Source organism: Amia ocellicauda, chromosome 4 (assembly GCF_036373705.1).
Source record: "Amia ocellicauda isolate fAmiCal2 chromosome 4, fAmiCal2.hap1, whole genome shotgun sequence".
NCBI classification, from domain to species: Eukaryota; Metazoa; Chordata; class Actinopteri; order Amiiformes; family Amiidae; genus Amia; species Amia ocellicauda.
In genome coordinates, this window is record NC_089853.1 from 21721753 (window position 1) to 21846254 (window position 124502).

General features: G+C 38.8%; 4 protein-coding genes across 5 annotated transcripts; 3 read left to right on the forward strand and 1 right to left on the reverse strand.

Moving 5' to 3' along the window:
• Positions 1-1838: 1838 nt before the first annotated feature.
• myo5c (myosin VC) lies at positions 1839-32873 on the forward strand. The gene is made up of 41 exons (XM_066701371.1): positions 1839-2063; positions 4059-4169; positions 4461-4632; positions 4717-4861; positions 5198-5354; positions 6584-6727; positions 7124-7205; positions 7462-7569; positions 7670-7776; positions 8045-8310; positions 8687-8768; positions 8881-9021; positions 10953-11078; positions 11804-11887; positions 12202-12333; positions 12432-12529; positions 12853-12939; positions 13173-13284; positions 14706-14917; positions 15365-15530; positions 16014-16160; positions 16490-16654; positions 16755-16848; positions 16936-16999; positions 17122-17302; positions 17491-17584; positions 20467-20530; positions 20759-20839; positions 21137-21317; positions 21443-21536; positions 21796-21859; positions 22675-22843; positions 24528-24612; positions 25105-25203; positions 25486-25640; positions 28114-28203; positions 28655-28805; positions 29996-30281; positions 30639-30813; positions 31101-31181; positions 31504-32873. The coding sequence occupies exons 1-41, from the start codon at positions 2037-2039 to the stop codon at positions 31654-31656; spliced, it is 5232 nt and encodes a 1743-aa protein (XP_066557468.1). The 5' UTR covers positions 1839-2036; the 3' UTR covers positions 31657-32873.
• A 493-nt stretch (positions 32874-33366) lies between these two features.
• Positions 33367-50926, forward strand: gnb5b (guanine nucleotide binding protein (G protein), beta 5b). Its single transcript, XM_066701373.1, has 13 exons — positions 33367-33444; positions 34794-34946; positions 36304-36415; positions 37225-37361; positions 38855-38896; positions 40169-40245; positions 41311-41443; positions 44603-44746; positions 44970-45061; positions 45352-45400; positions 45953-46049; positions 48056-48222; positions 48551-50926. The coding sequence occupies exons 2-13, from the start codon at positions 34821-34823 to the stop codon at positions 48560-48562; spliced, it is 1188 nt and encodes a 395-aa protein (XP_066557470.1). The 5' UTR covers positions 33367-33444; positions 34794-34820; the 3' UTR covers positions 48563-50926.
• Positions 50927-54130: 3204 nt separating this feature from the next.
• On the forward strand, positions 54131-59044 carry bcl2l10 (BCL2 like 10). Its single transcript, XM_066701374.1, has 3 exons — positions 54131-54239; positions 54922-55332; positions 58287-59044. Exons 2-3 carry the CDS (start codon positions 54925-54927, stop codon positions 58407-58409), a joined length of 531 nt encoding a protein of 176 aa, XP_066557471.1. The 5' UTR covers positions 54131-54239; positions 54922-54924; the 3' UTR covers positions 58410-59044.
• A 27678-nt stretch (positions 59045-86722) lies between these two features.
• mapk6 (mitogen-activated protein kinase 6) lies at positions 86723-109603 on the reverse strand. Of its 2 annotated transcripts, none has more exons than XM_066701376.1 (6): positions 109338-109603; positions 96035-97321; positions 90421-90565; positions 89888-90052; positions 89493-89694; positions 86723-89292 (listed from the first exon to the last, which is right to left on the reverse strand). In XM_066701376.1, the coding sequence occupies exons 2-6, from the start codon at positions 96587-96589 to the stop codon at positions 88188-88190; spliced, it is 2172 nt and encodes a 723-aa protein (XP_066557473.1). In that variant the 5' UTR covers positions 96590-97321; positions 109338-109603; the 3' UTR covers positions 86723-88187. The 2 variants fall into 2 exon arrangements, with proteins under 2 accessions (XP_066557473.1, XP_066557472.1); XM_066701375.1 differs by lacking the exon at positions 109338-109603 and adding an exon at positions 100861-100985.
• Positions 109604-124502: the final 14899 nt, after the last annotated feature.

Below are 124502 nucleotides of genomic sequence, written 5' to 3' on the forward strand. Positions count from 1 at the left end.
TGTGTAAAAGTTGTCAATTAAAAACAACCTGTATGGTTTCTGATTCCTCAGTCAGGGTCTTTTTGGGCTCTGCAGTTACTGCTACACAGAGATTAGATGCACAAGAAATATCATACGTCATCGCCTGCATTGACAGTTATTTATTTTAGTGAGATCTACACATTTCAAAATTGTTTCACGCAGTGTTTAGGGATTTTTGTTTTGTTTTTTTTGTTATCAAAGTGAAAAGCAGTAGTTTTGGCTACAGTTTAACCTACTAAAACTTCACCTTTTTCCATTCGCTACAGCTCAGACAGCTATACTTTTCTGAACCAGTAAGGCACACCCTGTACTGGTGGATGCACCTGTAATTTTATAACAGACAATGTTATTCTTACACTTAAGGCCACAATTGTATGTAAGGCACTTAAAAAAAGAAATTGCTGAGCGGTACAGTGTCAATTTCCACTTGAAACCTCACCATTTTATTTTCTGGAGGATTCTGTCTCATTTAGAGGTTGAATATAAAATGTCACTCCTGTTGAGCTATTTTAAGATTAACAGTTAATTCTGGCCAAAATATATGATTTTAAGCTTTTAACTGGATTGAATTAATTTGAGCCAAATTAAACACATGAAAACAATCAACAAATGGAATGATTTCAGAGAATGGCCAGTTTAAATTTTAAGTTAGGTCAGCCTGCTGTGCAATCCATAGGAAAATCCTAAGATACCAGTAGTTTTGAGAAAGACTTTAGTTGTGATCTATTCCACTCTTTACCTATGCCAAGTTCTGTCCTGAAGTGCACAACTAATTGTACTGGAGCAGAATGGCTACTGTAGATCACTAAGTATTTTCATGTTTTTTTCCAAAATAATTTCTTGCCTACAACATTTGTGTAAAATATATTGTGAACTAGTCTAGTCTGAAAGAGTTTGACACTTGAAAATATTTGGGGTTGATTCTAGTGCCATTGGGTAAAACCTTTGATATGCTGTACATAAATCACATACAAGATCACAATAACAAGCTCTAGTGTTAACATGAACTGGCTGATTTTGGGGTCATTTCACACAACCTTACTGAATTTGATTAACTTTTACTAATCTGTTAATCTTAAAATGAGCCATCTGATCATGTTTATTAACCAAGTAATATCATCCACAGACGAGTGTTTCAATGTAAATACAAATGGTGCAAAAATGACTATTGGAAGCCAATATAAGAGATCCCATACATTTGCCACTGTCAAACTTGGTTTCGCCAGACAAGCTTTCACTTTGAGAAACTGTTCCATATCTAACAACTGGTGTGTAAAAGTCCAGATCTAAACAGTGGTAGTTCCTGGTAGCTGTAATTAGTAATTGTGTTCACCATGAAAAAAGTGTAATAAGGTACAAACAATGTCAAACTTGTATAAACAAATAAAGAAATTCAGCACTGTATATACATCATTGTGTTGCTTTTTCTTTATTTCAAACTGTAATGTTTGTTTTTTGCCCTTTGGTAATTGATGTGCCTGTTGTCATGTCTGGTTCTCATATTACACCTCGTATTCATGTGTGATGCTTAGAATAAATGTAAAGGATACATTACCCTAGAACTGTGTGTTAGGTAGCATGAGGTCTATGACTCAATTCAAAGTAAACGACTACTATCTAACCATTTTAAGACCCATTACAACACATTACACTCTTATGTTAAATCCGAGGGGGCTGCATACCTGTTGTCACTATAGGACTGACGGAGATATTTTGGGGGGGGGATGTGTATCCTGTTTGCCTTTGTGTTTCTCCAATCCCTGTGCAAATGAAACACACCCGATCATTTGTCACAAGACGGACACTGGGCGGGGAGGAGGAGGAGGAACAAAGTCCAGGATTTGCGTTAGGACAGAAACTCCGCCTGACGAGATTGTGCGTGTTATTAATGCATCATTGACCTGTCTTCAGATTAGGACAATCAAGTATGGGAACTGTCCATTCAACCTGAAGAGCAACTCCGATCTAATTTCCGCAGTTCGTGGTGCTACAGCGCTGTGCGGCTGCGCGTTGTCATGGCCCTGACGGAGCTGTACGCTAAGGTAGGACCGCGTCGTGTTCACACGGAAAGATCAAAAGAAACTTAAAACCTGTCTGGCGGAAGTTTGTAGATACATTTATCTTTCGCTTTTTAAAAGTGTTTCATTCTATTGATGTGCGTGTTGTTTTCTTGTGGTGGAGGAGTCGACACAAGTTGCCACGGGTGGCCAGGCTGTTGCACCTGCTTGTGTGGGAAAAGCATATGTTGCGGATATAATGAAGGGGAAACACCTGTGCGGTGCGGACACGGGCTGCTCTCTTATATAAGCTTCACAGATCCTCATCTTTCAAAAGTCAATATATCTATACCAGCCTCTTTGATTTTCCTATAGCGTCTTTAAACTTTTGTTCTGTAAGACACGGCTTATATATTGGTTATACGTCCCATATGTCACTGAAAGTCCACACATACATAAATACTCTTAATTAAATAGCATGCAGCTTTTTGTACGGGTCACACTGTGCGATAATGAGCACCAGTTCTCAATTAAGGGGTGTATGCATAGCAGAGGAATAACGCACAAATGATTTACTTATGCACTTCATCTGAGTTTGTGGTTAATCACATGTATGAGGTTTCAGGTTAGGACTTATACATGTGATAAATAGCAGAACTTGTTTCAGTCCTTGAGGTATTATTCATGTATTGGGATCTTAAGATGTGGATTACATGTATCAATTAAGGATTTGTGCCCAGTGTCGAAAAATGCTACACATCTAACCCTTTGCTTATTGTTTTAATAGCTCTCTGTGCAACTATAATGAATATTGGATATATTTAATTTCTTTCCAAGTCTTAAAAATGTACCTAAACAAATATATATATATATTACTATTTCAAAGACATACAAATCGGCATGTTCAGCAAGTTATCAGCTTGCATCTTGTCGTTTTAATGCATTAATGAACTGATAAGTCATACAATGTCAGACTAGCTTTATACTGATCCAAGTTAATCAGTTTTCCTAGGTATACCTTCCACAAGCTGACAGATTCATGATTTATTCCAGCTCCCATTGCATCCTTCTGTAACCCCCCAAAACCTTAAACACATGATATTACATTGACTGTCACTGTTTATTCTCTTCTTCTGGCCTGTGATTCATTTTATAACTATATAAATATACTGTGTGTGTGTTTGTATATATATATATATATATATATATATATATATATATATATATATATATATATATATATATATATCTACAATCTACTTGTATTCACCTAATGTTTCATATATTTCTCCATAGGTCATGTCAATTATTTTACAGCACTGGATATCTCCATTTATATAGTATGTCATGTAAATGTAAATCCAACCCTAAGTAATTGAAGAGCAAATGGTCCTTTTTAATAAAAATGAAACATAAATCAAGCCATAGTTTTGGAAGCTATATGAATCCAGGGCATAATCTTTACAGTACTGCAGAGCAACATTTCACCATGATTGTAAATCAGTCAAGTGTTTATTCAACAGGCTTATCTCACTGTGTTATGTCACAAAACCTTTACATTGTGTGATAGATCCCAGGATCCACTGGGATAGTAATTGAAAACTCAGATTGAAGGATGATTCTCACCTCTGATCTATACGTGCTTTAACTGCTATGGAAAAGAGTAATTTTTTTTTGCTTTCATCCTAATTGTACTAATACAGAACTACAGTAAGTCAGCTGGTTCCATAGCATCTGAACATAGTGATTGTTTTCCTTCTTCGGAGAGAAAAGTGTGAGATAATATGTGAGGCTTTATATTATCTTTGGACCACTTCTAGGTGGTTCCCTCCCCCTCTCTCTCTCTCTCTCTCTCTCTTTTCTTTGTTCAGTAGTGCAGTTATGAGTCCTTTTCCAAAGTTAAACCTCTTAATCAGGATTTGCATTTTGCACATTCTATATTCCTGTTGGTGAAATTCTGGTAGAACCAGTCATGCTTTTAAATGTTACTACGTTTCCCTTGCAAACCATAACAATATGAAATTGTCTGGTGTCACGCAGTACAACCGAGTGTGGATTCCAGACCCCGAGGATGTCTGGAAATCGGCAGAAATATTAAAAGATTACAAAGCTGGAGAAAATGTTCTAGAACTGCAGTTAGAGGATGGCACTGTAAGTATCCTACTTCCCAAACTAATATACTTTGTGTTTACTTCCTTGCATGCACCTTTCATTGAGCCTAATTCTGTATTATGATACAGAATGTGTTTGCTATTCTTCTTTATCTGACATCATCAGCCTTGTTCTGCTGAAGTTTAGACAGCTTACAGAGCTTACACATGCAGTGCCCATATTAATAGATACTGCTTTTTACCACGTCATTTATTTTCTTTGTTTCTTTTGCTTGCTTTCTTTCTCTCATTCTTTGTTTTCATTCATTTAATTATTTTTCTTTCTATTTAGGAATTAAAATATCCCCTTGATTCCGTGAAAAAAGAGTTGCCTCCTCTCAGAAACCCCGATATCCTGGTTGGTGAAAATGACCTCACAGCTCTGAGTTACCTCCACGAGCCCGCAGTGCTGCACAACCTGAAAGTGCGCTTTGTGGACTCCAAGATTATTTACACCTACTGTGGTGAGACTGGCATACAGTGATGACCTTTAATGATCTTCACTGTGCTAGATGGATACTCATTTACACTGTACTCTTCCTGTTCAGGTATTATACTTGTGGCCATTAACCCATACAAACAGTTGCCAATATATGGAGATGCCATTATCCATGCATACTCTGGGCAGAATATGGGGGATATGGACCCTCATATATTTGCTGTGGCAGAGGAGGCTTACAAACAGATGGCCAGGTGAGCTTTAAACATTATGTAAAGGTAAAATAGATGTTCGCTTTCCAGCATGGAATTGAACATTTAAAAAGATGCTTCTTGTTATTTAGAAATGGGGAATGCCACTTTCAACACACTCACATCTCGGTTTCATGGTTGTGTTGTGTCCTTGCTTCAGTGATTCAATCATGGCTTTGTTGGCACTCGGAGGAAATTTTTATTATAAAATGTTTATGCTATATGCAGAGGATTGTGCTTTAGTTTGACTAGAGGGATGTTGTGTAAAGAATGCCTTGTTACTCTGTATTTATGCTTGGTGGATTCGTTCATAAGTAAAAACCTTGTTTCTCATTTTAGGAACAATAAGAACCAGTCTATCATAGTGAGTGGAGAATCCGGAGCAGGGAAGACTGTGTCGGCCAGGTACGCCATGAGGTATTTTGCAACTGTCAGTAAATCCGGCAGCAAGAGCCATGTGGAAGATAAAGTCTTGGCATCAAACCCTATAACTGAGGTATGTTCATTTTTGTTTCAATTTTTAACTTTGCAAACTATGACGCCATGCAAGGGTACAGCACATCACATAGCAAGTGTTAATATTGTTGGCCTGTGATAGCAAACATGATGAGAGGCATCTTTACATTTCTGTCTTGTCATTTCTCTATGAACTGCTTTCTCCTAAAACTAGGACCACAAGGTATATACTCTTTCAGTTGATGCAAATGTGTATGACTGTACTTGTTTTCTTGCTCAAATTGTGTCATAGTCCCTTCATGCTTCAGACCACACCCAGTTCTGTATGTAGTGATTGCAAAGGCCTAACTTGGCAATCAGCTTTAGTTTTTTTACCTCTGGACAAGAACATCTGGAATACTGTAAGGTATAATATCATAATATCATACGATCGCCCAACACTCGAGACACATCTGTACCTACAATACAGCAGCCTAATCTCCTGGGCAAATCTCCACCTCACTCTTGCTCTTAGCCACTGTCTATCACTTTTTCTGTAACTTCTCCTATGCCTATTTGTTACGGTCCGTCTAGTGAAGACCGCAACATAATAAGAGACAATCTCCCTTCAATCCCTGTTTCCAGCCGAGCACAACACAATCACAGTTCTAACTAAATCTAAGTCGCTAAATCTAACTAAAGACCAGAGACTGCTAAATAAACTATCCAGAACATAAAGGGAAAAATAAATGCACACTTATACTCTCTAACTGTCTCTCTAACTAATACAAAAATACTGACAAAAGAGAAACAAAAAAATGCACTAGCAGCTTATAGAGTAATAATCAATTCACAATAATCACACTTTGGAACTATGTGGGATTTTGGAAACGGATCAGATTGGAGGAAAGGTATCTCGTCACCTACACAAAGCCCTTTAAATAGGCTGCTCTCCTTCCCGTCCTCCAATGGCAGTGTAAAACAAATCCTGCTGCGAAAATAGAAAGATAAATAGGAAGAAAGGGGGGGGGGGGGGAACACAGCATGGCAATAATATACAATAAACGGTCATAACGGAATATGACGTGGGTTGTAACACTATTATATGTCTAAAATTGTTAACTCACTTGTACTAGGATGTATGCTTATTGTATATTGTATTTTGCAATAATTGTATTTACTGTGCTTTGCTTGGAAAATGTTTCTTGTGAAAATTTTAAGTCTAAGGTGCGTCTGCTCAGAAATAGATAAAAATTAAATGTGTATGTGTCTTTGTGTTTTTGCTGTCAGGCGATAGGTAACGCAAAGACTACAAGGAACGACAACAGTAGCCGGTTTGGGAAATACACTGAAATCAGTTTTGATAGGAGATATCAGATCATTGGAGCGAATATGAGGACATATCTCCTGGAAAAATCCAGAGTTGTTTTTCAGGTACCATTTAATGCCAGTGTTTAATGTCTGCCAAAGTCCAGTTTATAGTTCATATTTAATTCAAAGTCATTTATATTTGACAAAAACATTACAGAACATTTCCACTACCTGAAAGAGAGAGTTCCAATGTTCCCCTTTGAGTTTTGAATGTATAAGAGGCATTACCTTTTAAACACCTGGTTGCATGATACATTGATTTTTAAATTATGCAAATGTTATCATTCCGGCAAACGGCAAACTGCATTAGTGTGATTTTGGTTGGCAGTGTTGGTATGGTATGGGATGCCTTCCTTGTGTCTTGATATATATTTGACATGCACCACTTGTTTCTGACCTATAAGAGTTGATCTCTGCTTGGGTTCATTTGTAGAATGAAATAATTAGTGTTTTCTTTAGTCAGAGAATGAAAGAAATTATCACATATTCTACCAACTGTGTGCATCTGCAGACCAGCCGGAATTCAAGAAATTAAAACTGTGTAAGTATGTGTGGAAGGAGGGGCTGCTCTGGGTCTTTAAAGAACAAATATGTGGGGTGCTGAGAAACAAAGTTTTAAATTGAAAATGAAATCCAATATATTCTACAGTTATAAATAATATGATCAAATAATTAGCCGTATGTTATTGTATGGATTTGTTATTGATGTATTAATTGGACATGTGCATGACAATAAGTGCGTTGCAGAACAGAAAGCTATCGCAGAGATTAAGCATTTGTTTTTCGCATTTCTTCAGTGAGTGCAGATGAGTTCAGGTACACCTGCATGGGAGGAAAAACATTTATAGATGGAGTGGACGATAAAGCAGACATGGTTGAAACTCGCAGAACCTTCTCTTTGCTTGGTAAGACAGAGCTCTGAAGTCATCGTGGTTTGTTTAGTAATCATTACAATAATTTGATGTACACAATCTGAAATGGTAAATTTGTCTTAATTCCTTCCAGGGCTGAAAGAGGATTTTCAGATGGATGTGTTCAAGGTGTTGGCAGGGATTCTGCATCTGGGCAACGTTGAAGTCAAAGCTGTTGGTGATGACAAATCTTCTGTCAGTGTAAGCACTGCTTGTTATTTAACTGACCATACCTTATGAGCAGATTCTTGTTTCAACTGAGATATTCTCTTAAAATGCATCTGTTTCCACCAGTATCAAAGCTTTATTTTAAAAAAATGTCAACAGCAGAAAGAACAAGGCTTTAAAGAGGAAGTCTGCCCAGCTTTTTTATTTATTTTTATTTTTGTCAATACTTAGGACAGGCTACCTTTAGGATGTTGTGATGATTGATGGTTGTTGTGCCTGTTGTCTTGTGTTGCCGACCCAGTCCAGCGACAAACATCTGGCCATGTTCTGCGAGCTGCTGGACGTCAGTGAGGAGAACGTGTCACGCTGGCTGTGCAGCAGGAAGATTGTGCTGGTCTCTGAGACGGTGGTCAAACCCATGCCAGTGCACCGTGCCATCAATGCCAGGGACGCTCTCGCCAAGCAGATTTACTCCCACCTGTTTGACTGCATCATCCTCAGAATCAACACGGCCCTGAAGTTTCCTGGGAAGCAGCACACCTTTATCGGAGTCTTGGACATTTATGGGTAAAGTTGAAACTAAATAAGACTAATAAAAATAATTGTGTTTTTAAGCAGGGTGTTGTTTTTTTTTCCCATCTTGACAGGTGTCTGGGAGTGTTGAAATGCATGTTGTGGCTCTGGAATGAGATCAGATATATTCTCTTTTTGAATGTGTTCAGCACTCTTGTTATTGATGAAAACGAGTACAAAGAATTAGAACTGTTTTTTTGTGATTTACTTCAGTCATTGTATCTTTTTTGTTTTTGTTTTGTAGTTTACCATATGTGCAAGAATAGCAGAGAATACCCTGAACCTTAATTTGATGAGAATCAACTGCCACTGTGTCATGGTAATGTGTCGATTATTGCGTTCAGCTGTATTCTTATTCTTTTCATTTCAGCTTTGAGACCTTTGAAATGAACAATTTTGAACAGTTTTGCATTAACTACGCGAATGAAAAGCTGCAGCAACAGTTTAACCTGGTATGTAACCCTTACTTCCCGACATTATGCATAATTCATAATAAATGACATGAATGAAAGTGTCGTCTTATGGGCACGTTAAGCTCAGATATGTATGATTGCTTCCCAATAGCACGTGTTTAAACTGGAGCAAGAAGAATACATGAAAGAGGACATTCCCTGGACATTAATAGATTTTTATGACAACCAGCCTGTGATTGACCTGATAGAGGCCAAGATGGGAATTTTAGATTTGCTGGACGAAGAATGCCTGGTAAGATTACCCCTGTTCTGGTTTTAATACTTCCGTTGAAACTAGAACCAGTAGAAGGCCATTTCATACATTGTTAAGGTGGTGTTAAAAAGGCCACCAAATTATTTGCCTTCACTTTGCCACTGTTTAGTTAAAAAAAAAAAAAAAGTTAGAATTAAATTAATTACAGTGAGGGACAAAAGTATTTGATCCCCTGCTGATTTTGTACGTTTGCCCACTGACAAAGAAATGATCAGTCTATAATTTTAATGGTAGGTGTATTTTAACAGTGAGAGACAGAATAACAACAACAAAATCCAGAAAAACACATTTCAAAAAAGTTATAAATTGATTTGCATGTTAATGAGGGAAATAAGTATTTGACCCCTTCGACTTAGTACTTGATGGCAAAACCCTTGTTGGCAATCACAGAGGTCAGACGTTTCTTGTAGTTGGCCACCAGGTTTGCACACATCTCAGGAGGGATTTTGTCCCACTCCTCTTTGCAGATCCTCTCCTAGTCATTAAGGTTTCGAGGCTGATGTTTCTCAACTCGAACCTTCAGCTCCCTCCACAGATTTTCTATGGGATTAAGGTCTGGAGACTGGCTATGCCACTCCAGGACCTTAATGTGCTTCTTCTTGAGCCACTCCTTTGTTGCCTTGGCTGTGTTTTGGGTCATTGTCATGCTGGAATACCCATCCACGACCCATTTTCAATGCCCTGGCTGAGGGAAGGAGGTTCTCACCCAAGATTTGACGGTACATGGCCCCGTCCATCGTCCCTTTGATGTGGTGCAGTTGTCCTGTCCCCTTAGCAGAAAAACACCCCCAAAGCATAATGTTTCCACCTCCATGTTTGACGGTGGGGATGGTGTTCTTGGGGTCATTCCTCCTCCTCCTCCAAACACGGCGAGTTGAGTTGATGCCAAAGAGCTCGATTTTGGTCTCATCTGACCACAACACTTTCACCCAGTTCTCCTCTGAATCATTCAGATGTTCATTGGCAAACTTCAGACGGGCCTGTACATGTGCTTTCTTGAGCAGGGGGACCTTGCGGGCGCTGCAGGATTTCAGTCCTTCACAGCGTAGTGTGTTACCAATTGTTTTCTTGGTGACTATGGTCCCAGCTGCCTTGAGATCATTAACAAGATCCTCCCGTGTAGTTCTGGGCTGATTCCTCACCGTTCTCATGATCATTGAAACTCCACGAGGTGAGATCTTGCATGGAGCCCCAGACCGAGGGAGACTGACAGTTATTTTGTGTTTCTTCCATTTGCAAATAATCGCACCAACTGTTGTCACCTTCTCACCAAGCTGCTTGGCGATGGTCTTGTAGCCCATTCCAGCCTTGTGTAGGTCTACAATCTTGTCCCTGACATCCTTGGACAGCTCTTTGGTCTTGGCCATGGTGGAGAGTTTGGAATCTGATTGATTGATTGTTCTGTGGACAGGTGTCTTTTATACAGGTAACGAGCTGAGATTAGGAGCGCTCCCTTTAAGAGAGTGCACCTAATCTCAGCTCGTTACCTGTATAAAAGACACCTGGGAGCCAGAAATCTTGCTGATTGATAGGGGATCAAATACTTATTTCCCTCATTAACATGCAAATCAATTTATAACTTTTTTGAAATGTGTTTTTCTTGATATGTTTGTTGTTATTCTGTCTCTCACTGTTAAAATACACCTACCATTAAAATTATAGATTGATCATTTCTTTGTCAGTGGGCAAACGTACAAAATCAACAGGGTGTCAAATACTTTTTTCCCTCACTGCACTCCCTTGTAATATTTTTTTGTGTTTGATCATTTGGTACAATGAACCATTGAGGTCTGATTGTGAATCCATAATGCACATGTGGTAGAAACAATTGTTATACACTTGGTTTTGCAATAAGGCATTAACAACAAAAGCAACATTATTTCACCGTCAGTCATTTCTTCTTTTCTCAGTTTCCGCAGGGCACCGACCAGAACTGGCTCCAGAAACTGTACAACAATTACCTGGACAAGAACCCTCTGTTTGAAAAGCCAAGAATGTCAAACGCATCTTTTGTCATTCAACACTTTGCTGATAAGGTAAAGCCACTATAAAATCTGAGAATTAAAATAACTCCAATGACCAGACTTAAATGTTCATTAGCATTTACAAAACCTGCTTTTTAACTCTATTTGGGGTATAAATAAATGAATGCTCACTGGGTTCTCTTTTAAGCTTTAAACCTAAAGAGTGGCACATTTCCATTATTTTGCTGATATATACTGATACATAATATTTGATAATTGCAATAAAAGGTTTCCAGTCACTCTGTTCCGTTATTAAAATGTGTTCGGATCATATGTGGTAAAGATTTGGAATATTAATCCTATATGTGTCTGTGTGTCTGGGCTTTAAACTGAAAGGCACTAGTGATAGACTAGGATGCCACCTTAAAGGACAGCAGGACAGAGTCTGGAAAAACAGATGTGCTGTGTTCATGTCAAAGAGCAGTTCTCAAATAATGTTCACCATCCGAGTCACAGGAATCGCATCCATGACCTTGAAGTGCTAATGAATGCTACTTATAACCTGTAGGTGGCGCCACATATACTAACTACAGCATAAGAATGCCTGGTTTCAACAGACAATCCTTGTTCAGATTTATTTCACACCTAACTGTTTTTTCAGCCTAGCCATGTTAAGTTTTAGTTTGATGATTCTGATTGATGAGTCTAAACACATTTAAACTTTAAATTATTTGTCTTTTTAATTAAGTGTGTATAAATGAGTTTCAAACTAAATTATGTAACATTCTTTTATACAGGTGGAGTACAATTGCAAAGGATTTCTGGAGAAGAACAGAGATACAATGTACGAAGAGCTAGTTGATGTCATGAGGAGCAGTAAGGTAAAGTAAGCTGAACTTTATTTAAACAGAAATGCCTTTCAAGTGCATGAGGTTATAAAGACTGGTTTTAAACTCATCATAAAAAATACATGTTGCGTTTATATAATATATATATATATATTGGTTGAACTTGTGTTTATATTGCCAGAATGATTGGAAGTGTTGCCTAGAGTCAGCGTTCAGGATATTCTGTGCGCTAACAGTCTAATAACCAGAACCCCAAATAGTTATGATTTAATCCATTGTAAGACGCACTATTTGGATTCAGAGGTTTATTGATGCCGAGTTGTAACTCTTGTGTCCTGTGTTATCAGTTCCATCTCCTGGCAAATTTCTTCCAAGAGGAGGAACCCACGTCTCCTTTCAGTAAAAGCATTAAGTTCAAACCTGCCAGGCCAGGGGTGAAGCCAGCAAACAAACAGCTTCGAACAACTGTGGGCAACAAGGTACAGAACATCTCTGTGTTCCTCTGACAGACATCACTCTGAAGTTTCATTGTCGCCCCTTGCAGATTACTTAAGTCTGTGTTTCTTTTTCTTTACAGTTTCGCAGCTCTCTGTACCTGTTGATGGAAACTCTCAATGCTACAACACCCCATTATGTCCGGTGCATAAAGCCCAATGAGGACAAGCTTCCCTTTGAGTGAGTGTACATTAGAAACTGTGCTGGAAAAATGCCTTCACTTCACACGATTGTCCTGTATAATGCTGCAACTTTGGCAATGATAATATTGAATATCATGATCGCCACTAGGTGGTGCTTTAGACAGACAACCAAAAAAGTGATGTGAATCTAATTACATTTATTAGAAACACAATCTATGAATATCTTGTTGCTTGGTGAATGTGCGCCAGTTAAATAATTCTACATCTCCAGTACAGAGAGGCCTACCTATGTGTTGGGGTTTATACATTGTTTTGCAGGTGCATTATCATTAGTACTTTTTTTCCTTCTTCTTCTTCAAGGTATGACTCAAAGAGAGTAGTCCAGCAGCTGAGAGCTTGTGGAGTTCTGGAGACTATTCATATCAGTGCTCAAAGCTACCCTTCCAGGTAATTCAAGTGACTTTTTAACCTGCATATTTTCGACAGCAGTGCAAAGAGAGAACTGACCCCTTTCCCCTTCCCTATCATTGGAGTGTTTGGCATTTGTTTTATTTTTTGGAGACTAATCCTCCTGCAACTGCACTGTACACTAGAACTTAGAAGCCTCATTAAACAGCCCACTGTAAGATCTCCACCCTTTTGATCTTCTGCTGCTCAAACATTTGCATTTTAATTTGCAGGTGGACTTACATTGAGTTCTATAGCCGCTACAGCATACTGATGACACAGCAAGAGCTGCTGCTCAATGATAAGAAACAGACCTGCAAGACCGTGCTACAGAGGCTAATTCACGTGAGTGCTGTGTCTTCTGAGCACTTTTATTTGGCTTCACTAGAATCTTCTTTGGGGGTTGCTGGTTTAAAATAGTTTTATTACATCATCGTTTTGTAATACTTGGTAAAGATGAATTTAATGTAGTACGGCAGTCTGATTAAGAATGACAATTTAAATTTACTCGGCTTTTTTTCTTCACATCTTCAGGGTTTTCTTCTGGTTTAAAATATATTTACCCTTATTCTTGAACACAACTGTCAACTGCTGGTGGTGAGAACTAGTGCTGGTCCTGTGAAATTATAGACAAAAAGTTATGAATTTGATGTTTTCAGACTGAAATAAGTAGTGGTAGGAAATGCACTGAAATGCTAATGGTAGGACTGTGTGCAAATAGTAGGACTGTGTCCAAGAACGTATATCAATGATTCAAAACTCTGTTTATTATTACATAAAATAGAATAAAAACACAGTTTTGTTCATCTGGAAATAATTGGTACAATTGGTTTGTGAACTCTTGGCCATTAATTCATTTTAGGTTGTTAGGTATTGCCATGCAGTACCCATTTTACACTTCTCTGAGATAACAAAACCCTTTTGTTTAATTCTTAGTTCTACTACATGCTTACCATTCAAATGTATCAGATTAGAATCTTTCACTTAATTTGCTTTAGATGTATCCTGTACTGTTTTGCATCACTGTATAATGTATTGCATTATGCTGTCCAGTGCGGTTACGATCAATCAAACTAATAGGGCGGTTGGGCCGGTCACAGTAATATGTACAGATGGTCTTAAAATACTTTTAAAATAGTACAGTAACCTCTAAATAACTAATGTAGCATACTACACAGTTAATATAAGCTATATTAATGAATTGGTAACCATCATATGAAATGAATAACCGTTGTAAATGTAGGAAACATAAGATTTACTGTGTACAGAACTTTATTCTTCGTGTTTTAGATTCAAAGTGGTGCGTCTACTTTGCCATAGTTATTATAGAAGGGATAAGCACTTTGAGGGGAATCAAATTCAGCATAATTATAAAAGATCTCATGGCAATCGAATGCAACACACTGTGAAGGTCTGTACAGAACTAAAATAGCTGGTCACACTGACGCGAAGTGCAAGTCATGCCATGTCAGGTTGTGTTTAATGTGATCCTACAGCCACAGGAGATTTGCCATTGATTTCTATGAGGCAGTTTGAATCGTCGAGATTTCAAAACGTTGTGTATTCAAAACTTCATGACTGCACTGTATTCAGTTTTTCATTTTTTCCGTTTCACAATGTTCAGTGTCCTGAAAGTTTGTGCACAGTTACACTGTTGATCATGAGTTGTCTCGACTAAGAAGAATGCCTAAACCAGAATTGGTCAGCTTTGAAAAAGTAAAATCCACTGGACTGCTTGACTCTCTTGAGTGTTTTGTTCCCCCTAGGACTCCAACCAGTACAAATTTGGACGCACAAAGATCTTTTTCAGAGCGGGCCAGGTGGCTTACCTGGAGAAGCTGCGTTCAGACAGATTGCGAGGGGCCTGCATTACTATCCAGAAAAACCTCCGTGGCTGGACACAGCGCAGGAAGTTCCTCCGAATGAGGGAGGCCGCCATCGTTCTCCAGCAGTATGTCCGTGGGCAAAGGAAAATACGGTGAGTTTCTCTGCATCATGAGTGTCTTTCTTGATCTATAAACATGGACACATTCAGCTGATATGGAGTCGCATCACCACGGTCATTTGCCAGACTTTCTCCAGCACCCTCTTGCCTAACAAGCGCTTAAATTTCCTGTTCGGCACACAGCTTTACATCCACAGTGGGACAAGTTTAGTTTATTAAGCACCCTGGTGTCAAGGTGAACCAGAGAACCCGGTTCCTAAAACCTTCCTACAATGAACTCTCTCTGTCTGTCTCTCTCTCGAGTCCTTTTACACAAAGTTACCTGCCAGTGCTGTGGGATATATGCGTGGCTAGAATATCGCAGTGGGAAGCTGTGTGCCACACTGTTGCTGTGGCAGTGTATAGATGTCGATCTTCAAACCAGCTGAGTTAACATATCTCCCTTTGAGGGACTCTCAATCTGTATCTGATTGTGTTCAGGCAAACAATTACTGCAGCCACCCTGAAGCGGGTCTGGGCCTCCATCGTTATCCAGAAGTACTGCCGGGGGTACCTGGTCCGCCGCATCTACCATCTCATCCAGGCCGCCACAATCACCATCCAGGCCTACGCCCGAGGATGGCTGGCAAGGACCCGATACAGAAAGGTAGGGTTGGGGCCTTGTCTGTTCAGTGCTGGTTCTGGGGAATAGTCTTCTAAACGATGTAGACATACAGACAGACAGATTAATAAATACAAAGCCTCTATAACAAGTCTAGGAATGTGTGTACCCTGTAATAGCTAAACGGATATAGTAAAATAACTAAATAAACGAGAGTCAGTTCAGCCCATATTGCTAACTTCATCCAGCCATCCATTAAGTTATCATTATCAAGTTCTTGGCTGACTAGTGAATTCCAGACCAAACTCTTTGTGTAAAAAAAGTGTCTTCCTATTATGATGCGTGAACCATGCTTTTATCCTTAATATGCACTTGTGACCTCTGATCCTTTTTGATGTTAAACTTAAAACACTAAATATAATCTCTCCTAATTCTTTAATTAATTAAATGCTTTAGTTTACCATCACCAATTTGCCAGCTAGTGTTCAAGGTAAGCTCTGTGTTGTAAGCAGTGCTGTGCTTCTTCAGATGGTGCAGGAGCAGAAGGCGGTGGTCCTGCAGAAGTACGCCCGAGCCTGGCTAGCCAGACGCCACTTCCAGAGCATCCGCAGAGTAGTGCTCAATGTGCAGCTGTCTTACAGGGTGCAGCAGCTGCGCAAGAAACTAGAGGAGCAGGTAGGTGCTGGAAACACAATGGAGGACAGAACTGGGAGACCTGCAATAAAGACCGTAGCCTTGTCCACAAAAATAAGTTTGCTCTCGGTTTGGCTTTGCTTTTGTGGTAGAATTCACCTGTTTTCATGCCGATTACTTTTTTTGGCTAAATCTGCCAAGTGATTAGTGTTACACATTGATTAAGAATATGTTAATGTATAAGTATGAATTCATGCAATGAAACGCGCCCAAACCACAATTAACACGTTTGTTGGAAATTCAAGTTATTGAAAGCTCTCGGACTAACTCCCAGCAAGAGTTCTCAATCCATTCGATCTCTAACCTAACAGAACAAAGAGAACCACGGATTACTGGAGAGACTCACTGGTCTGGCCAACGCACATGCACAAGATGTAGAAAAACTGCAGAAACTGGAATCTGATCTTAAGAAATCCGTGGCAGAGAAGAAAACCTTTGAGGAAGTAGCAAAGCAATCAAAAGAGGAAACAAATCAGGTGCTTAATGCGATTATTTACTTGATTATATATAATTTGAAGGACTTGGTGGCTTCACACCACAGAATAATAACACTTCTTTTGTCTTCACCTACAAAAGTTAATTGCTCAGCTTCAAGCCCAAAATGGCAGCCTTGTTCAAGAGAAACAGAATCTGGAGAAGCACCTTCAGGAGAGGACCCAGGAACTAAAAGGTGAGAGTCATGTGAAGAAGGCTCAGGTGTGTGGCTTCTCAAATTGGTGACCCCTCTTAACCCTGTTGTATTCCTATTCATTTTTAGACGGTGCTGATGAGCTTAGAAAAAAACTGTTAGAAGATCTGGAAACAGAGCAAAGGCATAGAAAGTAAGAATCCAGTATTTTACTAGACTTTGTTCTAGGATTGTATATATGTAGATACTTAACCCTGCCTATAAAATGCAATTAGTGTAGTGATATGGCAGATTTATGAATACTGTGCATTTCAGGATCCTGGAAAACAACTTTGAGATCCAGAAGGAAGAATATGACAAACAGATTGAAGCTCTGAAGGAGGAGATAAAGACCCTGCGAGAGGAGAATATTGTTCTACGTGAGCAGAACCAAGAGGAGCAGCAGTTCAAAGCTGACCTACAGAAACAGCTTGCACAGCTCTCTAAGGAAGTCAAGGTAGGAGGAAGCCAATTTAGTTATTTGTTAATGAGTGATTTTGATCTTAATAGACACTTCACTTAGAGGATTCAAAATTATTTTTGATAAGTATCTTTCTTTAACATGTTACACTTTCTTTGACTGTCTCATATTAATTAATTCACTTAAAAGTATGTATTGTTTTCATGCCATTTTCATTTTAATAGGTAATACCGGAGCTGCAAAAGGAGATTGAAGCCCTCGAAAATCAAAAATCTGTTCTGGACAGACGGATGAAGGAGCAAAAACATGAAACAAGAGGTAGAGATGCTGATGCACATTGTTTCATAAATGTAATTTCCATGCTTCTATTCTAGACCTAATAGTGTGTATGCAGCAATCCCATTGCAATGAAAACTACACAAACTCTATCTATATTTTTATATTTACATTTCCAGTTCTGAAAGCTTACAACAGCTTAATTTAAGAGTAGCTAATATATATATATATATATAATTAGCTACTATATATACTATATACTATATATATTAGCTAGGTGAGTGTGTGTGTGTGTGTATATATATATATATATATATACACTCACCTAAAGGATTATTAGGAACACCATACTAATACTGTGTTTGACCCCCTTTCGCCTTCAGAACTGCCTTAATTCTACGTGGCATTGATTCAACAAGGTGCTGAAAGCATTCTTTAGAAATGTTGGCCCATATTGATAGGATAGCATCTTGCAGTTGATGGAGATTTGTGGGATGCACATCCAGGGCACGAAGCTCCCGTTCCACCACATCCCAAAGATGCTCTATTGGGTTGAGATCTGGTGACTGTGGGGGCCAGTTTAGTACAGTGAACTCATTGTCATGTTCACGAAACCAATTTGAAATGATTCGACCTTTGTGACATGGTGCATTATCCTGCTGGAAGTAGCCATCAGAGGATGGGTACATGGTGGTCATAAAGGGATGGACATGGTCAGAAACAATGCTCAGGTAGGCCGTGGCATTTAAACGATGCCCAATTGGCACTAAGGGGCCTAAAGTGTGCCAAGAAAACATCCCCCACACCATTACACCACCACCACCAGCCTGCACAGTGGTAACAAGGCATGATGGATCCATGTTCTCATTCTGTTTACGCCAAATTCTGACTCTACCATCTGAATGTCTCAACAGAAATCGAGACTCATCAGACCAGGCAACATTTTTCCAGTCTTCAACTGTCCAATTTTGGTGAGCTTGTGCAAATTGTAGCCTCTTTTTCCTATTTGTAGTGGAGATGAGTGATACCTGGTGGGGTCTTCTGCTGTTGTAGCCCATCCGCCTCAAGGTTGTACATGTTGTGGCTTCACAAATGCTTTGCTGCATACCTCGGTTGTAACGAGTGGTTATTTCAGTCAAAGTTGCTCTTCTATCAGCTTGAATCAGTCGGCCCATTCTCCTCTGACCTCTAGCATCAACAAGGCGTTTTCGCCCACAGGACTGCCGCATACTGGATGATTTTCCCTTTTCACACCATTCTTTGTAAACCCTAGAAATGGTTGTGCGTGAAAATCCCAGTAACTGAGCAGATTGTGAAATACTCAGACCGGCCCGTCTGGCACCAACAACCATGCCACGCTCAAAATTGCTTAAATCACCTTTCTTTCCCATTCAGACATTCAGTTTGGAGTTCAGGAGATTGTCTTGACCAGGACCACACCCCTAAATGCATTGAAGCAACTGCCATGTGATTGGTTGGTTAGATAATTGCATTAATGAGAAATTGAACAGGTGTTCCTAATAATCCTTTAGGTGAGTGTATATATATACACACACTCACCTAAAGGATTATTAGGAACACCTGTTCAATTTCTCATTAATGAAATCTCCTGAACTCCAAACTGAATGTCTGAATGGGAAAGAAAGGTGATTTAAGCAATTTTGAGCGTGGCATGGTTGTTGGTGCCAGACGGGCCGGTCTGAGTATTTCACAATCTGCTCAGTTACTGGGATTTTCACGCACAACCATTTCTAGGGTTTACAAAGAATGGTGTGAAAAGGGAAAAACATCCAGTATGCGGCAGTCCTGTGGGCGAAAATGCCTTGTTGATGCTAGAGGTCAGAGGAGAATGGGCCGACTGATTCAAGCTGATAGAAGAGCAACTTTGACTGAAATAACCACTCGTTACAACCGAGGTATGCAGCAAAGCATTTGTGAAGCCACAACACGTACAACCTTGAGGCGGATGGGCTACAACAGCAGAAGACCCCACCGGGTACCACTCATCTCCACTACAAATAGGAAAAAGAGGCTACAATTTGCACAAGCTCACCAAAATTGGACAGTTGAAGACTGGAAAAATGTTGCCTGGTCTGATGAGTCTCGATTTCTGTTGAGACATTCAGATGGTAGAGTCAGAATTTGGCGTAAACAGAATGAGAACATGGATCCATCCTGCCTTGTTACCACTGTGCAGGCTGGTGGTGGTGGTGTAATGGTGTGGGGGATGTTTTCTTGGCACACTTTAGGCCCCTTAGTGCCAATTGGGCATCGTTTAAATGCCACGGCCTACCTGAGCATTGTTTCTGACCATGTCCATCCCTTTATGACCACCATGTACCCATCCTCTGATGGCTACTTCCAGCAGGATAATGCACCATGTCACAAAGGTCGAATCATTTCAAATTGGTTTCTTGAACATGACAATGAGTTCACTGTACTAAACTGGCCCCCACAGTCACCAGATCTCAACCCAATAGAGCATCTTTGGGATGTGGTGGAACGGGAGCTTCATGCCCTGGATGTGCATCCCACAAATCTCCATCAACTGCAAGATGCTATCCTATCAATATGGGCCAACATTTCTAAAGAATGCTTTCAGCACCTTGTTGAATCAATGCCACGTAGAATTAAGGCAGTTCAGAAGGCGAAAGGGGGTCAAACACAGTATTAGTATGGTGTTCCTAATAATCCTTTAGGTGAGTGTGTGTGTGTGTGTGTGTATGTATATGTATATGTATATGTATGTATATATATATATATATATATATATATATAATATAGTAGATACATTAATTCCAATACAACAGAAACGGTAATTCAGTTTTGCTTTGCTGCCATCTTGTGGTCAAAAGCAGTGACCTGTGTTACCTGGTACTTCACCAAAATCAAGTTGTGACCTTTGGCATCTTGAATCTTTTCAGTGAAGATGTCGGAGATCACAAGACAACTTCTGACAGGTATACAAGAAGAGGAGCTGCTATCCAGGTACAAATGAAAAAAATACAATTATGGAATTATTTGCCAAATTCCATTATATAACTGTAATTAAACACATATAAGTTGAATAATATAGTTTATAGTGAATGTATAAATCTGGTAAATATTCAAAACGTTTATTTATCTTCATGGTAATCTGCTGTGAGACTTTGTGTGAGCTATTTATAACTATCCAAGACAGTGCTGCTCTCTTTATACTCTTTCTTCAATTATAAGGATGTCTACGGAGGATCTTGAGCAGATAAATGAAGATGGAGAGATATTATTTGCATATGAGGGTCTGAGGAAAGCTACAAGGTTTGTATTTGTTATTTAAAATTGTTTAACCCCATAACATGCAGGTGGTCTTTTTTGAGCTTTTTGTAAAGTTGTTGCATTCCTTTAAAAACACACAACAAGATAACACAATAATAATAATAGCAAATATTGAACAAAAAATGTTGCAGTGGTGCTTAATATCTGATCGTTTGCAGTGGGCAGTGTCAGTCTGTGCTGTTGGAGATGAGATTGCTAACGTTCACTGTTTTCACAGAATTACACCGTTGTTCACTGTATTTTTTTTTCCATCACGTATGACTGGTTCAATCCACACAGAGTGCTAGAGAACCATTCCCGGGTGCAGAAAGAGAGCTTTGAAAGTGAAATTGAGACGCTGAAGTACCAGAATGAGCATCTACAGAATGAGAATAATGAACTGCAGAAACTGTTCCAAGAAGAGAATAATGTGAATGACAGCATCCGACAAGAGGTGTCCAGACTTGCAACTGAAAACATGGTGAGATGTTCTTTAAAGACCTTTCTGTTTGTTTCTGGGCAATTTGACAAATGGCTGCTGAGAAAAATCAATAAATAGACATTATTGGGAGACATTTTCCATATGATGCCCCCCTCTCTCTGCAGATAATCCCTCAATTTAAACAGCAGATTTCAGAACTCCAGAGGCAGAAGCAAGACCTCGAGAACCGTTTGAAAGAACAGGCCATAGAAATGAGAGGTATTGAAAATAATTTAAAGTTCTGGGTTACTCTTTATTTTATCATTGGAAATTCATAGAAGTGGTACTTATCATAAATTTGGAAATTTCAATCTGATCCTGTTATTTCTTCTCAGCATTGTTTGGGGTGCTCTTTCGCAACAGTTTTCCCACTTGTATCTGTATTCAGAAGGTTGTTATTTCTGTGATCATAGATTGTTACTTATGTGTATGAGTATTAAATATGTTTTATGCTTTCTGTTTTTGTTTTGTTTTATAGGAAAAATGGAAGAGATTTCCAATGATTTACGCAGTAATCTGGAGGAGGAAAGCAGCCAGCGAAGGTACGACTGAATTTCACATGTGCTGCTTTTATAGTTCATAATTCTGTTTAAGGCCAAAGAACAGTATTTTCAGGGAGACAATTTTGATAAATTTCTGGGAAAACAAAGCCCAGCCTATAGGAGTAAGAGGTCATGCATTTGGTAACGATGATCTCACTGCTGATCTTAATGAATAGGATTGCTAAGTGGATTTTGCTTGTGTTAGCAGGATTAGGTAACTTGTTTTTGGGTTATCTTTCACATCAAAAATAATTCTCAAAGGGGACTATGGGATATTGCCAATGCAATGGGAATATGTGAAAAACAAATTACAAAGCTGCCTATAGGACTCTGTGAATGGTCACTCAGGCAAGCCCTTCCCCTTTATACAGCACACAGACACACTTTCTCTTTTGCCATTTACACTTTGGGAAGGTGCGTGCTGCTCTGCTCTTGCTTTGTTAGCAAAATAAAAAAATAAAAAAAAGTTTTCTATAGCTTTGGTCTTGAACTGGAAAATTGGTGGCTGCCATTTTCCTGGCTGTTAGGAGTTAGCTAAAAATATATAAACAAAACTTATTTTGCTAGGCTGTTAATTCTTTCTTTCCAAGGCCCGGTTTCCAGCTGCTTCACTTGGTTGACTTGAAACGGGTGTCAATGAAGACGGGCTTTTTACTGACTATAGTGTCTGCAAAAACTGGCGTCGCCGCACACATTTGTGAGATTTCATACACATGATCCAGGGTTGCATACGCAGTCTGACGTTAGATATATCTGTTATTGAGATCATGTGTGAAATTCTGTAATGATATATTATAATTATATCTGTATGAAAGGTTATTGGAGCTGCAGAGAGAGACTTTTGAGAAAGAGAAACAAGAGCTAATGGAGAAGATCGGGGACAAAGAGGAGGAAAACGCACAGCTGAAGAAACAGAATCAGACCGAGAGCGAAGCCAAAAACAGACTGAGGCAGGAGGCATCCCGCTTAATAGCAGAAAACATGGTTAGCATTGAAATATCCAGATCAAGAGGTTCATGTCTTTCACACTGGCCACAAGCTGTTCTGGTCTAGTTTAATTAGTCTGGCCTTCTAGTAATAATGTGATGTGGGTGTTTGTCTGTTTGAACATGTTCTGCAGTGTAATTCAACTGTTCCAAAACATCTTAATGGTGTAAATTATATTATTTCAATCACTGCATCACCATAGGCCTTTTTTTATTGAATTTTTAATCTAATAGTGTGTTCCTTAATGTGTTTTGATATACACTCACCTAAAGGATTATTAGGAACACCTGTTCAATTTCTCATTAATGCAATTATCTAACCAACCAATCACATGGCAGTTGCTTCAATGCATTTAGGGGTGTGGTCCTGGTCAAGACAATCTCCTGAACTCCAAACTGAAAGTCTGAATGGGAAAGAAAGGTGATTTAAGCAATTTTGAGCGTGGCATGGTTGTTGGTGCCAGACAGGCCGGTCTGAGTATTTCACAATCTGCTCAGTTACTGGGATTTTCACGCACAACCATTTCTAGGGTTTACAAAGAATGGTGTGAAAAGGGAAAAACATCCAGTATGCGGCAGTCCTGTGGGCGAAAATGCCTTGTTGATGCTAGAGGTCAGAGGAGAATGGGCCGACTGATTCAAGCTGATAGAAGAGCAACTTTGACTGAAATAACCACTCGTTACAACCGAGGTATGCAGCAAAGCATTTGTGAAGCCACAACACGTACAACCTTGAGGCGGATGGGCTACAACAGCAGAAGACCCCACCGGGTACCACTCATCTCCACTACAAATAGGAAAAAGAGGCTACAATTTGCACAAGCTCACCAAAATTGGACAGTTGAAGACTGGAAAAATGTTGCCTGGTCTGATGAGTCTCGATTTCTGTTGAGACATTCAGATGGTAGAGTCAGAATTTGGCGTAAACAGAATGAGAACATGGATCCATCATGCCTTGTTACCACTGTGCAGGCTGGTGGTGGTGGTGTAATGGTGTGGGGGATGTTTTCTGGCACACTTTAGGCCCCTTAGTGCCAATTGGGCATCGTTTGAATGCCACGGCCTACCTGAGCATTGTTTCTGACCATGTCCATCCCTTTATGACCACCATGTACCCATCCTCTGATGGCTACTTCCAGCAGGATAATGCACCATGTCACAAAGGTCGAATCATTTCAAATTGGTTTCGTGAACATGACAATGAGTTCACTGTACTAAACTGGCCCCCACAGTCACCAGATCTCAACCCAATAGAGCATCTTTGGGATGTGGTGGAACGGGAGCTTCGTGCCCTGGATGTGCATCCCACAAATCTCCATCAACTGCAAGATGCTATCCTATCAATATGGGCCAACATTTCTAAAGAATGCTTTCAGCACCTTGTTGAATCAATGCCACGTAGAATTAAGGCAGTTCTGAAGGCGAAAGGGGGTCAAACACAGTATTAGTATGGTGTTCCTAATAATCCTTTAGGTGAGTGTATATGTAGTAGACTCAACCGGAATAGGGTACAGGTTTGTAATTTATACTTTGTGATCTGCAGCTGGGTCACATTATGATTTGGTCTAGGCTTTAGTTGTGGTATGAAAACATCTATATCATTTGAATTTAACAGCTGTAGAATAAGTGTTGTTTTTTGTATGTGTGTTTTGGAAAGTAAAATACGGCTTCCTACTTTCCAGGACTTTGAAGAGCAGATTGATGTGAAAGACAGATTAATAAAGAAATTACAAAACCAGATCCAGGGCCTGCGGATGCCTGAGAAAGGTATGGTATACCACTAACCCACGTGTGACATCTCTACCTGATTACACTGGGCAGTGCAGGATGTATCGGCCCTTGTTCTGATCTGTGTCTTTGAGATTGGCCTGGCATGTCCAGTGTGAGGTTGCCCTTAAAAACCTGAATAACCGATGTCTCTAATCACTCCCAAAACAAGTCCCTTCAGACTCCCATTCTTGCCTTTTCCAGTTCAGCATACTGTTTCCCAGGAATCATGAACTTGTGAGAATGTACACTCTGGGAATACGCCCCACAAAACAAACATTTGAAGTGAAATGAACTAGTGTGGTTTTCAAGAAGGTGTGCAATGATTTCCACAGCAGGTGTTTTTTATTAGTATAAATGCCTACATCCAGCTGCCTTCACTATCACATCTGTTTTACTCTATTATTATGGTCGATGAATATTCATTGAAATGCTTTGTTAATAATTGTTTTGCTGCTGTTCCTCTTTTCTCTTTTTTTTCACCTCTCATAGCAAACCACATCCAAGCACCGCTTCTTCCCAAGGAATACCTCGGAATGCTGGAATACAAAAAAGAGGATGAGTTGAAGCTTATTAAAAACATTATTCTAGGTATTCTTATAATCGTCACTATAAAATTAATCATGCTGGTCACGGTGGTGACCGTAATTACAGCACTAGTGTTTATAAACATTTTTGTAATGCTAAGTCCCTTGCAGACCTGCTACATGTATTCTGTCAGGTTCATTGCACTAAGATCGATTCTTTGACATGATTAGCTGGGAAGCTGGGTGGTTTCACTGACACGGCACTAATGCTGTGAAGGGTAAGGATGCCACAATGAGGGTAGTGCAGTCTGGGCACTGCTCACATGCTGTTCTTGGTTACATGCAGAAATGAAGCCTAGAGGCGTTGTGGTAAACATGATCCCCGGGCTGCCAGCTCACCTCCTGTTCATGTGTGTGCGATACGCGGACTACCTCAACGACGCCACCAAGCTCAAGTCACTAATGAACGCCATTATAAGCGGCATTAAACAGGTCATCACGGTAAGCTTGCCCCTCCGTACCATGAAAGGCAATTACAGTGAGGTGAAAAAAGTATTTGATCCCCTGCTGATTTTGTACGTTTGCCCACTGACAAAGAAATGATCAGTCTATAATTTTAATGGTAGGTGTATTTTAACAGTGAGAGACAGAATAACAACAACAAAATCCAGAAAAACGCATTTCAAAAAAGTTATACATTGATTTGCATGTTAATGAGGGAAGTAAGTATTTGATCCCCTATCAATCAGCAAGATTTCTGGCTCCCAGGTGTCTTTTATACAGGTAACGAGCTGAGATTAGGTGCACTCTCTTAAAGGGACTGCTCCTAATCTCAGCTCGTTACCTGTATAAAAGACACCTGTCCACAGAAGCAATCAATCAATCAGATTCCAAACTCTCCAAAATGGCCAAGACCAAAGAGCTGTCCAAGGATGTCAGGGACAAGATTGTAGACCTACACAAGGCTGGAATGGGCTACAAGACCATTGCCAAGCAGCTTGGTGAGAAGGTGACAACAGTTGGTGCGATTATTCGCAAATGGAAGAAACACAAAATAACTGTCAGTCTCCCTCGGTCTGGGGCTCCATGCAAGATCTCACCTTGTGGAGTTTCGATGATCATGAGAACGGTGAGGAATCAGCCCAGAACTACACGGGAGGATCTTGTTAATGATCTCAAGGCAGCTGGGACCATAGTCACCAAGAAAACAATTGGTAACACACTACGCTGTGAAGGACTGAAATCCTGCAGCGCCCGCAAGGTCCCCCTGCTCAAGAAAGCACATGTACAGGCCCGTCTGAAGTTTGCCATCATCTGAATGATTCAGAGGAGAACTGGGTGAAAGTGTTGTGGTCAGATGAGACCAAAATCAAGCTCTTTGGCATCATCTCAACTCGCCGTGTTTGGAGGAGGAGGAATGACCCCAAGAACACCATCCCCACCGTCAAACATGGAGGTGGAAACATTATGCTTTGGGGGTGTTTTTCTGCTAAGGGGACAGGACAACTGCACCGCATCAAAGGGACGATGGACGGGGCCATGTACCGTCAAATCTTGGGTGAGAACCTCCTTCCCTCAGCCAGGGCATTGAAAATGGGTCGTGGATGGGTATTCCAGCATGACAATGACCCAAAACACACAGCCAAGGCAACAAAGGAGTGGCTCAAGAAGAAGCACATTAAGGTCCTGGAGTGGCCTAGCCAGCCTCCAGACCTTAATCCCATAGAAAATCTGTGGAGGGAGCTGAAGGTTCGAGTTGCCAAACGTCAGCCTCGAAACCTTAATGACTTGGAGAGGATCTGCAAAGAGGAGTGGGACAAAATCCCTCCTGAGATGTGTGCAAACCTGGTGGCCAACTACAAGAAACATCTGACCTCTGTGATTGCCAACAAGGGTTTTGCCACCAAGTACTAGGTCGAAGGGGTCAAATACTTATTTCCCTCATTAATATACAAATCAATTTATAACTTTTTTGAAATGCGTTTTTCTGGATTTTTTTTGTTGTTATTCTAAAATCAGCAGGGGATCAAATACTTTTTTCCCTCACTGTAAGTATATATGCCCTTCGTTTGGTATAATTTCCTGTATGATTGTGTGATGCTCTTGTATGTTTGCTAGGGTTGTGGGTAAGGGTGGTGGGTTTTTGATTTTCATTCAGCAACTTTCTCAGGGTGAAACAGACTGAATACAAAATTGTCCGCAACAACAATATGTGTGTTGAAATCCATAAACTTTACAAAATTTATGAAATGTCAACTTTCAAATTTGTGTGTTTTTAGATTTTTTTTTTCTGTACCTTGGGGTTCTCTGAGACTAATGAAGGAGCACCATCTGATTGCTTGCTGTTATAGTTCTATCAGTTCTCCTGTAGAGTTCCTCTGGCTCTTCTTAAGCTGACCTTCATTCTGTCTCTGCTGTCAGTGTGCCACTCCAACAAAGGTCAAGTCAGCATGACGTTTTCTCCGAGGACACAGCATGTCCCTGTACGCAAGACTTGAGTCAGTGTGTGGAACAGCTTGTGCTGTTAACTGGAAACAAATCAACAGCAAAGCAGTTCTACCCCTGAGAATTGTTCTGCGTGCATGTTTGTGCTGGTGGTTTCAAATAACCCCTTGACCTTATTTTGTTCCTTTTTAAATTAGGTGGTTTCAAATAACCCCTTGACCTTATTTTGTTCCTTTTTAAATTAGATGACATGATAAAAGTACCTCACACAGCTCTCTCTCTCTCTCTCTCTACCTCTAGAGCTTTAATGAAGAAAGTAGCACTTACTGTTTGAAATCACTCTAGTGGAGGCTGCATAGAAACTAGCACTAATCACAGCTGTAAAATGGGCTGTTGTCCTCAATGATCAGCAGTCTGACAAATGTTTATCTTGCAATTGAAATTCTTTAAAAATGGCATTGCTGTAGTTTATATCCCTTTCATATTTCTACTGAAAAATGTTCATCACCGACCTTTCCCCCTATTTTAGGATCACCAAGAGGATTTTGAGACCTTGTCTTTCTGGCTGTCCAATTCCTGCCACATGCTGAACTGCCTGAAGCAGTACAGTGGGGAGGAGGTACTGTAAATTAATCTGTGAATAAACTTATAGTGAGAAATCCCCAGAAGAAGATTATGAGTAGCAGTCAGAAATAAGGTTGTTTTTAGAAGTACTCTAATTGTGATGTCTATGTGAATCATAGGTCTAAAGAGGAACATTCTACATAACAATTAAAGGGAAATCTATTGGTTAGAAAAGCAGGTTCAAAATTAGACACTTGCAGCTGCTACAACTGTAGTGTGTGCTGAACATTTAACAGAACATAACATAAGGTCCCTACTTATTTACTAAACCGATCCTGAAAACTCGGATAAATGCCTTTGTGATTATTATTTTTTTTAATTTTTAATTTTTTAATTTTTTTTATTTCTTGGCAGACGCCCTTATCCAGGGCGACTTACAACATAAGTGATGCCATATGTACTGCTTCTGGTTCATTGTGTCTTTATTTCTACTTGTTCCGAGAAAGGAATTCATGAAACACAACACTGCGAGGCAGAATAAGAATTGTCTGAAGAATTTCGACTTGTCTGAGCACCGGCAGATCTTCAGCGACCTGGCCATTCGCATTCATCATCAATTCACTACAGTCATGGAGAACAACCTAATGCCAATGATAGGTGAGGAGAATGTAGAATATAGGAGGAGTTGTATAAACATGGGCAGGAGGATAAAACTGTATTGTAATTATTATTATTATTATTATTATTTACTTTTATAACTATTATATTTTAATATTGTTATTCATTAATATGTATATTTGCGGAGCTGCCTTTTAAATTGTTACAGTACAGAAAAGCTCATATCGAATAGAAATACTAGTTACTGTGTGAAGAGCAAAAGTCATCAATTCCAAGTGTTCTGCTACAAATGTAATTCTGGAGACTCTACCTCTACGGCTCTGGCATCAGGACTGCAGGGTTTCCAAAGCCATCTGTGTTGACATTATGAATGCTCATCCAAGCTGCTCCCTCTGGTGGAAACACCTGGTACACCTCTACCCTGATATAAGGTGATTGGATTATAATGCAAATTATAGATATAATGCTGTAAAGAAAAAGAAAAAAATGAGTCAAAAACGCAATTTGTACCAATATGTAATTTAAGTGTTTTCTGATATTATATGTGAATTTTGTATTTTCCTTAGCATTACACACAGTCCAAACGATTGATGTATAATGAAACCGAGCCCACATGGCTGCATTTAGCAGTGTTTAGTATGTGTTGTTAATACTCTTTTTATTAAGCTTAGAAAATATTAAAGAAGTTGTAATTAAAGAGAGGCTATACAATTTAACCATTGTAGATCAAATTTATTTTTTTATTTTATATTTATTTAGTTCTAACAAAAATGATTTGCTGACTATTAATAGTGGAAATGCTCAAGGCCAAAGTAAGTTTGAAACTACATGTTTTCAGCTATAACAGTGAAAGTTTTTGGCTCCTGAGGACTGCGTCATGACTGGAAGGTTGTGGGTTCAAATCCCAGGTGGGGCAGTGCTGTTGTACCCTTGAGCAAGGTACTTCACTTAGATTGCTCCAGTACAATGCCCAGCTGTATAAATGGGTACAAATGTAAGTCGCCCTGGATAAGAGCATCAGCTAAATGACAAAAATAAAAAAATAATAATAGTACTGCAATCCTTTTTAATCTTAGCCTGGTTTCGTTGCATGTGTACCCACTCTAACATCAGAATTAAGCAGCCGCTGTCCCATTTGAGGAACATTTTATAATGACTTGTGAATTCTGCCAGGCAAGCACTTATATTGATTCCCCAACCCCCTATTTATTCATTTACTCCTGTCCCAGTGCCTGGCATGCTCGAACACGAGAGTCTTCAGGGCATCTCCAGCATGAAACCCACGGGCTTCCGAAAGCGTTCGTCCAGTATCTACGAAGACACGGAGGTGTACACCATCTCCTCCATCCTCCAGCAGCTGGGCTACTTCCACACGGCCATGTGTCAGCACGGCATGGACCCCGAGCTCATCAAGCAGGCTGTCAAGCAGCTCTTCTACCTCATCGGGGCGGTCGCTTTGAACAGCATATTCCTTCGCAAAGACATGTGCTCCTGTAGGAAGGGAATGCAGATCAGGTGAAAGCCGTGAGGTGCCAGGACTAGACTGGAATAGACACTTGCAGCCGGCGTCAGATAAGCTGTCTGTGTTTAGCCTGCTTGTCTCTGCTGCCTGGGATTAAATTCCAAGCAAAACCAAGATGATGTAATCTGTGCTTTACAGTAAATCTAGAAGAAAAGGGAGGAGGAGGACGGCCCTGAGTTCCTTTAGCCCTGCTTAATTTCCTGTCATGTTTCTGTAAATAATGTATCCATGAAATGTATGCCAGTTCATTGCCGTAGCCATCTGCAAATGTCTGCCATTTCATTCTCTCAGAGATCTGCTTTGCTTTTCAGGAGGTGACATAGGGTACTGAGTGTCTGTACATATTGCAGGTGTAACCTTAGCTATCTGGAGGAATGGCTCAAGGAGAAGAACCTGCAGCAAAGCAACGCCATGGACACCATGGAGCCTCTTTCCCAGGCGGCGTGGTTACTCCAGGTCAACAAATCCACAGATGAAGATGCCAAGGAAATCTGCGCCAGATGCTCTGGGCTTTCTGCTGTGCAGGTGAAGCTTCAGATAGGACATAACACGCTGTCTAGAAAATCCACACCTCCCCCCTGGCAAAGTCAGTATAGAAGAGAGGGTGTTTCTGTGTCACATCACAGCTTTGACAACATTTAAGTTTAGTTTTGAAAGGCATGGTATGGTATGGAAATTAAATTGTGTATATATAAGCAACAGATTAGGGAAAAATATATATATATATATATATATATATATATATATAATATTATATACATGCATGTTTCGTTAGCTCTCTTGTATTCCTCTCTTTATTTCCTCTCCTATAGATTGTCAAGATTCTCAACTCTTACACACCTATAGATGATTTTGAGAAGAGGGTGTCGCCGTCATTTGTTCGCAAAGTCCAGGTGAGACTCTTTCCTGACTCTACAATAATATCACCCGTGTCCTTTACAAGGTTTATCAACAGTGAGGGTTCATCAGGTGAGGATATTATTATAATTAGAAACTGGTTCCTAACAAAAATGGTACCCTGTATCCTTCCTTCACTCTTGCTATATGGATGACAGCTTAGCATAGTCAGTAAAAGGGAACTTTCAGGTAATGCATTATGTGTTGTTGTTCATTACTAATGTTTGTAAATCCATATAATATAACAAACTGGATAGGAGACAGAATTATGTGAGAAATAATGCATCATTGACCTGTTTTCTTTCCTTTTCCCCACAGTCGATATTGCAAGAACGTGAAGGCAATCCTCAATTAATGCTGGATGCCAAATATCGCTTCCAAGTCACATTCCCTTTCAACCCTTCTCCACAAGCCCTGGAGGTGATCCAGGTTCCCAGCAGTCTTAAGCTGGGCTTCCTAACAAGGATATGAACAATAGGAAATACTGATCCTCTGCACATTGCAAATGTGCTGTAATATGTCAATAATGGAGCCCCTGTTTTTTATAATTATTTTGTGCACAAAGAAAAAAAATATTTTAATCCTCAAAGAAGCAGGTTTTAAATTGTAAATTGTGTGTAAGAGCAAATTGCTTCAGAAGCTGGTACATATGATCATTGAATAGCCTTTTAATGTTTTGTTTTTCTTCTTCAGTCAATGTTCCTATGTCTTTAGAGCACTAAGATCATACAAAAAAAGTATTTTAATTATTTATTTTAAAATGGCAACACACATTTATTTCTTCCACTGCCTTATTCAAACAAAGTATATTGGTTTTAACATGAACAGAAGGTTAGGGCATTTTTAATTTAAGGGAATGGTTCAGTCATCAAAATAATTTATGTAGAACCTTGCCATTAAACCCAGGTGGCAGAAGTCTTGATCTTCATACTGTCGTAATTATCTCTTTGATTCATTGGTGTAGCTCGTTATTGCTAAACTACTCTTTAGTTGCCATATTTATCACTGCTTTGCACAAGTAGGGAGAGAGGAACTTTGTATGAGAAAATGTTTTTTGTAATGATTAATATGGGATCTGATCTAGGTCAGTGCTGCTTATAGGGTTAAAAGAGATTTATCTCCTTTAGTTGTGGTTCCACTATACAATTATTTACTATAAAAGCTGTGAATTCTGCTGAATTTCAGTCTGAAATTTACATACATTCTTCTGCACATTTAATAGATACGTATTTTATGCTTTGTTCAAGTTGCACACTTCTGTTATGCACATTTTGTAGTTAGTGTAGCGTAGGTTGAATCATCATTCCATATGTGCCCTGTGTTACAGTTCTAAATGTAAGGTAAACAAGAAATCAAAGTGTGGTTTTAAGATTCGGCAGCATGGAATAGAAAACTGCATCTGTTGCATGGCAAATGTTGTGTTAATCTGTTTTTAAAGCAGCAGTCAAGCAACCACTTTTTTCTGATTGCTACATAATTTTTAAAATAAAGATGACACTGCTCTCCATGGGTTCCATATGATCACAATATGATTCTTCTCCCTTGTCACTTAACAGAAAACTCTAACCTTCAGTTTTATTTTGTTTTTAAATGTCAGATATTTTGATTAAAAGTTGTGTTGATTTATTTTCTTGTCATATAACTGTTTTTCTTGTGTAATAAATTTTACTCAGATTTTATATTTTGAAGATCTGTTTCAGTGCATTACATTCAGGTGCTCCCTGTGAGCTTGTATTAACCACTTCCATTAATTCCAGTTATTCATTTCCATTTGAAGCTTCTTATTACTAAAGCCCACAATACTAATTTAAGTTGCTTGTTACTTCAGTATCCACAATTCTAAAAATGTATAATTGAAGAATGTACACCACATCAGAGTTATATTGAGCAATCACCATATTTTATGCTTACAGATAGAATATTTATCCCCAAAGTCATTGCTGTGTGTTCAGTCCAGCGTGGACAGGATAAATGTCCCAAAGTGAAATTGTCATTCCATGTATACAGTTTTGGGTCTAAATAACCATTTGAAGAATCCACCAGAAACGGCCGTCTTAATGACGTTTCTCCAATTATAGGACACAATTAAAATAACTGCAGGCTGCAGTATGCAGGTTTTAACAAACCAGCGCAACTACAGTAATACCTTGCTAAGTAGATTGGGATTACCCATCCGTCTTTCAGATTCAATCTTCTTCACCTCTTAAACATAAAACAGTCTCTGCTTTATAAACGTGCACCGAGTTCATCTCCAACGAGGTATGTTGCTTTTTCTTGAAACATTAAAATATTTTGTTACAAGGAGTTATTGATCTTCGCAAATATAGTTTCAGGTTCTTTGGTTACAGCAGTTTAAAATAGACTGGGCTTTTACAATTTTTTTTGGTGTACTAAAACAGGACTGTGACTGTTAGCTACATCTGTGTATCAGCTGACTTTTAACTAAATTCCTGCAGTAAGTATTCAGCAGCTGAGAATGTCAGGGTTCTAGAAAAGACTTGCATATAACTATAATAGATTCTGTTGCTGATATTGCTATATGTCAAGTTTACTGGATAATATATTAATTGCATATGTTTAAACAAATATATTGAATAGTCCTGTATATGGAAGCATGAGGTCTTCTGATTTTCATTCAGGTCTTCACCTCTGTTGAGCAATTGCTGATTGCTCGTTTAGTTAGTCTTCTGAATGAGGTGATTTAAAAGATGCTCTTTAATCAAGGTAGACTATAAAACATTTTGAGATCTGGAAAGAAATAGTTAACCTTATTACAGCAGAAGTCAGAAGACACTAATGTTAGAGGATCTGAATTTGACACCCCTGCCTACTAGCACTGGTGTATTTTACCATTCCCATCAGTCCAGCTAAGACAATGTATCAGCATCTTCCTCTATCATTTGTTCCTAGGTGCCTGGATGTAATGCAGAAACTTAAATGCTATTTTCATTGATAGATGAGCAGAAGAAAACATGTAGCCCCTGCAATTAACACTTAGTCTACTGTATGTAGTCAATGTCTATGGGTAACATCAATTTGTTTATGGTTGATTGTATTTCTTTTAGGCTGAATGTATTGTTTTAAAGCTAAATTGTATCTCTCTAAATAATGAAACATACATACAGTCAAGCACATATTGTTCAGAAATACACAAAAGTAAGTTCCCAAATCTAAAACAAAATGTTGATCTTGAAAAAAGTGTACGTTTGCTGCTTCCTTTGCCTGGACGCTGTCTGATTGATTTATGCAATGGAGTGTGTTTTCTCCCAACTTTTCATTAACCTGAACCCCATGCATGGTAGTATACAAAGATCACAGTATTGATTTTAATATTCAACTAGAAATGACCTGCTGAGGCGAAAGCAGGAACTGGAGTATCAATGATGCAGGCTCAGTATGCTGCAATGTGATTCTCCAAAATTGGACTGATGCTCTTTTACTGGTGTTTCCATGCCTGATCTGGATCAAGCATTGCTGGGATTACTGCTGATCATCCTACAGGCAGCTGTCAGGTTACTCCATAGTGGGAGGGTACAGGGAAACCCGAAAAGAAAACAATGACTGTGTGCATGTGTGTATATTGTCTGTTTTCTCTCTTCCTATTCCAGCAGCAGCAGGTGTGACGGCTTGCCAAGATGTGTGACCAAACGTTTCTCGCCACTAACTTTGGGCCCTGTGAAAAATGCGGCAAGACCAAGCCTCTTATGAATATTTACATCAAAACGGATCCCATCAACTACTGCTCACTATGCGTGGAACTGGTATGACGCTGCTATTGTGAAAACCTGCACCCCCGCAACATGTCTCCTTGTGGTATCTTGTCGCTGTTGCAAAGCAGTTGCATTAGATCATGCACAATGTAAAAAAAAAAAAAAAAAAAAACACACAAGTCATCCACACCTACTCCCAACTTCCACCATCGCTGCCTGCCCCCCACGCACACAAACAGTTGGTGTGAAACTAAGCAACTATAATGGGCTGAGAGATTATGATATGTGAATATTTCCTGGGGCAATGCAGCGTCTCTCTTTAATGGTGGCTTCTAGCTCAGTTGGCACAGGATGTGACAGGGATTTACTTCATGTTTTTCATAGAATGTCATTTGTAATTGTAAATCTGTGCATTTCAATATCACTTCATTGTTATAGTTAAGCTGTTTTGCAATTTTTAAGAGCTTCCTTTGTGTAGAATCTTACCAACAATATTTTAATGGGCTGAAACACTCGTTTAGAATGCATCCAATGCACGTAACCCGGTTGCAAATGAATTGATAGTGATAATTAGAGCAGGATTATCTAAAAAATAAAATGTAGTTAAATATATATTAATGGTGTCTACATTTTATTTCTTAAGGCCTGCTGTATAAAACTAATCACCAGAAGGATCCCTCTCTCTTATATCTCTTAAGCACAGAGCCAGGGTGAGAGTGAAGAGAGTGCCTGACTGCTTTCATACCAACACTCCTGTGGTTGTCGGATAATCCAGCACAGCAACAGGGCACCAGATAGACTAAAGACTAATTCTTATCAGCCTCTTTCAACCAGAGGTGCAGGGTGCCCACAATCTGACAGCTGGCACATGCTTTTCAGCTGCTCAAAATACCAGACTATGGTAAAGTTGCAGTGATATAATGTCATTCAACTGAGACAGCTTTCCACACAGGTGTGCAGTATATGTAGATGTGAAGGTTGACATACCCCAGAAGTAAGTAAGTAAATACATCTATGTGATTTAGATCATTCGCGAAGTGAAGGGAGAGTATTGCATTGAAGTAATGATTTCAAATGTTTACAGAATGCACGCCAGTCAAACCAAGAGCTGTAGCCAGTTTGCAGCTTACTGTAGAAAGAGGCCGCAGTTAAACGAAATGATACAGTTATATACATAAGAGGTCCGTAAGGCAGTAATAATTTGCTGTTTCTCCTCCTTTGAACTCCATTTACCCGGAGCTGCATGACCAGCTCTGGAGGCTGGTGGAAGCAGCATCTTCCCCGTGACGTCACTGCAGCTGCATCAGCTGTGAACCCCGAGCTAGGGCTGCAGACGGGCTCTCCACACAACTCCAGCCAACAAACACATCTCTCTCTCCACCCCCCCACCCCCCCTTTCATCCTAAAGATGGCTACCGAGGGCTTGCAGGAGAACGAGACCCTGGCATCCCTGAAAAATGAGTCGGAGACGCTGAAGTCGAAGCTGGAAGAGGAGAGAGCCAAGCTGCACGATGTTGAACGTGAGTGCTGTGGATGAGAGCCGGGCCTCGAAACAGCGCAGCATCCAGCCGGGCGGCCGGAGCGGAGCGGAGCGGAGGGGGGGGTAGCCTTTTGCATTAAAATTGTAAAAAGCAAAAACACGACCTCTGTTGAGATAGACCGGTCGGATGTACTGTCAGACTAATGATACTCAGGACATGTATCAATTGATAACAAGGAGGTTATTCAGCCAGGAATAGCACGTTGCCTTCATTATTTATGAAATAAATTCAAATTGTTTGTAATGCATGTGTGTGGGCATACACATATACATATACACATATAGTATCTTCTTAATATTTCTATGAATCATTTTGCATTTTCATTTGTAGCAGGATGTACATTTATGTAGTGGTTACAATGTTGTACATTAGTATATATGCAAATGCTATGCAAAGATGCACAAGTAACATGTTTGTATTTAAATACAATGTCATAGCCTATTTGCGTTTGCTTATTGTGCATGAAAACCCACCAGCGTGCATCTTTATTGAATTGAAGCGGATTCGTGTGTAGTTTCCTAATCGCAAATGATGCGATGGGACAGAGGTGGAAAGCTGTCTGATATTTGTGTTTACACATGTCGAAATGTGCAGGGAAAAAAAGTCCGTAAAGGTTTTCACTAGCAATCATATTTCATATTCTTATCATTTCCTTTTTAATTTGCGAGACGTCAGTAATGATAATAATATAATAACCGTCACTGACAAATGCAAACTTAGACAAGATCCTCCATAGAGACAAGGTGCCCATGCTGGTTGTTAATGATGTGCCCTGTTTTGATTGCCAGTGCACCAGGTTGCTGACCGGGTCGAGGCCCTGGGTCAGTTTGTCATGAAGACCAGGCGGACCCTGAAGGGCCATGGAAACAAGGTGCTGTGCATGGACTGGTGCAAAGACAAGAGGAGGATTGTGAGCTCCTCGCAGGTAAGAACAAACGATTGGAGTTAGATTTTTATTTTATGTTTTGATCCACTGAATGAAATCTCTATATTCCAACAAATAATGTATTATATCATTATAAATCAAACAGTCTGGTTCAAAGGTTTTGCAACCAAATAACAAATCTCTCTATCCAAGGTCCTGACTACTTAGTGCTGAACCTAATTTAATCAATTTTAACTGCCTAGATCAGATATCTTACAGCTTATATTGCCTGAAAAGATGGACACCCATGCTAAACTGATCAAATGCTGTATTGCTTTGGGCTATTTTGGTGTACACATCAAACAGATTACAGGATCCATCATGATTTCCATGTAATTGTTTGAGGAATATCATATTTTGCTTTCAATTAAAATTCTTTATCCATTTTTATATTGGTGTTCAATTTTTTAAATTTTGATTTTGTGGAATTTTGAATTCATGAATGCAAAGTTTGTCGTGTCAGAAGCCAGATGTAACTGATATTCAGAAGCACCACAGTTCAACACGTTTGCTGTCCTATATGACACTGCTTTATTTGGCTAGTATTTACATGGTACATTCATTATTTACAAGCTGCTTAATTGTTCTGGGGACTATCTGAACTGTATGATTAGTTTAGTTGAATAAGGAATCATTGGCGCCTGAACGAAATTCAAAGTGCCAATACCGTCACAAGATTAAGAAGGCCCAGGCTTCCTGGCTCCCTGGCCTATCGACACATAAATAAATACAGCTATAGCAACGTTGGTGTTTTCTTTTTTTTCTGTAGTTTGGGATTTTTATGGTGTTTAAAAATACTGATCATTTGTATAATGAACTGCAATGGAGAAATAGTTGAACAGTAAGTTTCCTTCATTGCACAAACTTGGTCACTGAAGTACCAAGGTAACTTGATGCTAAACTGAAATGCTTTTGAATATAGCTTTTGACTTAAACTGCAATAGAAGTGCCCGTGCAGAATGTGGAAGGTGATTTGTTATGGGGAAGGGGAAATAACATGTGCTTCTGAATTATAAATGTTGTGTGAAAGCAATAGAGAAAACTTGTCACCTATAAACATAAGCATACAGTGACATTTCTTTAGTTGTATTCATTGTGTGATGTGAAAATAGGATTTCTAATCAGTGATTACATCTTGATTCATAACACATGTTGAAAGTAAAATATATCTATTCCAGCTTTCTAGGTCACATCTGTGCTTTATTAAATGTCAGTGTTTTTGTGTGGGCAGACTCCCAAGGTATTATTAATTTAAGCATGCCTAAAAAATAATTTCTTCAACATTGTAACCATGTAACCACTACATAAAAGATTGTATAGTTGCAATGTATTCACCTTGAAGCTGTAGAACATAATTTTTAATAATAAAGAAATGCTCTACTTTGGGATATTTGTGTTATTTAATTTATATTTTTGTCTGGGAATATTTGTGCAATATTATGTACGTTTGCGTTACATAAAAAATATGTTTTACAAAAATGTCACTCTTATAGGATGGAAAAGTGATCGTGTGGGATGCTTTCACAACCAACAAGGTAATGCAAATTGATTACATAAGTGTATTTGCTGTGTGCAGCAGTTTCTGAATTGAATTATTTAGTATATGTTTTTAAAAAAAATAAGAATAAACTGCTAAGAGATAAGAAATTGTTTATGAAGACTTCCATTAAATGACGCAGATCATTACATTTCCCAGGAGTTGCTACTCGGTATAACAGACTCAAATAGACCTCCATTAATTTTGGATGCAGTTTGAGCTTCTAAAAGAAAAGCACAACCCACAACAATTTAGCAAGTTTAAATTTCAGAACAGCGCTTCCCTCTAATGAACATCTTGTAGCTTTTTGTTTCAGTTTTAGATTAACAAGCTTTTAAGAAATTAAACCGCTTATATAGAATGTAATTCTGCCAGGAAGTCAAAGACAGCTTTGCCTTGAGGTTAAAAGCTGCTGTAAACCAGGCCAGTCCCTGTCTGAGAGACCGTGTTATATTACAGCACTGTGCTGGGGCGATTGTAACACTGAATATGACTTCAAAGCCATGGACACCTGCTCAGATGTGCAGTTTATTTTTAGTTGCTGTGAAGTGTAAATGTCTAAGGTGGACACGTGCCTTTTATATACCGTATTCTTGGACACCTGCTCCTTTCTTCCTTGTTTTGACCTTCAGTATTATTTGCTAATAATACCTTAAGGTAGAAGTTTGTCCAAGAGAATACTTCATATACTTGAGTCAGCTGCGTGATAAAGGAAACTATGGCAACAGAAACATGATCGAGGTGGAAAGTGTAAATATATATATTCTTAAAAAGTTTTGAATTTTTAATGGATGTGGTTTCTGTAATATTTATTATGGACCAGTACAGAGTTGACCTGACCCATCTTTAAGTGCCTTATGTGTAATAAATGCCAGTTAGCAGTTCATTGTAGAACGATGGATAAGTATCTGTGTTACTAGCAGCAAGAAGAGATACAGCTCTGACAAATACACAGAACATGAAGATAAAAACACGGAAAATATTCAGACATTAGTGAACCAACTGCTCTTACCTCCCTTTTCATGAGATATAAAACGTGATTGCAGCAATAAAACGTTGCCCCTTTTCTGGTGTGCGGCCAATTGCACCTCTATTGCTGTAATGCAGTTGTGAGAAACTCCCCCAAGTGGGCTGCTGTTACAATGTACTCTACTGTACAGACTGTCATCACTCTGTGGTTGCTGTTAAGCCATGTCTCAGTGTTTAGAAACTACAATGTTTTGAAAAGGGTTCTTGTGTCCCTGTTGATCGCAGCGTTTTATTTTTTCAGGAACATGCGGTCACCATGCCTTGCACCTGGGTGATGGCCTGTGCCTACGCCCCCTCCGGCTGTGCAATTGCCTGCGGGTACGTCACCTCTCCTTCCCCGTCCGGAGCGAGCACATATAGGGGTGACAGTCACTGGCCATTTCGGTGGCATTTCAGAACCGATACTCCAGTCCATAGTGACAGAAAACCCTTGAGTACGTTTAGGGGAAAGGCATTTTCCAAAGATGTCCACCACAGCCTTCACTGGCCGTCTGTCATCGAGAGACAGCTAAGCCCTACATAGCGAAAACGATCGCTGATCGTTGTTACCAGTTAATGCTTCCAGCAGGGAGGATTCTGGGAAGAGCATTTCTGATCATTGCAGGGTCTCAGATTTCTTAATAAAGTAACAGCAGAGTCCTGTGAGCCAGAAGCAGAGGTCATATTCTCTCTCTGTTTTGTAGTCCCTTAACCAAGCCAGCCACGCTGTTTATTTATCTATATATTATTTTATTTTTTGCAGAAGGAAAAGATATTGTGTGGAGACGTTCTGTTCTTGTTGACTGTTTTCAGTAGCCTTATTTCTCCTAACAGATCTGCTGTTTTTACTCATAAATAAATAAACAAATACATGTATTTATTTATTGTCCCCCTGCTGATCTCTCATCTCTGTTTAAAGTGACACGTTCAGCTCTGCTGCCTTACTAAGTGTTTGCAGCGTCTGTAGGGCTCAGCTCTCTATCTTACTGGCTACATGGTTCATTTCAGTTGTAACAGTAGCTGGTAAAGGCACGTCATCATGACACGAGAAGAGATTTTGTACGACTGAGCAGAGCAGCCTCTTGCGCTCCACAGCAGGAAATCAAGTTCAAACCAAAACAATGAGAAAACAATTCAGACGTTGTATTGTTTGAATGACCTCAATAATTTATGTATTTATTTATTTTGTGATGTTGTACATCAGTGAATAACACCTTTGTCTCTTTTTGGATTTAATTACAAGAATAGTTTGCATAAAATTGTAATAATGATTAGCATTCATCTATTAAAGCTGTTAAACCAACTTCATACACACATATCCCCCTCTGCCACAATACTCCCTGGACATTGTTTTGCAAAGCGGGCATGTGCACTAACACTCACTTTTATCATTTGCTTTTCCAGAGGATTGGACAACAAATGCTCCGTGTACCCATTGACCTTCGACAAGAATGAGAACATGGCAGCCAAGAAGAAGTCTGTGGCCATGCACACCAACTACCTGTCCGCCTGCAGCTTCACCAACTCTGACATGCAGGTAGAAGCTCAAGACGCATTGAGCAGGGCTGACACAAACCAGGATTACATTATGTGGCTGAAGGAGGAATTGCACAATTTATAACTTATACAGTTCTGTGCGAGTTTAGTAGCATTGAATTGAGAAATGACTGGGGGAAAAAATCATTATCGGAACAGTAAGCCAGGTGTGACCTTGAGGACAAATTAATCTCAAATGATACACTTTCACCTTGCAGCATTAACTTCATATCTATTTTTCATGTGTTTAGACTCCTGTGCAAAGATGTAGGCTACTGTACTCCATTCATATACCCAGATTTATTTTATGGCCGCCAGGCATCAATACAGTGAATGCAAAATGTGCTGGAGAAAGGTATTTTGTGCTCTTTAATAATTCACACTGATCAATGCTGCTCCTTTCAGCTGGCTCCTTAGCCACTTAGAACCTGTATCTATTTATAGGGTCTCAACCGCCCCTATCTGTAGGTTTTATCATCAGAGCAACTGCAATCATAGGTGACACTAATGTATATTTCAATATTAGGTGTTGCCAACAAGAGCACAAAAGATTTGAAGCGCAAATATATGTGTCCTTATCTGTAAATGATGTTGCTGGCAGGGCTGACACTTGCCTCATTGTTGTGGAATATGAATCAGCTTGAATCATGCAACCAAGCTGTGGGCGGATTCTGGGTTGATACCAAGCCAAAGTCGTCAAGTCAGCTGATAATTAAATACTTAGGGATTAAAACCATATAAAGAAGAAACAGGTTTTGAGGCTTGAAACACCCCCTTTTTAATAAGCCATTTCATTAAGTGGGAATATGTCATGTATAACTGCCATGCACCCTAACCTCCATACGGAAGATATCTACTCTGAGTTGAATCGATGTATCAAAAGAATTGTGCAAACTAGTCGTGGCTATAGCTGTACCATCAAATCTACTAACTAAGGAATATATTAATACTGATCAGATGACTGATAAACTGAACTTCTGTGCTCAGATGCTTTTTATCAATTTATTAATTAGGCCGTCCGCAATTGTTGAGAAACTCGGCTGAATTTCCTTGGCCCTGAAGAACACGACTTTACAGGCGGATGTAATTGAAGCGTATGCTCAGCAGGCCCTGAGGTTGCTGTGCAAGATCAGGATGGTGCAGCTTTAATCAGTGTCCTTGGCTGGGGGGCACTCCTGATTATCTTCCCTGTGACCGATGCGTACTCCTGCAGTAGCACGACATTGTTAATAACATCAGTAAATGGCTTCCTTCTGCACACCAATCCATTACATTGTGTCAGAAATATTGTCTTTGTAATCAGAACTGCAGATTTTTTTCTAAACCTATTAGCGTTTTGTGGGCCGTGAGATCCCTGAGGATAAATCGCTGCCGATTTCTCGTCGGCTGCACTAGAGCCGAGGATTTACAGGATCTAGCAGTTGCCATGACAACTGAATCTTGGAGGATGTACCAACAAACTGACTTGGAGGGGGAGGGTTTTATTGAATTACTGTAAGATGATTCCTAAGGTGCTACAAAAAATATATATTATCTGACACAGAGGAAGCATCTGCATATTCCTCTGACTTTCATAGGAAAAACTGATTGCATTGCTTTTTTTATGAGCGCTTTTATTTTTTACTGTCTTAACAAGGTCTTAAACAAATGCTCTCATTCGTCTTTATTATGTAGTTTATTGGCCTCCAGCTGTTTCACTGCTACCTTAAAGTGTTATTTTTCACTTGCAAGGCTTTTTTTTTTTTTAACCAATTCATTATTGCAGCTGTTCGTTATTTATTTTTAATAACGTAAAAAATAAGACAAGTGTAGGTGAGTAATGCTGCCAGTTGTATACAACTGTCTTTTGTACCCTTATAGCTATGTTAGCAATACTAGTGATGCAATGCAATACAGAAACCATAAAACCTCATAGAAACCTTTGGTTGCCCTAAGCATCATACGTCATGTGCATTCCTGGGGCTGTGGTGGAGTGAACACGCATCAGCCTCTAACAGGTTGTTGGTGTTTAACCAAGAAAAAAAAGGCGCAGGCAGACATTTACTAAATTTGGTAAGGTAACGGGGCTGAATGGAAAAGTTTCAGAGAGTTCAAAGCATGGACTTCCAGTAAATTTAGCAAAAGATTCCCCATATAGAGTTACACTGTGCTCAAGGCTGGTGGGCAGCACTGCAGTTACTCATTGTGGTCGTCAAAATGGATATTTGCTTTGAATTACATTTATGTATATATATTTTAATTATACAGGCCATTCACTTTCCCAGGGCCATTTCATTTCATACACTCTCTGCCTGGAATATTTCATTTCATGTCCTTCCAGTTTCCTGCAGCTAGTCACCATTGTGGGAAACCACTGGACCTGTTTTACATTGTTACCGAAGAGTAGATTGATTTATTGACTTCTCTTTATTACTGTTTTATGCACATAGCCATTTCTGAAACAAAATTGCTCCAAATGTGAGAAACAGTTAATGAAAAGATTAGCATTTCCATATGTACAATTCACAACTCATAGCACATATGGAAATAATTCGTATAACATATATAATACTAGGTTTTTGGCAGTTGCAAAATTTAGAAAAACACTTCTGTCTATATAAAGAAATTATTGCATGTCTGGATTTGTTTTATGAAATATACATTATGAAGAATTAGCTTCAGTGCTTCGGTGCTATTACTTGTTCCCACAGGAGGGCAGTGTCCATTCTCCTTTCAATTGAAAGGAATTCAATGAATAGTAATGTTCACTTCATTAGTTCAGTTCTTTTATGAAATTACAACAATAAAATATGTACTTTGTGGCTCAAATTTACATTTATAGGCTAATGTAATTTTGTTAACAAATGTATAATTCCTACAAAATATATATCTTACTCATCATATACTATACACTTCTTTCATCCCGATTTGCCCTGATCCTGAAAACACATTGCTTGCTAAATGGTCTTGGTAGGATCTTTGGAAAGATTCAAGAAAAGTTGTAACATTTCAAAATCAGTTTATCGTCTGTCTTTCAAATTCAAGGGCATGTTACCATATGTATAAATATGTATAATTAAATCATATCTGCTGACTTCATTGTGTAACACTGAAGACGTCTTGCAGTCTAGTGTACACTGTTCTGCAGCCCAGCTCACTCCTGTCCCTCTGTCTCCCTCAGATTTTGACAGCCAGTGGGGACGGCACGTGTGCTCTGTGGGACGTGGAGAGCGGACAGCTGCTGCAGAGCTTCCACGGCCATGCCGCAGATGTGCTCTGCCTGGACCTGGCGCCCTCTGAGACCGGGAACACCTTTGTGTCTGGGGTAAGAGCATCCCAACACACTGCGGGCTTCACACGAAGAGCAGGAGCCGTCCAGGCAAAAGGGCTGCACTCCTTTGTGCACTCCGAGATGTCTGTCTTGCAACATCAACACGCTACAGTGCTGTGTGTCTCCTGCATCCTCAGTTGTGTACAGTACTGTGGTTTGTTGATTACTGAGAGGGCGTTGTGAAGCAGCAGTTGTACTGTGTTCTGTCCTGCTGCAGGGCTGTGATAAGAAGGCCATGGTGTGGGACTTGCGCTCAGGACAGTGCATCCAGTCATTCGAGACACATGAGTCTGATATCAACAGTGTCAGGTGAGCGTCAAACCAGTTTTTGAAGGATCCAGCAATCTGCTGTACTTTTTGTGGATACAAGACCAACTGCTTGCGTGAACACCGTGCATCTGTCAACGCAGAATGGGGATGCAGTTAGTTTAGGGGTTTCTCTTTTTTTTTTGTTTAATGTAACAGAAGAAGAACTCTATTGTCCTGAAATAATCATGTCTGTAACTATATTCCTCATGTATCCTAAGCTGAAAGGGGGAAAACCTGTTTTTATTCCAAACTGATAATGATAATGATAAGTTCTTGTTTCTTCATTCTAGGTACTATCCCAGTGGAGATGCATTTGCCTCAGGTTCAGATGATGCTACTGTAAGTACTCTTTTACAGATAAAAATAAAGCAGAGGACAGTTGCATTTAATACAATAGTTTTCAGCCTGCAAAGAAGAGGGATTTGAATGAATGGGTAGTGTTGTGCTGCACCATGATAGTAAGAGTGAAATTATTTAAATTAACTGAAAGGTACCACACACAGTTGCAAATTAGGGGATTTAAATACTCCTGTGTTTTTTATAAAGTACGATTATTTTAAGCTCATGAAAGATGTGACATTTGTTTCCATACCATCACAGAAACATATAGGTAACCTAGAATTCTCCATCAGTAATCATTTACATTATAAATAAAGTCCAATTGATCCATTATTGCCAAAAATAAAATTGGAATTGACTGGGAATTCCGATTAGTTTGCGTTATCTTCTTCAAATGATGACACGCTTTTTAAATGACTTACAATTATCCTGACAAGGGAATTGTTACAAGAACAGGCAAAGAGCTAAGCTAGTAATTATTAATATATAACCTCATATGTGTCTGCTTTGATGATTCCCACAAATGTTCAACTGTTTTTATTTTCCTTTTAGTGCCGTCTTTATGACCTACGAGCTGACAGAGAAGTGGCTATTTACTCCAAAGAAAGTATAATTTTTGGAGCTTCGAGTGTTGACTTTTCACTCAGCGGTAAGGAGGGTGAACGGGTTTTGTGGGTTCTCTTCCAGCTGTGGAAGCAGGGGATTTCATACATTAGTACAACTGGTCTGTTTCCCAAGGAGTACCAGGTAGTAGTAGAACTTTTACATTGGATGTAATGCTAGTCAAATGCCCTCATACTCTGTATGTCCTATAGGAGGAAGTCTGTTCAGGGGGTTTGTCTCTGCTATGGCTGTTGGATCTGTGGAAGACTGACATGAGAATTAGATGACAAAATGATTGCTGCAGGTTTACAAATCCATAGTTAAAAATAGGCATAATTCTGACTTATTCAGTACATACACAAAAGGTAATTAAGGAATAGACAAATCTCACTGCACCAAGGGGAATTCAGCAGCTTTGATAGAGCTGAACTGAGCAATACATTAGAAAAAAGTATATATATATATATTCTCATTGTTTGTCTCAGTTCAGTATTCCCCTTTGACATGTTATGTGTGCATATATATAAACACAGACATATATCCATATTATATGTATTATATCCCTTTGAACTGTAGTATGAAAGGGATTTTTTTTACCATTGCAAAAGACTAAATAACTTAGAAAAACAGGTCCAAACAACAGTAAGCCCCAGTCCTGACAGAACAGGCTTTGAGCACTTCTGAAGAGGGCTTATTTGTCTGTGTGATTAGAAGTCAAAACTGTCTGATAGATGCAGCACTTGTTACAAAGTACATTCCTCTGGGTTAGATTAGGTATGCAGTCTGCTGTAAGTGGCATCATTTTCAAATAGCTGACTTGATAAGACCTTTTGGTGCTGTGGCATTTGTTTTCAAAATTAGAACATTTGTATTTCTCTGTTGATTCTCATTGTTTATGGTACTTTTCCAACTTGGATATTGTTAAACGGACTCTTTCCAAACAGCTAGTGCAACAGTATTGTAATCCATAAAACCAATGAGGCCTTTTAATTTCTTGAAAGGAGATTATCTGTGTGTTTCAGAGTTGTTTAAAAAGTTACATTGAAAATACTTTGTTTTGTTAAGGAAGTCTAAAGTCCAAGGAAGAGCTTGTGTCAAGAAGGAATTGTCATGAATTGTCAAGCCATGTCAAATGAATGCATTTAGTTTGCTGGACAGTACACACTACAATTCATAGGCAAACTGATAAAAAGCCAATATATATTAAAATGGAAATGGTTGTATTCTGTAAGTAAAAAACACAGCCTGGATTAAACCCACTGCCAATTGCAAATTCCAAACCCAATCTAGAATAGTTTGATTTCAAAGGGTAAACTCAACAATCGTCAGGAAGAAATCGTCATCAACTGGCGTGTGTGGAATTTGGGGTTGGTTGGTGACTCAGTTTAGATTTAATCTGGGCCTATATTAATAACCTGTCTAGCAACAACTATTTTGCATTCGAGTTTCATGTTTACATTTTTTTTTTATGTTTACATGTAGCTACCTGCAGGTACATGCAGTTCTTTCTTCCTTTGTTTAATAGTAAAATATATAGTTATTTTAATTTATGTGAGCCTTATCATTGGTCTCAGATAAAACTTTACAGTATATAGTATATTTAGTAGTATATGTGATGTGGCATTTAAGGAAGAGGGAGAGAACTAGACAACATGCATATACCTTTTATCACCAAGTCATATAACATTCAGATGCCAGTTAGTTGGAGCAATCTTTTAACTTTCCATAATTTCCTTTAAAAAAAAGTTCCATGACATTTGGTGCTTCTGTTTTTATTTGCATTAAATACTTAAAGACATTCAGATATATACATTCAATAACATGAATGCTTCATTGGCTTTACTAAAGGTCATTGGAGATGGGGTCGGGGGTTTAAATTCATAACATTAGCTTCCGTAAGTGCCTTAAAGTTTAAAGGTTTTTTAAAGAAAGAATGATTCAATTCATTATGTGTGTGTGTCCTAACCTTTGATTCTGAGCCAACTATGTATGGCATTCTACAGATCAGGCCTCCTCATTTTGGTTTGTTGTGCTCCTATTCCCTGTGCCTAGGCCGCCTGCTGTTTGCTGGATACAATGATTACACTATCAATGTTTGGGATGTGCTGAAGGGGACCAGGGTCTCCATTCTGTTTGGCCACGAGAATCGAGTCAGCACTCTGCGAGTTTCCCCGGATGGCACAGCGTTCTGCTCTGGGTCATGGGACCATACTTTGAGAGTAAGGGGGTTTCCAAGTTAATTTATAAGTGAGCTAAGCAACTCCTGGGAACTCTATTCGATAATAAAATATAAATTATAACCATTCCATAGTAGAAGAATAAGCAACTATCCTATTTGCCTTGATTCCAGATGATAATAATGCTGCTTTATGTAAATTGTGCTTTTTATATTTCATTTTCTTTTACAGCATTTAGAGAAGTGGAAATATATTGCAATTTCATGGTAAAATATAGCTGCTGTTTTGTTGTCATTTTGCTGTCATGAGAAATGACAATTTCTTCTGTTATATTTATATTTATGTAAATGTCTTTTTTATTTATTTCCAGATCTGGGCCTAAGCTATTTTTTGAGGATTCGCCATGAATGAGAATCTGGACCCCTTGAATTCCACATTAGTCAGAATCACGCTTACTCTACAGGCGTCTCTCACCTCACCTGCATTTTTTCTATTTGGAATGTCTGAAATGTTTCTTTGGTAGGAAGTGTACTTTGTAGGAATGTAATATACAAGCAGAGATGATCTAACCCTTTATGTACATACCTGATAATGAAGGTAAACCAATAAATAGGTTAAAGTATACTTTCCCTTGCCAGACCACTTCCTTCTGTCACTTGGCAAGATTGGAGTGCATCTCTTATACAGTGTGTATCCATGTCTGAATTCAAGGACCTCTCTCTACCTTCAACATTAAATGTCAACGATTGTAATGCTGTCAATCCAATCTATTTAGCTGTAATCTGAAAACATGGTCAGAACTAAGAATGTGTGAAATTTTGACACCTGGAAATTGTGCTGGTGAGGTCACCTGACTGAATGGTTATTTTGTTTATATTGCAGATAACCGTATGCACAAGAAAAGCCAGGATTACAGTGCTGTATAAAGTACTGATCTTTTTAACTGTTCTGTTATCACAACTTGACTGTTACTGGTGCTTTGTGCCCTTAAACCTGTATTGCTTTTTGTAGTCAAAAGCAGAAATTGAACAATAATCTATAGATACTGCAGGCAATTATATTAATATATATATATATATATATATATATATGTTTTCTTTAGACTTATAAACATCCAAACCATATCACATTTGTAACGTGCAGCTGTTCCCAGGTATCCTGCATCATCTCTTTCATACAATTATTGTTTTTAAAGAATATTTATGAGCATGTGACACTCAGCGATTTCTAGATGTCATGGAATGCAGTCATGTTTGTTTTAATTATAATTCTCGCACTACAGGGTGATCAGATCCTCTTGATTTATTATTTTAATGGTCAGAAGGCACCTTTATGTCCTGTTTGTATAACTTGACATAGGAAGCATTTCAAACTGTTCAGGTACATGAAAACAAATAGGGTTAAGTCTGCAAAGCTGTAATAAGGGCTTTTCTGAAGAGGCTCCATATGCAGCCCAATTTAAAGGGAGATCTTTCATTACTTTAATTTAGGCCTGTTTGTACTTCATTTAATTTAGGTTTAGGCTATTATATTAGGAGTTGTCTTGCACTGTTGGAAAGGAGAAAGAAGAAAATCTTCCAGGGTGAGTGTTATTCCTTTAAGACCCTTGTCAGTTATTTCGGAGAAACTCTGGTATTGTTTGGAGGAACAGGGATAATGCTATTGCTGTACATGCATAGTGTGTTAAGGTGCAAGACAAGTTTTTAACCCTTATTATTATGCAGTAGATAATTGCAAAGTAAGTCATGGCAGTTTTTGATTTTTGGGGGGTTACATGGGGGGGACATTAATTTCAATTAATTGTGAGGTGTATCTAGTTTCAATTATTTCAGTTAATGACATGAAGGTCAATAAAATCGCTGAAAAGATCAGAGTACTGGCTGGCTGAATCTATATATAGTTCACTGCAGTATATTTTCCCCTGTGAAAAGTGGGATCTTACAGACTCACATGTTGAAAGGGACAGTTCATGTTAATTTTGTTTAAATTGAAAGTATTGGGATGCGTGTTTTAATTGTGTAACGGAGAGAGCAAATGGAGATCAATACTGCATTCTTTAATTCTAATGGAGTGGAAACAATGCACCATCTTCTCTTTTCCTTCCAGCAAACCAAGCTTCTAAAGAGCAAGACACTACCAAGTTACAGGAAAGTTATGGCTTCGTGTTTGCACTTGTAGTTGTCTTGTACTCTGTAGGTGTGATGTAGCAGCATGCTATATGAAGGTATAGAACCCTCTGTTAGGAGAACTGCTAACAGCAATCCTGGCTCAAGTCTCTAAGCACATGGTCTCTAGATCAGCAATTACCTGTAGGCTTGACCATTGCTATCATTAAAGTGAAGAGGTTAGGAAACAATTTGCAGGCTCTCAGAAACCTAAGATTCACGACCTACCCTCATGAGAGCCTTTTTTGGGAGGCCCGCAATATAGTTTCAACCCACCCAGGTTTCAGTAACCCTTGTTCTTGCCTGCTACAGACTTCAGATGTTGCTTGAGATGTATGAGTGATCAGGTTTGCCTAGTACTGGATGCACTATAAACCTAGGATACTGTATTCTCAGTCTGTAAAATGTGCAATAGGATGTAGTTAACCTGTAAAAGCACTTACAGTATTGCTATATTTACTGTACTATGTCCTAGTTTTCTGTAATAGTTTTGTGTATATATTTAACCGGTACACTGCTGGGACTGTTGTACACTCACCTTCACCCAAGTATAATAAATAGTATTTTAAAAAATTGTTAAATCATTGTCTGTTTTTACTCTACAGTATAGTTTGAAATTCTTCAGAAAGAAAGTCTTAATTCATCTTAATCTTAATTTAATTAATCTTAATTTAAAGTCTTAAAACCACATTGGTAGTCTGGATTGCATAGTTTCATCACATAATAAATAATTAAACTGACTAAATAATTAATTTAATAATTTAATTACTAATGGGGTTGCTTGTGTGATGATGCAAGTTGTTTTAGGAATTGCTGTATGAAAGTCCTGCAGTTAACACAAAAAGGAAGAATGACAAAAAATGAAAAGAAATCCAACTAAATGAAAATAACTATGACAGTGTTGAAATTTCATAGGTATTCAAAATATAGATTAATCTACTGCCTGATGGATTATGGAGTTATTTAATGTTAAAGGTAATTTTTCCAAGAATTTAGATTTTCAAGCATGGGCACAGCAACACAGTTACATGAAATGATTAATAGAACTTAGGATGAAGAGGGATTTCATCATGATTAGGGTTTATCGTTTTACTAGAACAGTTGTCAGAGGATTTTCTCCTCTTTTTTTATTGAGAAGAGGAACAAAAGATGTACACATCTGATTCCAGACAGACGAGACGTAATCTCTTATCATTTGCTTGACGACAATGTCCAAAAACAAAAGGACAATACAACAGCGCAGATGGGGCCCATTTTAGGGCGATGCTTTGGCCACATGGCCACAATAAGCATCATATTCAACTTTATCTAGATCAAGACTAGCTCTGTTGTACTCTGACACATTTATTTTTTAGAAACTGGTTTGAACAATGTAATGTCTGTGCAAAAGAATGAGCATCATAGAAATTACACAAATACTGTAGACTGCCCCTTGATCATCCTCTTGTCACCAAAATAGGTATGGTGGGCCTTATTCATTAAACATCCAAGTCCACTTGTTAAACAGTTAATCGGCCATTTGTTCCTGCTTTTAATTAACCTGTTTCTCCCATATTTGATGCACAATACTTAAGCAAGGCTTGGTGTTCAGAGTCCTCAGTTTATTTATGTTCTCCAACAGACTGTATCTTAGCTACAGGTAAGTCTCTGGAGAGACACTGTGGGGAATTTTCCTGGAGAGTACAGTGGATTTAGCAGAATATTTTTATCATATTGCTTTTGAAGACATTCTGTTAAATGAGGTGTTTTCAAATTGTTCTGCTCAGAAGACAAAAAGCAATCTGTAGCTTCGAGTGACCGCTTCAAAAAAGTCCTTGCAATATCATAATTGTGATGTCAGGTATAAGCATTAAGGAATGACTCTTTTCTGCTGCAAAGGTGCCAACTCACGGTGACATTGTTTATTTTGCGTAAACTCTCCCCAGGCTTTCTGTTGCCCTTCAAACAATTGAGGACTCACAGCAGCTCCCCGGTTCTCTAGCTTAAGAACTAATGGCTTTAATAAAGGCTTTTTTCCATCATTTTTTAAAGCAAAACACCAGAATGAACTTGCTGAGCTGACTGTTTTGGAAAATACAGGTTTGTGCCTGTCCACAAATCAGTACTTTCTGTTTGGATGGTCAGTGTGTCATCTGGAAAGCATGTAGGAATGACAGGAGAGGAATTCAAAGGTTAGTTTTACATTATGGACTCACAATGCTAGGACATGTTAAAAACACTTTTTTTGCTTGCTATATTTATAAATATTGTATTGAAATTTAGCATCTGTTTGCTTCCAGGTTTATTTATCTTAATCTCAGACAAGACAGTATAGTTGTTTACTTGTCTACAACTCAGACTACCATTGTTACTTTGATTATATTCAACCAGAGCCATTATTCTTATAAATTTGTTGTGATTACTATATTCCTCTGACTTTGTATAGCCCCTGGGTGATTAGATCATGCTTTTGTTGTTTAGAAGGTACAAAGACAATGCTGAAAAAAGCTGTTTATGTTCAAACATGAATACAATATTTCCCCAGTTGTATTAAAAACAGCAAATAGATTTGTATTAAACCCATGTCTGATAAGATTTGATGTGAATCTGGATTCTTCACCCAATTCTGCCTCTAATGATTGGTAAAGTTTCTAAACAGATGAATCTCTAGTTGTATACATCTGTTACTAAATAAATGTATTTAACCTAGGTCATGTATCCAAGCCAAACTAGAGGTTTCTAAATTATCTGCAGTTTTCAGATTCTTGTCAAGCCATTCATGTTAAGTAAGCATTTTCAGAGGAAATAAAAATATTTATAAAATACACCCCCCAGGGAATGGAAAGGATCCCATTTAAAAGGTTTGTGCAAAGTTCACACACAAAAAATAAGCATTTTAGGTTCACAGTACACTATCATTGAAAACATATTTGTGGAAGGTGTTTAGGTTTCACAGCAATCTATTCTAGCACTGTGGCTCCTGTTCATTGGAGTCAGTGGGTCGGAGACTGAAACTTAAATAACCCTGAAGTGTTAAAAGATTTAGAGAGTCACGTCAACTGGACTGAAGTTTGCAAATTCATTATTTTCTCCTGTGCTGTCACGTTTCCCACTGTGTGTGCTTTCCTGCATGTTTTTAGTTGTTTATTGATGTTGCTGTGCTTCTGCATTCACTGTTGCTTCCATGACATATAATACCCTGCCTGCCATTAAAATAATGTAACATTATTTTCTCATTTGTAGTTAAACTTTTTTTATATAAGAAACTTTTAAACCTCCAAATTGTCAGTGAATACAGGGATAACAACACTAAATAACACTAATAGGAATCCAGAGAGGACAAGTGCAAGTTAATTTTTAATTTCAAACACCTACCAAAAAGATAATAACGGAGCCATATATTATTCAAGAGACATTATGATTCTTCCTCCAAATGATTAATCTCCGTGGTTGATCCCAGCAGTGTCCTGAATATTAATCTCCTGAAGTCTCCAGGCCAATCCTGGAGGGTTGGCATCCATGGCAACTATGGTTGTGTGTTAATAATGACCACCATTAACACATGGGAATGTAAATTATTACAGCTAAAATTAAAAGGCATAGTGGTGGTAACCAGCTCACCTCTACACAATGACATTGTTTTGGCACAGGTGCTTGGAGTATGCAATATAAAATGTTAATATAAAGTTGCATTAAAAATGTGTATGTATAAATATATAAGTTTTGATTAATAAGCTTTCATGTTGTATTGATATAATATAAGCAGAAATACGCAGAGGTCCCTTTAATTAAGGAGGAGCCTGACTTAAAAAAAAAAAGAAAAAGAAAAAGTAGAAGAGAGCAGAACAGGAAGTGACGGCCTCGGCCCTCCTTTTCGCCAGCTTCACAGGAGAGTGGACTGATACCGCTGGGAGGGTAAGATTTGGATTTTTCTTTAACCACGGATTATAAAAATCAGACTAAATGTAAAATAATTGGATAGGACATATTGGCCTACATTGATAAACTACATTTTGGTGAGAGCAGCTGTGGAGTGAGAGAGTTGAGGCTCTTCCTCTGTGTGCCTTCCTTTGTGCGGCGCTCTCTTCATTGACACATTTACTGGAAACAGACGGTTTGTTGAAGGTTCGTTTAAGGGGTGTTTACTATATATATACACCCTATATATTATATAAAATATAATATACACAACACGCATGACTTTTTTTCGGTGATACTAGAATTTTTCATATCACTCTATCAACTACAATATATTTAGCAGTATGACTCAGTGTGCTTTCAATATTGCTGTACTACTGTATTGAGCAACTCTGAATTCCTGTGGCTTTTCATTCATTTTCTCTATGAACCAGTAGAGATCAGTATAAATAAGGTTTTTGAACCCATATTTAATGGGATTTCACTTTTTGAGCTTAGCTAAAGGGTGACAGCGGAGAAAAGGCTTTTGTTTTAAAGGGTTCATTTATTTATTTACCCGTATTTCCGCTTTTTAAAACAAGCGAGACCGCTAACGGAACAGAAAGAGTAGGATTACAAAAAAATGTCTGTTGCAGGAATGAAATGGTCATCTTGCGTTGCTTTCAATGTCTTGCTGTAGAAAATGTCCTGTTGGTTGAGAGAAGAGACCTTGTCCTTGGCTCGGGATTACATCGAGCACAGCCTGGGGCTCCAGCGGACACCTCCCAGCGAGACGGCCAAGGCTATGCGGTGCCTGGGCAAGGAGATGGAGAAGCAGCATCAGTCCAAGTTCAACTCTCTCCTGCACACTTTTATCACCACCTGCGGACCCGAGCCCAGCCTCAGCTTGAGGAAAGTCATGGAAGAAATGGTTGGAGATGGTAAATTAAACTGGGGAAGGGTTGTGTCTCTCTTCACCTTCACAGGAGTGTTGGCAAAGGAACTCTACAGCCAAGGAGAAAGCATGGACTGTTGTACAAAACTGGCCGAAACCATTGCCGACTACCTTGGCTCTGAAAAACGAGAATGGCTGATGCAGAATGAAGGCTGGGTAAGTTACTCCTATTTCTCCTTTGACTGGCTGGTTGGATGTATTTAAATTCTGTTCATTACCCCTTGGAGTTAATTCACAAGTCTGACTTCCTCTTTTCGGTTATGCCCTTATTTTCTCACAATGAATGTAATTGAAGCGCATGAATGGTGAATCGACTATTTGTTTACTTTGGGATGTGTGCAGCATCTTAGGTTTCACCTTGACCTCCCTAGAGTACTTGGTTACAGTCTTTAACTTCGGTGTTGCAGCATTTTGAGATGGGAAATGCTTCCCCCGCCATTGTGACATTCCTGTTCAGTTAGTGTACTTTGTTGCATCAGATATTCAGCAGTATCAGTTATAATATCAGAGTTTAACAGCAGGGAAATCACTGAGGGAGGGAGGGAGGGAGGAAGGAAGGAAGGAAGAGAAAAAAAGTCTTCATCATGATCTCCAGACTAAACATGCTGCATTTTTGAGGTTTGCTTGCAATGCCGAAATTGGAGAGTGCTGGTGAACAGTGGCATTTGTGGAATGCGTTTTGGACTTTGTCATAACGGATATGTAGATTTTAACACTTCAGTTTACTTTGCCAATAGCATAATGGAGAGGAACAGTGTTCTAAGGGACCTTCACACACTAGGTATACTAGTCCTGCGGAAGTTTGTGATATGCAAATATGCATATAAAAAGAAGTTGTGCATCATAATAAAAGCAAGGGCCAATCAATTGAGAACATGGTTGTTTTGGCAATAGTGAGTGGCATAAGCTCTTTGGTAAACGAGGTCTGGTATTATGCCGATTGTCTTGATCTTGCTGGAGTTCTTGCCCACTCTCTAAATTTAAGGTTAACTAATGGCTTCTGATGTAGCAGCAGACACCTGCCAGACAGCCCTACTTTTAATAAGTCAACCCTTTTCATCTTCCTGAATACTGTTTGCTAGTAATGCTTATTTTACACAACATCTCTACTTGCTCTGTAGGGCATTGGTTGTGTACTGTGCCACAGGAGTTCCAAACCCTGCAGGCTAGGACAAGCAATGTATTTGACCAATTAAACATCTGTGGACTTAAACTAACCAATTTCACCCTTTTTAATGGTATTTTATAGAAAAATATGAAGTGGATTAAAATGTTTTTTCTTAAAGCATATCCAAAGTACACAAATTATTACATAAATGGAGCAATGACTTGTATCTGATTCACAGTTACAGAATCAATATATGATCTGCAGGGCTATTACTCGTGACATGGAAATAAATGACTAGTATTCATCTGGTAGGGGAAAGGTCACAGTCCTAAAACAAATTCTGTCCACAACCAGTTATACATGCACACAGAAAATGTGGACAGTATTTTTTTGCTTGTCTCAACTTGTTCAGATTTTTTTAATTTATTTTTTTAAGTTTGCTAAAATCCGTGTCTTGTCTTGTGACTATCGGGGCTTTTTTTCTCCTTTCATTTTATAAAAAGGTCTCTAATCAGCAGTGTTTCTTGCAGCTGTAGGGTTCTGCAAGGGAGGACAGCTGATGGGATGAATGAAGCATAACTCTGACTTAGGAAGTTTCATATTAACTGTTGTTTGATTTGGTTCAAGCATAATAGTTCCGGAAGGAATAAAGAGAAGTTATTGACACAGACATCTGGCAATCGAAGGGCAAATACTACCAGCTGCCCTTTTTAACCAGTACAACATGCTATAGTCAATGGGCAGCTGCGGAATGGTCTGGTAGTGAATTTGTAGTGAGTGCACACTTCTATTTTCACAAATGGGACTTATAGAAAATGCTTCATGCTTTTTCTCCTATGTGCTTCATATAATACACACACAGTGCTTATAGAAAGTCTATGCACCCTGTAACTTTTTTGACTTTTGTCAGTGGTTCAGAGTTTCATGCATATATATATTTTTTTTCTCTCACTTATCTACACACCATATTGTTAAGGGGAAAAGGTATATTAAATGTAATTGTATATGTCTCCATGCCCCCCTGAGTAAATACTTGGTGAAAGCACCTTTGGCAGTGAGTCTGTTAGGGAGTGTTGATGGACACTTGACAGTGTTGTAAGATGGCACCACTCAAGGATATTTACCTTTTTGTTTCTTAGCCACTCCAGTGAAGTTTTGGCTGTGTGCTGTGGGTCATGCTGGAAAGTGAATGGGTAGCAGGTTTTCCTGAAGGACCTTTTTTATACTTTGATCCATTAATTTTCCCTTCTAAGTGCCAGTCCCTGCCAATGAGAAACATCCCCATAACATGATTCTGCCACCACCATGTTTAACATTAGGGTTGGCATTCTTTGGGTGATGCAATGATATGGGTTTGCAACAACATTTTAGTTTTGTCAGACCTCAAAACGTTTTGCCACATTGATACAGAATCTCGAGTGTTTTATCGGGCTTTCTTGAGTCATGGCCACGCTACCATATAGGCCAGATTTGTGGAGAACTTGGGATATTAGTCGCATGCATACTTTGACCAGTCTTGCCAGTTTTACAAGAGCTACAGGCTTTTATGGCCATTTGCCTTTTGGTAGGCTTTCTGATCATACAACATGAATGTCACTCATTTTGTTTGCAGTTGCCCTTTTTAAATGTGTTAGTTGCTCAATATTAGGGGTCTGGGGTGCAATACACTGAATTTTGTCTAATGTGAAACTGGTATAGAATCCAGAGTTGGGAACACTGACACCAGGTGTCTCACTTAAACATATGGTTATAGGGGTTCTTTAGCTAGCAGTGTGTTTTGGTACTGATTAGTTTTGATCGCTGCGCAGATGCATCGACATATCAAAGGTGGCAAGTGTCCGTCTTCTCGGTCAAAGCAATCGCAACAGAGAAGACGTTGGAATGGATTGCTTTTTCTTGACCACTGGTCATATCAGGGCTGGGAAATCTTTCACAAGGGAAATAGGTCATTAATGGGTCAAAACTGCAATCTGCATTCACCATTTGTTTTGTCTTTGTACAGGAAGGGTTCTGCAAGTTTTTCCAATCCGCAAAGGAGGTGAACCAGGAATCGACAATGAAGACGGCGCTGTTTGCAGCTGCTGGGGTGGGCATCGCTGGGATTACATTTCTCCTTGTGCGTTAGATTTCAGCCCCTTTTGTGTTTTTGTTTGTTTTATTATTTTAGGGTAAACTCAAGAATTTTTATATCCTTGGTTTTATTATTGCCTCCCTCATGCAAAGCGCCATAAATCCTGTGAGTTTGTCTAGTAATTGTTTTAATAACTGGCATGTGGAGAGCATGTCTGAAAGATGGTAGATCCACAGTGTTGCAACGGCCTGAATGAAGACCAACCCTGTAAAAGAAAAATCAGATACATTCATTATAGTTTGCGATTGCCATCATTTAAAACTCACAGTATTCTGTGCACAGACAATTATAGTTTCACATTTAGTGTTTAGTAGTAGTTTCCATATCTTTCCAGGGAAAACTTTTACATTTTAATGTTTCACTTTTAACGCACACTATTTTTCACAATAATTACACACAAAATAAGACATTAAAATCCCTGCAATTTGCACCATAGAAAATAAATGTCCATCTATTTTTTCTTTTGTTTTACATATAGACTGTTTTCTCTCATTTTAAAATAATACTGTAATAATGCATGGATGTCCAAAATCCCATTCATGTTGTGGAATTCACTTATTTTAAGTGATGGGAAATAATATATATATATATAATTATATATTTATATGAAAATAAAAAAATATAAAGAAGTTCATCTGTTTTTTCCTTTTCTGTTCACTGTCTTACAATCCAAGAATCTTGACAGAAAATCTTGGTTTAATGTGGATATTTTGTAAATGGTGCTTAATTTGGTGAAATCCTGCTTTAGATTTCCTGTCCGGCAGCACTGATTATGTTGACTTATACTGGTTATTTACAAGAATATTTGTCTGGGAATATAAAATAGTATACACATTTTTCTGCACATTGAGATCAATGAAAATCACTTAAAACCCAACAGTGACCCTTATTGTTTTTTTTCTTTTTTTTTTTTTTTTTTTTTTTTTTTTAAAATAAGTTCAATAATGGATACTGCCTGGTCAATGTTTTAATCATTGGTCATTTTAATATCCCCTTCTATTGTACAAGTCTATTTATTTATGAAAGAATACATATCATGTATTTTCTTCTAAATAAATTTTTTTTTAAGAATATTAACTGGTAGGCACCATTGTTGAATCTTTTTAAATCCTTCTGTGTGGCCTTTATGCATTGTACATTTCTCTTCAATACAGCATATACAAAATATCTTCTACAAATATAAGGGTGACTAACTGAAAGACAAAATCAATCCTATAACCTTAACTACTGGCTGAATTGACATTATGTAACACAGTGGGGCTAGTCTCTGCATGTTGGCCATGAAGCTGCTAGTCACTGCTGAAGAATGCTGTGCAACGTGTATTATTATGAATTTAGGAGGGTTAGGTCAAATTCCACCCCTTATCTAATTAAAAAAAAAAAAAAAAAAAAAAGTTCTATGTAGACCTCCCAGTGCAGAGAGAGCTCCAGTGGGTTTATAATTAGATTGCAGGCCTGATCTTGAGCCCAGGCTCATGTCTTGATGATGATGATAATTTACCTGTTTTGAATGTTTTGCTTCTGTTTCTTTATGTTGCTGATGGGTCATCAGCAGTGTATTTGGTCTTTTCAAATCCCTTTTCTTCCCTGTCCATTTTATACATAATATTCCTAATATCATAAACTTTTGGATTAGCTTTTCTGTTTTTCTATGTTTACTTCAAAACAGGGCTGTTGACAATGAGGTTAGGCTGTGCCTGTGGTTATATTATCTGAAGGTGAGGCAGGAAAGAATGCTTGGTGAGAGTGTCCAGTAGGGAGATGACAGGTGTACACTCAAGTAATGTAGACAAGTAGAAGCCTCCTAAAGGGGCCTGACCCTTTGACATTGGCAACACAGTCACTTATGCAGCGAGGAGACAAGAGTTCAAAGATTTGTTGGTTCAATTTCTTCAAGGCACAGATAGGAAATTTAGCACAGTTAACACAACGTCAGATCACATGAAGAGCAAGAAGACTTTTTTTTTTTTTTTTCTGTGGGAATACTAGTCATGTGATAGATTTCAAAACCATAACCACAAGACCCCTGGATATAGTGCTGTAATGCATTTTTTCCCTCTCAAAGCAAGCACTGAGTCTGTCACACTGATGTGAATAATACACATACATGTGACTGCTCACACAGAGCTGGACAAATAGAATACATATAATTATATATATTTACCCCCTTAAAGTTTCTATTTGTACACAAGTAATTAGTTTTTGACCGTAATTATTTTTTCCGTAATATTATAACTTGGTTGCTAAAACAGTTGTACCAATTGATGTTCTTATTTCATTCTTCATTGTTTTTGTTTTTTAAACTCCCCTCTGTAAACATTTGTGGAAGGAAAACGTTGCACTAAAGTATATATTCAGACATAATTGTAGTTTTCTGAAATTGATAATGATTGATTTAAGTATGGGAGAGTGTAAACTAAGTGCTAAACCGCATATTGTTTTCATGATGTAGACTAGACTGGTTTCTCCAAAATATGCTTTTAAACAGTTATTCAGGTGTTTGTGAATAAACATTGAGTCAGAATATTGGTGCTACAATAACAAAATTAGTCAGCATAGTAAGTTATGTTTAACTAGACGATATATTTTTCTTCCTAATATCATTAATGAACAGTAGAGACTTAGAACAAAGCATATGTCTGTAAACTGCAAATTGACCAACTGGTACAAAGTAATTTTGTAACTAAATGTTCTGTTTTGTTAATACTGTTACAGTCTGTTTCCACTTAAGGACACATGGCTGCTACAGATTACTGTGACTGAAATCTAATATTGATAAATGGAGGAATGAGTACATGTATGGGGTTATAAAAGGGCCATAGAGGACACTATGTTTCTAATTGATACTGCCCATGATTATATCAACTCTTGAAAAGGTGAGTTGGAATTTCCTTTCCCCATGGCTATGATCTCTGTACTTTTTTCAGGCTGGCATTAACCATTTAAGACTTAATTGTACAAAATAATACAGAGTGCACAGTATTTCTGAACAACTCGGCATCAGTTAAGGAAGAACAATAGAATTTCTGTGGATGGGATAATGAGAAAATTACAGAAGCTTCTAAACACCAAGTCAAATGGCCAAAAATAGTGGGAAGGTATTTGATGAGAATGCTTTCTTTTGTTTTGTATCACAAATGGGCCACTGTCATCTCAAGTGAGGTCATTTAAGTGGGCTCTGTGTGTGTGGAGGCGAATGCTTTGTTCTCAGTTGTCAGTGCTGGGTAAAGCATCCCAAAACACATGGACTGTGGAAAACCGATTCAACATCATAGTCATGAGTGGCTGCAGTGTCATGAGTTTCATAAGCAGAACATCACAAAATATTATGAAGAAGAGCTGTATGTGCTTTGGTCACCTTGGGGGAGAGGCATAAAATGTAGTATTTTCATTATTAGAATTCAAAGTGATGTTTTCAAGTGCTTTAGTTTAATAGTATGTGGTTTATTTTGAATGTGGAAATGAGTACCATGTTTTTTTTTTTACTATATCATAGTTTATGTAGGTTGTTTTTCTGTAAACAGTGGTTGTCTGTGGAGTCACATGAAGGCTTGTGACAGCATACATATCCAACCGATGTTTATTTCCCTCCAACAACACTCCTGGACCTGGAATTCAGGTTGTACTGAACGTAGACAGTTGATAATTTGAATATATATGGTTCCTGTTTGGCATTTAAAAATATTTTTTTTCTTTATAAATTCCCTTTGATAACATGCTTCTTCTCATGGCAGGTGTTGCAATATATACTGTTGTTCAAAAGTTTGGGGTCACTTAGAAATTTCCTTGTTTTCCATGAAAACATACATGAAATGAGTTTGAATAGGAAATATAGCAAAATGAATAGCAAATATATTCATTGACAAGGTTAGAAATAATGATTTTTTATTGAAATAATAATTGTGTCCTTCAGACTTTGCTTTCATCAAAGAATCCTCCGTTTGCAGCAATTACAGCCTTGCAGACCTTTGGCATTCTAGATGTCGGTTTGTTGAGGTCATCTGAAGAGATTTCACCCCATGCTTCCTGAAGCACCTCCCACAAGTTGGATTGGCTTGATGGGCACTTCTTACATACCATATGGTCAAGCTGCTCCCACAATAGCTCAATAGGGTTGAGATCCGGTGACTGTGCTGGCCACTCCATTATAGACAGAATACCAGCTGACTGCTTCTTCCCTAAATAGTTCTTACATAGTTTGGAGCTGTGCTTTGGGTCATTGTCGGAGGAAATTAGCTCCAATCAAGCGCTGTCCACAGGGTATGGCATGGCATTGCAAAATGGAGTGATAGCCATCCTTCTTCAAGATCCCTTTTGCCCTGTACAAATCTCCCACTTTACCTCAACCAAAGCAGCCACAGACCATCACATTGCCTGCACCATGCTTGACAGATGGTGTCATGCACTCCTCCAGCATCTTTTCATTTGGTCTACGTCTCACAAATGTTCTTCTTTGTGATCTGAACACCTCAAATTTAGATTTGTCTGTCCATAACACTTTTTTCAATCTTCCTTTGTCCAGTGTCTGTGTTCTTTTGCCCATCTTTTAATTGGCTAGTCTTTTTCTTTGCAACCAGCAACCCAGAGTCGCCTCTTCACTGTTGACGTTGAGACTGGTGTTTTGCAGGTATTATTTAATGAAGCTGCCAGCTGAGGACCTGTGAGGTGTCTTTTTCTCAAACTAGACACTCTAATGTATTTGTCCTCTTGCTCAGTTGTGCACTGGGGCCTCCCACTCCTCTTTCTATTCTGTTTAGAGCCAGTTTGCGCTGTTCTGTGAAGGGAGTAGTACACAGCGTTGTATGAGATCTTCAGTTTCTTTGCAATTTCTCGCATTGGATTAGCCTTAATTTCTCAGAACAAGAATAGACATTATTTTCAGAAGACAGATCTTTGTTTCTTGCCATTTTGAGCCTGTAATCAAACCCACAATTGCTGATGCTCCAGATACTCAACTAGTCTAAAAAAGTCCAGTTTTATTGCTTCTTTAATCAGCACAAGTTTCCAGCTGTGATACCATAATTGCAAAAGGGTTTTCTAATGATCAATTAGCCTTTTAAAATGATAAACTTGGATTAGCAAACACAACGTGCCATTGGAACACAGGACTGATGGTGGCTGATAATGGGCCTCTGTACGCCTATGTAGATATTAAATTACAAATCAGCCGTTTCCAGCTACAATAGTAATTTACAATATTAACAATGTATTTCTGATCAATTTTATTTTATTTTAATTGACAAAAAATGTGCTTTTCTTTTCGAAAACAAGTACATTTCTAAGTGACCCCAAACTTTTGAACGGTAGTGTATATATATTTGACTATCAAGGCATGCATGTTTTATGGTACTGTTTATTACATTGAGGCAGGAATAATACCAATAATATAAAGTGATATTTTTAGACTTTTTGTACACAAATTATATTTTCAAGGACACAAAATTGAAATGACTGATACGGTGACGATAAAATTATGTAAAACATTTGTTGCAAAAGTTCTCCCTTGATAATCGGTAAAAAAAAAAAAAAAAATCTTATGCTATTTTGAGTAACTGACGCAGCATGCACTTATACAACTATACGTTTTGTGGGATAGCAGAATTATAACCAAATTTTTCTAGTTTTATAGTTATTCTTTGCAAAATCAGGGTGAAAAATAAACCTAGACGGTTAAGCTCTGGTTTGAGGACTTGACTGAAAGAAAAGCAAAATTATACTTGTGAAAAGTGCAGTGGATGGACCCAGCAACTATTGGTAAGCAAATTACACCTCATCATAGGTTAAAACATAGGTGTTTCTGGCCTTTGTGAGAGAGAAACACAGCCTGCTTCTCTTGGGTTGGTGTGTGATGTGGCCATTGGGTGCTCTGTCATTACTGGTTTTTCATCTGAGAGATTCCCATCATGCTTGCGGCCTTTGTGTGAATACTACGTGTTTGCACATACTGCAAGGGTCTGCTGCTGCCTATGCTCCCTCTGTAAAATGGTAAATATGTAGGGAGACCAAATAAACAATTATAAACTAGTATTATACATCTCTTGAAATCTCAGCATACACTGTAACAGAAAAGGTTATGTGGCATTTAATTTTGTAAGGTGACCGAAGGGAATTCACCTATCACCTTAAATGGTACGTGCACTTGTTATTTGATCTACTTTGTATTCACCTCAGCAGTGTGGGGTTTCTTATATGAGTCATCAGGGGCTGTACCACAGCATAGGTTAGTTCTATATGCACATATGTATGCGTGTTAATTTTGCATATTTATCACAGTGGAAATGTCACAGTCAGTGTAGAAAGTACGGCTCTAGGCTCTTTGCTGAGGTAATTCCCTTATTTTATTTAACATCAGTGAACCAACCCAATGCCCAGCACTGACAATTGCGGTAAACACAGGAAAATAAAAACTAAAATGAATAAAATGATTCACTTGGGCAGTTAAGCTTGAATGTGCACACCATGATATTTCCATTCCATTTTTAGTACTATGGGTGATATACAATGGTTTATTTTTTATTCACAATAATTGGTTCGGTCTTGGTTTTGTGATTTAGATATACACCAATCTGTACACCTTGAAGTCTTTTAACTACAGCATATCATCAGACTGCTCTTTCTTCTTGCAGATTACTTTAGTCTTGTTATGTTCATCATAGCAACAGTGTAGTCCGGAAATAAAATACTTGTTAAGATAGGCTATGGGTAGGCAATTTCCTCTAGCTTTTCAAATTTCTTAGAATTTGTATCTAAAAAAGTCTACATCCTGTTACTACAGCAGCTGTTTCTGCCCTAGATATGCGGACTCCATTTGATGCGAAATAAAAAAAGGTCAGACTAGAAACAAATGTATTTTGAGGGGCCTGGTCTGAAATCATATGTGTCCATTGCCATAAGCTGTTAAAGTCTGAACATAACTCAACTTGTAAAACCAGACTCAGCTGGAAAATAAAGTGCACATTTTAAAGTAGAAGATGTTCTGATTTCTCCAGAGAAGCTAATGCTGTGAAGTCTAAAATACAGAGTGATCATATCTTCCACATTAGCTCTGCAAGTAAGCAGGATAATTTGCCTCAACAATGAACTACTTGCTAATGGGGACTCAGAATTCAGCAAGTGAATCCAAAGGTGGAAAGCCGGGTGTACATTTTATTCATATTCCTGTTCATATGCATACATTTACTTATACATAAGTATACATTTCTCTTTTCCAAAATATTTTGTGCCATTTATACACATCATATTGAAATCCATATAAAATGTGCAGACAGGACAGAATCACAAGGTAGGCCTTTGTTCAGAGTCAAAATTGAAAGTAGCTTTTATCTTTGCTCTTAGATCAAGATACTACATATCATATAAAAACAATCCTTTGATCTAAATACCAGATCTCTTTGAACACAGTGCTTTGTACAGCATTCTATCTCCTTTACGTAGAACTAATTTGGTGTAGTCTGTTGAATGGAGGAACGTGTGAACACTCGGTATGCTTCTCTGTTTCATTATTCCTCAGAATAGAGAACTATCGAAGCACACATCTAGACAGATACTGTAATTGCTCACACATGCTGCTTGGAAGGGTTAAAAACAGGGTCTCTCTGTCCTTAAGCCAAATTAAACACAGTGCACACGAGCAGATGGTGCTGTGTCCAAGGTCAGAGCACTTCCTGAAATTATCCACACACAAAAAAAATGACCTGAGTGAATGCTGTTTCAAATGTCTTTATATTTAGATATGGCTGTATGATACGGAAGTAATGGTAGTTACGCACCTCCTTTAAAATAAATAAAGATATTCATAAATAATATAAAATAAATACAAGTTGAGGCAGAACTCCTGTCTTTCTTTTTCTGTTTGTCCCCCTCAAAAAAAACCATCTATTAATTAACCTAATGGTCTGTCTGCCTACGTGCACAGAAGCCAAAACCTTAAACAAACCTTTGTCAAGGATATAATTTAAACTATCTGGGTTGTTTTCAAACTGATAAATAATAACTGTGTTCTCCCTCTAAATTGGTGTTTTGACACTGTTTAGAGACCACAATACAGCATCATAACAGTTATCTGCTGTACTTTGCGTCATTAGATCCAAGCTATTAATGGCCTCAGCAGCAGTACTGTATATTGTATTGTTTACGTACACACATTACATTAAATCTGTACATGCACCCTTGTTGTCTTTTAGCCGTGCAAATGGGGTCCATGTAACATTGGATATAAGTCTTATGCAGTACAGGGAGTTTGAATCCTGCAGAGAACTGAGGTTTCTTTCTCTGTTTTGGCTCCTGATTTGGAGATACTCATTAACTTAATCTGGGTCTCATGCAGACAACAATTCTTTGCAGTGTTTGTTGTGAGGAACATATCCTATTCATGTAGGTAAATGGGGCAATAATTGGAAACCTGGTCAATGCTTTCCTTTCACTCTTTTGGTTTTGCTTTGTAATTTGGCTCAGCTCATTTGCATAGGATCATGCAAACCTTCTCCCCCTGTTCCATGTTAAGTCTCCATGTTAGTGGAGCTGAAAATTTTTCTTCTAAGCTGTGATGTTTTGCTTGTGTCACATTCATACTCAGAGTATCCAACAGCCAATTACAAAATAGTTCTATAAATATTGGAATTGAAAAAGATATATGGCATATCAGTTAGCAGGATCTCCAGCCACACCGTTTGCTTTGTCTCTTAACATTTTCCTGACCTTTGCTTATCAAGTAATTACAGGAGTCCATGGGAACAGCTCCTGTTGAAGGGCAAGGCATTCCTCTTGGGGAAGTCAAGGCTGCTGGAAGCTGCTAGTAGAGTCTCTCTAACAATTGCATCCCAACACTGGGATGGCACTGTGAACTATAAGTGAACGACATTGTTAAAACATGGGTGGGAGACTCTCACTGGTAATTCCAGGTTTATTTATGAAACTGAAACAATTTAATTTCAGCTTGGCTGGTGTTCAGGACAATACTCTTTCGTCATCACCCTGTTACTTAATGAGAGACAAAGAGATCAAATCTAAAATGTAGTAAAGATTCGGTAGGTTTAATCACTAAATTGGAATTGGAGTGTCCCTTGGGACAATTGTTGTTTCTTTTGAACATCAAACTTCTCTGAAAACAGTTGTCATGTCATGAAGAACTAATATTAATCTTTTGCCTCAATTTTCATTAGTGGCATTTAACTTCTAATTATCCCATGAGTTCTCTCTTATGAGGGGCCGTTCAATTAAAAAATAATAGAAAAAAGAGATCAAAATGGAAATATCATACCAAAAAAAAAAAATTAATATACCAAAGTGGATATATCATATAGCAGAAAAAACTAAACACCATATACCAAAATTTATATATCATATGGCACAAAAATATAAATCATATACCAAAGTAGATATATCATATTGCGGAAAAAATAATGAATATACTAAAATGGATATTTCATATAGCAGGAAAGAAAAATGTATACCAAAGTGGATATATCATACCTCTTACCGAATCTTTACTTCATTTCAGCTTTGATCTCTTTGTCTCTGATGCCTCGTTCAGTAACAGGGTGATGACGAAAGGGTATTGTCCTGAACGCCAGCCAAGCTGAAGTGAAATTATTTTAGTTTCATAAATAAACCTGGAATTTCCCTGGGAGAGTCTCCCACTCAGCTTTTAACAATGCTGTTCAGTTATAGTTAACAGTGCCTTCCCAGTGTTGGGATGCAATTGTTAGAGAAAGTCTATTTGCACTTAGGTGTATGTTTTTTTTCTGCTATATGATAAATCCACTTTGGTATATGATTTCTTTTTCTGTTATTTTTTAATGTAATGGCCCCTCATACTCTCTCTCTGCTGGAAATATATAGCACATAGGTGTCTTATTTCTGTGTTTTATTGCTGCACTTTGAGACATGAAAAATAAATCTTGACAGCATAAAATAAAAGTAAATAAATAAAACCATACATTTATAACAATAAACTTATTTTATTTTATTAAATAAGTTGCTGACAGAATTAAGCAAAGATATGTTTCCCTTAATGCATTATATCAAATCTTAAATAATACATATATGGCAATTAATTACCTGTAGCTAAACACAAATAATATTCATAATCTTTATGCAGAACCATGATACTGGATTGTAATGTAAGAACATGATACTATAAACCATTGTATTTCATCAGTAGGTTACCCACCCCATTTTAAGGCTGAATAAGTGCTTGAACACCAACCATAGCCAACGCCAACATGTCAAGCTAGGCCCATGAAAATCTATGTCAGTATATATGAAAATAAACTAAATCTAGATAACCCTAGCCAGGAGCAAAATGTAACTCTATATTTGATATAATGTATCTAAATTACTCCAAATAATTCTCTCTAAACAACCTAGATGTAAATGTTAGGTCATTCCTACCTTCATCTGTATCCTATAAAACCTTTGCTTGATCCAAGTTTCAGATTTTGGATTTGGGCTGTGAAAATGATGAGCATGTCTAACTTCAAGATCTGCAGCAATCTGTGAGCTAATAAGCCCCTTTCCTTTCTGGAGCCACATAACTTGTTCTGTAAATTATGGCCACGTACACAGTTACACTATAGCACCCGCTCTACTTCTGTACAATTCTATTTACGGAGACTGAGAAAACGCAAAGTACTGTCATATTTCTTTCAATTCATGGCCTCTGTTGACATTAGCCCCCTGCCTTTCTGCCAAAATCAACAAACAGACAAATTTATGAAACTCAATATATTATTCCTTTGATCAGATAGCCATCTTACCAGTTATCAGACACAGAAGAATATATTGCCTACTACCAGTCATTCAAACATTTGATTCCATTGATATCCAAGACGTTTGCCGCATCCTGTTGGCTCTTTTGTTTTGCTTTCCATTGCTGAGTGTGTGTATCAAACTGTACTGCATAGGTATCCAGGAAAGAAGTCAGCTGCATTTAAATGTTGATTTACACAATCAACATCCTGAACTAAGCAGGTTATATGTTATTCTTGTCAGAGCATCAAAAAAAGAATCTAGGCCAAAGATAAGGCCAAAGATCCCCCCTGTTGAATATGGCAGGATACAAAGTGTAATTATTATTATCAGATCAGATGTTGCAATACAATGATTGTATCATAACTGCAATGTTTCCACATTATTTATTTTGCAAATCCATATATATATATATATATATATATCTTACAGCTAAACCTGGTAATGGATTTTCATCAAAACTTGCATGTAGATATGTTGTCTTTCTCACAGGTGTGCACTTGGAGATTCTTAAATAATAAAAACATATTATAATATACAATATAATTATAATAAATACATACACTCACCTAAAGGATTATTAGGAACACCATACTAATACTGTGTTTGACCCCCTTTCGCCTTCAGAACTGCCTTAATTCTACGTGGCATTGATTCAACAAGGTGCTGAAAGCATTCTTTAGAAATGTTGGCCCATATTGATAGGATAGCATCTTGCAGTTGATGGAGATTTGTGGGATGCACATCCAGGGCACGAAGCTCCCGTTCCACCACATCCCAAAGATGCTCTATTGGGTTGAGATCTGGTGACTGTGGGGGCCAGTTTAGTACAGTGAACTCATTGTCATGTTCAAGAAACCAATTTGAAATTATTCGACCTTTGTGACATGGTGCATTATCCTGCTGGAAGTAGCCATCAGAGGATGGGTACATGGTGGTCATAAAGGGGGATGGACATGATCAGAAACAATGCTCAGGTAGGCCGTGGCATTTAAACGATGCCCAATTGGCACTAAGGGGCCTAAAGTGTGCCAAGAAAACATCCCCCACACCATTACACCACCACCACCAGCCTGCACAGTGGTAACAAGGCATGATGGATCCATGTTCTCATTCTGTTTACGCCAAATTCTGACTCTACCATCTGAATGTCTCAACAGAAATCGAGACTCATCAGACCAGGCAACATTTTTCCAGTCTTCAACTGTCCAATTTTGGTGAGCTTGTGCAAATTGTAGCCTCTTTTTCCTATTTGTAGTGGAGATGAGTGGTACCCGGTGGGGTCTTCTGCTGTTGTAGCCCATCCGCCTCAAGGTTGTACGTGTTGTGGCTTCACAAATGCTTTGCTGCATACCTCGGTTGTAACGAGTGGTTATTTCAGTTAAAGTTCCTCTTCTATCAGCTTGAATCAGTCGGCCCATTCTCCTCTGACCTCTAGCATCAACAAGGCATTTTCGCCCACAGGACTGCCGCATACTGGATGTTTTTCCCTTTTCACACCATTCTTTGTAAACCCTAGAAATGGTTGTGCATGAAAATCCCAGTAACTGAGCAGATTGTGAAATACTCAGACCGGCCCGTCTGGCACCAACAACCATGCCCCGCTCAAAATTGCTTAAATCACCTTTCTTTCCCATTCAGACATTCAGTTTGGAGTTCAGGAGATTGTCTTGACCAGGACCACACCCCTAAATGCATTGAAGCAACTGCCATGTGATTGGTTGGTTAGATAATTGCATTAATGAGAAATTGAACAGGTGTTCCTAATAATCCTTTAGGTGAGTGTATATAAGAGTTTTGTCTTGGCTTAAACCTACAGCTATTATTATCTCTGCTAAGAAATTAAGTAATGTTATAGAGTCTGACAGATCCATCCATCCATCCATCCATCCATCTTCGAGGTGAGGGTGAGTCTGACAGATCTATAACCCATTAGCGGAAAACTGATCCATAACTTATTTTAGCATCAACATGCAGAACAACCATAAAATCAGGCTGCAGGACAGAACACAACTTCGGGGACATTTTCTCTCAGGGCCAAGAGATGAAATATCAGTGACTGCTGGCAGGTTCGACAAGGATTGCTGTACTTTAAAAGCGCAACACAATCCGAAGCCAACTGGTTGAGTGTCTGTGCCAGTGTCTCTTTTAAAAATAAAATACTGCTTATGATTTCAAGTGTGTCTTCGCTGACTGATAGGGCTGTAAAATGGCATGGGATCATTCATGTGTGCATGTCCCAGCAGGAAAATACATATCAGGGTTAGATGGATATAGGCTTACTCACTGCAAGCCTTGGTACACGAACCACTGATGAAATACCAAATCCAATAATAATCTAAAATATCACGGGCTGCATATTGATCATAAACCTGACTAGTTTGAAGAGGTCTGATCTTAAAGTCAACAAAGATTCAGAAACACAACGTCATGAGGAAACTCTTAGGCAAGTCCACAACAATCTTTGGACCTCCTGTCCTTTCACATTTTGACACTTATCTATGGATTCTTGAACTTGCCTTTTTTTTGTACATTCATCCACAAATACTCCTCGTACACATACATGGTGCCAAGTGTGAATACTATGTGTCTATTTGTGAAAGCAATGTGAGCTTTAAGGTAGTAAAACATTTATAGAACCAAGTTTATGATTTAATTGTGCTGGAGTGCTCTCTTGGAAATGATCTCTACATACCTTCTAATTCCTAAATTATTTGTAAAAAAACAACGGTTTTCTACAGAAGTAAGAGTTGCAGGTGATCTTGATCATGTGTTTGTCCTGAAGAGAACCTGGACCAAATGTGGCAAACCAAACAAACTGTATGCCAGGGTGAAATAACACAAAGGATGTTCTTTCAATTTGGAAATTTCTCCTGTAACAGCTCTGCTAAGCTTTTTTGGTATTTTTTTGTTTTCATGCATATGGCTTCTATAACTGCATTAAGCCTAAATTCACTGTGAAGTTCATAGACAAGTCATTCTAGCTCAGTTTTCACTATTTCCAGAATTTTGGTTTATGATGTGAGGAGTTTTAGAAACAAAATACAAAAATGTAAACATCTATATGAAAACAACCATGTTTTTTAGAATATCCCCACCAGAAGGCATTAGATTTTGAGATTATTGTCTTATTTGGTAAGCCAGGGGCTTCCAGCTAAGGTTCCATTTGTAAGATTTATAAGACCTAGTAATTTCAGGATGGTCTTCATTTCTACAGCGTGTACTGCACATTATGTCTAACGAGTCAAATAGGGGCATATTTGTTTGTTGTGGACATTATCAAATGAATTTTTTAAGTGTTAGACAGCATATATTTGGTTTTCTTTTCACATGTTATGCTTAATACTCTTACAATTACATAGGGTGTACATAAGGTCTGATTAGAAAATGAATTCCCATTTATTGTGACCTTCAGTGTGTTTGTTATTATCATGGATTATAGAGATTACAGCAAACAGGACTTTAACACTGGATTTTAAACAAAGGACCTTCCACAAAATACTAGACCTTCCTTGACATTAGCACCAACATGCTCTACTTCAAGGCAGACACTCACCAAATCTGTCTCTTTTTTTCCCTTAAGCTGATTGACAAGCTGGAAAATAAATAGCATGTTTTTAACAGCAGAGTCAGCTGTTTTTTGACTGTGCAATAGGGTTACTACAGGACAAAGCATTTCTGAGAGGCTGTTGTCTGGAAATGATGCCATACCAGGATACAGATGGAAAGAGCAGCACAGCATTGAAAACAAGCCTGTTCAGGACTGAGCTGCACTGCATCATTAATTCCATATGGTTCATGAAGTCAGGGCTACAGCTGAGTCTGTTTTCCAATTGTATAAACACCTGGCTGTAGGTTTTTCTTTTGACAACACCCAGGCAAGACAAGAAAAGAGGGCAGGGAAAAACTTAGATTCACCCTCAGTGGGTTTATAGGATATGGTCACCTACATACACACATCATAAAACAAACAAATACATAAACAACAACATAAATACAAAAAGTGTATGAAATCTACACTAAAAAAGCTTTAACCTGTGTTGTTTATGCTTTCTCAAATTGAGCTAACCAGCAGTACAAGGAGATTTAGTTTAAAAGCAAATAATACAGGATGAATGAATTGAAACCATATTTAGGCATACATGGAAAGGGGTGAACCCCAAGGTATTTTCCAACACAGTGGTAACTATAGAAACTGGGAGGATGGCTTCCTGTTTGCTCCAGAGGCCTACCTGCATTGTAAGATCAGCCAGAATATAAATACATTATTTACAGAAGACAAAACCAAACAGCCATCATTTTTATTTTGCAAGACTATGGCTTATAACCGTTTCTTATCGAAGGTGTTTTCCACAGTAACCTAAGCCACACTCCAAAAAAACAAAAACAAAACAAAGAAAAAAACATTACCAGCAGTAGTTAATTTTTCTGAGTCTGCTGAAAACAACAACAAAAAATATAACCATAAAAAAACTTCCCACAGTAAACACACTCACCACCGAGTCTACTTTCACCTAATTTAATATAATTTTAAAATATTTGTATTCAAAAGTGAAGTGGCTACAAAGTCATGTGTCCACACAGTATTTTTCAGGAAATGGCCATGGAAGAAACGACAGAACTATATAGCAAAAAAATTGTCTTTGTTGTATTCCAAGCTTCAATCTCCCACTCGGCTTCCACAGGCTGATGTTTTAGGGTGTGGAGGATTCTCTGAAAAGCAGGATTAGAATGGGTGTCACATTCATTTTTCAAAATCCATTGACGGGATATAGCTGTGTGATTGCTCTGTAATTCATCCTAGTTTCAAACCACATAAAGAGACTCCCACACCTGCAGTACCACTGCATCCAGCAAGATCAAAAGCAGAAGCATTCCCCACCTCAGGCAAGCCCTGCCTTTCATGGGGTACCCAGATGAAGTGATCCACACAAAGGGACGTTATTCAATTACAGTTTACTTGTCGATATTATAGAACCTTTTTTGTGACTCCTAACAATGTTTATTAAACATTTACAATGCCGACTATCTATTTGTTAATGGGCAAAGACATTCAAAGGCAAGTTAAAAAGCTGTAAAACAAAATCTTTAAATTAATAAATTTGTTTCTATTGGACATTTTGTTTAAAGGGACATGTGAAATGCATAACCTTTTTTCAGCTACCCCCTTTTTTATACACATTACATTGAATTTTCCGGATGTTATATATTATGTTTTTATTTGCATATTCATTATTTTTGATGTAGAAAATGTTGTGACTGAATTTCCTCAAAAAGTACTGAAGAACCCAAAGAAGTAAACAAAACTGAGTTTATAGATAGGGCATACAGGGCTTTCTTGATCTCCTGATTCACATTCACCAAAACTCTCATGGCTAAAAAAACCCATTTCCTCATATTGAATCTGTTCATATGACAAAGGGGACCTTCAGAAGCTGAATGACTCAAAACCACTCCTCCTAAATTGACAGACTACCTAATTATTGGAAACCTGTAGCCCCCCTCCCACACAGTGCAATGTGAAAACCATTTGATATATTCTTATTTTTAATATATATTTTTAAAAGTATGTTTTATTTTCGGAGTACGCTCACACATATATACCATACATGCTGTGACTGTGTTTATGTTGAACTGTGAAGCAGGAATTCAAATTTTTAAGGCCGTTGGGATACTATTACAGTAAACTACACCTGAGCCATACAGCACAATATATCTCTAAGGGATATTAATCATCCATCTATTCTAAGTTTTAGATATATCCATCTTTGCTGAAGAACTGAAACCATTACTGAAATCCCCTTGCAGATTAGAAAAAGTACCTAAAGTTTAAACTCTCCCATGCAAGAAACCGGTGCACTGAGCTGTGCTATTCCTGACACTGAGTTTTGCGCTACATCCCTTCACTTAAAATGTTGATATCGCCAATCAACAAAATAAGTTCTGTAATCATTTATTTTAAGATGACAATACTACAGTGATTACTCTTCCTCCATCTGCTTTTTAAACCAAAATATGTCCGTTTATCCAACTTATCTATACACTGTTAGGCTATTTTAATTTTGATTATTCAATATGATTATGCGAGCTTCATGCAGGAGATAATCTGGAAGGGAAGTTTCTGATTGAAAGTGGTTGAGATTCGTGCGATACTGACGATGCAATCTCCCTGGCACCAGGCCCAGTTCCCCCTCTCTCACCTGTTCAGCTCCGAGCCACTGGAGATGTTCATGATGCTGTGGATGGTGGAGCCATTGCCTGGCAACAGAGGCTGATCAGGTTCTTGTGTACTCTTGCATTATGAATGCATCGGTTGTTTTATAATATTATATTTCAGTTTTTTACAGTGGCGGAGTTTCCAGCTGTTCAGATCTTCTATGTGCATGGGCTTATCATGTGAAATAATTATTTTCATATAATTTTCAGGCTAGGTCTTGTTAATGTCCTAATGTGTTGCTGGAAATTGGCAACAATGTATTTTTTGGGTTTTGTTTACATATTGTAGTCCTGACGTCAATGTTCCTATTAATAGGGATATTCCGAAACATCAATATTTTGATTGTGTAAACCTCTCATATGGCAGAAATTTCCAATATAGTTAAAACAAAACTAAACAGGTGTGATGAAAGTAAAATGACTTAATTGAGTGGGTGGAAAATTTACCATGATGATTTGTGCAACTACACAACACACTCAACATGAACCAAAAAATAGGCCTGTTGTATTTTTTAGACCCCGTCGGTTTTACGTGACACGGCCCATTTGGACAAGACCCCTACTTAGACATAAAGACCAGACATGAAGAAATGTGGAGATAAAGAAACATCATCTGATATAATCCAAGCAATATGTCTAGAACTTGAAAATATACCATAGCCCATAGGGTACAGCATCCTCACTATGTCCATCCCCATGTCTCATTGTCTCCAGGGGAGCTTTATTGTATTATGCCCAGACTTGATCAGATTCAGCCCAGAGGAGACCGATTGTGGTCTAGTTGTCCCTCCCTGGACAGGTTTGTTTTATGGTAAATATTTCCAGAAGGTAATTGGAATTAGCGGCTATGGTCTCTGGCGTGATGTCTCCACTCCACGCTCCAGCACCTCCATGGCACTCTGACCAGGTATGTTGTAAGGTTTTGTCTTTACTGGACCTAGCGGTTACAGATCATTTGGACCAGTGAACCCAGTATGAGACTTGGGGTGTATCATACTACCCTACTACATACTGCATAAGTACATACTGCATACTACATGATGATTTTCTGACTAGTAAGTACAGTACAGTATGAAGAGTAATGATGCAGTGTACTACATATGTCATGTGACTTCAAGTGACATGGAACGTCAGCCGAACGCGAAGCATGATGGGATGCAGTATTCATTAAAGTGATCTCTGACTGTATAATGTATATTTTGGCGAATTTAGCCGGGTGCTTTTATCATACTACAAATTCATATACATCATAAATAACGTTTTTGCGTCACGGTTCTGGTCACAAATTCTCGGTCAAAGGTTTCTTAGCCTTAAGATGACGGCACGCTGCGTAAACGTCCCATCGACGTCACTCAACACGTAGCACGCAGACCCGGAAAGAAAGGTAAAACATCTGATACTTTACTGTAGGGATTTCACAGTTCATTTTGATGGGGCTGAGCATTAACAGTCTTTTACGTAGCCTTTTAAGAACCAGGGACCGGTTCTGCGACTGTTTTGCTATTAATACACTCTTTGATAACTGTTATAAAGAGTAACCAGTACTTTGGAAATCTCTCCTGAGCAAGAACCATGGAGCCAGGACAAGAAATTACAAAATAATATTTTACTGTACTATCGTCTGTTGTCTTGGGTTTATGTATACACACACAAATAGACTTGTCATAGCAGTTGCCATTTGATAGAGTAAGTGTACGTAAACCAGTCATCCCTGTGTATTTCAAGAACATCCCTGTGCTGTGTAGCGTCAGAAATAATTGCTTTAGATGATGGGGTTGATTCTCTGCCTTTAAAGGAGGTAGATTGATGATGTTAAGGTTATTCAAAACGGAAAAGGGAGTTTTTTTTTTAAGTGGTTTTGTTTATGTTCGTGGTTTATTCCACCAGGGGGCGCAGTAGTAGATCAAAACCTCAGTTTGATCATTGAGCTGCTTGGTTATTCATTGCTGAACGTGTCGTATACACTACTAACCCTGTTTCTTATTTCTTGATTAGTACTGACTAAACTAAAATGTTTATTTTTGTGGTGGTCCTAGATGTCTGGTTCCCTAGAATCGTTTTCTCGCTAATGGATACGAGGACATCAAAAAGACTCGACACAAAATAACCCTCTACACCTCGTGTGTACTTGGTCTCAATGTAGCAAAGTAGCTAGACAGCCTGGAGCGACCTCTGCTGGTCAATGTGTGTGACTGCACAAGAACATGAAGTTTACAAGCGAGAGGCGGCCATTCGTGATCCAAGGATCCTATCCAGTCTGTTTTTGAATGTTCACAAACTTTCAGCTTCTACCACATTGCTGGGGAGTTTGTTCCAGATTATGAAAACTCTCTGTGTAAAGAAGTGTCCTGTTTTCTGTCTTGATTGTCTTGAAGCCCAATTTCCATTTGTGTCCCTGCTGATCTGGAAAAGCTCCTCTGGTTTTAAGTGGTCGATGCCTTTCATGATTTTGAAGACTTGGATCAAGTCCCCACGTAGTCTCCTCTGTTCCAGGGTGAAAAGGTTCAGGTCCCTCAGTCTCTCAGTAGGACATTCCCTTCAGACCTGGAATAAGTCTGGTTGCTCTCCTCTGAACTGCCTCTAGAGCAGCGATATCTTTCTTGAAGTGTGGAGCCCAGAACTGTCCACAGTATCCAGATGAGCTCTAACTAGTGCATTGTACAGTCTGAACATCACTGCCCCTGTTCTCAATTCTACACTTTTGACAATATACCCTAACAGTCTGTTTGCCTTTTTTATTGCTTCCCCACATTGTTTGGATGGAGAAAGTGAGGAGTCCACATAGACTTCTAGGTCTTTCTCATGCGTTACTTCATCTAGTTCTATTCCTCCCATAGTGTAATTATAGTGGACATTTTTGTTACCTGCATGTATTACCTTGCACTTGTCCACATTGAATTTCATCTGCCAGGTGTCGGCCCACAACTGAATATTATCTAAGTCCCTTTGAATAACCTGTGCTGCCGAGATTGTATCTGCTGAGCCTCCTGTTTTAGTATCATCTGCAAATTTGAAAAGTTTGCTAACTATCCCAGAGTCCAGATCATTAATATAGATTAGAAAAAGCAAAGACAGAGATTCATTTTCTCCTACATGCCATCCATAGGAGTTTTTTTGTTTTTCTCTCCTCCGTGCCTACATGGTTTATTTACTTAAATGTTCACTCACTTTATTCTAGATCATGTAAAATGTTTACAGGTCTATATTTATTTTATTGTATTTATGTATTTTATTTTCCTGTATGTATGTTGTATGTTTACCAGTCTGTAAAGCGCTCTGTGGCTACCCTGCGAAGGGTGCTATACAAATAAAAATGGATTGATTGATTGATAATACTGATCCCTGTGGAACTCCACTAACAACCTCACTCCAGTTAGAAGCGACTCCTCTAATCGACACCCACTGTTTCCTAGACATCAACCAGTTCATAATCCATCAACTTACATTATCCCGAATGCCTACAGCTTCCAAATTGAGGATCAGTCTTTGGTGTGAAACCTTATCAAAAGCTACATAAGTCCTTCTGTCTTTCCCACATTTACATTAAAAACATTAAAAAAACATTGTTTGAAAGCCGACATACTTAATTGATTCACTTCTTTAACTGGATTTAATATATATATATATATATATATGTCAATTTAATTATTTGTTCTACATTTTTGCCTCACCATAATCCTGTATCAGTCAGTAATACCTTTTCTCATTTATTAATACTGCTGCTGTATTTTTAATTGCTACTGCTGTGTAACTAGGTTTGTTTCTGTGCTACATACATATCACTGTGTTCCAGTTATAAAAGTAGCTGCTACTAAGGCACAAACCGCTATGAACACAATTTAAAAAATGGATTCCATCTTCTTGAAGCTTGGCAACTGCGTGAGAGTATGTGTTGTTCAGCTTTCCTACTTTGGCGCAGGACACAAAAGTGGTTTGGCAGTTGATGTGTTTTACAGCTCAAGCCTTGTACATCCTTCCTTTTTTATATTTACGCAGAATATAAAATGCTCTTTAACTACAAGGAACACCAGGTTAAGTGTCTCAGGCAGGCAATCGGTTGTATTCATATGCTATATGTGTCAAAAGAAGGCCAGGAATATGCCAAGGCCTCCCTGAAATGAATGAATGAATTAAAATTAGGCTAGTACAATTTAGCTCTATGAGCCACAGTATAACTAGTCTATTACATCAGTCAGAATAGCTGTCAGATGAACTGTGTATCACATGGGTTGATCAATGGGAACCTGCCTTAAGTCCAGAATATATATATATATATATATATATATATATATATATATATATAGATAGATAGATAGATATTATTGTTATATATGTTTCCATATTTAAGATGAGCTTCCCACATAAGGAGGTGGTAGTTTCACATCAATGGAACCTGCTGTGACTGGCATTGTTTTAGTAACATTCTCCACAGTCAGCATCCCCCAGGGCTTTTGACTGTGAGAAGTGACGCCTACTTGTATGTTTCTGTAATTGTTCTTAGAAAGGATCCATGACAGGCGTTTGCAAAGGCTAAGGACAGGTGTGGGGAATGACTCTGTAGAGCAAAGTGAGTCATTATGTCACTGTGCCAATTCAAAAAGTGTCTTTTGATGTACAGGGCATAGCTGAGTGGACTTTATCACAACTGTTGTGCCTCTAATATTATTAAACAGCACATTTGCTTGGTGCACTTAACAGTAAAGCAGATTCATGGCCCTGGAATAAGAAAATCTGTGTAGAGTTTAATTGTGTACACGTATGTAGCTTAAAAACAATCAAACTACGTTGCTTTCGCAGCAAAACATGACTGGTTTGGTGTGGAGAGTTTCCAGACCCAGCTCAGATTACAGTGACTCTGTGACTATGATAGACAAACCAGTGCAGTTTATAGTGCTCAACTTTGTAGGGCTGAGGTACTGAAAGAAAAGGAAAAAAATCTGAAAACCTTTAAGACCTGAGCCAGTTTTGTTACGTAAACTAAATCCACTTTCATGCCCATTTGTTCACAGGCTGAAATATGTTAATCTTCAAATAACAAAGCATATATGGCCCTCCAAGTCACTGGTTGCTATTATTATATTGTGTCCTAAAAGAAAATGTTCTGTGTCCCGGGGGTTTGTTAGCTCTGTACAATGCTTTGCGTACTGAAAGATGTGAGAGTCAGACAAGTCCCCCAGCTCTATGCAAGTTGAACAGAAAAAAGTATGTTTAAAATAATCAAAAGTAAAAGTTAATGTTTAGTTTTTCTTGGGGTCAAGAAAGAGTGAAAAAGAAGAAAATAAATTTGAGCAAGCCATTTCCTACAGTGGTTTAAGCATCTGCTGTTTTTCACATTTTTTATTAAACGTGTCAGGTCCTGATGTTTCGTTGCACCAAATGGCTGCGTTTTTGAATAACACAAAACCTGGAAAACCACAGAGAGAGAGAGTATGCATTTTAAGAGCTATGAAAAGAATGCTGTCTTGAAGCAGGGGGTATGCTTTTTGTTTCACCCAGGGTTATTGTCAGGTTAAGTTCTGTTTCTGGAACAGGAACAAGAACACAATGAAATTTTGACTGCAAACTAGGCTACTTGTTCCGTTTAACCCCTGGATCACACTGTGTTTTTTTCTTGTGTTAAGTCGGGATCATGGTCCTTGGTGTTCTTGTAAGAAGATGGAGGATTAAGACCTCTTGACTTTACCTGGAATGGCCTTGTACTTCAGCATTCCATCCACAGTTATTATTGCAGCTTCATCCATTACATGATGAAGAAGCATGTTGCCAAAAATAATCCTGAAAGTAATATACATTTTTTGCAGAGTACCTGGACTCTCATATTGGAGTTGTAATAAGCGTTTGTGTAATTAGAGCAATGCAAAAAATAATAGGCAGGGACACACATAGAGAAGGTGTTGATAATAGGAATGTGGTGTTCCTGAACTGTCACTTAATACAACCCCTCTGTGGTCTAAGACATAATATCTCATCCAGTGGAATACTTAGGGCATTTTCAGTTTTCTACCCACACTGGTTTGCATGAAAATGCAACAATACCTTGCAGATGTTTCCTTTTAAAGCTTAAGTGAATTGCTAAAAATAAAGCGGCTACCCAATTACTTAGCAAACATAATGAGAGATAAGTAGATGAGGCGTAATGTCTTTGCCTAGCCCAGAAATACATTTAGCAGCATGTTTACCAATTATCCTCCCAGCAATGTAGGGAAAGGTTAAAAAAAATATCTGAAAGCAAACTGAAAGCAGGGTAGGGAATTGGTAAAGTAGAAACCCCTCGTCTTCTGCACAGAATGCTCGTCTCTTTTGTGATGTGACTCACTTCAGAACAGGTTTACCTTTCACCTCTGACCTGTCCGCGAGCCACAGCACTAGGATATGTAAACAGTCCGCTCATATGTAAATTTCCAGAGGGTGTTTGTCTCTTATTTTTTTATATAGGCCAAATAGTACCATAAGTTACCATGGATAAAGCTTTCCCCAAATCCCTGTGACTGACTTTTCTCATGGGTCTTTTATCACAAAATACAGCTGTCTGTCTGTCATTTTTGTGTGGTTCATTGCTCTATGTTGTACTTTAATACAAATTTAATTTAATACAAATCTTTCTGTATTCAGTAATATACAAAATCTTAATAACAGGCTGGTGATTGTGTGCCACTTTGAGTAATGTAATCAAAGCTTTGCCTAAAATTTCCTCAATTTTTTTTCTCTCCATACAATTCACTTAATTAACTTAATTAACATCTCAGATTTCCATGTATAAAAGCTTGTGCCTTGATGAGCTGTCGATCAGGAGACATCCTTCGTTCCCAATGGTTCTAATTAGTGAAGTGCTTTTTTATTTTCGGATACAGTCCAGACCGTAATTAATTTAATGTTCAATTCACCAAATGTGGCTTTCACAATTCAAGATCATGCTTAAAGCCACTGTACAGTTCTCATTATTCCTAGCACAATGTGTAGGAGAGTCACCTTGTCATTTCTTTAAAAAACATTCATAACAGCATGTGATGGTCCCGGAACAGGTCAGCTCGGCAGTGTTATTAAAACAAAACTTCACAGCTGTTGTGGTATTTAGAGATATTTCTACTTTCTGCATAAATACTGTGATTGTGGGTTTTTTTTTTTTAACTGAATATGTTATCCTGAGAGTAATGTTCAGTGAATTATGAAACGGGTCTTTTTTCTCAGTATTGTTTATGTCGATACAACAGGAGTAATTAATCGAGATGATGATAATAACAATTGCCATCATCTTAAATAATCATAGGGAGTGAAAGTTCTGTCTCCCCCCAAAAAATAAAAGAAAATTGAAAGCAGTAGCAGACTCTAAAATGTCTCCACTCAAACATTTATCTAGGTGTGATTCATGCAAACTCCGCTATTGTTCCCAGAGTAACCCAGGTGTTTGGCCTCGCAATCTGAGGTGCCCCACCTGCCCATCACTACGTTTGTATTGCATTGGAAGCCAAAGAAATTCAAACATGTCCCGAGTGACACTTTAGCTGTTCCACACACCACTCAATTTATGGGATGGCCTCACGTCATTATTATTTATAGTATTATAATAGGTTCATGTTTGTTGTATATGCCTACTGTTGGACTTACATGAGTCTATGGCTGCAGTTGCAGAACAGAGTGCAGGAGCGATTTTCATGGTCTGTTAAATATTAGGAAGAGAAACACAATTGGGGATTCCATGTGTGCTGTTGTTGATGCTCATGAAAGTACTGTAAACAATATCTTTACTCACAGTATTGTTTTACAATCTAATAAGAAGCCACTTCTATGGACTTTTGAATCATAGGTGAAATCCATAGCCTCTTTATCGTAACTGGGTTAAGCTATACTATTTAATTATTTATTTGCCTTATCATTTATGTACTTTTTTCATTAATTAAATTGGCAACATATGTTGATTTGAGAAATACAGCAGTACGTTTGATTCATTGTTCTTTTGTTCTGGTGGATTACTTTACCTTACTGCAGATCATGTGCTGAAAAGCTGATCTGGTTATCAATAACGCAATTATATTTTTGGTCTTGCTGGAGTCAAAACCTGCCACTGCTCTTGACTCTGTCAGTACTAAAATACCAGCAGATTCATATGCATCTGTTGAGAGATTTTATTGGAAGAATATTCATTGTCCAGGATTGCAAACGGACACCAGATAAAATTAACAAGATGTTCTGATTGCATTCCTAAATCCTACATTTGCATTGCATTACATGTTAAGCTTCTTCTTGGAAAAACTGCTGAAAATCCGGTGTCTCGGTTCATTTAAAAAGATGAAATAGCAGTTAAAGGCCTATAAAGAAATGAGTACAATTCTAATTGAGTACTATTTGTGAGTCTTTATTCCGGTCTGTTCACCAGAATCAATTATATTTCCCTTCACGCTCACTCTCATTGCCTTTTAATTGGCTTTCTTTTGAAGAATTTATTTTTGACCTTGTGTTCATGAGAGTGCTATTAAGCCAGTGAGTGTCACCTGATTTGTTCAATGGAGCTTAGCCTTTGTTCGATGTTGTAGGCAGCTATTATTTTTTAACTAGGAGTTGCTGGCATTAAGGAACATCCCACATTGCTGCATAGTTCTGTAGTTCTGAATGAAATGTTTGATTGTGTTTTGAACCTATCGATTCAACAAGGGAAAGATGCAAACGGATTAGGTATTTACTTGTGTGTAGGGTCCCCAAACAGGCATACCTTATTATAGAGAGACAGAGTAGGTCCCCTGTAATCAATGACATGACGAATTAACTAGTACATTGACCTGCCAGAGCTTAAATGTACATGTGCTGTTGTGATTAGCATGATCCGTAATCCACCCATTTTCACATGAGGAAGGTGATGCCAATAAAAATAATGATTTAAAATATATATTGTCAAAGGTTAGTGTTAAACCAAATGCTGTTTAAAGCAGTCCAAAGTCTGGATAACTGGGAAAAATGCTGAATTTGTTTAGCAAAGTGCTGCTCTGTGCAGATTTTTTTTACAAGATTACATTTTTCCTTTACTGGTACCCTCATGATTTTAATGATGCATGGCCTGCTAAAAAGAACAAATACAGTGCTAAGCAAAAGGAGGATAATGCCAAGAAGGTCATTGAGGCTTATTTTCATTACTGCCGAGAATACACCAGACAAGAATCCTTTTTCAGCGACTACAGGGGCTGCATTCTGTCCACAGATACATTACAAACTAACTGGCATCAACTGTCTACAGCAGGTGCATATCATAAATACTGCACTAGGACTGGACACTGCCTCAGGGGAAAGATGTACACTGTCAAGCTAGGGACGCTCTAAGTCTGACCCACAGGACACCCTGAATAAAGCTGCAATGCCAGCGCAAGGACGAAAAATAAATAAATAAAAAAATCTCATTTTAAAAACCTGTTATGTTTCCAAGTCTGCTTATCTGCAGCTGGATTGTGCATTGAGCAAAGTTTTTTATTATTCTGTTGTAAAACTCGATGGTGCTTGAAGCGAGGGGCAAAGATAAGAATACATTTTAGACCACTCAGCAAAGTTTAGTGCTTGATTCGTGGAAAAAAAAAAAAGCCTCCAGTGTATTTTCAGCTGTGTACCAAGCTGATCCCATTTCCTGATATGTAAAATGCGTTTGCCTCACTCATTGGAGCAGCTTCTATAATACAACATTGAATACTTTATCTCTTGGGCTTCAGCAGTTTACCAGATCCTTTCATATATTGTCTCTGCTTTCATCTTTACAACAGCTGAAATATATCATACAAAATCCCAACAAGATGGGCAGGAAAAATAGAATATGTGGTTGTGGCAGTACACATTGCGTACCTTCCAGTCTGAAGTGCTGGTTTATCTCCTCATTTGAAACTTTTGCCACCTCTCAGCAGTTTGTCTTATATTGGTGGTCAGTTGGTAACTCAGGCAGTTGGCCTATATGACAGCCAGTGCTGATAAAGGGATTAATAGGGTAGGTTTTGCTCACCCCCTCTCTCAGGACTATCTGCTTTCACCCAGTGTCATGTAGCAAATCTGCAGTGCTGATTGGTTTGTTTAGTGTAGGCCTTAGGTTACCCTGGCTGGGGTTCAGGTATGTTAAGAAGGACTTGTAGCGAAGGACATGAACCACACATCCTACCTCTTCCCACAAAAGCCAATCTGCTGAAAATACTTTGAAATATTGGATATATACATTAATATGATTAGATTTGCATTTAGGTTAATAGTATTTTTCTATTACCCCCAAACCCAGCGTTTCATATGTACAGAGAGGGAAAAAAAAAAGTGTGCAGTGCTGGCTCTTCAAGAGTAGATCAGAGTCTGAAATTATTCCATGTCAGTGTCATTTAAGATGACAGTATCTGCCTTTCAGAGCATTTGTTTTAAAATAACTTTTAACTGTTTTAGTGTCAGAACTACTTTCATTTTAGTCCTAAATCATGGTGCATTAGATAACACTTAGTAGGTTTGTTTTCCATGGAGAGGTTTCCCCATCTAATGCAGACAATAGATTGTGTGGTGCATGTAGGCCGCATTTGAAAAAGGGAGGCCTGTGCAAAGCCTGCAGGGAGTTATGTAAACCACAGAGTAACCTGTTGCTTTAAGTGTGTTGGAAAAATTAGACTGATTTTAATTATAAACCTGAACAAATGCATGTTATAATGCACAAACAGCTGTGCGTTGTGAAGTTGAGCATAAACAATTTGTTTTATCACAGACCGTAACTGTATACTGCTAGTGATAAGTGATGTTGTCAGAGGATCCCCCCAGAGGGAGAGTATTGTCATGGAAGCAGCCGATGGATACTGTATCTACAACAAAATCTTTAAGGACTCTGATGGATGCAAAAGGTTACATTTAATCTACCCTGGGATTCAGACTTGAGCAAATTGTTCACTGTCCAGGCACCTTTTAAGGTAAAACGGATGCAAACATAATTCACATTGAACATTTGCATGATAGATGGGTAGTGCCTTTGTCAGCCTTCTTATGCAAATGCACTGTGCTCTCTCAATTGCAGTTTAGTCTTTTGAAGACCGGACTAAGGACAGTGCATCTGAAATAGAACCACTTTAAATTTAGCACTGGATATCCAAAATACAGAACTACCAACAATGGTTAACACAGTTTGTGTCCGCTTCAAAGTTTCACTACTTTTAGAGCTTGAGATCTCTTTCTGAATCCCTTATTTCTACAGGAAGACAAAGTAAATGGTGTATCAGTAATCTTCCTGATGTAAGAACAACATGAACAGCTTTGAGCACTTGGTCCATCCTGGCCCATAGAGGATGCATTTAATCACAGACAATAGGCTACATGCCTTAAACACGTTAAATAAATTAAAACTGACAAGATTGTGTATGTTTGCTGGCCATTGTTTTTTATTTTACTTTATTTTTAAACAGGGGAACCAATGATAAAGAAAATAAGTACCAGTATTTAAAGTCAAAACAAATTTCCAGAAATGTTCTACATGCTACACTTTAACCTAATTTAATCATGCTTGCTTGAAAATAAAAATAAAGTATGCGTGTATATACACATACACACACACAATATATATATATATATATATTGTAATAAAAACATACAATTAAAATGAACTTAATGACTTACAATATACTTCACCTTTAACTCCTAGTTGTATTGTACCTTCCATCTGTTACTGCCATGCACACAATTCTAACATTAAGTTTTGTATATATAAAAAAGAATTTAAGACTTCTAGGCGCATTTTCAAATTCATAAAGCTGATTTTGTTTTCTTTGAAGAAATATCAAGCACCTATAAATAAAATAACAAAAAAGTAATACAATAAAATTAAACTTTACACAGTGAGTGCTTTCCTAAAGAAAACAAATGATGGAACATGGAAAGCTTGCTAACCACAAGCAGATGAATGTTTTCTAGCAAAAAAAAAACTCCTTACCATAGTGCTCAAACAAAAAAAATAATCAAATGCTTCAAGATTCGGAACAGTCACGATGAATCTACAAAATTAAAATAAATATCAGATCTACTAAAATAAATAATGATGTATATTAACACTTCACTATGGCAAATGCATACAAAAAAGAAAAAAAAAGAAAATTAAATGCGCACTAAATGGTTTCAGGATTAGGTTGCTGGCAAAGTGGACATACAAGTACATGCTTGTAAAGCACTAGCGTGTCTCCTGGATTCCCACTAACTGCTGTTACCTTGAGGTAGATAACACATGTGTACCAATTTCTACATTTCATGGTTGCTGCTGGCATCATGTGTCGAAGAAATGTTACAGTATGAAAAGATTTAGGACGCCTTTCTAGGAAAATACCTTAGTAAGTTAGACTTTTGAAAATTTAAAATAAAATTTTAATTAAAATAAAAGCTAAAAATATTCATGCTTGTATTTCCCCATTATGAGACCTGTTCCATGTGAAACAAGTTCCACCGTTTTGGCCTGTTGAGTTTCACGATATCGGCTTCCCCTTCCATTAGTGCGTATTCCTCACTGTTTCAGTTTGCCTGCATTGCATTACTTTTCTTTCATTTTCACCATCTTTGTTAGTCTACACTGTGTGCAAATGAAATGCCAGTTTTCAAATCGGGGTGTGAACATAAATTATCCAAATGAGGCTGATCACCTTTCTTATACAGCACTATTTTACACTTTACACAAATTTATGAACGCACCCTTAAATTAAAAAAATAATATTAAAAATGCTCTAGTTTTTTTTTTTAAACAATAGTTGCAGTACAAAAACAAAACAGAGTTATGAAATGATTCAAGTAAAATAATTGTAATACTACCATAAAAAAAAAAAAAAAATCTTATAATTAATTTAAATGTTTTAGAATGCTGCTGTACGTTTTATGGGCAATTTGGGGGGAACATTTGACTGCCGAGGGTGTTAAGGTGGCCTGTATCGACTTGAGTGGCGAATCAGCAGAACTATCAAACCCAGGTAGAGCCAAGGATTCAAACTGCATGTTAAACACGATCTCCCCACTTCTCCCAATGAAGCTCTCCTCCCTCTCTCTCACCCCAACTATTTTGTCTTCTGCAGGCTCTGGTTCCACTGCCTCAGTTTCCTCTCGCTTACTAAAGAGCCTGTCCAGGTAACTGGTGTACGTATTCTCTTTCTCCAACTGCTCGTCCTTCCTCACATCCCAACATACTTCGTCTATCAGGCCACTTTCCTCCCCAACCCCCACGTTACCGAACTGGCTCTCCCAGGGGTTGGGCGCCCGGCCCTCCAGTTGTGCCAGGTTGACAATCCCCTTCTCCTGTTTCTCCTGGCTGACAGACTTGGACATGGAGCTTTTGGATTCTATCTGGGAAACGGAACTGTTCAGTTCATTGAGCAGGCCGACCTCGGACGGCTCTGGCTGAAGACTCAGTTTGATGGTGCTCGCGATGAAAGAATCAAAGTCAAAGCTGCGGTTCTTCTCTTTGTCTTTGTCTGCCAGCTGCTGGGAGGCCTCCTGTAGGGCTATCTGAGCCTTCACCAAGCCGTTCTTTTCACATTTGGATTTCCCCTTCTTATCCAATTTCTCTTTGCTCTGCTCTTTCCAGTTAGACAGATCTATAATGAGCTTGGGCTCGTAGTAATGGTTGACCTCACTGTCACGCCACACCAGGTTATCCAGGTATGAGGGGGAGACCGCCTTGTAGTTGCAAGTGTGGCTGCACTCCAAATCACAGTACTTGTTTTCATGATGGTCTTCGTGTTGCCAGGAAGATTCGCTCGGAAAGAGGGAATCAAAGGCAGGGTCATCCAGGAACTTCTCGCGGTCCCCGTCCATGTACTTACGGGGGTCTACCTGTACTTCTTCCTCGTCTGTCACGTCTGACACCGCCCGAGGGTCTCTCTGCACCTCATCAGCCTCGTGGTTACTGTGAAGATGCCAGTCTTGGTCTGAAAACTGGCTGTCGTGATACCTGCGAACAGCAATCCACAGGAAATGTTGCAAAATGCATCTGATCCAGGCTTCACTCACAAACAGATTTACAGAAAACATTTTTTAAAAAGGTAGAGGCTCCACAGCTAAACAATTTGACATGGAACTTCATCACAGTGAAAATAAACTATACTAAAGATCCAAAACAGCAGATATTCTGAGAATTGGACACAGCCTTACCTGTCCCAGTTATACACGTGGCTGTGACTTTCATCCATTAGCAGGATGTCATCCACCTCGTCCTCAATGTGGAAGGGGTGGCTGGAGATGGGCTCATCAAGTGGGAAGGAGTAGATGCTCATGTAGGGATGAGCTAAGGCTTCTTCTGCAGTTAACCGGTCCATGGGGTTAAAGGTCAGGATTTTCTCGAGAAAGTCCAGTGCTGCCCACAGAATGAAAAGCATTAATGTTACCATTTGGGGGCAAAACAATCCAGCTGTAAAATATACTCATTTTGATACTTTTGTTCAGGCCAAAATATTATTTAAAAAGCCCCCAAAAACTGAAGAGGCTGGATGGATAAAGTGAGAAACAACCAGGGGGGTGGAGAGGGACATTTTTGTTGCAAGCATCACCTTCAGCACTGACACCTCGTAGCAGCTTCGCCAGGGGAGTCTGTGGCTCGGACATGTCGTTCTTTATGTAAACGGGGATGACGCTGAGGAGCTCCTGACGATCTTCCTCATGGATAACGGGAATGGATTCCAGTATCAGCTGCATTTGTTCCAGCTCGTGGGCACCTGGATATTCAGAGCAGCAGAACCACACATTAAAGTAAGCAAGGTCAAAGTGTGGATCAATTGCGTTACACACAATCTGAGACTACACTACTGGGAATGCATTTCTTTATTTTCATAAATAATTTAAAGCAAAAGTTTCATAAATAATGTATGCTTTTTGCAATTTTTTAACATATTTATTACTCCTAAATCTACTGTGCATTCACAGGATTTTGGCCATCCAATACATACAAACTACTTAATGAACAAGTAATCTCATTCTGTGGAATGGTGCAGAGAACACCCACAAGCAAAATCTAATTTTATTTTGAGAAAATAAAGATCTTGTTATCATCAAGATCAAAATAATCTACACCCAGTAAACCGACCTGCAAAAAGAGTTTTCCCAGTCAGCATTTCAGCAAAGATGCAGCCGGCAGCCCACATGTCAATGGCTTTGGTGTAGTTATTGGGGGAAAGCAGAAGACGGGGAGATCTGTACCATTTTGTGACCAAACCTTCAGAGAGATGGCCCTGAAAGAGAAGGCACATGTCAGTCATTCTGTTGTCTCATACCCTGCAGAGCTCTTGAATCTTCCCTTTGTGCTCGCAAATGAAATTGGGTCAAATTATTTTTTCTGTCCTTTAAAATATGTAGATAGGGCCCCTCCCATCTTCACTCTTACAAATATGAAGCTGGTGGAAAATAAATAAATAAACAGGACAAATCCTTGGATTATCCTGGGCTGTACTGCACACCGGCACAGGAAGGGGGGAGGTTGCATGTGAAAATCACATGAGAATTGTGCACCCTTTTTCAGCTGCTCCTGACATCCCTGTGGAGACTAGGGATAATCCCTAATTTTCCCCTCTTGTGCCTGAAGTGCAACACCAGCCAGACAGATCCATGACATAAATCTGCAGTTTTAGGCCACTGTCAGCAACAAAACCTAGGTTAAGAGTTTGCCCACTAGAAGCCAACAACAATGTACCGAGCCTGGCAGGGCACCTTGAAACAGTTAGTCACAGAATTCACAGAATAATTCAACAGTCACAATTGAAGGTAAAACCAATGCAAACAAAAAATAAATAAATCTAAAGACTACAATGACTCACTTCACCTTGCCAAAAGTTCCCATATTTTTAGGCACAGAGATCCTGCAGCCAAAAATAAACCCAAAAATGGATATTTGCTTAATTTGAGCGTACTTAATCATTACATCATTACGGAAAAACGCCAAGCCGTCTCTGAACCAGGACATTACACAAGATGGATTACATACTAAATAGACTTACATCCGAAGGGGGATTTATTTTTAACAAACTTTCCATCCCAAACATATGACACCAAAATGTGTTCACATGTTAGGACAAACCAGAAAGGGTGGAAAGTGGGTGCAAAGTTATAATAATAATAATAATAATAATAATAATAATACATTGTCAGCACTGCTGGCGTGTGATCGTTCGCAAAGCTCACTACTGTAACAGATCTTACTGTGTATTTGATCTTCTCTTACTGTAGAATATGTATGTTTTGTGTAATTCGCCCTGTGCTAAGAAAATACATTTATTCATAAATTGTTAATCATGCGCAAACCAACCCGGGACACATGACTCGTAGGGGTACTGGATTCGGTGTAACACCACATTTGTGCCAGTGGCGGAAGAAACTGCCCGTAAGGACCAGTTAATGACCAGTTCATTAACAAACAACATTTCTGGTCAATCTATATCGTCGCATTAACTCTCATCATCATATATAATGTCGTCTCTCATTGCTGCCATTTGCCAACTCCTAACGAATGATTGACCTGGTGAGACCATATTGTCACTGTAGTGTCTCTCTGACAGAGTGCTGTTGCTGCTGATTTCCCTAATTTCTAATCAAAACTCTCCTCACTGCTCGCGTCTCTGCTGGCATTTTAAACATGGCGGCTGAACTCCAGCCAATCACTTTTGGTAGAGACGTCTTTACCGGCCCCCGGCCCCTGACGTCACTGGTTCTTTGGTTCCAGACCAGCAAGATTTTGGTGCCAGAAAAAGCAGCTCTGTGTGGCGGAAAAGCACTAACATCGGCCAACTCTGGCAGACTCGCTCCCTCCTCGTTTTTCAACATGAAATTAAAAAAAAAAAGTCATATTTGCCGGTCGCACATGTGCGAGCAGTTGTAAAAAATACTCGCACTGTCTCAAAAAATGGTCGCAGTCTGGAGCACTGGGTAAAATGAAAGTGTAGTGCATTACAGTTATTTTTTCCCCCATATGAAGTCACCATAGAGGCTGTAAAGGCACGGAGAGCCTTTTATCGTCTATTACAATCATCTCTCCTTTAGTATGAACTTCTCTTTGTATTATCTCCTTGTGGACTCTGGAATTGTATTTCAGCCTTGACCATTAGTTAGGCTATGTCTTTTGCCAGGTTGTAACTGTAGGCGTTTGCTCAATTAGTCATTGTACCAGAAAGCAAGGCTGGAGCTGTGGCTCCTCCTGTACACTCACTTAATCACCAAAATATTCATACGGTGTTTTATTATGGTATTTTCTTCAAAGAAACAAGAAAAGTTAAGTTTTATTAACCTTTTCTCTTTAATGACTAGGGGAGGGTAGAGCTTTGCATTAATGCCCAAATTAAAATCAACAAATTAGTGATCTTTTAAACCATGGGGTTGTCCATGCCTACTGAAGGAACATTTCTAGGATATTTTGACCACACCATGAAGAATTATATAACAGATGAGGAGCGCTTTAAAAATAGAACTAAATATTTGGTGTTATTACTCTGGACCAGTTCTGCCAGCTCACACGGTGAATATCTGGAGGTTTTCCCAATGATGCGCTGAACGTGCTGTAACAAAATAAACAAGCCTTAATTCGGATGTAAACAGCGCACAGTATCGATTTCACACTTGGCTTTCCAGATTTTGGATAAAAATAAAAGCTGTCAACCCAATGTAATGTCAGCTGCGTTTTTAAAGTAAAACACACCATGGTTTTTCCAACATGAAATCATGCACTGCCAATATTTGCTGTTGGAACCATAGCCCATTTATACTAGGACTTACACTGGAACATTCAATATCCAGTAAATTTACAAGTGCAGTACGAGAGAGTGCACCGTGTCCAGTCTTAATGTGGAAAACTACCATTTACAGACTAAACAAGAAGCTAGAAGGCTGGGTTTACGGCCTGTGCAGCAGTCTACAGCAGCTCTTGAACTAGATGGGAAAGGACGACTGTCTGCGGTTTCCCTTGCTGCCTTTCAGCCAGCCTCAACAGCTGCCTCCCTGCATGCGTGTAGTCACTTCCAGGACCAGCCGACAGTATCAGGAACTGACGTAATCTCTTGCTTGAAAACTCTAGTGAAACTGCCTAAATGACTCTGTGCAGGTGTGGCCTCTGTCAGTCTTCACTTCACCTTTTACGTTCTCTTAACAAACCATTAACACCTTAACATACCACTCACATACCCTTTCGATTCTCATGCTGACTTGCATGTAGTTATCGTTACATTTACTCAACTAGGACACGGCCACCATTTCACAGTATGAAAATGCTCTCCTGCTACAGTATACAAATTCCAGAAGCACCGACACGGATTACAATCACAAATGTGTGCAGGGTGCCTCGCATATCCGAGGGAAGAAGAAATAATAAATCTTATATTATAAACTAGATTAATAGAAGAGATCAGTAAGACCCAGTCATTAATCAGTTGTTACAGAGATGGGGGTGGGGTTGAGAGAGAGACTTAATATATGTTATTTAAATTAATGCAAATTCCAGGCATGCCTCTGGTGGAAACAGTAATTCGTGGCAGACTGGTCTTGTGTGTCTAAGAAGGCTCTGACAGCACTCACCACCACAGAGCTGCTTAAAACAGGGCCCTGATCCTTATAACTCTGAAACTTTGAGCATTGGCATTACTGAACTGAAAACATGATTATATTAATATACAGGCATTTAATTGGATTTATATCCCTGTGCCTTTACCTATGTAGTCTGCTTAAGATTAAAAACAATGCTTTGTTTCCACATCAGACACACCAAAATTAAACAGAAGTAGCCTCCCCTTTTTCCATGGAAATTTCTCAGGAGGAGGAGGAAAAGGAGTTACTTTCCAGCTTTCACTTTAAGATCTCTGCAGGACCCCAGTATCCACACTGGAAACAAGCCGTTTATATAGGATTTGTATTACACATTAAAATGGACACATGCTTTATTTCCCAAGCACAAAAGCAAAGACCCTTCTTTTTTACAGCATGTGAATAGGCTCTCTTAATTTAGAAGCCAGGAACTACCAAAGGCATGACATTAATGCCTTACTCCAGTGAAACGTACGTGCACCCTTGTTACAAATTGTGAAATACCCCGACTGGCTTTCAGACAGGGTCAAATCTAAAAGATTGCATTTGCACAACACTGCACAAGTCTGACAAACCAAACTAGCTGTGGAGGAATGCTGGCAATCAATCCTCATGCCTTTCAGGGACTCCTGCCCAGCTGAACTCCGGTGACACAAGGATTTGGAACTTGAACCGAAATCCCAGTTTGAAACTGCAAGTCACCACGCTGCCTGCAGTCTTGTCTATCCTGATTTCACTCATGTGGGCCTGGCAGGAACACAGTGCCCTTAAAGATTATTAAAGAAGGCAACATATTAATTTGATCTAAGGTAGCATCTCCCATGTGCTCACAATGAATATGCATAATGAAGTTCAAATGCAGATCACATTTGTTCAGGTACAAACCACCTAGGGGAAACAACATACAAGCTTAGCAGAAATGCAGTGAAACTATTCCACTATTCCAGTATTCTATATTTCACTCCCCTGAATAGAGAGAGTTAAGTGAAACCATGTCATCTTGACGGGGCTTTGTTTCTGTGAGCACACCTCACCGGATAGTGCAACATTTGGAAATATTCTCGCTCCTAACAGAAAGAAATCATACAAGTAAATCCCCCCCTTGCATCAACAACTGAATGCAAGATGCACGATCTTACTGGCGGCAGTTCTATTCTGCAATCTAACAATAGCAAGCCTGTGACAGCGAGTGAAAGCTGTAAGTGTGCTTATAATCTGACAAGGATAATCTTTTAAGGGGTTACCCACAAGTTCATAAAGGACTGCCCCAAATTAGCTGTTGTATATGATCATGCCATTATTAGACTTCGCTGTAAGCTCAAACCTTCTCCGACAGGAATGTTGACTCAAAAGCTGTGACATTTAACAGGAAGATCAACGGTCTGCCACTGAAGCCACTTCATACATTTGCTAGAGAACACTGCCAGGAGCGTCACAATTTATAGTTGCTTAGGCAATCTTCAACAAACACCACATTTTCCCCAGTGGATAGGAGACGTGCAACATTTGCCTCCACAGAGGACACTGAAAAACCTGTTGTCCGATCAGTTGAATTATTAGAGCTCCGCAAAACACCTAGAAGTCCACACCTGGTTCAAATAATGGGTTTGTGTTTCACTCTTCGTAGCAAGTGAAAAGCAAATACACGTTTTAGGAGTTTAGCTATCTCACAGCATTTTTTTTTTTTAAAGCAGGACACTTTAGAATTTGTGAAACCTGGTAAAGCAAACTTAACAAGGAAATTACTCAACTCACAAAACCAATTTCCCAACTCCTCCCTTTCTCATGAAGCAAACTCCTGTCGAAGACTGAAATTGGAATGGTTAAACAGCAGGATGCTGACGTTATTAAAGGAAATATGCATGGGCCCTTGACAGTTATTTGGAGGAACCACATCCTCTGGGATAGGAAGCCAAGGCGTCAGTTTCCTTACCTTCAGGAACTCAGGCTTTTTGTTGTCTTGAAGTACAAATGAGACTAGCACTGAATGCCTTCCGGATAGGAAACTGCTATGCTTCATTGTACTGACACAGAATCCCTCCCTAGTGAACGATTTTGAATTTGGAAATGATTTGCGATTAACTCAACACCACAAGCTCCAATTAAACGAAATACAACAGTCCATCTTAGAAACTTACCTTGTGTGAATAATGGGGATCCATTATGCGTGCCAATCCGAAATCCCCGACCTTCAGCACCAGATCCTCGGTGTTAATGAAGAGGTTGGCAGGTTTGAGATCCCTGTGCAGGACGTTAGCTGAGTGGATGTATTTGAGGCCCCGGAGCAGCTGGTACATGAAGAGCCGGGCATGGCCTTCAGACAGGAGACCCTGCTCCAGCAGCTTGCACAGGTCCGTCTCCATGTACTCCTGCACGATGTACACGGAGTTGAGTTCGGTCAGCGAACTCACGTCCTCGGTCATCTGCCTCCCGTTGGGTCCCAGGATCTCGAACACCTTGACAATGTTGTCGTGGTCAAGGCGGCGGATGATTTTGATTTCCCTTAAGGCATGTTTCACACTTTGGGGGTCGGTGAGGATGATCTTCTTCACCGCAACCCTTTTGTCACAGTCATTGTCCACAGCAGAGAACACTAGACCATTGCCACCATAGCCAAGTGGCTTCAAGTCCATGTAGCGGGAACCCAAATCAAAGCCATGAATGTTCATTAGGCTTTCAAACTTTTCTGCCATTTTTTTTTTTAGCTTTTTGTTTTGTTTTTGTTTTGTATTTACTTGAATTTATAACATTAGAATTCTCTATGGAGAATTAATGGTTATATTTATTTATATATATATATATATATATATATATATATATATTTAACAATTTCTTAAATTCAGGAGATGTGCAAGGCTCATTGTATTAAAACCGGTTTAGTTTTCGCCTTCTGAAAATTGACTAAACAAGCTGACCAGCTCAGTCGGCAATGTTCCCCGTCTGTCTTTCACAGCTTCTCAAGAGAAAAACAGAGAAAGCCCAACACTGATATGTAGGCAAATAATTGTATTGTCATATTTCATAAAAGTGCAGAGGTTAACTCCTGAACTTTATTTATTTTATTTTTAAAAGTTTAAATTTCCACTAGTGTTTGAAGGACTACAATGGAATGAATCTGGAGGCCAAATAAAAAGCTAACATAAAAAATATTAAATAAAAGAGCGCCAAATATCATCCTCACAGTGCAGATACATTCAGTGTAAGACTGGTCCTGAGCAGCGTCATTCTACAGTGCCAATTAGCACTAAAATATTTCAGAATTATTTTTATTTATTTTTTTTTTACTTTTTTTTGTATTATTATTACATTTAAACAACTAGAGTCTGGCAGCTTTCCTTACACCAAGATCCTCTTGTTAATGATCGGGTGGCTCCAGCTCACCACAGTCGCAATCAAAGCTATCCTCCATTTTACATTGGGGTAACCTGAAAAACAACAAAAAACAAAGAGATGGGGGAGAAAAGTCATAATCTGATCCTTTGTAGTCATCTTCTAAACCAAACAAATCCATTATATTGCAGGGTCAACTGGGGACATAAAATGCCACTGATTTTAATAATTCACAACTTCTCGTGCTGTTGCATATTTGACATGACATCTTTCCCAGCCTTGTTTTTCTTGACTTTAGTACAGCTTTTTAGCAGCTCAGGACTGTGCAGATGTATTCACAACAAAGTTACATTCTTGTAAATTTGGAGCAGTGTTATCCAGCTCTAGGCCTGGTGACCCACTAATGCTCCATGTTTCAGATCCATTTATTTGAACATTCACTGACTTAACACTGCACTTCTCTGTTCTGGAGACCAAACTGTAAGTGGCAGTATGATTCATAGAAGTTGGAAAAAGCCAAGGGGGTCCCAGGGCTAGGATTGGCAATTGGTGGTTAATAGGGTCCCCATTGCCTTACTCATTCAGCTATTTCATGCCTAGTGGTGTGGTTGCCTCCTTTCTCTGGAGTGATCATATTAAATTGCTCGCTCCCCAATTGCTTCATCTGTCATCTTTCAAAAGAAGACACATGCTGCAACAGGCGCCGACTAAAAACGGTCGACACTTTAAAGAAAACAAAATTGGTAATGGCAAATGGCATTTCAGAGCTGAATGAGTCAAATAAAGAGTTTCACACAGCAGGGCTATGAAGAAGCAGCGCTCAGTTCTGCTTTGCTCAAGGCAACAGACGACCTACACAATATAGAGTGAGCAAATAGGCCTACTATAAATGGTTTTGGTAAAAGGACTGGGAACCTGACTACTTGCTTGTTTGTACTTATTTATTACTCTTGAGCTGTAAGCTTAAAGTTCTCTATATGTACTATTGACTATTAATGCACTTTAGTAATATAAATTAACTACATGACAGAAAAAAGGGGACTGATTAATACTTGACAATGTCATGTCCACTCTATAATAATTGTATAGATCATGCACACCAGTCAACAGTTCTTCCTCTAAAGCAGGGGTGGCTAACCCTGGTCCTGGAGAGCCACAATCCTGCAGGTTTTCCAAGACTCTCTAAATCACCAATAATTTGATACCTTGAACACAGGGACATTTTGCCTAATTAAGACCCACAATTGTTTCAATTAAGCAGTTAACAATCTGGATAGAACAAAAACCTGTAGGCCCCATGGCTCTCCAGGACCAGGGTTAGCCACTCCTGCTATAAAACTGGATCTCAATCCTAGTCCTGGGGACCCCGTGCCCTGGTGGTTTTTGTTCCAACCGAGCTCTGAATTACTTAATTGAACCCTAGACTTTTGAACTAATTGACTTTTTAAATTGTGTTGCTTATAAAAAGCTGGATATTTCAAGTTCCATTTTAAGATCTCAGATGAGGCAAATTAGGGTTCCATTAAGTACCCTACTAGTAATTAAGTAATTGAGAGCTCTGTTGAAGTTAAAAAACAGCAGGGCAAGGGGTCCCCAGGACCAGGATTGAGAACCACTCTTCTAGAGTGACACAAAAATCAAAGCAAAATGTATAGAAGTAAGCACAAATATATCCTTTTGGTACCGTGATCAAACTGGCAAAATTAAAATATGAGTACAGGGGTCGCCAACCCTGGTCCTGGAGAGCCAGAGGGCCTACAGGTTTTTGTTTTATCCAGACCGTTAAGAGTCAATTATTGGTCTTAATTATGCAAAATGTCCCTGTGTTAAAGATTCCAGTTATTGGTGATTTACAGAGAAGTGTAAAACCTGCAGGATTGCAGCTCTCCAGGAACAGGGTTGGCCACTCCTATACTAGTAGATTCCAGTTAACGAAGCAATAAAAGGAAAAGTTAGATTAAAAATCTGCATTTTGTCATACTGTTACAAATCACAATCCATCCCTTTTTTCTTTATTAAAGTGCCAGGTGTTGTGCAGGGGTATTGCCAGAGGGCAGAACACACGTACATGCGATCTACCTTGAAACCCAGCACTTTAAGAACTGGTCAGTTTTCCAGGAAGTGCGGCTTCGGTAGAAGAGTGGAAAAAACGGTGTGTGACGTCAACCCCCTCTCTCCACGCTTTAGATAGTACAAATAGATAATAATAATAATAATAATACGGAAACCTACGACATGGGAAAGGACAATGCAGTTTATCTGTAAATTGCAACAAAGTCCGGGTCATATAAGGAAAAACAAAAACACATGTCTGTGTCCTTTCGGTTTGGTGGAGTTTTCATTGTCCTATTTCAGTTCCACAGCCGCCGCGGCCACGTTGCAGTTTTTGCGGGGTGTGATACAGTGAGACAAGTTTTCACAACTCGCTGTGTTCAACTAAACTGTTGTTTTAAAATAGACTAAAAAAATAAATCTTTGCCAGTGGAAGAAGTTCATTTGACACCCAACGCTAACCGGCTTTGGTTTATTTTTAGGGCCGAAAGCAAACGGTGCGATTACTGCGAATAGCAACAAGTACAATGTCATGTTTCACCTTTTAATGTACAGGATTAACCCTGTTGGGTTTTAAAGTGTGATTTAGATTTGTTACCATTCATATTTATAGCGACGTTCAACTTGGCGATCTAGGCACACCACAGGACAAAACAATACTGTAGAAAACGTATTCATATCAATAGTGAATATTTCTCAAACGTAGACATGGACATTGTATGGTTGTAATGGTAGTCAGTCGAAGCAGTAATCTGATGTCTAATTATAGGCTAACCGGCCTCAGTTTAGGCCAAGGCCAACATCCCGGAAAAGAAAACGAAACGCTCTCCTATTCCAAGTCAAAATCATTACAACCACTTAGTGTAAAAGGACATTTATAATTAGACTTTATACTATAGTAGAAGGACACACTTTCATTTAACTTTCAGTTACATTACGTCTTTAAAGTCTACATAATAACACACATTGCAGTTTCAACACCAAACCATAACCCCCACAGCCTAGACAGAAACGAGCTGCCTACGTAGTATAACTACAAAGGCAAAATTAAAAATATGTTGAACTGAATGAAACAATGATGCCGAGATCAAGCACAATTGTGTCTTTCTATCCCTTCAACAGTAACAGCGCGGAAGGATATATGTAGCCGCCCGTGATCCTGAACCCAAGGTGGCGAGTCGGTCAGATCATACGGCGCTCAAGAGCAAATGGGCCTATATCATACATATATATATATACATATATATATATACAGTGATCGTGAGGTTAAGCCCTATTGCCCACAGAAATGAACGTTTTCATCACTTTTCCATCATCACGGCAATGCATTTCGTACACATATTCGTATATTTCGCAAAGTCTTTCACGGGAACAAAGGCGCCGTTGTGTGTCACCACGACAGCACGTCATCATGCATCACCAACAACACAAAGAAAGCTTTCCTCTCCCAGCAGTGAAAGACCGGACCGGCATCAGCTACACACATAAAAACGACATATGTACATTTTATAACCCCCCACACACGACGCTGGGAAAACGCCACCCCACCTGCGAGGTCTATAGAATCACCTAATGGACTTACTGTTCGTATCCGTGTCATTTGTGGGGGTTTTCTATTGATCATTAGCTGGGTCTGCGCTCCGCTCCCTCTGCCCTGCGAGTCTGCTGCAATCGCCATTCAGACTGTGTAGGCAGTGTATTTGCGTCAGTGGTGCACAATAGCGAGGAAGGGTGATGTAAATATGGCGGGAAATTTAAAATCATTTGCATTTGTGCATTCAAATTGTTATTGTTGTAGTACATGCATATTCATATGGTTCTATTTTGTTATCCACATACGTATGTTCTGTTTTATAATAGTGACATATGTGTATTGCTATCCAACCTGCTGATAAGAAAAGCGTATTCAGTTAATGATTACTTTATGACAACACATACATCATAACATAGATATATACATTTATTTTCTCGTTGTCGTAGAGAGATTAATAACAATACACTAATGTGACAGACGGCAGGTGAATGATAATTGGGATTGTGCAGGCAAAGTAGACACTTATCGCTACGATTAATCTGCAAATAGTTGGAGAATTCATATAATGCACTGAACAAAATACCATTTAAAAATAAATGCATGCATACATATATGCATACATGTGTGCATGCATACATACATTTGAATGACATCTGCCTTAATACTGCCAATATACGTTTGCATTGAAATTATAGTAATAACACCAAAGACTGTATGTAAAAGGAAGTAGGCTAAACATACAAGTCACATTTTAATTTTAGCTGAGACATGTGCATAACAGTTAACCTGTGGGTGTGGTTGCATAAGATGGAGAATTCTGCAGACCAAACTCAGTAAATGAACTGAACTGTTCCATTTGATGGGCAGGGAAAATTGTGGCCAAATATGACCTATTATTCAAATTGGAAGAAACATTATATATTGCATTATAGTGAAACAAACAGGAATGTATATATTAATACATTCATTAATCATTAAATGGTAACCAAGATCAGAATATTAAGCATCTGCAAACCATCACCTATAGGAACCCCAGTAGCCAGAGGCAGAAATTGCATTTCAGGCACTTATAAATAAACAAACAGAGGATCATTATCCCTATTAATTTAAGTATTTTCATTACCTTTTTGATGCTGTTTTCTGTACAGTCCTATGTATTTGTAGGTGTTGAAAAACTCAATAAAAGGCAGTTATTGAATTGTAAGAGATTGGATAGTGTTCCAAAGCATAATCACCTACAACATTATATAAATCTGCAATTTAAAAAACAATCCAGAGGGATGTGCTGAGATGAAAGAGCTACTGAAATACAGAGCGTCAGAAAGTAATATTTTGTCTGTCATGAATTCAAAAACATCCAGGACTGTTTATTGCAGCAATAATGTCTTTGAACCAATCAGGTCCCCTGGTTCCTTGACAGGATTATGTTGTTCACAGTTCATTTACATTGTTAAATCCCATGCCATGGGATTAGGGTTTTATAGCAAAATATATTTGCAGATGTCAATGTAATAATATTTTCAGATCAGGATTAGCAGTGTTTATTGAGAAATATCCCCAAAAGCAGTCTGTTGTGCTGACTCTGAAGTTCTTCTGTCATGCAGATACACCGTATGCACTGTTTATTGCCAGAATTTATGTATTTTCCAGAATAACATCCAGCTGTTGGAAAATCACCAGATTTACCTTTCTTCAGCCTTTTTTTCTTTTCTTTTTTTTCCCTTTTTTTTAGAATAAACTCACAAGCAGGAAAACAAAAGATGTAGTTGCAGTAGCTGTGGTGTTTTTCATTTGCTCTAATCTTGTGTTAAACCTGCTTTTCATCGTAGAGCAGAGTCCCGGCTTCACACCCAGAGCAGCCTGTCTCAGCAACAAAACAATGATGTAACACCAGCAGTGAGAAAATATCGGGATTCATAGCTTGTCTGCCTCTGATGAATGAGGGGCAGAAACGCCAGCTTTGCATGAACGTGAGAGCCAGAGCTTTGCAGTGCATCAGCACAGAGGGACCATGTGGGTAACCATGTGCTTGAGAATGCAGCACAATTCTGCTACATAACCAGTGGAGGAGGTGTGTGTATGCGACAGAGGAGGACATGAGAAGTGGATGTATTGCTGTGCTGTGGAGGTGAACTAGGATATTCTTCTTGCCAAGTATCCTACTGTGTCTGTCTTTATATCACAGAGAATGCATAACTGCATCAATGTTCAGATATTTCAAATATTTTCTTCTTCATCTTCCTCCTCCACTCCCTGCTCTTCAAAGATTACATTACATGTACCAATAGATGTCCCTTTCTGAAACAGCATAGTGCAATCGACTTTGCAGTAAACATGAGTGTCCCTACACGTTGAACATTGTTACCGCTATGCTAGTGACAGATTTAAACACTTCCCAAATCTATCTAGCCTATCATATCATATTCAATTAATTGCAATAACTCCTTTAGTATAATCAAACCATTATATATATATATATATATATATATATATATATATATATATATATATATATATATATATATATATATATATATATATATACACAGACGGGTGACAAATTAAAGGAAAAAACAACATAAAGTGTCTCAGTAATTTTTGCTAGAACAGCTTCAGTGCACATTGGCACAGATTCTGCGAGTCTCTGAACTCTACTGGAGGGATGAACACCATTCTTCCAAAAGAAATTCCCTCATTTGGTGTTTTGATGATGGTGGTGGAGAGCGCTGTCTAACACGTCGGTCCAAAATCTCCCATAGGTGTTCAATTGGGTTGAGATCTGGTGACTGCAAAGGCCATAGCATATGATTCACATAATTTTCATACTCATCAAACCATTCAGTGACCCTCGTGCCCTGTGGATGGGGGCATTGTCATCCTGGAAGAGACCACTCCTATGTTTCATCATAGGATAAAGGTGATCACTCAGAATAAGTTTGTAATGATTTGCAGTGACCCTTCCCTCTAAGGGGACAAGTGGATCCAAACCATGGCAGGAAAATGCCCCCCACAGCATACCAGAGCCTCCGGACCCCCTCACTGTAGGGGTCCAGCAGTCAGGCCTGTACTGTTCTCTTGGTGTCACCACACATGCGCTCGCCGTCTTGTCAAGAACACTAGCTAGTTGAGCGTCTTTGTGACTGAAGCTCCTGCCATTCGTGCCCCAATAATGACTCCTCTTTCAAAGTCACTTTTTAGATCCTTTCCTCTTGCTATCTTTATCCAAATCAAGGTTAACTGGGCCTGCTCAGCATTTTTATACATGCCACAGAGCATGTTAGGATGTTAATTGCTTAATTGTATCATGCAGTACACATCTTTGGAAGCATCTGCATTCGTTATGATCCTCCACTCATTTATTCAGATTTTTCCTATGATTTGTCACCCATATATATATATATATATATATATATATATATATATATATACACTCACCTAAAGGATTATTAGGAACACCATACTAATACTGTGTTTGACCCCCTTTCACCTTCAGAACTGCCTTAATTCTACGTGGCATTGATTCAACAAGGTGCTGAAAGCATTCTTTAGAAATGTTGGCCCATATTGATAGGATAGCATCTTGCAGTTGATGGAGATTTGTGGGATGCACATCCAGGGCACGAAGCTCCCGTTCCACCACATCCCAAAGATGCTCTATTGGGTTGAGATCTGGTGACTGTGGGGGCCAGTTTAGTACAGTGAACTCATTATCATGTTCAAGAAACCAATTTGAAATGATTCGACCTTTGTGACATGGTGCATTATCCTGCTGGAAGTAGCCATCAGAGGATGGGTACATGGTGGACATAAAGGGATGGACATGGTCAGAAACAATGCTCAGGTAGGCCGTGGCATTTAAACGATGCCCAATTGGCATTAAGGGGCCTAAAGTGGGCCAAGAAAACATCCCCCACACCATTACACCACCACCACCAGCCTGCACAGTGGTAACAAGGCATGATGGATCCATGTTCTTATTCTGTTTACGCCAAATTCTGACTCTACCATCTGAATGTCTCAACAGAAATCGAGACTCATCAGACCAGGCAACATTTTTCCAGTCTTCAACTGTCCAATTTTGGTGAGCTTGTGCAAATTGTAGCCTCTTTTTCCTATTTGTAGTGGAGATGAGTGTTACCCGGTGGGGTCTTCTGCTGTTGTAGCCCATCCGCCTCAAGGTTGTACATGTTGTGGCATCACAAATGCTTTGCTGCATACCTGGGTTGTAACGAGTGGTTATTTCAGTCAAAGTTGCTCTTCTATCAGCTTGAATCAGTCGGCCCATTCTCCTCTGACCTCTAGCATCAACAAGGCATTTTCGCCCACAGGACTGCCGCATACTGGATGTTTTTCCCCTTCTCACACCATTCTTTGTAAACCCTAGAAATGGTTGTGCGTGAAAATCCCAGTAACTGAGCAGATTGTGAAATACTCAGACCGGCCCGTCTGGCACCAACAACCATGCCACGCTCAAAATTGCTTAAATCACCTTTCTTTCCCATTCAGACATTCAGTTTGGAGTTCAGGAGATTGTCTTGACCAGGACCACACCCCTAAATGCATTGAAGCAACTGCCATGTGATTGGTTGGTTAGATAATTGCATTAATGAGAAATTGAACAGGTGTTCCTAATAATCCTTTAGGTGAGTGTATATACACACACACACAGTGGGTCCTATTTTCTTGAATGGTTTAAGCATTTCCTTAAAATACTATCAACCCAACACTTGAGTTGTGCAGTGCCTTTATAGAGGAATCGAAATCCATATGAGGTAACCATCTGCAAGGATCATATTCCCACCAAGCAGGGACTTTAAATCCGTGAGTTCAGATGTTCCGTGCCAGGTTGGAATATGATTCTTCCTCTTGATGCAGAGAAGCTCTCTGCATTTCCACAGCCCTTTGTTTGGGCTATCAGTCAGTGCCTGTCAGAATGCCTGGCATAGTTCGGAAAGAGGGCAGCTGGGCCTGTGCCACTATATAGATATCACTTTCCTGTGTCCTTTTTCAGAAGGAGGCTGCAAAAACGTCAATATTAACTACCGAGAAAATCTGCACAGCTATGTTCTCCAGCTCAGTTTATCTAATTCATTATTCGAGTGTAAAATAAAATGTCACTTGCTGGCTCATAAAGGTAACGTTCCTAACTCTGCCGTCTCTATGCATGTGATTGTATCTAGTAACACATTTAGTTGTTATGCAAACAGGGTGTCCTGCACAGGTCAGTATTAGTTGATGTGTTCTCTGTGTGGAGTTCGTATCAAGTGTCCGGGGAGTCTGAGGATTGCTAGGGACGCTGGCGAAAACACATTGAAACTTTCAATCAAAAGTGTATCCAAGCAAGTTGCAGAATAAAGCAGTGCTATGTTCTCATGCACGCCATTTTTTGGTTGGTTTTATTTAGTTTTAGTGAGGGTGGAAGATTCCAGGGGCCCACTTGGATGCCATCCAGCCACAGGGAGGGGGCTTGTGGGGGCTGCTTGGGTTCTAGTAGTGTGTATGTTATGCCTCTCTTTCTGGGTAACTTCTTAAAACGTGTGTGGTTGTGGTGGGGTTTGGAGGGGGAGGGGTGTTGTCAGTGAATTATAGGGCTCTTGCCTCAATGCCATTTTATATCTCAGTAAAAGTGCATTTTGGCCCCCTCTCCCCAGGCCGAGGTTTTGGGGGTATTTGCCCTCGGGGTGTGTGTATCCTATGTCTGGCAACTGGTTCTAACCATATACATTGAGCACTGTGTACGCTTTTTTTACATGTTAGATTCATGTAAGATTCATTCATGTTAGAAGTGCATGACAACATCACTATTTCCATGTCTCTCTAGGTATTCCTTTGGCCACCATAAGCCAAACATGTACACATATTTTACACCATTGAAATGGTTATGGAATGCTTGAACTGAACTAGGTTTTATGGCCAGAAAACAAATGTCTACAAATGTCTTGCATGTTGCGGTTCTTTATAAGAACGGTTTGAAAAATCATTTTTTTAAATATGTTATTTGCAAACTCCCTTTTCAGATGGCTTAGGCCAAATGCTGCAAACCTCAGTCCCTTCATTGTATTGACATATTCCCACCTCTTTTATCTTCCTAGTGGATGAAGGGAGAGGTGAGTGACAGCAGCAGTATGGACATTGAGGAAGAGATGGACATTTACAGAGAGTAAAAGAAATAAGGGGAGAAAGTTCCCCTTGAAATCCACATTAATTGGTTTATTGTATCCTCTTGCAAATCAAGGTGAAAATTATCACCTACTTGTATGAATGGCTTACTACTAGCAAGCATCACATAGGGTCAACAGCAGGATTGCATAAGAGCTGAAACAAATATGGCCTGACAGGGATAGCTGGCTGGACATACCAGAGGAGCAGAGTTATGGACTGGCAGTTGCAAAGGTAAAGGCTTCATTTGAATAATGCAGAAAAAGAGAGAACTTCAGTTGTTTAACCTTTTGAAAGAATATGTAGGAAGTTTATAAATGTTTTTTTCCCTTGCTAATTCTGTTATCCCTCTTGTATATAATTCCCAAATGGTTAACTAGAGTTTGACCTAGAAAGAGTCACAGAAAAACAGTGCTAATGCACCCTAACCTCCCTTTGATATACAGTTTATTTGATTTCCACTCAGTAAGTGATTTCTTTAAACTTCAAGAGTTCCATTTGCATCACTGTCATAGAGATTTCTCAGCCGTTCCGCCTATTACCCAGAACAACAGTTACATAATGGAGACCATTCAATTTGGTTGTGTAATGTGGCAGCCTTACCTGCAGTTATAAATTGAGGGTGAAAAGGTTCAATTTAAAGTTGATAATTATGAAACTTGAGAAATGTTATGTGTCTTAGTGTCTTCTCAGGTATATTAATATATTCTTATATATCTTATAATAACAATATGGTAGATATTCTTGACCATATTCTGTCCTATTCTAACCCTGTTAATTATCAATTGATAAATCAATAGATAAATGATGTACAATATAAATCAAAGTTTAACTTTGAAAAAATATGTGCTGCTGTATGTAATTGTGAAAGAAGACAAAGGGATTTACTAGACTGTATTTATTTTGCTGTACTTCAAATAACATGGATATAGCTTGATTTAAAATATGAAAAATGACCAGTCAAGAATATCCACAACCACTATGTTCTCACAGCTTGTACTGAAGCTGTCCTGTACTGGAGTGTGTATTGTAACATACCTTTGTGAAAAGAGTTACTGTACATTCAGACTTGTTAACAATTCACATAGTAATATAATAATTAATGTGAAGGCCAGTTTAGTGTAAGTCTGTATTCCAAAGGGCAAATTGCAACACTCTTTTTGCTGAATAAAATGTTGAGGTGTTAATGATAAATCCTCACTACCAACCAGTTCAAGTTTTTATCCTGAAGGCATCATCAGCAGTTTTATTTTGGATAAATCTATCTCTGTTGACCTTGATAACTCAGAGATGATTTATTGTGTGTTAGCTGGTCAGTTACATAACGTTTGACACTGATCAATCAATTTTTCCCCCTGCTTGTATAGAGAATGAAAACTGTAAATTCCAAGTGTAGTTTAACATGCTGTTTATTAGTACTGATGACAACAAACAGATTAAAAAACTCAAATAAATTACTATATTTTTTAAAACTTTACAATAAGGTAAATATTTGTAATATTTAATGTCATTGACCAAGATCATAGACCATATTTAATTAACGTCTTTTCATCCTTTTCTAGCACATTTCACGATGCAACAGATTTGATTACTCGATTTTTTATATAACAGTTTATTTCGAAGTCAAGCATTTTACCTGACCAGCTATTTAATCTCTCTGAATGCAAGTGAACTTTGTAAAAAGGTCACCAACCAAAACATTAAACCTCATTGGAATGTTCTGCATAGTATAGCACTAAGTAAGCTTGTTAAGAAGAGGGCTTAGCAATATAACAATTTCAGAATAAAATGATTTTGAAAGAAACCATTCTGACACCATATATCTTGTAAAAGTCAACTTCTGTGGAGATGCTTTATATTGACTCAGCTGTTTTTCTCAGCTGTGTCTCCAGACAGTCTTTTACAAATAAAGTTCAAATTTGATTTACAAATATTTTGATAATTTGCATATCAAATTATTATATCATATTAGAGAATATGTATAAAAAAGATTGCAATATATGTTTTTCAACTTTCAGTAAATACACAAGAAAAAAATGTTATATAATCACTGACAGAGTAATATAGTAATTACATTAATTAAACACAAACTTACTTTCAAAGCCTTATACATAAGAACCGATTGTAGCTGTTGAACATTCTACTTCTATGAATGACCTATAATCTTATGTACATTGGATTTGTTATTTAGAAAGAAGCTGATGTACAAATTGGAAAACTGTTCAGGTTTGGCAAACCTGAAAGAGGTTAATTTGCCAGAGCAGTCAGCACCTGCTATACATGTTCAATTTACAAACAACACTGCAGTAATAGAATATTGTGTTGCCACAGGCCAGGGGAAATTGTTAAACTGCTCTGCTACTTACCATTGTTAGAATTCTCAGATGGATCCTTGGGCAACATTGCATTTCAATAATCCTTTTATGCTGAGCAAGAATAAATATTCCAGACTGATAGTCCGTGAAGGGAAAGGTGCAGTGTTGCCAGAGTCTGAAGCAGAGTTGTCTGAAGTTTGTGATGTTGTGCTCTGAGTATCATGTACAGCTGTTTCAGTAGTAGTTCCAAGGAGAATTAATATAGAATGGGAGAAGGGGAGGAGACAGGTCTGTGTTTGGTTTGCCTTCCAAGCTCCAACTCCAGCCCCATTGCAAGACAAGTGTCAACACCTCTCTTCGGTTTCTCTCTCTCCACGCCCCCCCACCACCACCTCCTCGCTCTTTCTCACTCTGCCTGTGCAATTCTGAACATTGAGCTCATGACCTGATCTCCTTCAGCTCCGATTGGGGCTTGCAAACACACACAGGAACTGTGTGAGGGAGAGCGGGGAGTGAAACCCCTGCTGTTCATCTGAAGCTGTGTGACCCTGTGTGTGTAAGCCTCACAGGGTGTCGCTGGCCATTCAGCCTGTCCTGACTCCCAGCTGCACTGCTCACATAAGCCTGTGAGAGAACACGTTAATGAACTTTTATAACCTCATAGAGCTGCTTTAATTCTTTCTTTAATGTTACCTTTAACCACCTCACTGCTGACTGATCAGGACTCAAGAGCTGATAGGGGGTCGTTCCCAGTTTATAGGTGTGATTCTCCTTTGTAGCACTGCTCCCTGCTGTTTGTCACATGTCTCACAGGCTCATGACATGACATTCCTGCCCTAACTAGACTTGTGTTATGAAAATAATCAAATTAAATACATACAGCCAGCAACCACACATAGATATACTTTGTATGCACTTTACACAGACCGTACACACACTTTTTGTTTACATCTATACACACTATATACACAGCCAGTGCACTGTATACAAGTTGAGACTGCACATGTAGACCCTAGCTCATACTGCTGGACTGCTCTATGCTGTTGCTATCCCATTTCACTGGACATGTATTTTTTGTGCTTCCTGTCAATATATGGCATTTTTCTAAAGTGTTTCTACATGTCTTATTTCCTTATTGCAGTTGCCTTCAGCCAAATAAATGATAACAACAACAACAACAAAAACACAAACGAATGAAGATTAAGATAAGGACCAGACGGATGTTTCACCTTACTGTGCTTAGCCACTCCACTGACCTCATTAAAGAAAAACATTTAAACACTATTATTATTTCAGTGTCTGTATGTAAGATATTATTATAAAACTCTTTATAATTTCTTAGAATAGTTGATTAGGTCATTTATTTTCCAAGTACTGATGTTGGGTTCTGATTAGTGCAGTTTTTTCCCCTGTTTCTTTTAGTTTAAGTGGTTGCATAATCAGCAGCACAAGGACCACTTAGATAATGCATTGTTCATGTCTGAAGAGGTTAAAATCTATGGATCTATAAATGTAGCCTTCCCTGACCAATGTGAAGGGCTTACATGACTTTCATACCTGGCAAGCTTGCATTCTAACTTGATTTTTTATCTTTATTATTCTTATTCTTATATAAAGAAAACGTATATAGCTTCTTTCACCTCTTACTTTTTAAGGACACAGTGCAGCAGTGGTCCTGCACTAATCTGGCAAAAATGGAAATGCTTGCCTGTGTTTGCAGCCTCCATTGACATTTCCAGGTCAGGACTGGAAACTGATGTTTGACTGTTTGCTAATTAATACGAGGTGCTGTGATGTAACTATGTTCCTAGTGTATTGCTCCAGGACATCCTTGCAAACTAGACATCAAAAGACATCAGAGCTTCCCCTGAGAACAGGTTTAATCTGTGTTTATTGCAGAAGGCACAGGGGACATCCCAGCCATGCAAGGGAATAGCAGAGCGAAGCAGTAATGATCTAGGCACCAAACTCAACAGCATGTGGATCTGCAGTTTTGTAGAAAGAATAAATAAATACTTAAAATACTCCCCCCCCCCCCACACACACACACACACACACAAACTAAGTGTTAATAATAAGTGCAGATTAAATAAGTATATTTTAAACTAAATTAAAAGATCTGCAAAGCAACACACTGAAAATATAATCTTTATGACACCTTTACTATGACAAAGGATTTGACCTACATACACAACATAGGTCTGTTTGTACCCCCTATGTAATGTGTACAGGGATCAGAAATGTACAGGGACATTGACAAATGGACTGCTGACTTCCTGTTATTCCACTGAATTGTAGCAAACTGGACTGCAGAACTAGGATTAGAGATTGCACATTTAATGAACCTAAAATGTTCTCAGTCAGACAAAGAAAACACATTGTACTAAAATGATGCACAACACATATGATCTTACTGTATAACTAACTATGCTAAAAATATTGCCAAGTAATCAGTTGTACAAGTGGAAACTGCAAATAAATATTGTATCAAACGACATTGCTTAATATCAATATCACATATACATTTTAAGGAGCAGTATATGGCATAGTATATAATAAATAGCATGTCTGTCTTTGCATCAGATTTGGAGGGGAGTCTCAGTAGGGCTGTGTGCATATATGGATGTGGGCATCTGAAAACCTATTGGTTAGCATCCTGGTACACTACAGCTTCCTGTCCTGTCAAGAGGGTGTCTGTAGCAGGGTGACACAGTGTATCTGTTCTGAAAGTCCTATTTAATTGTACATTTTTGTTGTATTTATTAATTTAATTATTTCTTCTTTATAATTTGTTCCCCCAAATCTAAGAACAAGTCAGTTCTGGTCAAGCATCCAGTTATTGGAGTGACAACAGTAGTTTTTGAGTGAATGAAACTGCATGATGTTCCTCCAGCCCTGTTTCTAGAGCAGTTATGTAATCAGTCTTTTTTTATCCCTGCATACTGGTTAATGAGTCCTGCACATCATATTCCAATTCAGTGACTTTCAAGTCATGAACCCATTTTTTTTTTTAATAGTCGCATGTGCTCTACGACTAATCTCTAATCTTTTGTTAAATGGCTTCCGTCGTGAAAGGATATGATCAATGTCCTGCCGGTTCTTGTAAGGCAGGTTGGCCAAAACAAATGTGGGAACAGAAAAACCCATTTCTGTAGTAATTTATTTTACCTGTAATGTATAACCTATTTGTTACAAAGGGATTAAGCTTTAAACAATGTTATTATGATACAGTGTGCTTATTCTTCCTTGCACATACAAATATTTCCATTAAGTTTCACCCTCTTTCCCTCTGATCTATTCAGCTACAAAGCAATTTAGATGAAGTTTGTTCTGATCAATACTACCTCCACAGTAAAACCTAGAGAGCATGCTTGGTCTCAGTGTATCATCAGAAAGTCACTTGCTTTAATGCCATGCATTGATTTTATGAACAACCTACAGGCAGACCCTTTCTGAGCTGTCATTTGGCATTAAGCACATTTCCTATTGGTCAGGAAAGTGTCCTGCAAACAAGGAAGGACAAAAGTCCCTCTAATTACAGCCAGCAGGCTTGTACTGCCATAGGTTACGGATACAGCGATGTTTTCCAAAACTGTGATGCGATTCACAAAATGACAATCAATGCAGCAAAGTTGCCTGTATAAAATATAATTATGCACACGTCTACACATGGTTTTCCAAGGCAAATCAGGTGTTATAACAAACATCACAGGCAAAAAATAAAATCATATGGGTTGTATATTAAATCTGACACCTTTCAAAATCTTGGCATCACCTGTCATACCTGAAAATGTTTATAGTACATCTCCGTATCTAAAAATCTGCTTTTCTTCAGGATGACCTGACTGTGATTTTCTCTGGGATGGCTTAAATCATAATAGTCTGTGATCAGAGTTTCATGCCTGTTTTTCTGAAATTTGTGCATCATAGTGGTTGTTTTTATGATCTTGTAAAGCAGTTTATCAAAATATTATAAACTGGGAATCATTTAGTCATAGGTCAGCCTCATAGCTTACCATCAAATATTTGTGCAGCTGTGTTCAGCCACTTCCTGGAAGCTATCTTGTTATCACTGACAAGGGTCAGGACAGTGTGAGGAGTTGCTAATGAGTTCATTCAGGTTTACAAGACAAACACAAGGAACAAGACTAATCTTTCCATGGTTTCTGCTTGGAAACAAAGATTTTCTTTATTCTTTACATTAGTTTAGACCATTTTTGATACTGAAAAAACATATTTACAAAAAATAGAACAGCATTAATAAATATGGATGTGGACAGGAATGCAGTGAAAGCTTTGCTTCGGGGATATCTGTTTTTCAAAACCAGAATCAATAACCTGAAGTGAGAGTACAGGCAAATGCACTAATGCACCATCCCATCATGTACCGTGTATCCTCAAACTCTGATACAAACATTCAAAAAAGAAGAGATATGTTTAATTTCCATGTCACCTCTCCCCACACATGACTGACCAAAGATCTAAACTGGTTGTCCTGTACTGCATTGTGGTTGAGGTCATGTTGAAGAAGTGCATGGGGGAGATCCATTTTTTTCTTTCACTTGTAACATCAATCAGAGCAGCCCTGCTGTTGTTACTTTGTGTTTGTTGATTAAGAAAAAGAAAGAGAAAAAGATCTTAAGCAAAGACCCTGCCCTCTTATTTCAAGAGCACTTATCAGGAATGAACCCAAGTGTTGCTCAAAATGTGGAGCCTATAAAACGCTGGCTTTCTGTCAACCATTCAAATGAAAACTTCCGGATTAGGTAACCCGTTTTAAATACACATTACCTGGTGCTGTGCAGAACTCCTTTGATTGTCTCTGCATAATTTCCAAGTTGCCAAATGTAGTGAGGAATGAGTAACACAAGTTGCTCAATTCAAATGAAAACATGCTGCCAGCTGACATATTTGTGTGTGGAAAGTGGATTTAATATTTATCAATACTCTCTATTTGTTGAGAGAGTAATTCACATAATAGGAAAACGGTGAGCTTCAATTGTTAAATATTTCCGCGTTCAGTCCGTAGTCAGCCAAGATAATGGTTAACATTTAAATGTCTGTTAAATTACTACTGGGTTCCTAGTAAACGAGTAGTATCACAGTAAATCAAGAGTTCTCCTCAGTAAAATAGTGATTAGAAATTATTCATAAAGCGTAAACACTGCCCCAAAAACTAAGAGCGCTAGTCAAGGAGTTAAATGACACTGGTTTCCAACAGGCCCTATGAGAGGCTATAGGTAGTTTCAAAGTGATTACTAAACCTCTTTAAGTCTCACTTGCTGCTACTTTAAATCACATGTCCTGCGTTGCCATCCCTCCTGCCAGGATTTGGGCCTTGATCCCAGAAAGGATACTCTATTGTTTACCAACATAATGCCATTGACTACCAAAAGATTGCAGCATAAAATGAGCTGTAATTTTCAAACGTGTGCTGAATGTATTGCAGTGCGTGTGGGTTTTTGTCCCCCCACCATCTTGGCTATTAAATAACATAATCTCACAGACACCTATTAAGCTGATTTAAAGGTATGTATTCTATCCGTATACCTGGTTTTCTACTGCCTTTCATGAACCGTCTCAGTGGACCCCCCACTCCGTTGCCAGTGTCTCTGTTTCAGCAGAATGATTTATGGGACAGCAGAAAAGCTTGGTTCCCATAGTGACTGCAGTCTTACTAAGTAGATTTACCATCTCTCTGAGCAGCCGTCAACATTGCATACTGCGCTGGGAATTATTTGTTCTTTTCTGGACTTGTGACCATACTGAGCCGGAAAATATGTCAGACACCATTATGTGAATACACTCTCATCCGCTCTGAAATTCTAAGGCAGGCAGGACCAGGAATCCTTGTTTGAAAATGCTGTAAGGACTGGTGCTGCAGGAACAGGAGTATTGTAAGCATGTTCTTACCTGGTTAACTGAGAGAACAGACTGCTTATCACAGCAAGCATGATTGTCTGCATATGTTTTCTGCAGTCCCTACTGTTATTTATTTTTGTTGCAGAAGAACCACTTTAAACTGCTGATATCCCATTAAAAAAACAAATACAGAGACAAATCTGGAAAATGATTGATTTATATTTCACAATGAACTATTCATAAGGTTCAAGACATAGGATCTTTAAAGCAAAACATTGAGGAAACATGAAGGAACGTTACATCAGTTAGATTTTTTTTTTTTTTAACCTTAATTCAAAATGAATATTAATTTGTTCTAAGGGCCTTTCATAACCATAGCTTTTACTGAGCCCTCCAGCTAAGAGTACACTTTTCCCTTTTCTGTTTCCCAACATTTTATTCAACCAAACTGTCCAGTTTGATATATAACTCTGTAACTCTGTGTTTGTCTGAGTGTTGGTAAGAGAGGTGTAACATTCATGCACAATGTGTCTTGTAGTTCATTTTAGTAAACAAAACCCTCTTGTTTATTGTTCAGTAGCAAAAAACAAAAAATGACATACACCGATCAGCCATTAACATTATGACCACTGACAGGTGAAGTGAATAACACTGATAATCTCGTTATCCTGGCACCTGTCAGTGGGTGGGATATATTAGGCAGCAAGTGAACATTTTGTCCTCAAAGTTGATGTGTTAGAAGCAGGAAAAATGGGCAAGCGTAAGGATCTGAGCGACTTTGACAAGGGCCACATTGTGATGGCTAGACGACTGGGTCAGAGCATCTCCAAAACTGCAGCTCTTGTGGGGTGTTCCCAGTCTGCAGTGGTCAGTACCTATCAAAAGTGGTCCAAGGAAGGAAAAGCGGTGAACCGGCGACAGGGTCATGGGCGGCCAAGGCTCATTGATGCACGTGGGGAGCGAAGGCTGGCCCGTGTGGTCCGATCCAACAGACAAGCTACTGTAGCTCAAATTGCTGAAAAAGTGAATGCTGGTTCTGATAGAAAGGTGTCAGAACACAGTGCATCGCAGTTTGTTGCGTATGGGGCTGCGTAGCTGCAGACCAGTCAGGGTGCCCATGCTGACCCCTGTCCACTGCCGAAAGCACCTACAATGGGCACATGAGCATCAGCACTGGACCACGGAGCAATGGAAGAAAGTGGTCTGGTCTGATGAATCACGAGTTCAAGGTGTTGACTTGGCCTCCAAATTCCCCAGATCTCAATCCAATCGAGCACCTGTGGGATGTCCTATCCATGGAGGCCCCACCTCGCAACTTACATTGCTGCTGGTAACGTCTTGGTGCCAGATATCACAGCACACCTTCAGAGGTCTAGTGGAGTCCATGCCTCAATGGGTCAGGGCTGTTTTAGCGGCAAAAGGGGGACCTACTCAATATTAGGCAGGTGGTCATAATGTTATGGCTGATCGGTGTTGTTTTCAATAACAAATCTCAATAAAATCTCCTATTTTTAATAACTGGGGACAGACATTACATGCAGACTGGAAAAGTGAACATGAAATTTAGGACTGTCAATGTGTCGCAAATATCGATGGAAGACATGTTGGCACTTGTGTCTGTTTACCACTAATCAGGTGGTGAACAGTTCTTGGGAAGTAGCACGATAATGATCTCCCAGCTTTCTATGCCCTCGATAAGACGGACAACAGCACGACTGTTCAAAGGAGAGGATAATTGGCTCTAACATGAAACTGGGTCAGTGCTTTTAGACAACTTCCTCTTTGTTGGTGTTTGTAGATTTTGTTTCCTAGACCATGCACAACGGGTCTGCACTTGTTTTCCTTGGATTTTAAGAGATGGCACATCCCCTTCAGAAAGACTGGAAGAAAGTTGTTGTATAGTTGACCTCATTCTTACACATCTGTCTTCCAGGTCCCATTGCTGTATCTGCTAAGGTGAATACAGTGGAACAATTCCTTGATTAAGCACCATGAAGCTCAATGAAGTTGGTGTACTCTAACGCAGGACTGGGGAATATATCAGTAAACCTGCTATTTACATATTCCACATCCATAATTTAAAGCCATGATCACGTGTGCTTCAATAAACATAGTATATAATTCTTGTGACTACATGAAAGGCAACACATATGCAACTGCTTTCAGGCTGATTCACAATCAAATTTGTTCTTTTAAGTCCAGTTGATATAATTCCTAGTTTTTAAAAGTATTGTATTTATGTGCAAATCCATCTTATTACTAATACCTTGATGACGATAGAAACAAAAAACTGAATAGGAATTAGATTGTTTCCATCTAAGTCTGGCACTGTTTAAAGAATACAGCACTGTAGATGTGATGGTGAGACCTAAAATATATTTAATTTGGTTCATTGTGGAGCTGTTGGCCTCTTCTTAAATTATGCTGTGAAAACTGGCTAGTCAACACAAAGGAACACAAAGTTACCCTGTGTCAATGAGTACATGAGGAGAGAATTTAGATCGGTAACAGGATGAGCAATCAGGATAAATGAGAAAATTGTAGGTAATGTCACAGTTAACTTAGTCTGCTATTAATTCAGAGCTCTTTATCTGTATCTCTCCTCCTTGCCTTCTTTCTGAACTTTGGTCTTCTTATCTCCCGTGCAGTCATCTCATATGGGCATTTCATTAACCTCAGGGTGGCTGAACTTGGTAGAGTTTATACTACATAATTACCTCAGCTTTTCAGCCTCCATATATATAGGGTGTGCAACACTTCTTATAAAAATGGATTCAAGCAACCTAGAATCACGCTTCTTTCCTCATACCACAGAAATGACGATAAGCTATGGTCCTGGGACCAGGACTTTCTAAGTGATATTCAGTTAACCAAAGGCAGTTATTTTCATCCTGAGCAGTAAGACTATGTTTAGGGGTCAAGGACATTATTTGGAAAGTTAGAAAGCTGAGTCAGAGTATGCAAAGGAGCTGCAAGCACTCTTACCGTCTTTATAGGCCTGTGAGCACATGCATGTGTGTGTTTAAAAACAAAAACAACAAAACAGGCACAAGTATATTGTTCTGTACCAATGTCTTAGGTTTGCCTCAGAGGGGCAGACACTGCCTTGCCACTGTGTATTGATAACACTAAAGCAACTATGATGGGGAAATCTCAAGCAGTGAAACTGTCACAGGCTCAGCAGTCCCTCAGGGCCTCGGCAGGAAGGAGGGTGACTGGGCTGTAGGAAATTTCCACAGCTGAGCAGGGACTGGTAGCTCACCTGAGAACCAAAGGGGGAGGGGAAGCTGTTTACATGGGAAATGCGGCTACAGAGAAGCCCAGAAGGGATTTCTTTCTCCCGTAAACAACCAGCTGACTCTAATGTAGAGTTTTGCTTTGTGTTTTCCTGTCAGTGACAGATTACATTGGGGTTAAAAAAAAAATAAAAAAAAATAATCTCGATTGCTTGCTCACTGTCTGTCTCTGTTGCAGAATAGGATAAAACAGAAGCAACTCATACGCACAGGTTTGCTCCTAAATGTGATTACTTTATACAATATTCATGTTACATCAATTGTTTCCATGCACCTTTAGGTCCAGATGATCCTCTTGCCATGGGTAAAATTATAAATGTATGATTTATAAACTTTTACAAGGAGGCTAAGAAGGGCAGGCATTTAATAGGCAAGCCTTCAGATGTTCTAACTCCTCAGACTTTCATTTCAGTTACAGCTTAGAAAGAAAGACAAGCCGCTGCTTTCAAAGGGCACAAGCCCACATGACTAAACCCTGCACAGCTCGGCACAGTGTAGAGGGAGGCTCACATTGCTGCAGCACATGCAGCTCATGCTCTGAGGGTAGACAGATTTTTTTTAAAGAAAAACTCTACAGCAATCTTTTGATCTCCTTTCACAAATGCCAAAGGACGGCCTGTTTATCAGAACACAAACTAATTACATTTAAATGATGTACTCATGTAATGAACATCCCAATCATGTTCCTACATTCCTGTGTTCTTGACATTATCCTTGACTGTTAAGTGGCACTTGACATAAATCTACAATGAATGGGGGTGATAGTGTTTTCAATACAAAATTGTATTTAGAGTATTTGGTCATGGACACGATGCCAGGGCTGGTGGGGTCACACACAGGTAGGGAATTACGGTGCAAAGGATGGGATTTTAAAGCCTCCTTTTTTAGTCTAACTAACTGTGCAAACAGGTCCCCCTCTAAACATATATCTAAGTACTGTTCATTTGCGGGATTTTTATTATATTATATATTATATTTTATTATTATTATTATTATTATTATTATTATTATTATTATTATTATTATTATTATTATTATTATTATTACTGTTCTCTTGCATGGTGTTTTTCACTTGCAGACCAATATAAAAATAAATTATCATGTTTGGTCAAAATACAACACTGGCTGTGTGGGTTGGGAGAATGCTGCTAGCCTCTGGACTTTACAGACAGTTAATCTTGTACTTCATGTTATATACCTTATGTCTCATGTCCTAAACCATCATTGACTGATAGCTGAATGCTCAACTCATACCCACTGTGTTATGGCAAAGCTAAATAAGTGACACAGGTCCACAGAAGTATTGAGACGGGACCTTTTAGATAAAAACATTTCCTTGCCATGCATCCTGTTCTTTGAATCACTGTGTATGTGCGTAACAGTATGTGTATGTGTCAGTGGTGCACATGAATAAAAAGACATTCATCAGCTGATAGAACTGCATTGTGAGTAATGAAAATGTGGGTCTTTCTTTATCATTACAAAGCCTCACTGACTTGCATGTGCAAGTCACAAAGAGACTCCATATGAAATAACCATCTCAGATATTTATTAAAGGAATGTCATTGACCTAGAAAACAAAGAAGTGGATTCAGTGAAAAGATCTCCACAGATAGTAGATAATAAAGATAATAATAAACGTTGTAGTGAGTACAGTGCATGAAAGTCAGTGCTCAGTGGTCACAGATTATAACAAACTAGAATGAACTACACATACCGTAAAACTGAGAACTGATACAGACATTTGCTAAGACTAGGGTTACCTAGTTACCTTAGTTATAAGGTTGCATTTCTACTGGCTAAACTAAAATTGGATGAGTGTAGAATTGTGCTCATTGTATTTCGCTGTTGCCTAGGTGCAACTATTGCCTGAACCCCAAACTTAGGCAACACCAAAGTTTGAAGCTACGCCTATATACAGTATAGTTACAAAGCTACTCATTGCATTTCAGCTCATCCAATTTTCATGTAACACTACCACTCAAAAGCTGGGATAATGTTATTTCAAACTGGTTATTGATCTGAGTAACCTTATTACTAGGAAGTGACAGGAAGTCAAATCTAATGCAGTAAGGCCTAAATGTACCCTCAATTCCCTCAAAGGCCCTCTGGTACACTAGGAACCCTTGTGAGGAGAAGAAGGGAAGGGAGCTGTGTCGGCAGATTAGGCCTGTCGTGAAGAAGCACCTGTGGCATGTTGGCTATAAATGTGTACTACTGAGTTATTTTTAGATTCAGTGTAGGTTTTCAAGACAGAAACCACAGAATGCGAGTACAGTAACTGGATCGTCAGGATTGGGTGCAGTGAAACGAAAGCCCTCTTGACTCTCGGCTGTTCCTGACTGGATGAAGAACGGGCCGGTTTTCTCTGTGAACTCACTATTGCCATCATTCTATGGAACACCACAGGGCTTTTTACAAAACAATCAGTATCAGTTTTTGCCATAGACATTTCAGAGCCTGTTGTTCATATGAAACCATGGCAGAAATATGTTTTTCTTTTTTTACGCTGTGCAGTAGAACATCAACACATCTCACCTTCACATGATTGGCTCGGACGTCTGTCTGGTTGTTTGGCTTTGCGTCAGTCTGTGAGTCTCACAGAAACGTGACACAGTTGCAAGAAGACAGAATGTTGACTTGAGCAGAAAAAGAAAAGCCAAAAATAGTTTTTTTTTTTGTTTTTTTTAACAGGCTGCTCCAGATTTGTAACAGCTGATATCAGGAGTCATTAGTAAAGTTAGTAAACTAACAAATACTTATTTCCCTCATTAACATGCAAATCAATTTATAACTTTTTTGAAATGCGTTTTTCTGGATTTGTTTGTTGTTATTCTGTCTCTCACTGTTAAAATACACCTACCATTAAAATTATAGACTGATCATTTCTTTGTCAGTGGGCAAACATACAAAATCAGCATGGGATCAAATACTTTTTTCCCTCACTGTATGTATGCATGTATGTATGTAAGTATGTATGTATGGATATATGTATATATTTCTGATTCATAACTTCAATGCCATCTTTGTGTCTGAGTGCCAGGACTAAGGAAGGACTGTCAGACCTTTCTCATCTCACAGTGGCACGTTGCGGGGTGCTGCTGGCTGCTCATCCACATGGCAGGGAAATCAGACCTTGTTAGTAGACATCACCATGGTGATAGCAGGGCACTAGAGGGGCCACCTGCTGATGCACAGGAAAGAGCCGCCATTAAAGTCACAGGCAAACAGACACATGGTGGGGAGGGAGACTTTGCGATTTGAGGTACAGGATGTTACAGCTATTCTAACCTGTGACGGACATAGTTTGAGTAGCAGTGTTAGGTCTAAGGCCCTGAATCTAATGGCAAGGGCTAGAAGGATGAAACATACTTAAGATATTTGACATTCACACGTGAAGAATATTTCTCTTGGTGAGTTGTACATTCAAAACACAGTATATTGAGAGCCACATACTCCATTTTAGTTTTCATTTGATTATACTAGCACCAGTCCAAACCATCATAAAATCTCATAAAACCATAGGAGTTCTGAACTGATCACACTAATTCTGTGAAAAGGCAACTGAACCTGCTAAGGATTGACGTTGAGCTGCTTGGGCTGTATATTTTCTTATTCTCTATTATTGTTAAAACATTTCCGTTCCCTCCTCGCCCTCCTACAGGGATCCCTAACCCAGTTTAATTTATGTCACACCGTTATGTTTTCAACTTATGTACTTCTTTCATGGCCATCACCGTATGCAGAAAAGCCAGCTACGTAATCTTTTGCTCCTGACGAGCCTTCTGTGAATATAGAGGGCAAGTGTACAGACACAACACTGATGTAGAGGAGGAAATCGCTCATTGTTATTGTGATAAAGGGAGAGCCTTGTGTAATTCAGTGACTATATCTCTCAAAATCGAGTTATCTCGTTACGTATATCCCCATAATCTAGTGCAGAACAGAAAAACATGCGTACCAAAGTCCCCAGATTACTGCACTTCACTACTGTTTTACTGACAACATACTCAAGATACAGTTAATTGTCGATAGGGCTTGTCTTTCTGATATTGCTTCTTGGAAAGGTCATTTTCAAAAACTGATGAAGACTATTTAATAATACAAAAAATAGATGATAGAATAAGAAATTAGTTATATAACCCCCAACCATGATTTATAGGACACTGGTTATTTTCAATAACTGCTACATCCAGTACAGGTCTACAGTGAGCCGAAGCCTAAGCTGGCATGCACAAGGGTGCATCACTGACACTTCGCTGAGCTCATGCTTTAGTGAAATTGTATAACTATCACATTTAATGCATTAAAAACTTCCCACATATACAACACATTTCATGTAATTTCTAATTTAGTCAGGCAAAGAACAATTTATATTATCCTGTCAAGCAACTCTTTAATCAAAGATTTTTACATTTACTTTCGTTAAGTTAAACTTAATGTTATGGATTGCAACAAGCTGAACACTTTTGTCTAGGGATATGTAGGGATATATAATCTCAATTACAGCTGCCAGATTTTCAAGAACAAATATAATGGGCATTCACTGCTGAAAAACAAAAGAAAGTTTTACTATAGCTCATTATACACAGATTTTTAAATGTTAATTATAAGTGTTGGCTGAAATGACCTCATACATATTGAAAACGGCTATTTTTTCACTTGGAGTTAAACTTCTCAGGACACGTATTTTCTCCAGACAATAGAAACTGTCTGCAGGCCATTAAATCATTGCAAATTGAAAGACTGCTTCCTCACACGCTATTTAAAGTCTATTGTGCTGCTTCTTTTAGGGGGTTAAAGTAAAAAATATTTTGGAAAGTTTGCTGGATTTTTGCTATTTTTGTGTAACTGCAGACCACTAAATGACAAGCAGACCTATTAATTAATTCAGACATGGGCTAAAAAATTGCCAGTGGTTCAAGATTGAAACCCTAGTGAATGGAGTCCGGCCTTTCATTTTGAGACTTTTATCTACGCATCAAAATGGCCAAATTAACCAAAACCAAAATAGTTCGTATTTTCTGCAGGAAGGAGGGTGAAGGAGGGTTTGTAGTAACTGGCTTCATGTTTTCACAGACAGATAAACAAAACAGGGGCCCCAGCAGCCACTGAGAGAGCAGCATTGCAGATATACAGACAGGACTATTGGTGCCAGAAGCAGTCCTAGGCCACATTCGGATTTCATGTCACTTTACTACAGTTAATACACAGGTCATCATAAATGTAATGACAAATCTGATTCTTCTCAAAGGCTGCACTTCCCCCCATGGAGGCAGCAGACTCTGCTAATAAGCTTTTAATTTCTTCTTACACTGTTTATTATTACACAGACAACTGTGGCATTATTTCTCTGTGCCTTAATTGTCCTCTACCCTAAAGAGGATCCTTTTTTTTTGGTCTGCAGATATACCAGGTATTTGTGCCAGGATCCTGGTTCAGCTCAGTGTAAAGTATTTTTTTCTCTGTCTTATGTTTATGAAGTGCATGAAACATTCCAGTAAGACGCAGGTGATATTTGGAACCAGAATGGAATGACTCTTTAAAAGCTGGCAGGCGGTCCGGAGTGACGTGCTGTGATCCGCTGACCAGCCTGGCTTTTGCAGTCGTGCTGCTGAGAGATCAGCAGGGAATGGAAGGAAAGCCTGTCTAATGGAGTGCCAAAGCCGGTCACACCGCACCACCGGCCTGTAGCCCATGTGTTTATGTGAAAGCATTCATACCAGGAATTGAGGAATTTTTTTGTTGCAGGCACTAGCAGATCAGCAGACGCACTCCTGCATGAGTACTACATGCCTTTCAAATGACAGCATCTATATTAGTGTAGTCACACCACACTCCACTCTCCTCCCTTCACCCCCCACCCTCCAGAATCCATACTCTACCAGTTCTGGTGCTAGATGAGTCCCAGGGGGCTCCATACCTAGCATATAGGCTACATATGCCAAGAAGGCATCTAGAGATGGTTCTTCTTGTAGCCCCCCTTTATCTCTTCCTGTGAGTGCTGACACCTAGTGGTCTTCAGTGACTACAGAGGCGGAGGGATTTCCTGAGTGTG

Coding starts and splice junctions, on each gene's coding strand:
- mapk6 (XM_066701376.1), bottom strand. CDS start 96,589: ATGGCAGAAAAGTTTGAAAGCCTAATGAACATTCATGGCTTTGATTTG. Junction 90,053..90,420: donor TGGGAAAACTCTTTTTGCAG/GTCGGTTTACTG, acceptor CTGAATATCCAG/GTGCCCACGAGCTGGAACAA. Junction 89,695..89,887: donor ACGAGGTGTCAGTGCTGAAG/GTGATGCTTGCA, acceptor TTCTGTGGGCAG/CACTGGACTTTCTCGAGAAA.
- bcl2l10 (XM_066701374.1), top strand. CDS start 54,925: ATGTCCTGTTGGTTGAGAGAAGAGACCTTGTCCTTGGCTCGGGATTAC. Junction 55,333..58,286: donor TGATGCAGAATGAAGGCTGG/GTAAGTTACTCC, acceptor GTCTTTGTACAG/GAAGGGTTCTGCAAGTTTTT.
- myo5c (XM_066701371.1), top strand. CDS start 2,037: ATGGCCCTGACGGAGCTGTACGCTAAG. Junction 5,355..6,583: donor CATCAAACCCTATAACTGAG/GTATGTTCATTT, acceptor TTTTGCTGTCAG/GCGATAGGTAACGCAAAGAC. Junction 6,728..7,123: donor AATCCAGAGTTGTTTTTCAG/GTACCATTTAAT, acceptor TGTTTTCTTTAG/TCAGAGAATGAAAGAAATTA.
- gnb5b (XM_066701373.1), top strand. CDS start 34,821: ATGTGTGACCAAACGTTTCTCGCCACTAACTTTGGGCCCTGTGAAAAA. Junction 37,362..38,854: donor GGATTGTGAGCTCCTCGCAG/GTAAGAACAAAC, acceptor TCACTCTTATAG/GATGGAAAAGTGATCGTGTG. Junction 44,747..44,969: donor GGAACACCTTTGTGTCTGGG/GTAAGAGCATCC, acceptor GTCCTGCTGCAG/GGCTGTGATAAGAAGGCCAT.